This window comes from Chionomys nivalis, chromosome 4 (genome assembly GCF_950005125.1).
Source record: "Chionomys nivalis chromosome 4, mChiNiv1.1, whole genome shotgun sequence".
Classification (NCBI taxonomy): Eukaryota; Metazoa; Chordata; class Mammalia; order Rodentia; family Cricetidae; genus Chionomys; species Chionomys nivalis.
Window position 1 is genome coordinate 87,382,699 of NC_080089.1, and position 127,333 is coordinate 87,510,031.

The 127,333-nt window shown below is 47.8% G+C and overlaps 1 protein-coding gene across 2 annotated transcripts; it reads left to right on the forward strand.

Annotated features, from left to right (window-relative positions):
- The first annotated feature begins 12,515 nt into the window (after positions 1–12,515).
- Positions 12,516–119,484, forward strand: Rasgrf1 (Ras protein specific guanine nucleotide releasing factor 1). 2 transcript variants are annotated; one of them, XM_057767009.1, is made up of 28 exons: positions 12,522–13,205; positions 31,551–31,657; positions 41,521–41,668; positions 47,593–47,685; positions 50,560–50,813; positions 60,924–61,003; positions 63,410–63,603; positions 64,033–64,142; positions 67,245–67,363; positions 69,141–69,301; positions 72,764–72,827; positions 73,687–73,823; positions 76,086–76,168; positions 83,481–83,729; positions 85,418–86,403; positions 89,456–89,581; positions 91,467–91,643; positions 92,163–92,309; positions 92,544–92,659; positions 93,093–93,205; positions 95,287–95,347; positions 98,214–98,317; positions 99,722–99,806; positions 104,678–104,875; positions 108,819–108,898; positions 111,941–112,058; positions 113,020–113,088; positions 118,182–119,484. In XM_057767009.1, the coding sequence occupies exons 1-28, from the start codon at positions 12,930–12,932 to the stop codon at positions 118,272–118,274; spliced, it is 4,548 nt and encodes a 1,515-aa protein (XP_057622992.1). In that variant the 5' UTR covers positions 12,522–12,929; the 3' UTR covers positions 118,275–119,484. The 2 variants fall into 2 exon arrangements, with proteins under 2 accessions (XP_057622993.1, XP_057622992.1); XM_057767010.1 differs by lacking the exons at positions 111,941–112,058; positions 113,020–113,088; positions 118,182–119,484 and adding an exon at positions 109,984–111,890 and having other exon boundaries at positions 12,516–13,205.
- The last annotated feature ends 7,849 nt before the right edge of the window (positions 119,485–127,333 follow it).

Here is a 127,333-nt window from a genome sequence, read left to right on the forward strand (position 1 = left end):
CTAATAAAAATAAAACATTGAGATACTGCAAATAAAAAGGACAGTATAAAATAGAGAAGATGACCACATGAAAACAAAAGTATCCAGGATGGAGAAAATGCTACATCTAATTATCAATAAAACAAATGAAACTTTAGAGAAAGAAAGAGAACAAGAATCCAAAGGGTAGAAGCCACTGAGATTAAAAGGGGAGCATAGAAAAATCTACTCAATACGATAATAACAAAATCTTCCAAATCTTGGGAAACAAATCGGCTTCCCAATACAGGAGGTTCTGACAGCCTCAATAGCCACACCATTTTTCCATGCTACACTGTCAAGATGTACAATCCTCCGAAACCACCGAGACATCATTGTCAGAAAGCAGGGTAGCAAGGCGCAGATGGGAAAGGTGATTCGAAGAAAGTTGGGATGAGCTGCAGGTAACGCCTGGTGTGAGGGCCCCTTGCTTTGGACAGAGGGAACAGCACCAAATACTAGATTCCTGATGGGCCCGGGCCTGAAAGAGCTCATGAACCCAACAGATGGCGCAGAGCAGAAGATGCCTGAGCCTTGAATAGTGTTCAGGTGACTTCAAATTTCATCCTAAGAGTAGTTCAGGGGCTATTATCAGAAGCTATTGTTCTTACCTCTGGAGTGAAGCCAGACCAACAGCAGGGAGGGACACCAGTGAGTAGACTATTTAGACCTGAAAATATAGCACAAAAGGGGAGGGGGATATAAGCGTGAAAGCCAGAGGACGGCTGGTGGGAGTTGGTTCGCTCCTTCCACCAAGCAAGCTCCGGGATCAAATTCGGGTTGTCTAGCTCAGCAGGAAGCACCTTCACCAGCTGAGCCGTCACACCAGCCCTCCGAAAGTTTTTGACTGAAATATTTTCTCAAAGGTCTTTGCACGTCCCTCCCTGTCTTATTATTTCTTTTCTAACTCGCTGCTTTTTAATTTTAAAAAGTAGAAAATACAGATAAGAAAGAAGAGAGACTGTTGAATCTAAATGAGAAACAGTGCACATATGCCTCCCTCCCTCCTACTCTCCGAAAATGATTCAAAAGATCAGATTAGCTGGGCCTGACTCCAATGAAGGGGGTGGCAAATCTTGGAATTATTTTTTATATTATTCTGTGCTTATAAGTCAACTCTGTATATGTAACTGAATTTGATCCAAAAGTGTGAACAATGGAAAGACAAGAATGGCAGCCTGAAGCGCTAGGGTCCTGGATGAAGGTCTAGCCAGCCATGACTTCTATGACCTTGAGTGTGTCATGGTTGCACCCAAATGGTAAGAAGTTAGGGATGAATTATCTGAATTTCTTAGTAGCTTGGTACGAGTTAAGTTCCAACATGAAATAGAGCATTGGAACTGGTAATCAAGACAGTTTATGAGCCAGGTAGTGGTCGTCATGCCTTTAATCCCAGCACTCAGAAGACAGAGGGAGGTGGATCTCTGAGTTCAAGGCCACCCAGGCCTACAGAGCAAGTTTGAGGCTAGCCAGGCCTACACAGAGAAACTCCATTTCAACAAACACACAAGCAAACAAGGGTTTATGGAAAGCAATTTTGAAAGGTTTGAACAAGAAGTAGGGACACACAGACACCATCACAGTGCCCTGGGATAAGTTTCTCCCCTCCTCACAGGGCTTGGAGCATAGAGACAGTACAGGGAGAGAGCACTAAGCAATAAGGTTGCAACACCAACCTCTCTCTCCCCCACTTAGTCCAGGAAAATGCTCCTCTTTAGCTAAACCCAACAGGAAGCCTTTTGTCTAAAGGAGACCAGAGACTAAAACCGGATACCAGGGCCACAGGGCTGGGTGGAGAGGAGCTCAGGCTAAGCCGCGGTGGCAGGCGGGGGCACCAGCACAAGCTCACCACATTTGATGAATGCACTACCCTCTCCCCGTATCAGCTGTGATCAATGGGGACGTGTTTACTTTTTCTTCATTTAGTGTGAGCTACAGTTGGCTCAGTCATCTATGAATTCTTTGCTCTGGCTTTTGGAAGGACTGGGTAGTCTCATCAGCAGGTCACTAGAAGGCACTGTGCCATGAGGATGTAAAGGGAATGAATTAGTCCACTCTTGGCTGCTGTGACAAAAAGCCAGAGTGGGTAACTTAGAAACAGCAGAATTTTGACTCACAGTTCTAGAGACTAAGAAGGGCAAACCATGGACCAGCATCTGGCAAAGGCTTTTTGTTATGACCAAAGGTCATAACAGGGTATGAAGGCAAGAAAGCATATATAAGACAGAGAAACATTTGTCAAGCCCATTTGTTTTCCCTGGAGCCCATCCCTGGGATGATTCACCCACTCCCATTGATAACAGCCTTAATCTGCTTATAAGAGCGGAGTTCCCATGGCACAACACTTCTTAAAGGACCCACACCTTAATACCACAACAATGGTGATTAAATTGAGAGAAGACATGCAAACTGCAGCAGGTAATGTGCTAAATACAGCACCAGAGGTTTGAGTCTGATGGGATCAGAGCTTGGGAGCACATAAGCAAGGTGATGCTCTTTTGTCTGCCCCATGTTTGCTTCTTAGTCTGCAACTGAGTTCAGGACCCTAGCAAGTTTCTGCACCACCCGGGACACTGGTGGCATTAACAGAGAACACCAGTTTCCCTCAGAGCCCCCATGCGCTTCTGCTGCTTCTGCTCACAGCTGCTAGGTAGCGATGCTGACCATGGGTCACAATTAGAGCTGCATCAAGTGTCTTGTAATTTACTGAACTGAGCTTCTAGATTTAGGTCAATCTCCAAACCCTATGAACCTGATGTGTATCTTTCCCAGAATCCCTTGAGCAATCACAAATGGACCAGCTGCAAAACACAACAAAAACAACCATCGATTTCAATATATGTAAAATAACGCAGAGTACATTCTCTGAGTGCAATGTAACAGAGCCAGAGATAAGCAAAGCATGCAAAAACTTGGCGTGGGTTGTCAACAGGCATTTGATCACAACGATGGCCAGGCATGGTAGTGCATGTCTTCCTTTAATCCCAGCACTAGGAAGGCGGAAGCAGGTAGGTCCTGGTGAATGCAAGGCCAGCTGTAAATGGAGACTGCTCATTCATTTCCCGGCTGCCCAGACCCAAATAATCACACAGAAACTATATAAATTACAACACTGCTTGGTCTATTAGCTCAGGCTTCTTATTAACTAACTCTTATATCTTAAATTAACCCATTTCTATTAATCTGTGTATCAACACGAGGCTATGGCTTACTGGTAAGGGTCCAGCATCTGTCTCCTTCAGCAGCTACATGGCATCTCTTTGATTCTGCCTAGTCTCTCTCTCTATCTCTTTGTATATATCTTTTGCTTTGTAGACCAGCCAGGTCTAGTCAGGTCCATGTGGTGAGACCCTGCCCCCCACAAAATAGTAAAACAGTCATATGGTAACTATCCACCTAAAGGAGAAATTCATTTCTGACTCTTTCACTATAGTGATAACCAGAGATTTAAATAGCCATCCCTTTGCATTTGTTTTATGCAATAATCTTATAGGATCTGGGGGAAGAGGCAGAATCAGTCCACACAAGAAAATATTCAGCCTTAAACACTATTGTTACTTAAACAAGAAATCATGGAAAAAAATAAACTGTGCATTCAAGAGGTAGAAGGAAAAATAATAAAGATAAAGGCTATATTGATGAGTTAAGAAAGAGTAGAATCAATAAGTGGTTGAACATCTTAATAATATAAGTCAAACGTTTATAAGAAAAGACTGACTCCATGAAGACAAAATCAGCATATTAAATGAAGTGACCCAAATGGAGAAAATTAGAATAAAAAGACAGTATTTGGTAGTGAACATAATAACTTGAAAAGTGGGAACAAACGATTATGGAGATTATGTCACCAAGATTGACTCAAGAAAAGATAAGCTAAATAAATTAATATAAAAATCTTTGATGTTTAAGTGGGGCTTGTCTAAAAGATATTATATCATTTCTGTGTTAAAAATACATTGATATATTCCACTCATTTAACTAGCAAATTTAAACAGATGAGCTAAAATTTTTAAAAATCAGAAAAATTCAATTTAAATTAGTAACTTAAAATTAATACATAAATAGCAATAACTTCCTTTTCATGCCAAAATGTTTACTTTTAAGAAACAAGGTATAAGGGGATGTGTCTGTAATCTCAGCTACTTTGAGAGTGAAGAGGGAGAATCTCCAGGTTTGAGCCCAGCCTACACAGCCCAGCAAACACCCATCTCACAAAAATTAATTAAGTTGAAAACACATGTTCCCAATAGCAGCCAGTAAATAAAAAATTTCTAGAAAAAAAATGCAAGGCATGTATAAAAGAAAAGAATAACATTCTATAGCCAAGATCAAAAACACTGATGACAACTTATGCTGGGGAGGATGTGAGGTAAAGGGAACACTCCTGCATTGCTGGTGGGAGTGTAAGATGGTACGGCCCCTTTGGATGTCAGTGTGGTGATTCCTTAGAAAATTAGGAAGCAATCTTCCTCAAGACCCAGCAATACCACTTTTGGGTATATACACAAAGGATGCTCAACCATGCCACAGGAACATATGCTCAACTATGTTCATAGAAACATTGTGTGGCATAGCCAGAACCTGGAAACAACCTAAATGCCGCTCGACCAAAGAATGGATAAGGAAAATGTGGTACATTTACACAATGGAGTACTACACAGCAGAAAAAACAACGACATCTTGAAATTTGTAGGCAAATGGATGGAAATAGAAAGCATCATTTTGAGTGAGGTAACCCAGATCCAGAAAGACAATTATCATATGTACTCACTCATAAGTGGTTTTTAAACATAAAGGAAAGAAAAGCAGCCCACAAATCACAATCCCAGGGAACCTAGACAACAATGAGGACCCTAAGAGAAACATATGTGGATATAATCTACACGGGAAGTAGAAAAAGATAAAATCTCCTGAGTAAATTGGGAGCATGGGGACCTTGGGAAAGGGTTGAAGGGAGGAGGAGAGAGGCAAGGAGGGGAGCAGAGAAAAATGTAGAGCACAATAAAAATCAATAACAACAAAAAAAGAATAACATTCTAACAAAACATTAAGGACAAAGAATTTAAGAGATGGAACTTTTTGGATAGGAAGACAAAATGCTATAAAAGAAATAATCTTACAATATTTTTCTATAATCCCAGTCAAAATTTTTCTGGAGCTGATAAAATGAAAATACTTAAGAACACTGTAAAGCCCAGGTGCGGTTACACTCACCTTTAATCCCAGCACTCAGGAGGCAGAGGCAATGGATCTCTGTGAAGTTAGGCCATGCCTATTTTACTGTAATGATGAATAAGACAAGCAAGACACTATGCAAGTTATATGCATTATGCATGGAGTCACTGGTTATACATTTATGAAATATGGATAAATCTACAAGAAAATAGAAGTTCATCTTCCAACTTAAAATTTTTAATGTAAGCAAAAAAATTAAAAGAAGGAATGTCATGATTTTATGCAATTAAAATTCAATAAATTAATAAAATAAATGAAAATTAATACACCATGAGATGTTATTTGGGGGGCTTTCTACTGAGCGGATATTTAAGAAACTGGACAACATCAATATCTTGACAATAAGATAAAGAAACTGGCTTTCTCCTCCTCTGTTGGTGACTCACAGCAAAGATGAAGAGCTAATGTACTAGAAATGAAGCAATACACACAACCATTCAAGTGTATATCCTCTCACCCAGAAGACCTCTTAAGAAACTCAGACTTAGACTGGAGATGCACATACAACCATAACCTTTGTGCTTCACTGCCAAAGGCAATGAACTGGATCCAACTCAAGTGTCCATAAGAAGAAGATAATTAAATTTGTAGTAGTTGAAGCCAATATTTCTACATAGTATGAAGGAGCCAAGGAAAGAGATTGAGTCTATAAAATATCAGATACTATAGAAAGCCATTTTGGTGAATGTGCCTAAAAAAAAGCAAAAGAATTTTATAGAAAATTTAATAGTTTTTAAGAAGAATCTTTGGTGGTTTTATCTCTTTATTCCTTGTGTGATCTTAATCATTATTTATTTTACAAAGAAATTACTCTTAGAAGCAGACAGAATAACATGGCTAATACAAACTTAAAGTGTAAGTCCCTTGCTCCACACTAGGTGTCTGGCCAAGGTGATCAATGGAGCCAGAAAAAAAGAATCAAAACTCCCACAGACAAGGGACACATGTCCAAAAGTTCAATAAAATGAATGTCTCTTTACCAAAGCTTTATGGGTTACCTTTTTCATTTTAAACATGTTACCGAAAAAGAAAAAATTCTCTAAGTGTATCTGTGCACAAGTGCGCACACACAAATGCACTGTGGTTAGTCAGCCCCTGTCCTTCCCTGAAGGAGAGGCTAAGTTCTTGCCCTGTAAAGAGTGTGTTCATTTCTACCAATTATGCCAAGGTATTGTGTTGTGTGGTTTTGTCAGTGGTAGCGGCAGTGGGGAGGGATATAAATTATCACTTATTTACTACAGATAGGGCAGCTATAATTGACCAAAGAATTTTATCCAAATGTAGCTTGGTGAACCAATGAGATTATTGGGGTTACTTACAGGGCATGGGTAACTCAAAGCAGCTGTATTCCTAACCCATACTGCCTTCCAAATATGGGTGCACCCTTGGAGTTCCCTGCCCGACTTGTAGGCAGCTCTCCTAAAGATTTCCTCCTCCTGTACCACCACGAATCCCAGCAATTGCAACTGCTCATCTCTCCCTGGGGTGGTTTGAGTGAGGATGGCCCCCATGGGCTCAATACTTAGTTATCAGTTGGTAAACTGGGAAAGATTGGAGCTATGGCCCTGTTGGAATAGGTGTGACCTTGTTGGATGAGGTGTGTCACTGGGGGTAGGCTCTGAGGTTTTAAAAGTCCACACTAGCTAGGCCCAGTTTGTCTCTCCTCTCTCTCTCTCTCTCTCTCTCTCTCTCTCTCTCTCTCTCTCTCTCTCTATCTATCTATCTCTATCTCTCTCTCTGCCTGTGGATCAGAATGTAAAGCTCTGTTACTGCTCCAGCTCCAGCATCATGCCTGTCTTCATACTGCTACACTCCTCACCACGATGCTAATGAACTAACCCTCTGAAACTCTAAGGCATTCCCCAATTGAATCCTTTTTTTTTTTCATAAGCGTTGCCTTGGTCATGGTGTGTCTTCAGCAACAAAACATTGACTGAGAGAAGAGCCTTGTAAGTTTCTTGGACTTCTTGGGTCTTAGGAGCCTTCCTCCTCCTTCTAAGAGAGAATATTTCAATTCAAAAGAATTAACTACACAACACATGCCCACCTTCTTTCTGGCACCTCTTATACTAGGCAAGGAGTGATCAGTTTCATTAATAATATTGCCTTAAAACCCACTGACTGGGAGAAGATCTTCACCAACCCCGCAACTGACAAAGGTCTGATCTCCAAAATATATAAAGAACTCAAGAAACTAGACAGTAAAAGGCTAATCAACCCAATTATAAAATGGGGCACTGAGCTAAACAGAGAATTCTCAACAGAAGAAGTTCAAATGGCCAAAAGACACTTAAGGTCATGCTCAACTTCCTTAGCTATCAGGGAAATGCAAATCAAGACAACTTTAAGATACCATCTTACACCTGTCAGAAGGGCTAAAATCAAAAACACCAATGATAGTCTTTGCTGGAGAGGTTGTGGAGAAAGGGGTACACTCATCCATTGCTGGTAGGAATGCAAATTTGTGCAACCACTTTGGAAAGCAGTATGGCGGTTTCTCAGGAAATTCAGGATCAACCTACCCCTGAACCCAGCAATACCACTCTTGGGAATATACCCAAGAGATGCCCTATCATACAACAAAAGTATATGCTCAACTATGTTCATAGCAGCATTGTTTGTAATAGCCAGAACCTGGAAACAACCTAGATGCCCTTCAATGGAAGAATGGATGAAGAAAGTATGGAATATATACATATTAGAGTACTACTCAGCAGTAAAAAACAATGACTTCTTGAATTTTGCAGGCAAATGGACGGAAATAGAAAATACTATCCTTAGTGAGGTGAGCCAGACCCAAAAAGAGGAACATGGGATGTACTCACTCATATTTGGTTTCTAGCCATGAATAGGGGACGTTGAGCCTATTATGCGTGGTCCTAGAGAAGCTAAATAAGAAGGTGAACCCAAAGAAAAACATTTAGGCGATGAAAGGAGACAGAGACAAAGACCCACATTGGAGTACCGGACTGAAATCTCAAGGTCCAAATCATGAGCAGGAGACAGAGCACGAGCAAGAAACTCAGAACCATGAGGGGTGCACCCACACACTGAGACAATGGGGATGTTCTATCAGGAAATCACCAAGGCCAGCTGGCCTGGGTCTGAAAAAACAGGGGATAAAACCGGACTTGCTGAACATAATGGACAATGAGGGCTACTGAGAACTCAAGAACAATGGCAATGGGTTTTTGATCCTACTGCACGTACTGGCTTTGTGGGAGCCTAGGCAGTTTGGATGCTCACCTTACTAGACCTGGATGGAGGTGGGTGGTCCTTGGACTTCCCACAGGGCAGGGAACCCGGATTACTCTTAGGGATGATGAGGGAGGGGGACTTGATGAGGGAGGGGGAGGGAAATGGGAGGTGGTGGTGGGGAGAAGGCAGAAATCTTTAATAAATAAATAAACAAAAAATAAAATAAAAAAAGATACCATCTTACACCTGTCAGAATGGCTAAAATCAAAAACACCAATGATAGTCTTTGCTGGAGAGGTTGTGGAGAAAGGGGTACACTCATCCATTGCTGGTGGGAATGCAAACTTGTGCAACCACTTTGGAAAGCAGTATGGCGGTTTCTCAGGAAATTCGGGATCAACCTACCCCTGAACCCAGCAATACCACTCTTGGGAATATACCCAAGAGATGCCCTATCATACAACAAAAGTATATGCTCAACTATGTTCATAGCAGCATTGTTTGTAATAGCCAGAACCTGGAAACAACCTAGATGCCCTTCAATGGAAGAATGGATGAAGAAAATATGGAATATATACATATTAGAGTACTACTCAGCATTAAAAAACAATGACTTCTTGAATTTTGCATGCAAATGAACGGAAATAGAAAACACTATCCTGAGTGAGGTAAGCCAGACCCAAAAAGAGGAACATGGGATGTACTCATAATTGGTTTCTAGCCATAAATAAAGGACATTGAGCCTATAATTCGTGATCCTAGAGAAGCTAAATAAGAAGGTGAACCCAAAGAAAAACATATAGGCATCCTCCTGAATATTAACCTTCATCAGGCGATGAAAGGAGACAGAGACAGAGACCCACATTGGAGCACCGAACTGAAATCTCAAGGTCCAAATCAGGAGCAGAAGGAGAGAGAGCACGAGCAAGGAACTCAGGACCGCAAGGGGTGCACCCACACTGAGGCAATGGGGATGTTCTATTGGAACTCACCGAGGCCAGCTGGCCTAGGTCTGAAACAGCATGGGATAAAACCGGACTCGCTGAACATAGCAGACAATAAGGACTACTGAGAACTCAAGAACAATGGCAATGGGTTTTTGATCCTACTGCACATACTGGCTTTGTGGGAGCCTAGGCAGTTTGGATGCTCACCTTACTAGACCTGGATGGAGGTGGGTGGTCCTTGGACTTCCCACAGGGCAGGGAACCCTGATTGCTCTTAGGGCTGACGAGGGAGGGGGACTTGATTGGGGGAGAGGGAGGGAAATGGGAGGCGGTGGCGGGGAGGAGGCAGAAATCTTTAATAAATAAATAAATTACTTTAAAAAAATAATAATAATATTGCCTTAACCAACGTCACTAAGTGGCTTCCAAGAGCCTTGAACTTGATTCCAGGCCAATGACTGCCAAGAGGCCAAAGGTAAGACTCGGGTTTCTGCCTGTGGTGAAACACACACACATACACACACACACATACAATATTCACACTACTTAGATAAGAGTAATCAAACTGCCAGGTGGGATGCTGACTGTTTCTCTCAAACACAACAGGAGCCAGGGCCACCCTTCCAGCATGGTCTAGCTCACCAAGAAATTCCAGAATCCCAGGATTAGCAAGAGCGTGTGACTCCTCCACCGCTCCAATGCTGGAGGAGGCAGGGGGATCTTACTGGCCCAAGATTCAGTGGCTCTTGGCTCTAGCTTCGTATGGGCATCTCGCAGAAGCTCCTAAGTAGGATATGTCCAGCCTCGGTGATTCTGACTTCACTGGCCCAGAGGAAGGCCTGAATACAGACTTTAAATCTCTAAAGTACACCGGAGTTCAGAGCCTCTGAAGTGGGCTCAATTCTGATCCTGACAGGCACTTTTGGTTAGCGTGTCTTCCCGTGCCCCATGAGAAAGTGAGTTTTCCTCTGGCTCTCCTAGAGCCACACTGCAAAGGAGTTCCTAAGCTCCTGCAAGCTCCAGAAGCCAGGGACTATGTTTTTCTTATCATCGTGTCTCCAGGGCCCAGGCGATAGAATAAAACGTGTGAATGAGCGAACAAATGCGTGAGCCCCATCCTCTCCTACCTCCTGAGTGCCCAACATCTAATAAATGAGCTGCAAAGCAGTGAGGCTGCATGGCTGGCAGACTTGTCAGAAATGTCCTCAGACCCTACCCACCTCCACCGAATGAGAATGTGCGCTCTGACAGCAATCCCGGGTGATGGGTGTGCCCCACGCAGCATCACCGGTTCTGCCGTATATTAGGGAGTCTCCCAAGCTGCTGAGATAAAAATGTGCGTGAAAGTGCATAACCTGCCCATAAACCTGCAGCCCAGGTTTAGAAGAAGCGTGTCCTGTGGGTCTGCCTGCCACACACGCTAAACCTTGGCTCCAGCTCACCTAGAGATACCCTCTTTCCCTATCGTGTTCCTTGGTGGGATGAACGCCAACCTTGATGCAACCCTAAACCCTATACTACATAAACCCCATCCTAGTTCAAATCCCACCTCTGCCGCGTCCCATGAAAGTGGTAATAGGCGATTGAACCAAAGCCCAACCTATTCAGAAGGCTTTGGGGAAGGTGTAATGTCTTAACTGAGGCAAAGCGCTTGTAACAGTGCCCTTTACCATGGTTTTTCCTCGGCCTCCTCTGTAAGAGGCTTCTTAATAAGAAGTCACATAAAAACCCCAATCCTGGACATTCTGCTTCCATCGGGAAAGCAGGGGAAACTGGGCATGTGCCTACACTCAGGACGCTGAGGCGGGGAGGATCGGGAATTCAAGCCAGCATGGGCGATATAATAACGTCGTGTCTGAAAAGAAGAGAGGGTCTTGGTGGGAAGGAGGAGAAGAGCAAGTGAAGAGAAAGAAGAAAGTTAGATACCATGTAAAAAGGATCACAATTTCCCACAAGATCTCTCTTGAGCAAGTCAAGGATGCCTAAAGGGGCATTAGCTCTCTGCCTTTTTTTTTTCTTTTGATTACCTGTGAAGGGGAAAAAAGCGCTACAGAGGAACACGGGCCTGGACCACTATGTCCTGAATAGGGATAGCTCTCCATTCCAGACCATGGTGCATGTGGTGTGTGTGTGTGTGTGTGTGTGTGTGTGTGTGTGTGTGTGTGCTCTAAAAGAGAAAGGAGGAAGGGCTTCTGTGAGGAAAGAAGGTGTTCTTCCTCCAGAGGGCTGCACGGACACCTGTCCCGGCTGCAAACTGTCAGCGCCTAGCGCTGCTCCCAATCTCAGGTCTCAGCGAGGCCGCTGCCCTCTGCGGCAGACGGTGGTGCGCGCTCCCCACTCCAGCACCAGGCTGGCCCGGCAGCCCGCGCGCTCTGCCGGTGCAGCATGCGGGCGCTGTGACGTTCTCGGATAAATGCCGTGTAACTGTGTAGGCGAATGGGAGCTAAAAATAAGAACGGAAAATCTATCATTAAGGTATCATTGCGCCAGCGCAGCTATTTGAAGGCTCCCATGGTCCCCGGCGCCTGCGTTTGAAGCCCGCCTTCAGGCTTCAGGGGTATTTGCTGAAAACTCCCAGCAGCGGCTTGCCAGGCAGACCTTAGGGTTCACCGGGTGACGCTGGCATTTATGGCAACATTCAAAATGAAATAAAATAAACGGTCACCTCTAGCCTCCCAACCTCACCCCCTATATTCTCAGATCGCTGGCGAAGCCGTGGGGGGATAGAGCTAGAAACTGAAAGGAGTGAAATCCGAACGGTTATGCAAAAACTAGAACATATTCCATTCCTTCGCTATTCACCTTTCTCTTATTCGTCCACCTTGGATTAGAAAAATAAAGTAGGGAAGGGAAGTAAGGGGCGGCTTTAGCAGACAAAATGACAAATAGGGCTTACCCTAGGTCTAGAGTGCGCCGCGGCTGGGCGCAAAGAACGCAAACTCCGGGGATGGTGAGTCTCCGGGGTTCCATTGGATTAAACGAAAATTGATCTGATTTGGTTTAGAACACCCGAAGTGCAGAAGAAGAGGATAGGGAGGGAGGACGAGGAGTGTGTGAGGACGTGGAGTGTGTGTGTGTGTGTGTGTGTCCAGGGAGGGGGAGGAGGCGCCAAGGTGCAGCCTGCGTGCGGCTCTGCGCCTCGGCGGGGCTGCGTGCGTGTGTCCCTGTCCGCGCTGCTGAAACGGGCTCTTCGAGGGATCGGCGTCACATGACTCCGCCTGCCCCTAGCCAGCGCGCAGACCGCCCGTCCCTCAGTTTGCTGGGGGAGGGTCGGTCGACATCTCCCGGGGCTCTGGGGCTCTGCGGAGAGGAGAATAGGTTCCAGCAAGGAATGGTCCTTCTAGGTTCAAGAAATCCTAGCTCGGCGCCAGGTCCTGGAGTGTAAATCTTGAGGGGGTTGGGGTGGGGGAAAGAGAGGGAGCGATCCAGCGAGTGCCAGAGAGAGGCAGCGCTGCGCGCACCGACGAGGGGCTGCCGGGTGCCGCGCGAAGAAGATGTAAGCGCGTGGGGTTTCGCTGGCCTCCGAGCACCATGCAGAAAGGGATCCGGCTGAACGATGGCCACGTCGCGTCCCTGGGACTGCTGGCGCGCAAGGACGGCACACGCAAAGGCTACCTGAGCAAGCGGAGTTCGGACAACACAAAATGGCAAACCAAGTGGTTCGCGCTGCTGCAGAATCTGCTCTTCTACTTCGAAAGCGACTCAAGCTCTCGGCCCTCGGGGCTCTACCTGCTGGAGGGCTGCGTCTGCGACCGCGCGCCCTCCCCCAAGCCCGCGGTCTCTGCTAAGGAGCCGGCGGAGAAACAGGTGAGGGAGCTCCACGTCCTGACCTCCCGCGCCCCTGCTGAGGCCCTGCGGGTTCAGGGCCTTCCACCCTGCTTCGGTGACCGAACTTTGACCCTTCTACTCTAAGCATCTAGGGCGCGCTCAGCATCTTCCACTGGCAGGACCGACTGGACCGAACTGGGAGGGTGACCCTAGGGCGGGCAGGGACTGCGGGTTGGGCGCTGCTAAGAGCTGCAGCCGCCCTTGGCGGGGTGAGCCCCGTAGTGGGCGGGGACAGGGAGGCTGAAACTTGAAGATACCGATGGAGATGGGGTCCGAAGGGCCGACATGGGTGAGGAATCTGATTAATGTCCGACCCAAAATGGTGCTCCTAACCCCATCCCCGCCCCCACCCCAGCCTTGATAGCCGTAATCTTCTGCCTGAGACGTGGAATTCCTTGTATTTAGGCTTGGGAAGGGTAAGGCAGACGTCGGAGCGTCGCCGTACCTTGCCTTCCGCAGCTAGGGATGGAGAATAACCTGTGCTAGCCTGGCCGAGTTGGGGATTGCGGGGCCTGGGGGGAGGGGGGTCGTTTGTGCGATCGAGTGATGGTGTGCTGCTCCCAGCTGGTTCTGGCACCGCTAACGATCCCCAGGGTTCCAAAGACCGCTATGATGCGCCGGGACCAGGGCCAGGGTTGCTGCGGAGCCGTGGGACAAGTGGGCTCTGCTTTCCTCCCCCGCCCCCTGCTCCGCCGCGTCCGCCGCAGTCGCCGCTGTAGCGCGGCGCTCCTTCACTCTCTCGCTGGCGCTGGCGTTGCCCAAACAACAGGGCTAAAGAGCCAGGCCGCGACCTGCTGTGGGCCTGGACCTGATGGATAGAAGAGCACTGAGGGAGGAGGGTCACCTGCAGCCGCCCAGTGGGAACACTCAGACCGAGAGAGCTATCTTTAAGCTTGATGTCTCTCCCAAGGCATCTGGTCCCTGGCCTCTTGGAAGAAAAGAAAAAGTACATGACAGTGTATCCAAAAATGTCATCACTGGGAGAGGCCTGGCACCCATGGGGCTCAGCCACCTGGCTATTGCCTAGATGGGAACACTGAGGCCCAGGGATAGAGCTATTTTCTCTTGCCCGGTTTCATAGCAGGAGTCAAAGCCACCCAAGGTTCTAGGAAGACAACAACGGAGATCTCAAAAGCATACAGCCGGGTGGCGATTGAGTTGACTGGGACGAAAACCTCCCTTGAAGTCTCCTCCATAATTAGAACAGAGATCTGCACTCTGTCCCTCCAGCAGTCTCTTTCTACCTTGTGCTCAGCCCCCAGTGTTAGGTGACAGTTTCTGAGGGAAAAGGGAAGACTCTGAGAGTGACCAATGAGAAGGCCAGACAGGGGCTCCCAGATGGCAAAGAACAGCAGTTCCTTTAGCTAATAGCCAAATGGAGCCTCCTGGGTTCAGCTACAACAGTCAGACCCAGGCTGCCAGCCCCTCTTATCCACTTGCTGTCTACAGCCACAGCACACCTGTATCTACCAGGTGACTGCACCCTCAGTCAAGGCTCCCTCCATGCCCCAGCTCCCTACAGCACAGTAGGAGCTGAGTTCCTGAGTGGGAAGGAAGGCAGGAGGAGCAGGGAAGCTAAATTGGTTGAGGTCCAAAGCATCTGCTCTCAGGTTCCCTGAACTAGAAAACTGACAAGCTGGAGGCTGAATCTCAGCTGAATGGTTTCTGGGCTGTGTGGCTTCGCTTAACATGCAGACGTCCTCTGAACCTGTTTTGAATAAAAAAGGTAGTGGCAGGGACCTTCCCTAGGGCTTTGGGAACACACAGCCAAATTATGTGTATGAAAAGATTCTCACAATACAATTAAGTGGGATCCTAGCTGGATTGGAATTATATTATGTCAATCCACCTTTCCCATTTCTTTCAGGATGAGAAACTGAGGACCATAGACAGACAGGGAGTTGTCCAACATCAAGGAGCCTGGCAGAATAAGACCTAGAATTGACCCAGTATCTAAAACTACTGAAAATAGGGTCCCACATTGAGTCCACGTCAGCCAGCTCTCATCTTAGACACTGACCATGGGACAGATGGGACTGCAGGCCAGTTAGTGTCCTGCACACTTGTCCCAGAACGCTCAGTCACTGGGGCTTATTAAGGGAAGAGGGCAAATGGGGAGCAGTGGGTGATGATCTGCTGTGGCCCAGTTTGGGGGGTTCTTGTTAAAGACTCCTGCTTTATTTCACACACTCATATCCAAGAGTGAGTTCAGCAGCTATGGAGTCATAGTTCCCACTGCTCTGACCCATTCTTGTGTACAAAATTTATGCTCACCCCCAGCTCTTTAGTAAAATCTGTGGCCCTCAGAGCTGCTTCCCTGTTTCTCTTGGGCGAGGACACCCCATAGAATAAACTAGAGAGTAAGGTGATAGAAGCCTCAGGCCTCTCTGTGACCAAGTTTAGACCTAAACCAAACCTTGACTTCATACTCACTGGGCATGTGGCCAGAGCACCCAAATTAACAAGCCTAGAAATTGCAATCATTTTGGCAAGACTAGCTGGTGGTATCTGGTGGAAGTCAGTTTTAAGGCGACTTCATTTTTGCCTAAGTCTAAACTCATAGGAATAGAGACTGAGTCTGAGCTGGGAACCGGGCAGATGCACAGAAAATACTTCTTGAGCTGCACGTGTCTGAGGTGTCATATGCTGCTTCCATACGTCGAGTCCCGAGGACTGACTGACTGCTGGGTACTAGGTCTCAGAAGCTGATGATGGGATGTTGGGATCCCAGGGCAGATAAATACAAATCAGGAGGTATACCACACCATGTGAAGACCTTGGCCTGCTGGATGGCAAGGTGTTATAAGAGCCAAGGCTGATCTGGCGCCCTCTCGCCTGCTGTACCTAGACTGGTCGGACTATGTTTAAAGCAAGAGGATTTTTGTCCTACACTGGCTCTGGCCTGGGTCCCCAGGGTCTCCTGAAATGACATCGACACACCTTGTCCCCCACCCTCCTTGGCTGCTGCAGGATACCCCTTCCCAGGTTGCTTACACAACCCTGACTTCCTCTCCTCCTGTCCCTGAAACTATACCCCAAAGCCTGGGTGATATGAACTCAGAGCCTGGGTTCAACATGCCTAGAGATTGGCCCTGGGGGTTTCAACTCCTGCTTCTGAATAGATTCATCCACAGTAGCTTTCCCAAACCACCTGACTGCACTCCCTCCAACCAGGAGGGCCCAAATGTGGACAGAAGGTGTCTTCTGATTCCCTAGAGAGATAAAGGATCCATACAGATGCCAAAGCCTCTGAACCTGATACGGGCTTAGGCTCAATGAGCTGGGAACCTCCCAGAACAGCTCTCCTCCACCAGGCCAGTGTTATTTCCTAAATGAAGTGCTACTCAAGGTCCTAATCTATAGGGAACATTCCTGGTTGCCCTGGTAGATTGAATGCACCGGGTTTACAGGTGAGGAGACAGACTCTGCAGTGACCACTCCCCATAGCAATGAACATGAAACTCACCGCTCTGGCTTTCCCTCTCTGCAGCTATGCCAGCCTCCCCACCCTCCAGAACTGGAACCTATTAAACTCCTGCACCAGCCAGAAAAAAAATGGTAGCCAGGGTGTGAGAGATTGAAGCTCCTCTAAAGGCAACACCCTTCACACCCAGCTTCCTGTGGTCTGAGCAAACCATGGCTGAGGGCAGCTCCAACTCGAGGGCTCCTGCCTGCAGTGAGCTGGCAAGGCTGACCTGGGGTGCCAGCACGTGGGGTCACTGGCCCTGGAGTCACCGTGTGGGGCACTCCTTTACCCACCCTATCTCTCAGCAAAAATAAGACCGAAGTGGCTCCCGGAGGATGCTGCTCATAAGAATGGGACAAAAAAGGCTCCACTCCCTGCCACACTCTTGCTGGCAGTAGGGCAAGGGTCAGGGACAGATGATATGGAAACCTAAGCTCAAAATCTTACTGTCATTGATCTGCTCAGACTGGCGCTCCACACTGAGCCAGGTCCCGATCCCACAGGTGCCGAGGAGAGAACATTACCCTCTAAGCACTCAAAGAGCTGTGTCACACACAGTACCCACCAAGGACAAGAAATCCTGGGTCCCTCCCAAAGAGCCCCTAGAGGACTCTCTCACCAGCCCCCTCTGTGGTTAGGAACTCGGCCTCGTCTCCATCCACCGCATCCTATTCCAGGTCCCCCTCTAGGGAACAAACAGTCCCAGTGTTCTTTTCTTTTTGTATTTATGTCACTTTTAACCTTTGTGATTGACACGTAACAGTATTTGCACATATTCATAAGCTATGATATTCTGTTCTGATTTGCTTCTACATTAAGTGTTGATCAGCATAGGGTAACTGCTACATCCATTACCTGGACTTTCAAATTTCTTACCCAGAGGACATTCAAATTCCTCCTCCTGCCAGTCATTGACTAGATGATCCCTGGAGCACAAGTCTGCTGGCTCCTCTAATCCAACCCACCACCCCTTCTCCCTCTCTTTCTTGCTCAGGTCACAACTCCTCATCCTCTACAGCCTTTTTTCCTGCTCTCAAGGTACAGCTTTTCCCTCTGTCATACCGACTTTCACTGCAGCCCACACCTGTGGGATGTGGCCTCTAGTCCCCTCGCAGGCCTTAGCCTAAAAGTGACCTCTCAGAAGAGAAGACCCCTTTCCCCTATCCAGGAGCCAGCACAGCCCCAGCTCCAGCCATGGTCGTGTGTCTAGCTTCTTCATTTATATCTGCAACTACAGTCCATGATTACTTCCTGTACTCGTCTGGTAGCTTGGAGATGGGCGTTTTCCCCACTAACTCCAGATGCCAGGGCAGTGCCAGACAACTGAGACAGGAATTACACAACTAAGTACCCAGGTCACAGATGTGGAGCCCTGAAGAAAGGGAAGGAAAGAAGGAAAGAAGGAAAGAAGGAAGGAAGGAAGGAAGGAAGGAAGGAAGGAAGGAAGGAAGGAAGGAGAGAAAGAAGGAGAGGGAAGGAGGGAAGGAAGATAGAGAGCAACAGAGAGAGAAAGTCTGTGATAGACTTTATCAAGAGATCCTAGTTGAGGACTGGCATGAACTGGATGGAATGGAGAGGTGGGATTAAATTTGATGTCCACATTATGCCCGAGGTCATTGATTATGAGAGAACAGCCAACTAAGGGGGGAATCAGACTCATGACTGTGAGAAATGGTGCTGTCTCAGGAGGTCAAGTAGGAGATGCTGGGGGACAGGAAAGGGTTTTGGTCAGTTGTGAAGAGGATGCTTATAGAGACCGTGACCCTTGCGCCTAATGGACAAAAGCAGGAATCTGTGCAGAAATGGATGGACACAATGAAAAGCCATGGTCAGATGCTTGGCAGGTGGCCTCCCTGTTACCTAGAGCCCAGGCAATGAGGTGATGTCCTGGGCAGATACACAGTAGGGGAGGGCAGAAGACTGTGCCAGCTGGGTAGACCCTGTGTGGTCCCTTAGGGTCAGTTGATGACTTGTTAGCCTCTTCCTTGTGTGCTCTGAGAACAGCCAGCAGCAGGGTGTGAGCCGAGACTGCCAGCCAGGCACTGTTGTTTCAGCTTCAGACAAGGATGGGAAGCCCAGAGAAGTTGCCAAAGCCGCGTGACAGGGCAGACTTGAAGCTTCCTGCCCACCATCCTTACAGACTGATCATTTGGCTCCTCGTTTGTTGTTCTTCTCCCTCATTCTGAGGAGCTCTGGGGGGTCATACCCCAACATCAGTCAAAGCGGTCTACTTTTAACTGTTTTATATATTAATTGGGCTTCGGCATTAAAAATATCATCTATATTAATGCTTTAAAACGTTTGACCTTCACTACAAGTTATTATCAAATGCCCTTCAGCTCAGCTCTGGCATGTTCTAAATGCAGATGAAAATGTCTACACTTTTACTTTCTCTTTATTTTCAGTAGCAGGAATTGAACCAAGTCCCTTGTGCATGCCCCACAAGTGCTCTACCACTGAGCTACATATCTACCCCGCTCTGTTATTGTTGCTGTTGCTGGCTGGTTTCAAACTTTGAATGTTTCTGCCTCAGGTACCAAGTAGCTGGGATTACAGGCATGAGCCACCATACTCAGTTTTAAATGTATATAATTTTGTGGCATGGTGCTTTTAAACAATTTACCAGAAGCGCTGAATAAGAACAATGAGTACTAGCCACTGAGCCCCAGAGTGTGACTATACACTTCCCTAATGGTCTCAGCAGCTTTGTAAGGTTGCACTGTTAACCCTTTTGTGGGAGGAGTTGGTTTTTGATTTGTTTGTTCATTTGGTTTTGTTTATCAAGATAGGGTTTCAGTATGTAGCCCTGGCTGGTCTAGAACTCACTTTGTAGAGCAGACTGGCCTCAAACTAACATAGAAACACCTACCTCTGCTGGGATTAAAGGAATGCACCACCACTGCTCATGTTAAACCATTTTCAAAATGGAAAACCTGGGACCCATGACATCTACTTCTCTTGTTCAAAGTTGCAGAGTACAGAAGGTGGCACCCAGATCCAACTCTCAAAGCTGAGCTCTCGAGCCACAAACAGAGCAGAGACTCTGACTGTGTACCCGCCTAGCACCCTCTGCCTGTCAGAATAGGAGAGGAAAAAAGAATTAACAGCAGTGCTGGGGTGTGGTTTGGTTAATCTACCCTGGGCTGATCCTCAGCATCGTATATGCTACAGGATAGTACATAACTGTCTTCCCAGTATTCCAGATGCAGAGACAGGAGGCTAGCTGCAGGTTTGAGGCCAGCCAAAACTTTTGGAGAGAGAGACAGAAACAGAGAGAGAGAGAGAGAGAGAGAGAGAGAGAGAGAGAGAGAGAGAGAGAGAGAGAGAGAGAGAGACTTATTCTCAAGGTGAAAAAAAATGTAACAAGTAAAAGTATTATCATGGCCACTCCAGTGACTTTTGTGAAGAAGGCTTTGCTTTCCGCTTGGGTGGGAACCTTGCAGCTGTGCCATGATCAAGGGAAAACACGAGGCAGGCATCCACGCCCCACAGTCCTTTCTCACTGGAATTGTAAGAGCCTGGAGCTGGTGTGGTGTACACACAGCCAAGAACACAACGCAGTCCCCGATGTATATGCAGGAGCCCCAGTGACTTGTGAACGTGACGGAGGCCCAGAACACTGCCAATGCTCAAATGCTCCCATGAGGGCCCTTAGCATGCAGGGAACATCAGGGAGGCCCAGACACCCCCACATCTTTTCCCCAGAGGGGAATTCATAGTCCCTCAAACACGAAGCCTTAATTTCCTGATCCAGCCTTTAACATGGAGGAGTTCCCAGCATCTCAGGAGAGATAGCATTAGGGACTCTCAGCCTAGCTATAGGCTCTGTTTCTGTCACTCCCTAACTTAGGATGAGTTTTAAGCTCTCTGGGCCTCAGTGTCCCCATCACTGTGTTAAGCTAGCTACAGTATAGAAAGTTATGGAACAAGCTGGAAGGTATAGCCAGTGCATTGTAGCAGCTACCCCTTCCACTCTTGCTTTTCTTTTCTTTCTTTCTTTTCTTAAGTTTTTACAACCAAACTTTTCCTCAGTGAAGCAGTAACCCAGGACACCTGAGGCTGGGTCAGGTAAAGTAAGTCAACACAGACCTGTGACTCTGGGAGCTCCTGAAATTCTTAATAAGCTGTCCCTGAAAGGGGAAGGCAGTTGCTAAAGGTTCACTGTTTGGTCCCTAACTCTACACCACCAGAAGTGAGTATTGGTAAAAGGCTAGAATCCGGGGAACACTGAGTCTCCCCTTTATTCTCACCCTACCCTGTGACACACTGCCTAAAGTCGTGGTTCAGTGCTGTGCCGAAAGACCACCTGTGGAGTCCATGCTGTGGTGGCCAGCTCTTAGTTCTCGAGGCCACATGCCGAGCTCAGAACTTGAACCAGACCTCCTAGACTGATCGGATCAATGGACATCCAGACCGGTTGTTAAGTTCAGCGATGTCTGCCTTTGAGAACAGGTTTTACTAACCTCTCAGGCTAAGCAATGTCTTCTCTCCACAAAATGAGATAATCATTTTCTAGAAGACGTCTCCCAGTTGACCTTTGTCTTCCTTCACATTGGAAAATCCAATGCATGTCTTAAAATAAAACCTTTTCAACACTACTTTTAGAAAAGTGAGTGGATGGATTTGTATCAGCCTTCACTGGGATTCCCAAAGACCTTGGAGAAATGCAGAGAAACCTCTCAATGTTTCCAACTACAAGCATAAAATGTAGTCAGCTTGTCTACATGCTTCCTGGGCTGCTACGTAAACTCCAGACATTGACTAAATCATTTGGAAGAACCTGACCACTGGCCGTGTTTGCAGACTTACCAGTATTCCCCTGTTCCAAGTCTGCTCTCCCAACATCTTCTTTGCCCTCTGGCTATACTGGTTGCCACCTAGAATCTCTTTTCCTCTGGTCAGAGAAAAAGTTTCTGTGGGAAACTGGGAGGGGGAAAGAGGATGAGTTCCTGATGAGCCACACCGTTTGTATCAAAGGGCTTCCCTGGCAGCCTGGGCAAAGAAGGAAACAGATTGCTTGTGAGACACTCGATGGCCTCATAAGTTGAAATGAGCAGAAGTGTGAATGGCTTGCCTAACATCAGCAGGATGCAAAGATGATCTTAAGAGCTAAGCCACTGTCCCAGTCAGCAATTCTTGCTGGCCCTTGGTGAAGACCACACTCAGGAGACAGTTTGATGGAGTCTGAGTGTCAAGGATCCTGACTGTGCACAGTGGCACTGAAGTCTGGAGACCGAGCAGACAGGCAGAGAAGCTCACAAACAGCCACTACTTGGTTTGTTTATAAATTAGTCAGTTAGTATAATCCCACAGCTGAACATTCATGGGACAAAAAGCAGAGAGTGAAGTTGGTCCTCCCCACCTGATTCTAGCTTCCTAGAGTTGCCCATTGTCACTAGTGCCCTATGCATTCTCTCAGAGAGCATACAGATCAGACATGTACATGTATGTGTGCAGACTTCCTGACCAGTTGTGAAAGGTTGTAACTGCTGTTCGGCACCTTGTTTTTCTCACTACATAGTGGTGGTTCTTTATGGAACTCCCTTTTTTTTAACAGCTGCAGAGTACACCATATGGGTGTGCTAAGGACTTTTAAGACAGCCTTTCTTTGAGGAATATTTGAGTCATTTAAAGCCCTTGATATCATTATAATCATAGCTGCAACTAATAAATACCGATGGTGAGGGTCATTCTCTTCTCTTTGACAGAAAGTGAAGAGCAGACACTTCAGGCAGAAGCTTGGCCCTGATTCAGTGAACACCTAGAGAAGCAGTAGATGGGAAGGTGATGGTCGGGCTGGGTAAGGCGCAGTGATAGACTGAACGATGTTGGTGGCCCTGGATCCCAGAGCCTGGAATATATGGTCATTCCGCAGGCGGAAGCTTGGCTGATCGGATGCTGAGCGGGGCAGGCTGCCACAGCGCTCTGGAGATCTGGTACACCCCACAGACAGGACAGGGAGGGTCAGTGAGCAAGGGAGAAGGTATATAGAAAGTCAGTATTGGCAGCCAGTGTGTGGCCAGATGGATATCTGCCTTAGACCCTGTAGAAGACTGGCAATCTAGATAGAGGCTTGGGACAGGTACTGTGGTGTTTTGAAAGAAAATGGTCCCCAAAGAGAATGGCACTATTAAGAAGTGTGACCTTGTTGGAGTAGGTGTGGCCTTGTGAGAGGAAGTGCGTCACTGCTGGGGGTGGGCTTTGAGGTCTCCTATTTGTAAACTACTCCCGGTGTCACAGTTTATGTCCTGCTGCCTACAAGATGTAGAACTCTCAGCACCTCCTCCAGCATCATGTCTGCCTGCACACTACCACGTGACACCATGATGATAGTGGACTGAACCTCGGAACTGTAAGCCACCGCAATTAAATATTTTCCTTTATAAGAGTTGCCATGGTCATGGTGTCTCTTCACAGCAATAGAAACAGGCACTTAGCTTGGAAGCTGTATCGGTCACTTGCTTCATTGCTGTGACAAAATGTCCAACAAAAGCAACTTCAGGAGGGAAAGACTGGTTTCTGCTCACAGGTAGAGAGTGGCCAATCCTGTGGAAAGGCATGGCGGCAGGGGCAGGAGGCAGCTGGTCGCAGGGTGACAGCAGCCAGGAAGTAGAGAGAGAAGAAGAATGTTGATGCCCAGCTGACTTTCTCCTTTTTATTCAGTACAGGGACCCAGCTTAAGAAATGGTGTTGCCCTCATTTAGGATGAATCTTCCCCCCTGAATTAACACCGTCTAGATCCTGATGTGCCTGGAGATTTGTATCCTAGATGATTCTAGATCCCAACAAGTTAACAATACATTAACCACCACAGGGCAAAGCGAGGTCCTGGTCAAGTAAGCAAGATCCTGAAGACTCAGATTTGAGAATTCAGGGAGAAAGAAGTCACTAGACTCTGGTAAGCGTGTCTATATGAAGTCATACCAGGTTAGATGGGGAGGAAGTGGGCAGGACAGGCAGTCTGTCCAGACTGGTGTGAAATCATCAGTAAACCCGTGAGGCCTGTGCCTAGACTCAGTAGTCCTTGATGAAAATCCAGGCACTGGTGAGATTCCCCCTGTGCTCACAGATGAAGCTGGGGCAGCGATGGCTTAGGAGGAAGTGTGTCAGTGAGCGGTCGCTGTTGTAGAAACTGGGGGAAAGGTCAGGAGACACTCCTGAAGTGGCCTGCTATAGCCAGAAGGAGCTTAGTTTTAGGGGCTGTGGTTGAGACACAGAGAGAAGATACGAATAAAAGGTGCCGGAGTGAATGTCCTCAAACTGGGGAAGGAAGATGTGCTTTCTGAGGACTTACTGCTTGTGAACAATTCCAGTGTTTTAAAGAACATCACTGAGCCCAGGATGAGCTGGTGCTACCACAGCATCAACAAGGTCATGGGGGGAGGCACTGTGGAAGAGAAAACAGCCCACAGAAGTGACAGACCCCATGAGAAAATAATACATTTGAAGCCTGGCACCTGCCACAGCCCCAAGGTGACTTCCCAGAATTCTGGATTTCCAGCACATTAGCAGATCTTTCCTCCAGAATAAATCAAAGATAAGTCTGGTGTTCCACAAATCCAGCACTCTGGGGGCTGTGGCAAGAGGATCTCATGTGTGAGGGTAGCCTGGGCTACAAAGCGAGATACTGGTTCAAAAACTAAATGAAAAATAAGTAAATCAATAAATGGAGAAGGTCCTATATTGAATATGTTCTAGAAATGATTCTTTGGCCGTAGGACTGCCCAGTACCTTCCTGCTGTCCCTGTGATGTTAGTCTCTTTCAGGAAACTTCTATCCCCTCGTGAATCTTGCCAGCTTCACTGCCTACTCCTGAGGGGCAAATTCAGCAGCACTTGCTTTGAGGCTTTTGCTATTAACCAATTAACTAATGAACTGGTCTAATGAGTTTGGTCACCCACTCAGCAAACAGGGACAGCTTCATGCCCAACACAAGGCACAGCGCCAGGCTGCAGGGCTGTGCCTTAGTCAGAAATGACTTCTCTAAAAGAACAGGAGCCCACTCAATACAGCGTAGGCAAAAGAGAAGACACGGACAGTCATGACAGTGGTAATTAGTAGAACTCCACAGAAAATCAATGTCTCCAAGGCCTGGTTGAGGAACCAGTTCTTCTTGCCTTGCCTCTACCCTACCCCTCCAAATGGCATCATCTCCTTCCTGCATACTCTGAGACCCTCTGCCTCTGTAGAATCCAACATGCCTGCCTAGGCCATTGTTTCCAGCTTCCCATTGCCCTGTTCCAAACTCTAAGAGCCCCCAGTATCTGTTCCCACTGCCGCTGGCTCCCAGGACCTGTTCCTACTGCCGCTGCTATGTTCTCTGAGAGGACAGAATGGCAGGAAGAGGAGCCCTTGCTACCAGCACAGCACTCCTCTCGCGGGAGTTTTAATGAGTGACAGACACAAGAACCAACTGAGGAACCCTTCAACAATGCTGTGCTCGGCTGTGGTTGGTCCTCGACTGTCATTTAGAAAAGCATAGTGAGAGAGGCTCATAATCCCAGTGCTGGAGAGACAGCGACAGGGAATTCCTGCCCACAGACCAGCCACCCTAGCATACTTGGTGAATTCCAGGCAAGTGAGAGTATTCTATCCCCACAGTCATGTGTGCAATCGTGTGCCTGGAGCGCTCTCTCTCTCTCTCTCTCTCTCTCTCTCTCTCTCTCTCTCTCTCTCTTTCTCTCTCTCTTTCTCTCTCTCTCTCTCTCCTTCTCTAAAGAACACAACCCCCTCTCTATTGTCATGGATCCTTTATGGGGTGCCACTGTTATTAAGTTCCCAGATGACACTGATGTACAGCATGAGTTGAGACTGTCTCAGACAGTAACAGAAACAATTAGAAAGCCATAAACATACAGGTTAAGGAGAATTGATGAGAGACGGAGTCATAGGAGCCACCTTATCCATCATGAGGGGTATAAACTGAGCAGGCAGGGGCTCCAAACACCTCCCCAAATTCAGAGGCTCAATTCCTCCTTCCTGATCTCAGCAATGCAAGGTTGTTTTGTTTTTAGTACGGACACTAGGGACTTTGGAAAGCGCTGATCTGGAGAAATGCCTTACCTCTCTGGGAGCACTCATGGCCTGCCTGTTGTCACTGGTGGCCATGGGGTGCTCTGACTTCTGCTGGGGGTATTTGTGAATATACTGATACATGGGGAATCGCCCCGGCAGAGAGGAAAGGGTGTGAGCATTGCTTGCACTTCTGACACCACTGTGGGTAGTAGACCAGAACAAGTGCCCCTGCTACCAACCAGCAAGGAGCCCAGGGTTCCGAGGGTCAACAAAGGCTACATAACCCTTCTGAGCAGCTCAGCCAGACTGAGTCCCAGCTTCAGGGATTGCCACCCGTACCTGTCTGTTAGGAGACGAGTTGTTCCACTTTCCTCAGAACTCAATAGGTTGGCACATGCCATGTCCCCCAGAAAATGCATCTGACCTGTGTACCCCTTTTCCTGTCATCTGGGCAGGACAGGAAGCCAGGGAGAGGCTGAGCAGGTGGAACTCCAAGTCCCAACCCATCCCCAGCTGCCAAGGATGCAAGTCCTTCTCACCTGACTTCAGCAGTGGACAATTGACATCTGTACCAGGAATTGTGGGAAAAGAGGATTATGCTAGGATGGGGGCGGGGAACAGATCTGGACTTTGACCTCAGGAACCACCTGCCAGGGGAAGAGGGGTGAGAAGAGGAGTAGGTGGTGAAGAGAGGCGCAGGGACCAAGACACACAATGGATGAAAAGACCTAGACAGAGAGGCAAAGAAAGAACAGAAAGAAGATGTGATATCTTTCCCAGCTCAAAGAATCAAGACGGGTATCTTTGCAGAACTTTGACTCATCCAAGCCAGAAGCTTTGCTCACTGTCCAGGACACAGAGACAGGAGACAGACTTACCTGAGTCCTGAGAGCCACTGTTGAAGGCAGAGCTGCTGTGGCAAGCATCCCCCAATACCTTTATCTTGTCTCCTTTGAGTGCCATGTGAGCCCGCCTGAGGATAAGGCTGCCCTCCAGTGGGTGGGGACCAGCAGAAGATATGAGGGTTTCTTCCCCATGGGGAAGGCATGGGATGGTTTTCAATGTGTTCCTGTACTTTTGCTAGTCACCCATGTGATGGTCACTTCAGAACCTCAGTATTTCTGAACATTCAATGCTGTCCCAAACTTTACCCGCAAATTCTAGACTGAATCAGGGCCTGAAGGATAACCATATTTTTATCCCACAACTGCAGCAAAACATACCATCCAAGAAGCTGTGCTGTCCAACAAGATTACAGGGTGGGGTGATATTATGAAGATAGTGAGAAAATCAAAAGAACAGCAAGCACGCACTGGGGACTTGTTTGTGTGATGGCACCAGTGTTCTCTCTGTTGGACCTTACAAGAACTATAAAAGAAAAAGAGTCTCTTTATGCCCATTGCATAGATGAAGAAACAGGGATAAAACCCACTGAACAAGGCTCAAGGTGATCTACCTCGTAAGACTTGCCAGCAAAGCATTTCTCAAAAAACACAAGGCCCCTGGGCTCTTCATCACTGTCATTCAAATACATAAGACTATGAACCTCTCCTTCGCTTCTCCTCCCTAAGTGAGTGCAGCCATTTCTTCAAAAGAAAATAAAGAGGCTGGTAAGGTGGATCAGTGAGTAAATTGTTTGCCATGCGAGCATGAGAACCTGAATTTGGATCCCCAGGACACATGAAAAAGCTAAGCATGGGGGCCTATGACTAATCCCCCGCACTAGGGAGGTAGAAGGTAGGAAGATCCCTTGGGCTTGCTGGCCACCCAACACAGCCAATCCCTATAGAGGTATGTTATTTGTATTTTAATTAAATCTTGACTGAAGACCAGAAGCAAAGCTAAAGCCATTATAAGTCAGGTAATGGTGGTACACACCTTTAATCCCAGGGATTTGGGAGACAGAGACAGATGGATCTCTGTGAGTTCAGGGCCACCCCAGGCTACACAAGACCCATGCAGAAACAAATTCAGGTGGTGGTGGCCTACACCTTTAATCCAGTCCGAGGGAGGCACATAGTTTTAATCCTAGCACTGGAGGAAATATAAAATGAGATGAGAGAAAGAGACTTAGTCTGTTTAGTTTTGTGGTCGCCCAGTTTTGGTAGAGGTAAGACTTCTCTAGTGGCTTGGCTGTTTTGTTTCTTTCTGGTTTGGGGGGTTGGTTTAATTATTAAAATACAAATAATATACCACTATCAATCCCTGAGCTTCAGGTTCAGTAAACCTGTCTCAAAACTTAAGATGGAGAACAACTGATGAAGATGTAAACATTTGGCCTACACACGAAATACGAACATATAGGAAAATTCACACACATGAACATGTGCACATATGCACACAAAAAATAAATCATAAAAAGTTCTTCCAAATGTAGTCTCCCTCTTCCTTCAAGCCCACACAGAGGAGACTGGACTAAACGTGCCTGCCCCCTTTCCTTTGTCATGCTCTGTCCCAGGTAGGACTGCCCCTTGTGCCGAGGTAGATGAGGCATGCGTTACTTGACCCAGTCTGGCTGTGAGGTCACATTATTCCAACCCTGACTCTTCCATGTTCTCATTCTCCGAAGTCCCAGAATAACAGGACACCTAAACCTGTCACAGACTCAGGCTCACATCCGTGGGAGGTGGGAAACAGTTAAACCAGAACCACTCGTGACCTCTGCAGTGAGCACCAGGTATTTTCCAAACTCAAGCAAGGTGCTCACACAAGAGTCATTCTGTGGTGTGGGAAGATGTTTCCACCGTCCTTGGATGTCTGTGGCAGACTCTCGATAGGAATCTTCCATCTGGAGTAACTACTCACCAGGAACCTCTCCTGAAGGCCGAGGCTGTCCCCGGGGCTGCAGAGTGCAACAGGAGCCCAGATGGCAGCTTATGTGGGCTTTACAATATACAGCTCTTCCAGTGTTTGCAAACACCTCAACTGCACAAGACATTGGTAGGGGGAAAGAGACAGCAACAGCCAAGGCTTTCTCAGCTCAAGCACCTCAGGGTCCCAATAAGCTGCAAAAGGGAATCCCATCTCTGTCCCCTTTCCTCGAAACCCTGTCTTCCGTCATTCTCAGACCCAGGAGCAGTCATCATTGTGGCCTATCTCACACCCCCACAAAACCTCCCCTTCCTCTTGCTTTAGCAGCAGGACCCACTTCCCAGGAGGTTCTCTAATCACCATCCTGGATAGGGAGTAGGTGAGAAATAGCTGGCACAGAGAAAGTCCAGTCACCTTCAGGGTCCATCCCAGGCTCTGCGTGTTTGGGGGAGCCCTGTCTTGGGGATAATAAAACTAAAACATCAGGTCCAGACTCCAGCTAAGCAAAAGCAGCGAGCTTATGGTCTTGCCCTCTCTATTGGCTGGGGGACTTTGCTATACTCAGCATTGGGACAGGCATGGGGCACGTGCTCAGGAGAGTTGTGTCGGGTCACTGTCAATGTGAGCCAAAAGAAAACAAAAATAGGCACAGCATTCCTGGTGCCTTACAGAGACCCCAGAGGCTAGGGTAGAGCCCTCATCACCCCATTCATCCTCTCCTTCAGCCATTTACTGCTCATTCAGAACCAGCACAGGATAGGGCTGAGAACACTCCAGATCATTCAGGCCCAACCCTGACCTTGAGCAGTCTAAGGCCCAGGGGTCAGTGTTTCTCTGAAGCTCCAATATTGGAAAGGAAAAAGGAAACTTGCACCTAGCAATCTATATCCAAGTGACAAAGACCAGGTCCCAAGTAAGAGGTATGCCAATTGGCTGTTGAAATAAGAGCAGCGGGCTAAGTTCCTAGCACCCGGCCGCCCGCATGGCTTTACCAGAAATAATTACACGGAAACTGTATTCTTTTGAACACTGCCTGGCCCATTAGTTCCAGCCTCTTATTGGCTAGCTCTTACATATTGATCTAACCCATTTTTCATATTCTGTGTAGCACCACGAGCTGGCTTACCAGGAAAGATCTTAACCTGCGTCTGTCCGGAGTGGGAGAATCATGGTGACTCATTGACTCGGCTTCTTTCTTCCAACATTCTGTTCTGTTTACTCCACCCACCTAAGGGTTGGCCTATCAAATGGGCCTAGACAGTTTCTTTATTAATTAACCAATAAAAACAACAGATTAATACAAGACCCACCTTTATCAATTGGCTCCTTTGCTCTCCACTTGCTTGGCTTCTCCAAGGGTCAGGGTCACTATCTAGAAAGCAGATCGTGCCTGCAGCGCTTGGTGAATATGGGACAAAATGAGATCATTTAAGATGAACACATACAGGCTCCTTTACTTCCCCCAGACAGGGAGGGAGCTAAGTGGCCACCTGCAGCTCCTCTTTTAACCTGCTTCCTTCCCACAGGGCCAGTGCCCATTGGAGCTTTCCTTCAGTTGTTCGAAGCTAAAGCTGACATTTCATGTTACAGGCCCAGTTATCTGTTTCCTAGGAAACAAGGGATAACGCTAACTCTGCAAGTCTTCCCACCACCCCCTAACACACACACATGCACACACATACACACAGAGAGAGACATACATACACACACACGCACACATGAACACACACTAGTCTATCAGCCAGAATGGCAATTAAAAATAAAGTACAAGTCAGTTACTAAAATTAGTTTCCATATCTTCCATATCTTCCTGCCACCTGGACACCTAGGCACAGAAGCACAGACACCTGTATGGCACACTTTTCAAAGGGCAGGCTGAAGGCCCCTCTTTGCAGCCTACCCTGCTTCTCTCCAAGAGACAAAAGAGGTGGTCCCCCTCTTGGGGTTCTCCCTCCCTCCGAATGACTTCTCTTCGGCTTCTTTCTCGACCCCCAAGGCTGTCCCGGGAGCCCCACATTCTGCATGTCCATCTCCTCCTCATCTTGCCCCCCCCCCCCGCCACTTGTAGACTCCTGTCTATGGCACCTCAGTTATTCAAATCAGAAACCAGGACATCACCCTCACTCCTTTCCTCCTACCTGTGCTGTGTGCCCCTGAGCTCCTGCCCATGAGAACCCCTCCACCTTTTGTCCATCTACATGGTGTATCTCTTCTACTTCCCACAGGCCATGGGCTCCAGGTACCTGCATTGCTGCCCACAGTCTTCCAGTTGACTTGAAAGAGAACCAAGACTCAGGGCGCATCCTCTGAGAAGCTCCTCTTTGTCTCCCTGGGTGGAATCCGTGGCTTCCTCCGTGTTCCACAGACCCTCTCACCTCTGGCACTGCGACAATCATAGGGCATTAATTACTGTGCATGCTCATGTCATCCTTACTCGGTGCCAGATGTGGCTCAGAGAGCTTTGCCGGGTATCTAGATGTGTGTCTCTTACCTGGCTCCTCAGCTTCCCGGAGACCTCAGGGAGGCAGTCCCACTATGGACTCAGCATAGAAGAGACTTACAGTGAGACTTCCTGGTGACTGTACCACTGTTTTGCTTTGTCACCCCAGCATCTAGATGAGGGCTTAGTGAGTTTTTGTGGAGTAGTTAAAGGCCTTCTGCATTGAACTGGCACCTAGTCCCCCACAGAGATGTTCTCTTGGTGTATTTTCCTGCCTGCTGTCCTTCCAGAGTGCCTGGTGGTTTCAAACTGGCTTTTTATTTTTTATTTTTATTTTTTGTAATTGGTTGGCAAATAAAGCTGTGTGGGGTTTGCCTCCTCATCACTCATCACATCCTAAGAATCGGTTTTGTTACATCACACAAAAGCCTTTCTGATTGAGCACTCGAAACTACTCAACAGAATGGTGTTCCAGCGACCACAAAGAATGCATCTGGGCCCCGCTCTAGAAGCGGCAGCACTATGACAGGGAGGGTGTGGGGTTTGTGGCCATCCTGATGACTGCTGTGTCTGTGTCTTCTTCTTGGCGCAGCATTACTTCACAGTGAACTTCACCCATGAAAACCAGAAGGCACTGGAGCTGAGGACTGAGGATGCAAAGGACTGTGACGAGTGGGTGGCAGCAATCGCTCACGCCAGGTATGCCTCACCCTGTTAAAGGATCGCAGCAGAGGAGAGCAGACCAAGCAAACTTCTGCCAGCCCAAGTCTTAGGACAAGGAGGTGGGAAAGAAGGAGAGGAGGGTGTAGATGCTGTAAAAGTCTTAGCTGCCCCAGAGAATGAGAATACTGCAAACTCCCACTCTGTTCTAACCACATAGTCCATCTCTTATATGTGCAGCCACCAGTTTGACGTGTGACCATGAATTAGTACCCAATTAACCATGCCCTGGCAGAGATAAGCACTTGTAGCACCACGTGCAGCACCAGCCAGCTGACCCTCTAGACAGCTGATCTCGCTGACCTAGGAAATAATGCAGTGCTAGTGTGTCTACCTTCCTATAAATGTGAACTCTGAGGTCAGGAGCAATGTGTGACTCTGTGTTCTCAATGATCGGTAAAAACACAGAAAATGTGTCCAGCAGATGGGAGACGGGAGAATGCAAAGACAAATGGAAGGAGGGAGGGTGGATACAGGGCTGAAGTTTGAAAATTAGTGGCGAATGGAAAATTAGTGATAGATGAATGAAAGATAAAATGATATGGATGAGTGTTTGAAGTATATGTGGAGGGTAAAAGGACAGATGAATAGATGGATCCTGTGGTCCTTGAAACTCCCTGGCCCAGAAACCTATCTAGTGACCCTAGCAATGGCCTTAGCCCAAAGATCATGCCGTCTCTATTTCTGCCCACAAAAAGCATCCAGTCTTAGCTACAGAGATCAAGTTCTATTAGAAAAGGCAATGGACACAGATCTAGTATAAAGTCCTAGGGAGTTGGAGCTGGCCACCACACAAGTATTCCCCTGAGAGATAACAGAGTTTGGAGAGTGACGTCATTTCCATCTTCAGGGAAATGGGGGTAGGAAGATTTAATGGGTTTAAATGTGAGCATCTCAACAACAATACTTACCTCCCTCCCTTCCTCCCTTTCTCCCTCAAGAAAAATACATACAAACACACACACACAATCCTCTTATTTAAAGCACCGATACATGGAAGACAATTTAAAGAATAATGAGGAGATAAAGTTTAGATGTTAAAAAGCAGTTGAGGGCCAGTGAGATAGCTCAAAAGATAAAGGCACAATCCCACCAAGCCTGAGGGCTTGGGTTTGAACACTGGGACCCACTTGGTGGAAGGAGAGAAAGGGAATGTTATCCTCTGGCTTCCACAGGTAAACATACACACACACACACACACACACACACACACATGCACGCACACATGCACGCATGCACAATATAAAAAAATTTAAAGCATATGAAGTGGACAATTGGCTGTCATGAGACCACAAATGTCCACAAATTTCTTGTTGAAATGTTTGGCCTTTTCTTTATGAACCACAGGAGCCACTGAAAGTCTTACACCAGAAGAGTAACATTACCAGAGGTGATTTAGACTAAGAATTTCTGGGTTGTTCCAGATGAAGTTGAGTAAAGAAACCTAGGTTCAAGGAGAGCAATTGCACCTCAGCCTCCCAGCTTCAAAGGAGAACCAATAACAAACAGGGCTTGATTTTGAGATCAAAACATTTCATTTGAAGATCAAATGAAATCATTTACATAAAGGAACCTCATAAATATTTAAGCCCTAGAGGGGCTTTAGTTTGCATTTATTTATTTACTTTGTGGGAGTCACACATGCCACACCGTATATGTGGAGGTCAGAGAACAATTTGCAGGAGTTGGGTCTGTCTTTCCACTACGTGGAAGCCAGGGTTCAAATGCAGGTCGCAGGTCACCAGGCATATGGCAAGTACCTTTTACCTGCTGAGCTGGCTTATGGGCACTGCATTAGAATTTTAATTCATTGTTCATCAATACAGAATCAATACAATTTCTAGAGACAATGCAATCGCAGTTGACGATGACGACAATGGACAACACCAAATGCTTGTGGAAGGCTGAAAGGACACAGGCAGCACCACAGGGGTGAGAAACGGCATAACCAGACTGGGACATGACCCAGAAGCTGCTTACCATATGCTCTGTCAACTATTAGTTCCATTCCTTGGTACCTATCCAAAAGAGATGAGAAATGACCACAAAAAGTCTCCTCTGTAAATGTCCTCAACAGCCTTATGCAAACCATCAGCCATGATGTCCATAAACAAGCTAATATATAAACAAATCTCTCGTGCATCCGAGCAATGGAACATTGCTGAGAAATAAACATGAATCAACTACACTTATGTACTACAAGATGGATGAATTTCAAAATCAATATGCTGAGTAGAGATAGTGAAAAATATGTGCTGTATGATTTCAGTTATATGAAATTCTAGATGAGACAAAACTAAACAGGATGAGGGAAAGCGGAACAGCAGCGGCTTCTGGGGTGGGGATAGAGTGGGAAGTGCTTCCTCGGTGCCAGAAGTTAGCTTTGCCTTGATGAAGGGTTTATGCTTTTCTCTCATAATCGTTCACTCTGTTACTAGTGTTTGGGACCTGGACCGGGTATATTCAGGTTCTTAGTATCTTCTTCAAAGAACTGAAAGGTACACACAAAACTGTAAAAGTAGCAAAGCGGTAGAAGACGTTAGATACTCTGTCAAGAGAGACAGCGGGTTCCAAGAGTGACAAGACTCATGGCCCAATCATTGTTTAGCACCTTGTATGGGCTTCAAATAAAGGACAAGATTTTGTTGCTTAAGGGCGTGGGAGGATTTTTGTCTTGATCAATATATTAAGTTATAGACATCTTTTCTGATGCACATGTCCTTTCCATAATTCATCTGATTTTGATCACATGATGGTAAATGCGGGGTTCTCCCTAAAAATTCACTTTAATGATGCAGTTGGCCTTATTGCAAATGCACCCAAAGCTAGTTCAGGCTAGATTGACCTCCCTACTCTACACCAGAGCATAACTAGAGTATGACTGAATAGAATGTGTCTAAGTCCGATGGTTGTTAAGGAAAAGAGAAGCAACACTGAATTCTTCAGAGGGGGATGAGCGAGTGAACCAGTACAGATAGGGGTCCTGGGCTGCTAACAGGTTGGCAAGTGAGTTCCCTAAAGGAGTGTGTATGTGTCTGTGTGTGCCTGTGTGTATGCGTGTGTGTGTGTCTGTGTGTGTCTGTGTGTGTTATACGCAAATAAGAACTTCAGGCTATCATTGATTGCACTGTTAAAAGAGAGGTGTAGGTATATCCTAAGCCAAGTGAGGTCTCAAGTTGCTAAACTACTTCCTAGGCTTGCCTTCCTCAGCACTGTGATCTTAGGATCTGTGCTTTCCCCACTATGTGTATTGAACCTCATATTTTTTAAATGAATGATGAATATTAAAATGTTTCAATTTTCTGTTACTGGATAACAAATCACCACAGATTTGTCAGCTCAATATATCCTTTCATTATTTTGTGGTTCTGTGGATAAGAAGTCCTAGCTCAACTGAGATTTCTGTCCAGTGCCTTGGCTAAAATCAAGGTCAGGTCCTTGAACTATGAGCTTTATTCAACCTCCACCTGAGAACGAGAGAGAGGGGTGGGGGGGGTAGGGAGAGAGAGAGAAAGAAAGAAAGAAAGAATATTGTACATGTGTGGATATGCATGTATTGCAAGAATTCCTTCTCTGGGGAGAAGTAAAAAAAAAGTCCACCTTGTTTTTGTAAAGTCCCGACCAGAAAACCAAAGGTTCTACAGGGTTCACCCTGGGCAATGAACAAGTTTATTGGGCTCAGTTACAGAGAAGTGAGGGATTACTGGCAGGGCTGCACAGCGCCCACACTGGAAAGTCTTCATTCAGTGTAGATTATGACTTTCTTATAGCCACAGAGATGAAGCCATCTTCTGTCAACTTTCCCCAGGCAATATATGTTAACTCCTTCCTGCACCTCAAGGCCACGTGTAAAAATGACCACGAGGAAGCGACTGGAGTTTCTGGTGAAGATCCAATGACTCTCCCCACCCCTTCCTTCTATGATAGAATGTCAACTTGGAAGATGACATTCTACAACAGTGTGTGTGTGTGTATGTGTGTGTGTGCGTGTGTGCATGCGTGCAAGAGTGTGCGTGTGTGTGTGTGTGTGCAGCAGTGGCAACAACAACTGGCTGTCTGCCACAGCCATATTGAGTATGAAGCATTTTTACATATTTGCAATTTAGTTTTATTTACATATACTTAATAGAAACACTCCGTGTATAAAAATAAACACTGTAGTGTATTAATAGCCATGCAGAGACACAATGTTCTCTCACACTGTATGTATCACAGTCTAGTATTATGGGATGCCTCTGTAGTGTATGTGTATAGTAATTTATAAGATAAAGCAGCCAATATGCTTTATACCCAGCTTGTTAGTGAGAACTAGATGCCAGGCCAGGGGGCAGAAAGACTGAAATGCCCTCTCAGGTCCTAGGGCAGATTCCACCTCCAGCTTTGACACTGACCAACTGTTGTTCTAAGCAAATTGCTTCTCCTTCCTGGACCTTAGTGTCTTCCTTGAGTAAATCATACGGTCAACTTTTCATGACCCCTGACTTTCCTTCTAGTTCTGAAAGTCCATGAATTCAAAAAGACTACACATACCAGGAGTGGCTCAGTCTCCACTGGAAGGAGGAAGGAGTAGGGGAGGAGAATGTGAAGAACAGGGTGCTGAGTGGGTGGAAAGGGAACGAAGGGAGGGAAAGTGATGTTTTTCTCGTTGTTGCTACTGTTATTACCAAATACTTGAGATAATCAGCTTAAAGGAAGAAAGACCTAGTTTGTTTCATGGTTTCAGCCCATAGTTGGCTAGCTCCATGAAATTTAGACCAGTATTAGGACATAAACAGCTTATCAGAAGGGTGTGGCCAAGGGAAAACTGTTCCCCTCATAGCAGCAAGACACAAGACCTGCGGGACAAGTACACCCTTCAGAGAGACTCCCCAGCAACCCTCTTCCTCCAGTTAGACCTCAGCCTTTCAGCTTCTACTACCTCCAAGCAGTCCATTCAATGACGAATTCATCAAAGGCCAGACCACTGATTAGGTCAGAGCCCTCACAATTGCTCCCCAAAGCCCATCTACTGGCCACCAAGCCTTTAAACATCAGCCCATGAGGAACATTCCAGACTAAAGTATAATATTCTTCCCTTGGCCCCCAAAGGCCCATGACCATCTCACAGTGTAAAGTGTATTTACCATGTCCCCAAAGGTTCCCAGTCTTAATAGCCCCAGGATTTCTCAGAAGGCTAAGTCTAAACTCTTCAATGACTCAAGGCAGCAGTGGCTGTTAACACCTATAAAATAAAAAAGGAAGTCATGGACCTCTAACGTACAGTGATAAGGCCCTCCCCCTTCCCAAAGAGAGGAATAGGAACATAGAAAGAGGAATGAGGCCAGCACCCAGTCAGACAAACATTATACCATGTAGCTCCATATCTGGGTATCAAGGTCATATCTTGAGCATACCCAGGATCTGGGGCATGGTATAAGCTCCCATAAGCTTGGAAAATCCCATCCCTGTCGTATTTCTGGCTGTGGTTTACATTGTTACCATCTACGGATCTTGACCAGGTCCATTTCTTTTGTCGGTTAAAGAATTAAAAGGCAGGAAAGAAATTCTCCATCACAACAGGTAGCCACAGGGAAATTCTCAAGCCAGCTCTAACCTAATCAGTGGACTGACCCAGGATAAATTCATCACTGAAGGGACTGTTGGGAGGTAGGAAAAACTGGAAGGTTAAGGCCGATTAAAGGAAGCGGGTAGCTGGCAGTGAAGGGTGTTAGCATACAGGCCGTCAAGAAAGGGTGAGGATTTGTACACACACAGCAAGCACACAGAAAAAAGACCCTCTGCAAAGCAGAGGAGGACTGGGGAAGCTGAAGCGTGGCTTCTCCTTGAGGACTGGGATAGTTTAAAGTCCCTTACCTAACATAGGGTTGTTCAGTTGGAAGAAAGAAGGAATGGCTGATTGGCCTGCAGGTGTTGTGTAAACATGTCCTGATGCAGTCTGTTCGAGCCAGGAGTCAGCCCTACTGACAGGAGAAAATGTCCATAAGGCATTAAAAAAAAAAACTGTCAGGTGTATGTCTCAAGCCATGAGAGTGAGAGAGAAGCCAGCCATGTTGGAAGTTCGCCATCTTTATGACCTAGCCATGGCCTCTCTCCCTCTCTGTATGCCCCAGGTAGTGAGTCAACTCCTGGCTCCTCAGTGTGACCTCTCAGAAGCCCTATTGACTTCCTAAAACTCTCCTGGTCAGATGTCCCCCAGTCTTGGTATCTCCAACCTCCTGAGGGCTCCAAGACCTCCATATCCTATTCTCTCAACTCCGTCCTCTCAGGGACTACCCACAGGGTCTCTGACCCTCCCATACTGTCTAGCTTCCCAAGCCTTCTTTTGAAATCTGGGTGGAAACCTCTGGGACCCACAACTCACATCCTGCATGCCTCTAAAACCAGTGTCCTATAGCTAACACCAGATTCTGCCGCTGGCTCCAGCAGCAGCCACAATGGATTGTCGTACACCTGCAGCTGCCTCTGGGTGCTTAATGATTGGATGTAGGGAAGGACTTTCATAGGTTCCCTGTGGCTTCTCAAAGCAAGGACTTTCAAATATCCTTGAGCTTGTAGTGGGTGAAGTCTGGCGTGTGTGTGTGTGTGTGTGTGTGTGTGTGTGTGTGTGTGTGTGTATCCAGGTCTCTCACTGGGCAGAAACTCTCAAAGTAGGCTAGGCTAGATCTGTCTATCTCTACCTTGCCAGTGCTGGGATTACAAGCACACACCATCATGGCCTTTTTTAATTTATTTATATTTTTAATTTGGGTTCTGTAGATTGAACTGAATTTCTCACTCTTGAGTGGCAGGTGCTCCCCTGACTGAGCCATCTCCCCTGTCCAGTGGCCTCTTTAATAGTGCTAATCTCTGCAGCAACCCTGCTGTTCTTGGCCCCAGCTTTCCCTGCACTTATTTCCTGACACATGAGACTTCACATTCAAAGCATAATAGGAGAGGGGGGTGAAGGAAAGGAGGAGAGAGATGGGAAGGAGAAAGGGAGGTAGAAGAGAGGGAAAAGGATAGGGAAGAGGAAAAAAAGTGGGAACAAAGAGGAAGGAGTGGGACGATGGGAGAAGAAAGGAGGAAAGAAAGAGGAGGATGAGGAGGAGGGCAGGGAATGGGGGAGGGAACGCAGGCAGATAACCTGCAGAGGAGACTCCTTCCGGAAGCACCGGAGTGTCTTCCATTAGTAAGTCTAGACTGATGAAGAAGCTGTGCTTCGTACCCCTGTGCAGACTCCTTGCTCTCAACTGAATTTTGCTTGCAAGTGAAGACAACTAAGTATCTGTGGAAGCTGGAAAGTCCTTCAAGTCTGTGTCCATTTTCACAAAAGAAGTGCCCAGATCTCTGTTTTAATCTCTCTTGGAGTGCTATGTTGGGATGGCATCTCTCACAGTCTGTTACATAAGAGATCAGTTCTCTGGACCAAAGTTTCTTCCCCAGGTCCCTTCCTTGCCACAGCTGTCCTGAGCCTGATGGAGCAAGCCTTTCCTGCTATGCCCTCCCACCCTCAAGCTATGGCTACAGTTAGCCTCCTCCCAAGAAGGCATCTCAGGCATCATCAGAGGATAGGACTCTCTGTAGCTAACCTGCCTACTTCAGCACCTCGGCATGGCCCTTCTTTATTGTAAGGTTACTTCTACCATGGCCTCCTGAGAGTCTCACGTCAAAAGCTGAGGGCCACAGAGACTTTGTGAGCTCATACAAGATCCTGAGGCCGAGTCAAAGACCTTCCTCCCTGGCTTGACCCCACCAGCCAAATGTGCACAGGGCTATTTGGTAATAATGCCAGGCTAAAATAAATCTCACATTCTATCAATCTCACCAGTAGGAGAGAGTGGGTGACCCCAGAGGAGGAGCCAGTTGCTATGGGTGATAAGAACCAATGCTATGCTGACAGGATGCAGAAAGTGCTGGGAGATGCTGGTGAGATACCCTTTCAATAAGGCATGCTGAGCAAGTGGAAAAGAAGGGGACAGATACCTGGAAGGACAACCTTAAGGAAGAAAAGTTTATTTTGGTCATGTTTCAGCAGCTTCAGTCCTCCGTTGGCTCTGTTGTTGACTGGTAGGGAAGACCATCATGATATGAGCTGTAGCAGAATGAAGCTGTTCACTTCATGGCCACCAGAGGCAGACAGAAAGAGTGTCCTTGAAGTCAGGAAGAGGCTTCCTTCCTCTTCCCCTTTGGTTCCTTCTGAACCTCCAGCAATGGGATGGTGCCACTCACAGTTAAAGCAAATCCTCCCAGCCCTTCCTTGGTTAGTCATCACTAGACACCCTCTCATCAATACATTGAGATGTGTGTTTTCCTAGCATCCCAGCCATCTCAAGTTAGTCACTTTGACAGTCGAGATTATCCATCACAGAGCAAGTAGAGTTAGGGAGGTGGAGGGACAGCTTGGTTTGTTCTAAAGGGTGCGGACTTGAACCTTTTCTGGATCCTAGGATGGAATATGATGGAACGGAGGCAGTTTGCTCTGACAGAGACCATGCAGAGGGTTTTAATGGGCATATGGACTATCCTGGGCTCTGCCAGTCAGAGGAAGGAAAGGAGAGCCCTTCACTGCCACTAAGAAAGGAGACACAGACCTTGCTTAGTGAGGAGAGGGCAGGAGGACAGAGCAATGGGTAGAGGTGACAGAGGAAAGGCAAAGAGATGGCTCTGGGGTGATGGTGGGATGAAGCAAGAGGAAGAATCTGAGGAATGTGAGGGATATAGACCTAGACCTCATTTATCCCTGAGAACTCGAACCTTTCCCTTCCAAGGCCCTTCCCTTCCCTTCCTCTGACCTTGGCTGTATCCGGATAAGCGCCTTCCTCTGACATGCTGGAGTTTTGTTCACCAAGCCTCTCTGCACACTGTGTCTCTTCCACAGCTGTGATGCACTCTAATGGCCTTGTTATATCAGGGAGAGGTCCAGACCCAGAACACAGGGGACCGAGGTCTCTCTTCGGGGGGGTGACTTCTAACCTCCATTCCTGCTCTGCCACCCTGTTCATCTGTGCGTCACGTGTTAATTTAGGAATCTGATGAGATACCTCCTCTCCTCCTTTGAGACTCTCTTTGCTCTGGTGCCACTTCCCCTCATTATCGATTACTGCCAACATAAGTGTCCAGCCAGGGCTGCCCTAAAGTGGTACCCAAGGAACTAGGTTTGAAGTCAAAAGCCTCAGCTCCAACTTGGTGGTGTGTCACCTAGGAAGTCTTCCCTGATCATGCCCTCATTGCTGGTCCCCTCCTTCTTAGCATACACTAAGGTCCCGTGACTCACCACCTGACACCTCTGTGTCCTGTGCAGTGTCTTCAGGTATCACCCAAATAAACAATGAGATGTATGTGCCTACTTGTCCTCTGTATATCCCACAAGCCCTGAGGCATGCATCTGTAGTGACCCTTGCATGCAGCAAGTGTCCACTGAGCACTCTTTAGGCATACAGTGTATCCATCTCCATCACCACACTACTAGAAGCTCAGGTGCTGAAAGAAGACCCCTGGAGCCCACCAAGGCAACTCAGCTGAATCCCAGAAGTAGCCTAAGAAGAAGCGTGAAGTTAAGGAAAGGGGTGAGGGTATGTTTCAAAATGCTTATCTACCTAGAAAACGTCCCAGGAGGAGAGTGTGTGTGTATGTGTGTGTCTGTCTTTCTGTCTGTGTATGTATGTGTGTATATATAATATATAGGGAGAAACAGAGATAGGCAGAGAGAGACAGAGAAAGAGAGAGAGAGAAAGAGAGAGACAGAAAGATAACATAACCAAGAGAGCCAGGCTAATAAAGAAGTCAGAAACTTATAGGCAATGGGGTGTGTAGGCCCTAGAGACAGGGGCAGCTTCTTACCTGCCATGCACCTCTGTCCACAGCTACAGGACACTGGCCACGGAACATGAGGCGCTCATGCAGAAGTACCTGCACCTGCTGCAGATAGTAGAGACAGAGAAGACGGTGGCCAAGCAGCTGCGACAGCAGATCGAGGACGGCCAGATCGAAATCGAGCGACTGAAGGCAGAGGTGACTGCAAGCCAGGGGTCCCCAGGCCAGGTCAAAACCCAGACTCCTCCCACCTCTGTGTTTACTGAGTACCACCTGAAGTGTGTCCCCTACTTCTCTGCTCCTGAGTTGCTTTATATAATGCAGGGTCTTTTCTATGACCAAACCAGGTGATAAGAATGAGTGAAATATTTAATAGATAAGTTATTAAGGACACATTAAATGTCGCCATTGTCAGGCCCAGACTCTGGAGTACAATATCACCTGTAGTCATTACTGCAAACTCTTTCTGTGTACCTTCACCAGATACACAAGTAACAAATGATAAATCACAGGCTTTTTGGTGTGTGCCCCTGATGACGAGACCAAGGTTTTCTTGTGTGTGGCCTCATTGGGCAGAAGTCCTGCAAACACCTCCTGGAGCCTAGCCACTCACTGGTTACCAAGGCCCTGAGTGACCCCACAACTCCCCAAAGGGAGCCTGCCTTTAGGTACCATGCCAGGAGATGCTGTTGACTCCTGGAACCACAAGTTCTCAGGCATCCTCCCGTAGCCCATGCGGCACTCTAGATGCCAGGATGTGGAGAAGAGACATGCAAGAACCCACCTAAGGAGGCAGGGCGCAATGAGAGGTGGGGATTCATGTGGTCCAGACCTGTCATCCCCAGGCTGTGCTCCCTGATCCCATCAGGCGCCACTCAAAAATCTGTGATCCCAACAGGAAAGAATGAAAAACATGGAGATGTCAACCTCAGAGCTAGAAGCTCCGGGTGCAGGGTTATCTGTGTACAGAACTCCTTTCCACACCTATAGCTGTAGCCTGGAACCTCCCCACCCTGTCTAGAAAGTCCAGAGACTCGGAGTCACCAACCCTATCTCATCCAGCGACAGCAAAGCTCTAAACCAGCAGTAATATCAACTTACAACTTTATGTTTAACTGGAGTTCCACATTTGACCCATCTTTAGTCTTGCAAGCTTCAGACCCATTTCCTTCATCGGCCCCCATTGCCATCCCAGTAGAATAAGCCGCGAGGAACCAGGCTAAGAGAGCTCAGGCCAGTTGTCCAAATCCACATAGATGCGAAATGACAGACCTAGAACTGGAACGTGGGCTCCCATCCACCTGCTAGTCTTTCTACTCTATACAATCCCTCAGACAGTCTTCCAGAGGCTAGCCCAAAACTGTCCTCTTCCTAGCACTAGTGGCTGATTCTGGGCTCCATCCTACTCTGGAAAGAATTCCTGAGGTGTATGATAGCACAACACAGCTTCCTGAATCCAAATAGAACTCCCCCTTCCCAACACAAACACACAATGAGACCAGGGAAGGACTGTGGCCCCACCCAGCATCCCAGAGCACTGAACTGTCCCAGCCCCTAGCCTTTGCACATGCGATTGCTCCTTTGTGGCATGCCTTTCTCATGCCCATGCTCCCCACCTAGCCAAATCCTGCCAAGGACTGCCACCTCCTGATGGAGCTCCTGCTCCCCTTACGCTGTAGACCCTAGCTCACAAGCCTTTCTGAAGCTCGGCACAAAGTTCCCTGCATGTCCTTGATTTCAGCAGCCTGGTGGGAACTCCGTAAGGGCTGGGCAGCCTCTGCTGCTACTCAGTCCCTCTTGCTTGGCATGATAGCATGTGCAGGCTAGGTGAGTGAGTGAGTGCTGGCTCTGGAAGACTCTGGGAGTGTGGAGATGTCTGCCTTTCTAGTCTGCTGTGTAAAGAGTGTGAACAGGGCCACAGCGATGCTGTGTGAGCCCTGGTCCTGACAAGGTATTTAAAAGCCAGAGAATATTAAGCTCAGTTTGTTGTTGGCCTTGAATATGTTTATTAGTTTGTAAGCCCAAGAAGGCACAGGTGCAGAGGGCAGAGCCCCCTGGGGGGCCAGGAGCAGGCCAGTCAGAAGCCTGGGTTGGGGTGTGGAGGTATGTGTGGGTGAGGGTGTGTGGGTGTGTGTAATAGCAGGAAAGGCTTATTTGACAGGAATTCGGAGCAATGTTTCCCCTCAAATGCCTGCCCTTCATAGTGGATAGAAATCACTGTACTGGCCATGCCTTATTGGACATTCGTTTTACACAACTCTTCACTGTGTAGCCTCGGCTGGTGTCTTAGGGTTTCTATGACTGTGAAGAGACACTATGACCACGGCAACTCTTATAAAGGAAGAATTGAACTGGGGCTGACTTACAGTTTCAGAGCTTTCGTCCACTGTCATCATGGCAAGAAGTATGGTACTTGCAGGCAGACATGGTGCAAGAGAAGGAGCTGGGAGTTCTACATCTTGATCTGCAGGCAGCAGAAGGAGACTGTGTCCTACTTTGGACGTAGTTTGAACTAGGAGACCTCAAAGTCCACCCCTACAGTGACATCCTTCCTCCAACAAGGCCACACCTACTCCAACAAGGCCACACCTCCTAATAGTGCTGCTCCCTATGGGTTAAGCATTCAAACACATGAGTCTGGGGGGGACAGACCCATTCAAACCTCCACAGCTGGCCTCAGGAACCTCTTGATTCAGCTCCCCAGGTGATAGTACACACCTGTAATCCTAGATGCACCCTGCCCGCCACAGAGCCCAACACCGAGACACCGTTGAGATTTTCAGATGGGGTGGGCATAAAGAAGATATACAGGCTTGGAAGGGACCAGAGGAAAGCAAGAGGGAGAAAACTGAGTTTCCACAGGCCATAGCCTAAGAATGCTACAACAATCCAAGTTCCCAACGTTCCTGAGCTGTGCGCCCAGCCTGATCCTTAATAAAGACTCTAGGCTCAGGGGATAAAACCTTAGCTTATGAGTTCAATCCCCAGGTCACATGGTGGAGGAAAGAATGACTGGTGGAAGCTTTCAGAGGCATGCGTGCCTGCATGCACACAAACACCACATACACAGATAACTAAAATGAACAGACAAAAGAGTTTTAAAGACTCTAAGACTGTTAGAGCTATCTGAGCACGAGGCAGTACAGCACAGTGTGAGGCCTGGTTGTACCTATTTTCTGTCCTGGTCCCCACTGGTTGAATTGAATGTCCTATAGAAGACCTATCAGAAGCGCACTGCAAGTTCTAATTGCTTTTTAATTTTTTGTTTATATTTATTTTATTGTATGTGCATTAGTGTTGCCTGCATGTTTGTCTGTAAACTATGTGTGTTCCTGGTATCCAAGGAGGTCAAAGGAGGGCATCAGACTCCTGACTCTGAAGGTTCAGAGAGTAATAAGTCACCCTGTGGATGCTGGAAACTGAATCCAGATCCCCTGAAAGAGTAGCTAGCCCTCTTGACCACTAAGCCAACTCTCCATCCCCCATCATCAGTTTTAAATGCAGACTAGCCCCCCAACAAACACCATCACCACCATCCTCCATGCAAATATAAAAAGCTGGTGAAGAAAGCCAGATAACATGAAGATAAAGACCTGCAGGCCAAGAGGGGTGTGTTGACCCAGCAGCAGAAGCCTGTGAGCTCCAAGAGCTCTATGCTTGTGTTATGTTTGTGTGCCTCGTGTATGTGTGTGCGTGTGTATGTCTGTGTGTGTGTGTGCGTGTGTGTGAAAATGTACCATAAACCTTTGAGACTAGAGGACAAAATATTGACCTTTTATTTCAACATGTAAATGTTCTAAACTTAAGGATTAAGGAGAAAATATAAGAAAGTATTTCAGAGGATGAAAAAAAAAAGAGTGAACAGGCAAACAGGTTTCTCCACTGAACATTCCAGTTAGATGTTTTCAGACACTCTTCAAGTGAAGGCCAGCCAGAGTAATTTTAGCAGCCTAGGAGTCAAGAGCTTGCAACTGCTCACTCCATTTTCAAAGGCTTCAATGGTTCATTTTTGAGAGCCATTCATCCTGAGGTTCAGCAAGTGGCCTTGAGGGCACACGGCCTCACGTTCTGAGGTGGGTGCAGCCTGCCGGCAGCTGTGTTTAGAAAATTCCCTGAGCTTCTGCCTTTAGATGTGCTGGGCTCGGTGATTGCTGCAGCTTCCTGTGGTTGGGGGTTTGGAGGTCACTGTTGCTCTGATCAGTTTTTAATACACTTATTTTTCCAGCTAACAAGGGCCCGTTGCATGCTGGGTCCTGTGCTAGGTACCAGGAGCTGTAATGAATGAGACCACTCTAGCTATTCCACAGAACTCTCAGCAAAGCAGGGAGCGAAAACGGTTGGCTTTTCTTCAATTGAAAGTTCTTTCTTTTTAATATGTGAACGCCAGTACAAAATGATAGCTGGCCTGTCCTCTGGGACGGTTTCAGACACATTTATGACATGCAGCTCCTGGGCACCAGGATCCTCTATGATCCTCTATGATCCCCAAATAAGACAAATGGAGGTTATTTTAGATATTCTAGAGGCTACCTTAGCTCTCAGGGCAAGTAGTTAAGCTCCAAAGAGGACTTTGATACCAAGAAGTACTTCAGAGTAACCCAGAGAGGAGAGCAACCAACAGAGCCGAACTCTGAACCACCAGCTCTGATCTGATTTATCGCCCCACCTGTTTTTGCTGAACAGACAAAGGACAGCCCATTGTCTGTAAGTGGATGAGTGTTGCCTACCACAGAGATCTGTGTACATACATGTTCATTGCTGCTCTATTCACAAGAGCTAGGACCTGAAAGCAGGTGGGTGTGTAAGGAAAAGGTGCATAGCACACATGGAAATTTAATCAGCCATAAAGAGGGGAAGATGAGATTTTAAGGAATTGGAAGGAATATGGGTGATGGATACAAAAAGCAGAGAGGGGACTGTCTGGGAGAAGGAAGAGAAACAGCCTGAAGGGGTGGAGAATCATGGAAGGACAGGAGGAAGGGGATATATGAAAAGTATGGATGATAATATGTGTGAAAAAAAATTCTGACACAGGCTACAAAATAAATGAACCCTGAGGGAGCAATGTTAAACAAAATACCACGTAACTCCACATGAGCTGCCTGGTGTCAAAGTCACAGCCGTGGAAAGCAGCACAGTGGCTGCCAGCAGCTGGAGCAGGAGGGACTTACTGTGCAATGGGCACGGGGTTTCCACCTGAAGACCCCAGGGGGGTGGTTGCATGCTACAAACAGACTGGGTGCCTCCCAACAATGATTCACTGGGGAGGGCAGTGAGATGGCGTAGCAGGTAAAGGCACTTGCCTCCAAGTCTGGCGATGTGAGTTCCATCCTGGAACCCACGTGGTGGGAGGAGAGACTGGACCCTGAAAGTTGTCCTCTGATCTACACATTTGTGTGTGTGTGTGTATACATAAACAAACTCTTGTTTAAAAACAATTAATGGCTCAGTCAGTAAAGTTCTTGCCATTCAAGCACAGGGACCTGAGTTCAGATCTGTAGAACCCAAGTAAAAAGTTAAGCATGGTGAGACATACCTGTAATCCCAGCCTTAGGTGAAGATGGATGAAATTCATGGGCAACCCATCCTAACTAAATTTATGAGCTTCACTTTCAATGAGAGACCCTGTTTCAAAAATTAAAGGTGGAGAGCAACCAAGGAAAGACCTCAGGCCTCCATTTTTAGGAACATACAAGTGCACATCCTCCTGCACACACATGCACATACCACACACATATTCTATGTCATACATGGAAACCAAAGATTCACATGGTAATGTTTATCTTCCTATATATCTTACCACAGTAAAAATAAAAGGAACCTGTGGTTTACAAAACACAGAAGAGAAACACAGATCCAGCTATAGCCAACACTTCACCCCTAGAAGAAGCTTGTCCACATTCCGATGGCCCCCACGGTATCCCAGGTAAACTTGTTCCAGTGTGGCATTCACTGCTGTCTAGGCATCTGGCACCTGTGTGGTTCACTGACGAAACACTAGGGACGGGAGTCTCAGCACACAACACCGTCGTCTCTTGTGGCAGAGGAAGCAGGCTTCAGGTGCTGCCGCTGCCTGCTGGTCAGTGTCCCCTGCCCACTACTGACCTGTGATTCTGTTGCAGATTGCATCCCTGCTCAAGAACAAAGAACGCATCCAGTCCACCCAGATTGTCACCCCCAATGACGAGGACAGTGACATCAAGAAAATTAAGAAGGTCTGTACCGTCCCTGGCTGACAGTGCCCACTTGCCATCCCACGTGTCCTTATGGCATGCCACTCACCCTGTCACCTCAGTTCCAGAGATGGACCCAGAAGCCACTTGCCTCTTTTGACACCTGCCATACTTTCTGAGTGTCCCTGTGAGTGAAGGTGATCTAGCCCCATTTTATAGAGACAAGAAAAAGGAAGGAGATGGGGCCAGGACCAACGTCTAGGAGGTTCCCTCTAAGAGTTTTCCTCCAAGTACTGTGCAGCCTCACCAAGACACCTGGGGCATCTTTCCCTCATCACTTTTCTGCTTGTCCCTTCTTCAGTCCTTCACACACACACACACACACACACACACACCTCACAACTACACACTCCCCAGCAGGGCTCAGAAGCGAGCTGGCCTTCATAAGACCCCACATCTAGCCTCTATTTCAGCTCTAACAGAGTTCCCAAGGGAAGAGATAATTTACAACATGCCAGGGAACTGCCCAGTAGCCCGGATAGTAATAATACCATAGACCACCCTATCGTGCCACAACACAGGGAAGAGGGCTGGCTATGTTTTCATCGTACCAGACTCAAGACAAGAAAAATGGTTCACCCTAAGAACAGCAAATGAAAAAAGAGGATCTTCTTTGTAAGGTTTTCAGGAAGGACACCATGACACGCAGACCAGAAACTGAAAATATATCCCACAGGCCAAGTCCAGCCCTCCCCAATGCATATGGCTTTCAGCCATGTATATTTTCCCGTTTATATTTGTTGCTAATACTTTAAGAGCTAAACACTTCATGTGGAAATCTGGATATCTAGTTTCTCAAAATTAGAAATTGCAGCATTCATTAGCCACTTTCTGCGTGCCAGATGCTATTCTGGGAACCTGAGGCAGGTTAAGTGGATCTTCAGGAAAAGCCTCTGAGATTTGATCATCATCCCCGTCTCATATCTGGGGAAGCTGAGACACAGAGAGGCCAGGTAACCTGTCAAAGCTGACACCGCTAAATATTTGCAGGGAGACATTTAAGCCCTGACACCAGTTCTCAAGCCCATGCACTCAGCTGCATGACCATGTGGCCTCCTGGAGAAGCAAGAGGTCTAACAGCCTGAACGACATCCTGGACCAAGGCAGGGACAGCTGGCTCTGCTATGGTCCCTGAACGTGTCAATGCACCCCTCAACTCAGGGCAGCCCTTTCTGCTTGCAGCATTTGATAGGGGCTGGCTCAAATCCACCCCCATATCTGTTTCTTGGTGATTTAAAGCCCTCCCTTTTCTACAAAGACCCCCTTGTCCTTAGAGGTGAATCTGCACTGCAGGCTTGTTTGCTGTCCATGGCCAGAGTCCTTCAGTAAAGTAAAGTATGCTGGCCCAGTCTCTGTGTCCCTCCCTGAGCCGATTGTGAGCTTGTGCACAACCCAGAAGCCCCAAGAGTGCAAGAAGTAGATGACCCTGGATTAGAAACCTGTGCAGTTGAGGAAACTCTGTGTGTGTGTGTGTGTGTGTGTGTGTACCTGTGCATCTATGTGTGTATTTGTGTATTAGGGTTTCTGCTGCTATGTTGAATCACCATGACCAAAGCATCTGCAGGGGAAACGGCATATTTTGCTTCCATATCATAATCCACTGAGGGAAGGAAGCAAAGGAAGGAACAGAAACAGGGAAGCAAACTGGAGGCAGAAGCTGATTCAGAGGCCATAAAGGGGTACTGCTTACTGGCTTGCTCCCCATGGTTGCTCAGACTGCTTCCCTATAGCACCTAGAACCACTAGCCCAGAGGTGGTACCACCCACAGTGGGCTGGGCCCTCCCACATCAATCACTAATTAAGAAAATGTCTTACAGTCTAATCTTATGGAGTCACTTTCTCATTTGAGGCCCTCCTCTCTGATGACTCTAGCTGCATTCAGATGACATAAAACTAGACAGCACCTGTGTGTATGTCTATTTGTATCTGGGTCTTCACATGCGTATGCTTGTATGAGTATGCCGGTGTACATCTGTGTGTCTTTATGTGTCTATGTGTATCTGTCATGTAAATGTATACATGTCTGTGTGTATATGTCTGTGTATGCATGTGGCTATGTGTATATGTCTGTGTGTATGTGTGTGTATATATCTGCATGTATCTGTGTGTGTTTCTCTGTTTCTGTGTGTATGTGTGTTGTATGTATAGTATGTATGTTTATGTGTGTCTGTGTTCTCTGTATGTATTTCTGTGTGTGTGTCCAGGCACATGCGTGAGTGAAGACCCTTTCCCAAGCTCCTGTCACTTGTCAGAGGCCACTTCTCTCAGTCAACTTCAAGGCCACTGAGCAAGTGCCCAACTCATTTCCCTGCTGATTCGGGAGAGGCTCCAGGCTGGCACTTGGGCTCCGAAGCCACGGAAGAGCTGGAGATGAGCAGATTTGCCATGTTCTGTTCAATTTGATAATTGCCCTCTCCAGACAAACTTTAATTGAAACCTCTGAGCTCTCAGAAGAGTCATTAGACGAGACGCAGCCATGCCAAGCACAGCCTAGCAGCCCTTCTCCCCTCGCTAGTCCGCTTTCCTCCGTTCTGCTCTTCTAAAGCAATCAGGGAACTTGTTCAAATGCAGAAGCCTGGAGCAGGCCCTAGAATCCACACTTCTAAGCCATCTAATCCATACTGTGGTGATGCTCCCTGACCCTATTTCACAGGTAGAAAAGCTGTCTCAGAGGGCCCAAAGAGCGCGTTCAGCATCTCACAGGCAGCAGAGCCTGCTCTGCATCTCAGCTGCGCTTCCCTATGCTCCCAGCAGCAGGGATGACTAACCGGTACTCCCTGCCCTTGAGGTACACACAGCTCACAAAACCAAGAGTAACTGATACTAACATAAACCTCCCCCACTGGTCTTACCAGGTACAGAGCTTCCTTCGGGGCTGGCTGTGCCGGCGGAAGTGGAAGACCGTTATCCAGGACTACATCCGGTCTCCCCACGCCGACAGCATGCGCAAGAGGAACCAGGTGGTGTTCAGTATGCTGGAAGCCGAGGCCGAGTACGTGCAGCAACTGCACATCCTTGTCAATAATTTCCTGCGCCCACTACGCATGGCGGCCAGCTCCAAGAAGCCTCCCATCACACACGATGATGTCAGCAGCATCTTCCTGAACAGGTAAGCAGGACGGACAGCAAAGGTGGAGAGGAGGCCCGGAAGAATTGGTCAACAGATACTGAGCTGACTCCTGACACAAACACACATCTGTTTCCCCCCAAGGACAGCTGAGGAAACTGAGGCCCAGAGCGGAAGGAAATAATTTGAGGTCATATGGTCAGCCAGTTTCAGGATGTGAGATGGGTATACAAACTGAGGCCCACATAGTCTAGAACTGAAGCATTTTGACACTGGTAAGACAGCTACTAATGACGGTTTTGAGGAGGTTATTACTGATATCTGATGGACAAAGGGCATGGATACTTCCTAACATGCTCAGAAACTATTCCACCCAAAGCACCAATCCCACCACTGTTGAGAAACTCCGTTTTCAATACTTAAGAGTTATAAAATTGCTATAATGAAATACCTGAAGCTGAATACTCTATTAAAAATGGCTAGAAATACAGCTCAGATGGAGCGCATTTGCCTAGCATGTGGGAGATCTTCAGTTAAGGCCCCAACACTGAAGAAAAGAAAGGAATGAAGGAATGAAGGCAGGAAAAGAAAAGATAGCTTATTTGCACTTATGTTTTGGAAGTTTAGGAACTTAGCAGCAACTTTGACTTCTGGGAGCTCTTGTATCAGAGCCTTGCTGGACAGAAGCCCCTAAAAGAGAGGAAGCAAGAGAGGAAGGAGGGGTCCCCCCCCCCACTCGTACAGCAAGCCCACTCTTCCCAGAACCAACCCACTCCTATGCTGTGAAACAACGATTTTGTATTTTGTAAAGATTTGTCACTTATACTTTAATAAAATGCTGTTGGCCAGTAGCCAGGCAGGAATTATAGGTGGGGCAACAAGGCAGGAAGTAGGGGCAGGGTGATGAGAACAGGAGAATTCTGGGAAGAGGGAAAGCTCAGTCTGCAGTTGTCACCCAGACCAAGAGGAAGCAAAATGAGAATGCCTCGCTGATAGAAGGTACAAACCACGTGGCTAACACAGACAAGAATTATGGGTTAAGATGTAAGATATAAGAGTTAACAAGAAGACTGAGCTAGTAGGCCAACCAGTTTATACTTAATGTAGACCTCTGTGTGCTTCTTTGGGACTGAACGGCTGCAGGACCAGGCGTGACAGAAACCTCTATCAACACTCCTGCCTGTAAAATCCAGTCCAAAACCATTTCTAACCCCTTCCTAAGAGTGTCCCTGATCCAGTCAGTCCCACTAGGCCAACCCCTCAGAAATCCCACTTTCCTGTACCGTCAGAGAGTTTTGTCAGGAACAAACCATAGCTCAGATAAGGGTACCAAAGGTTCGATGAAGCATACTCTTTACCTTGGTGCCACCCCAGTGACCTGAAGACCAGGTTCAGACTTCAGTTCTCAACTGCCAGAGCTCTGCTGTGGACCCTGCACCCCTCACTTAATGGAAATAGTTTCTTTCCCACATGCAGGCTCTCGGCCCTTATGCAGGGTCTGCAGCCTTTCAGAAGACTAGCCACTTTTCATCAGCCTCGTCCCAGAACCAGTTTTTTTAGAAGACAATTTGAGTATACTTTCCTGTGGTGGGCAAGATTGTGTAAACTAGATAAAAGCAACAGAAAAGAAGACCCAGAACTAGACTGTTGCTCTGGGATGGTTGTCACTAGGAGTAAGGCCATTCGCTTGTGATGCTGTGGGTTCATGTAACTGTGTTTTCTTTCCAAATCTTTGTTCTGTCATGTTACTAACAGATCAACCCCTCATCTGGGTTCTCTGCATGGATTCTTGGGACACAGGTCAATTTCTCTATACCTGCCACTTCTGCCAAAGGAGTGTGGCAAGTTCTAAAGGCCTATGGGATACTATGAGGTGATGAGAGAGGCAGCAAGATGTGGGTCTGGTGCCCAGGCAGGAGAGTGGACTGAAGCGGCCAAGAGGCAGTGGGTGGAGAAGGACTGGTGCAATGGATGTCGATGGGACATTTGAGCTCCCGAGGGTGAGACAGAGAAACAGAGATGCGGGCAGAGGAAGGAAATGGCCTCTGGCCTCATGATACCTGTGAGGAGCTGAATCACTGAGCCCTTGTTGGGGACAAGGCAACAGTCGTAATTCTGCGATATTTGTATTTCGCTAACAGGTTAGGCCATGATTGCAATCTTTGGGTAACTGTTTAACTTTATCACTAAGAGAGAATTCTGCCTTTTTGCTTTTATTTATCTTTCCATGGTTTTATTGACAACTTCACTATGTAGCTCTGGGTGGCCTCAAACTTGAACTCCTTGAACTGACAGAAATCAGGCTGCCTCTGCCTGAAGTGCTTGGATTAAAGATATGGGTCACTTCTTAAACTTCAATAGAATTCTTTTAACCTGAAATTTTTGGCTGAATGCTCATACTATAGAGATGGTGGCCCACACCAGTAACCCAAGCATTCAAAACTGGTTGAGATACATCATCATGAGACCACAGCCAAGAGAGATAGAGATGGACATGACTTGTATAAAGCATTTAGCCAAGGATATCCCAAGTGCTCATCATAATAATATGCCCTGAAAGAAAGCAGCTTCATGTCTGTGTTAGGAACATTCCCATTGTAAAACCAGCTTTTCTTTTATATGAAAACCAAGGAAAGATATAACTAGAAAAGAAAACCACAGACCAGTGTCTCTCATGAATGTGGATGCAAAATATCAAATTGAACCCAGTAGTGTAGAAAAGGAATAATAGAACCTAAGTAAGATTCATTTGAGGATGGTAAAGTTCAATTGATGTTGAAAATTAATCAATATAACTTACAGTATTAGTTCACTATAACTGTCCCTCAGAAATCAAGAGGGACTGGTTCCAGGACTCCTGCAGACAGCAAAAACTGCAGATACCCAGCCCCTTATGTAAAATAATCTAGAATTTGCATATAACCCTCATATCCTCCTGTATATATTTTGTTTGGTTGTTTCATTTTGTTTTTCAAGACAGGGTTTCTCTGTAGCTTTGAAGCCTGTCCTGGAACTAGCTCTTGTAGACCAGGCTGACCTCGAACTCAGAGACCCACTTGCCTCCTGAGTGCTGGGATTAAAGACCTGCACCACCACCTCCAGCCCTCCTGTATATTTTTAATCATCACTAGATGACATATAATAACCGGGACCATGAGAAAGTTATGCAAATAGTTATTATGATATAATGTTTAGGAACAATGGCAAGAAAACCTTACATATTCACTACAGACACAATTTTTAAGCATGTATTTACTTTATGTGTCTGGGTGCTTTTTCTGCGTGTGTGTATGTGTGTCATGTATGTACAGTGGCAGAGAAGGTCAGAAGAGGTTATCAGATCCCCTAGAACTGGAATTACAAATGGTTGTACCACCATGTAGGTGCTCAAAACTGAGTCCGGATCCTCTGCAAGAGCAGCAGGCGCTCTTAACCACTAAGCCATCTTTCCAGCCCCTACAGACACAGTTTTATTTAAAGCATTTTTGATGTGTATGTGGGTGAATCTGTGGGTGTGGAGCCAAGAGGTATAGAGAGCCATGTGTGTATTAAGGGAAAAGACCCATGGTCCTACTGGTGTGCACAAATCTGCATCACTTGGTTTCTCTCTTCTCCTTACTTCTCCTTTCTCCATCAAGAGTTGGTGCCTGCCTCCTGCTCGCCCTCCTAGACGCATGGCCAGATACATACAGTACTGTCTTCTCTGTCGTAAGCTTGATGCTCCCTGTTCCCTGTGAGCCTATGAACAGCTGGATTGAAGACCAAACAAAACAAGCCGGGTGTAACAGTGCACACCTTTAGCACTCAAGAGGCAAAGGCAGGTTAATCTCTCTTAGTTGGGGTCCAAGACAGCCTGAGCTACCTAGTGAGATCCTATCTCAACAAAACAAAAAACAGTTGGAATTCTTTGCTAGTCCCCTAGCCTAACCCAACCCAGAGCGCTGCACAGTTGAGTGTTGTGGACAGGTCTGATGCTAAAGCACTGCTCTGTGGAATCTGCCTGACTCAGGCTCCTTGTGCCAGCCCTTTTGCTTTCTGACCCTCAGGGATTTCCCAGAAGGCTGGGTTAGGACTCAGGGCAGTTCTAGAAAGTGTTCAAAGGCACACAGCCAGGGACATGGGCTGGAATTTTAACCTAGGTCTGTCTGATGTTAAGGCTTGTGCTTTCCCTGGGCATCTTGTTAAATCACAGAGGAGCCTAAAACTAGGCTCCTCTCCTTAACTCCGCTCTCCTGATGAGTATAGATCACAGCACAGGGCTCCAAATATCCCCTCCATCTGAAGTCTCTCCCTCTAAGCGAGTCCCATCTCCCTCCTACTTTAAGTGTCTTGGGGACAGGCTCCAGAACCTTCCACCTCACCCATGGGGCAGAGGTCTGGGAACCACGTGTGAAGAGTGAGGCTACCTGCTTGTTTCCTGGATGGCATTTCTGCAAACAGTGATGCCCAGCAACCTTGCCTGTGAGAGGAAATGGACATCCCCATTAGAAACCTGATGTCACTTTGGTGATTTAATTTACTGGTGCTCATTTAAAGGGTCCTGGAGAAGAAAGAGACCACTCTCCAGGTTGGCAGCGTCGTGGAGGATGTTAATTGCATGCCATACCTCAGAAAGAGCCTCTCTTAAGCAGCTGCAGCAGGCTCTGAGTGGCCAGGATGGTCTGCCTACAGAGCTGAGCAGTTCTCTTCTAGTAAAATCCATGCCCGGCACTGAGTTCTGAAAGCCCCGGTAGTACTAAGAGCCCCCTCTGCTGGGGTGACAGAGGTGCGTATGTCCTGATGTGCACTCTGATGACTGACAGTGACTGCCTGAATTCCTGATTTGTGCCAATGAGGAAATCCATGGAAGAAATTGCCACAGCCCATCTGTCGTGTCTGAGCGATCTGGAGAGTGGACAGGAGTGGGCACCAAAGCTGCCATAAAATGCAGAGTGTACAGGCCTGCTTCTGGCCCCACTCTGTCCACTTTGGGCTGACCTTGGTCAAGCCTCCTTCCTGGTGGCTGAAGGAGGAGAAAGGCAAGCAGGTTTCAGATGAATTGTGATGGTATGGCCCTCAGCGTCCCCCAGACTCCCTTGCTACCCTATTGGCAGATATCCCTGCTGCAGACGCCTAAAGGGTCTCTGCTGCCACAGCCTTCACTACATTTAAACAGCCAGTTCTTTTCCGTATGTGTGAGTGTGCACATGTGGGTGCATTTAGAGGCCAAAGGTCCGCACTGGCCCTCTCCTTCAATTTCTCTCCATTTTATTTTTTTTCCTTTATATTTTGAAACAAGGTCTCTCACTACACTGGACCTGACCAGTTTGGCTGCTCGCTGGCAAGCACCAAGAGTCTTCTTGTCTGCTTCCCCAGAGCTGGAATTGCAGTCTTGTATCACCATGCTCCGTTTTCCCCATGGGTGCTGGAGATCAAACCAGATCCTCATATTTGTGAAAGAGGTGCTTGGCCCCCTCTGCAAAGGGCCAGATATGAGCTCCTCTATTTTATAGTGGGACATGGCAGAAGGCAAGGGAAGGTAGTAAAGGGACAAATCTGGGCCAAGTACAATGACACATAAAATGTTATTGCTTTAGTCACTAAAAAATTAATTAATAAAAAATAAATATTTTATAGTCTGTGGGCTCAATGTTCCCCATAGAAACTAAAAAATAGTAGAGACATAAACCCATTGGGCAGCACTGTTTCTACTTTTATTTATACACACTAAAATATAAAATTCATATAATTTTCACATATCACAAAGTATCCTTTTGAGGGTTTCCCCAGTCATTTAAGATGTAAAAACAAACAAACGAACAAACAAAACCCAGATGTGGTTGCACCTATACCTAAAGCACCAGCACAGAGGAGGCAAAGGCAGGAGGATTCAGAGTTTGAGGCCAGTCTGGGGTGCATAGTGGGCTCCAGGTCATTCTTGAGTGAATCATCCAAGATGGGGTGCATCATGTTTGGCCCCCAGGCCACAGTTGCTGACCTCTGACAAACCCACTGGAATTGGGGGGCCAGGAGCTCCATCCCTGTCTTCATTACTGCTGGGACTGGATGTGATGTGACCAGCGTCTGGTCTGGCACCTGCCCGTGTGGTGGCTGAGCTCTGCCCACAGCTCACAGCTTTCCACCATCAAAGGAGCTTTAGGAGAGCGGGGTTGTGTGTGCTCCTTGGAGAGTCACGATAAGCTTAGCAGTTTAAAAGAATCAATCATTTTTACTTAAACTGACAGAACTGACTAAAATCAATCATTTTTTACCTAAACTGAAGGAGCTGAATAAAGTGGAAAGATTTCCAATTATTCGTATAAAAATTTGATTTAAAAAAAAAAAAGCATACTTGGGTCTAGAGAGATGGTGATTAGTGATTAGGAGTGCTTCCTGCTCTTGCAGAAGACCCACTTTGAATTCCCAACACCCGCATGTTGGCTCACAACCACCCATAACTCCAGTCTCAGAGATCCAAGGCATGAATGTGGTATACAGACATATATGCAAGCAACATACTCATACACATAAAATAAAATAAAATCAAAAGGAATTTTAAAGTATACTTGCATGTATATAGTACTCCACTCTCTCCCCGCCACATTCCCTCCCCTCTCCCACTCTCCTTCTCCCAACCGAAAAATATCAGTGCATACCAAGAGAGCAACCTATTGAAAAACTGATGCAAGAAAACCTTGAGTACAGTGGACAGAGATAAAGACAGAGCGGCAGAAGCAAAATGAGAAAGAGGGAAGTATCCGTAAAACAGACGGGGGATGGGAGTGGGGCAGGCCAAGCTAAGGCCACTCCAGATAATCAGTGTAGATGTTCAAGATTGCTGTGTTCAGAGAGAGGGAGAGCTGGGTGCAAGAGGGGAAGAAGAGGACCAGTGAGAAATTCGTTAGCAATCAGCTTGGCAGAGATGATACAGAGGCAGGTACTATTGAGAGCGGAGCATGGGTTCTACAACATGATGGGTTAGGTGGAAGGCCTCAGAGGCTGACCAGCTGGAGCTGCTGTTCAGTGAAAAGAGAAGCCAATCATGGGGGAGTAGCTGTGTTGGCTAAGTCAGAGGTCACAATGGATAGGAACATGGTAGTGAGTCTAGAGTCCAGGTAGTTTTTAGTCAGATGGGTAGTTTTCCCGTTGTCTACAGAACAACTTAAAAATGTAAGAGAACGATCCTGCTTCTAATAGAACCAATGGCATGACTATGTAAAAATAGGCAGAGGACCTAAATGGTGAGGACACAAAGAAGGACTCAGAAAACACATGAATGGGGTTTGGGGAGATGGCTGTGCTGCTTGCTGGTCAGGTCTGAGTTCCATCCCCAGAGCCATGTGGAAACACCGAAGGTGGTAATGTGTGCCTGTAATCTCAGCCTTGTGAGAACTCTGAAGGTGGTATTGTGAGCCTGTAATCTCAGCCTTGAGGGGGCAGAGACGGTATATCCCTGGGGCTCGATGTACAGCCAGTCTAGCTTACTTGGTGAACTTCAGGCCAGTGAGAGACCCTGTCTTAACTTAAAGTTGACAGTGTTCATGAGGAATGCATCGAAGGTTGTCCTCTGGTCTCCAGATGCATACACACCTGCAAACACATGTGCATACACAGAGAGGGAGGGAAGGAGGGAGGGAGGGAGGGAGGGAGGGAGGGAGGGAGGGAGGGAGGGAGGGAGGGAGGGAGGGAGGGAGGAATGGGCACCAGTGTCCAAATTAGAAAGATTCCATAATAGAGAGATTCCATGTCACAAATGTCCTTTCACCAAAAATATTCTCCAAATTTAAAATAATTCTACTCAAAGTATAACCTAACAAAATGATTTTAAAGTTTCCATGAACAATGAAAGACACGCCCTTCCTGCAATTGAAATACGTCATAAAGAGGATGGGAAGATGGCTGGGTGGGTAAATCAGTTGCTATACAAGCATGAGAACTGAAATTCAGATACCCAGCATCCACACAAATGCTGGGCGGGTGCAGTGGTCCACCTGTAGTCACTGGCTAGCTAGACAAACTGAACAAACAAGTTTCAGGTTCAGTGAGAGACCCTGCCACAATAAATACAGTGGCGAGCAACTAAGGAGGACATCTGACATCAGCTTGTCTTTACACCCATGCAAGCATGCATACACACATACACAGAAAGGTGGGTGGGGTGGGGTGGATAGATATGGATAAGGCCTGGTGTCCAAGGTTGAGGCAGAAAGAAAATACAGAGCCTACTGTAGTCAAATGGAAAGCCACGTCACCACCCGGGATAAGTCTGAAGTGAATGATGGGGGCTCACACGTGTCAGAGCTGTGTTTGAGAGAATTGTTTCAACTTCCTGAGAGAAAACAGTGAATGAGCATCACCAGACAGTTCCCAGAAGAGAGACATGTGACCAATGGGAAATGTTCAACCAATGTGCTAATCACGTGTGTGCCTAGGTGTGACTGTGGGTCCATGCATGTGCAGTCAGAAGAAAACACTGGTGTCTTCCTGTCCTCCCCTTCCACCTTGTTCAAGTCAGGGTCTCAGTTGTTTACTGCCATGGATACCTGTCTCTACCTCCCATCTACCCACAAGCGTACTGGGTACAGGTGTATGCTCCCCACAGGGGTGCTGGGTTAAAGCGTAAGCTACCATAGCCTGCTTATTTAGGTTCAAAGAATCCAAACTCTCGTCACCATGATAATTCAGAAAACACCTTATCCTCTGAACTATCTCCGCAGGCCAGCAGTGAATTTTTTTTTTTTTTTTTTTTTGGTTTTTCGAGACAGGGTTTCTCTGTGGTTTTGGAGCCTGTCCTGGAACTAGCTCTTGTAGACCAGGCTGGTCTCGAACTCACAGAGATCCGCCTGCCTCTGCCTCCCAAGTGCTGGGATTAAAGGCGTGCGCCACCACTGCCCGGCTGAATTTTTTTTTTTTTAAAGCACATCAAGTCAAGATGAAACCATTCATATTTTTTTTCCTTACAGGGTGGAAAACAATGGTGATTTCTGGCTTGTAAGGTTATCATGAAGTTTTCAGAGTCCCTACTTGTAGTGGGGAGGCTTCATTTTCTGCAGCAGGTTCCTTCCGCTGTGCCGAGCAGAAGTGTCTTTTCACAACGCAAGGCTTGTGACCACTTCACAGAGCATATCCACCAAACACAGGCTCAGTTTGTGTCTCTCACATTTTGGTAATTCCTAGTGAATTTCAAACCTTATTATGTTATGATGGCCCACCATCAGTGACCTTTGATGTTATGGCTTAACTGTTTGGGGTGCCACAAACCTTAAGGTGATGCTTTTGATATAATGAATGCCACGTATGTTCTGGCTACTCCACCATCGGGCCATTGCTCTCTCTCTTTCTCTGGCCTCCCTGTCCCTGGAGATAAAACACTGAAATTGGAACAATAACTCTACAGTGGCCCCTTAGTGTGAGAGCAAAGCACAGTATAAGGATCCTATTTTGAATCAAAAGCAAAAACATCACTCAGCGAGAAAAGCATGCTGAGAGCTGAATGGCCTGAGAGCCAAGCTTCTTGCAACAGATAAGCAGGTTGTGAAGGCAAAGGAGAGGCCTGGAGGGGAATTAAAAGATCTACTCCAGGCCTGGAAAGATGGCTCAGTGCTTAAGTACTCCTCCAGTTCTTTCAAAAAACCCAAGTTTAATCCCCAGCACCCACCTAAGGTGGCTCACAACTACCTGTAACTTTTACAGCTTCAGGGAATCCTATGCCTTTGGCCTCTTCAGGTGCCTGCTCCCTCCACCTCTTCCCCTGCTCAGGTAGTGTGGATACAACAAGACCCCCTGAGATCAAAAATTGATGGGGGAGGGGGGACCACATCTGAGTAGAAAGCAGAGCCTGGGAAATGGTCCAAAGAAAGATAAGGACATTCCAGAAAGGAGGAAAGACAGACCCCGTGCTTTCTTTGACTCAAGTGAAGTAGTGAGGTAGTCTCCTTCTGCCTCTGGAACCCTAAATGTAGTGCGTCCCACCCCCAAGGTCTCCTCTGCCATCTCCGTGAGCTGGCATCCCCTGTGCAGAGGGGATTGTGTGGGGGTTGATGCCCCATCACTAGGTGACTAGAAGTTTCTACTGAGGGCCCCACGTTTGGTGTGGCACTAATGTGATCAGCAGGGTCTTCGCCAGAGAGGTGGGAAACCCAGGCAGGAGCTCATTGGTTCTTTTTCTTTCAGTGAGACCATCATGTTCCTACATCAGATCTTCTACCAAGGCCTGAAGGCCCGCATCTCCAGCTGGCCCACCCTGGTGCTGGGTGAGTAACCAGCCCCCTGGGACCCCATCCTCAGCGCAGGAGACAACTCTGTCTCTCTAGATTATCACGGCGGTGCACCCTGTAGACCCCAGAGTCCCTGAGAGGAGAAAGACAATCGCCACGTGCTCTTAGGAGAAAACGAGGTTTTTCTCTTTGCCTATCTACTTTCCCTTTCAAAAGACCGCGTGCCCACCCATGAACATGCACACTCAGAAACATATCAAACTCCAGAAAAGTGGGAAACATTTAAAATGTCACTGTCACTCTGGACCTCAAAGACAACCACCCCAAATACTACTGTCTGCGTTCCCTTCCACATTTCCCTACACAGAGGTCCTGGGCATCTGAGAGTTTTATTTTCCTGTCTTTACACAGCCAAAAAATTTAGTGAGCTAAACTGTTTGAAACCTGTCTATAGCAGACATGTCATTTGTTTGCTTACACTAGATTATTACATTATACTGGGGACTTTTGTTTGGATGGTTTTTGTTTTTTTTTTCTTTATTGTTTTGAGACAGGGTCTCTATTGTATCCCTAGTTTCCCTAACAATGCTGTTATGTTTTAAATTAACTTCGTAGGTGGAACTTTTTTTCATGCCCAGTTTTCTCATTCTGCGTTTTTTGGTGGCCGTATAATGTTCCAGTGTCCCCAGCTATACGTGCCATGATCACATGATCGGCTAGCTCTTCTATTGGTTCTAAATTGTTACAAAACTTTAGGGGCATTTCCATGGGATAGGTGTCTAGAAGTTCAATTACTAGAACAAAGGCCCTGGCTTCGTTTCCATTGGCTAGAAAGCTGTGATGTTGGGTCTCAGGAACGAGACACAGCTGTTCCCTTACATTGTACCACCCCTGGGTCAGGCTGGCCTTCTTTGTCCCTTTCTCACATTCTCACTTTAGTAAGGAAAGGTGGCCACCAGTGTTCGCTTCGCTACAGGGGGAGACCCACTGTCGGATCAGACTTAGCTCTCCAAGTCCCCTCCACCCTTCAGATGTTTCTCGTGTCAAAGAGCCTGCTCTGTCACACTGAGGAAATAGCTCAGTCAGTAAAGTGCTTGCGTCCGAGCAATGATGGCCTGAGCAGTCCCCAGAAGCTACATAAAAAGCTGGATCCAGGGGCTGGAGGATGGCACTTACTGCTCATGCAGAGGACTCAGGTCTGGTTCTCAGCCATCCATAAGGAGGCTAACAACTGTCTGTAACTCCAGTTCCAGAGGAAAGCTGATGTCCCCTTCTGGCCACCACGGGTACTGCATGCACTTGGTATATTTACATATAGGCAAAATATAAATGAAAAATGAGGACATGGCTGTTCCTAGATATTTTTTTTTATCATGGATGAAAGGAGAAAACAGACAAAGGCATATGGAAGGGCCCAGACTGAACCAGCCAGCAGACTGAACCGAGCCATAAGAGGAGAGAGAGGTGGGGAGCATGAGGAAGGAAGAGAAGAGAGGAGAGAGGAGGAGGCCAAGAGAGGAACCAGGAGCCAAGAGACCCAAGAAAGCACGTAGCCAAAATGGCTAAGTTCCATAGGGAAGAGAAACTGAGGGAAGGGCAGCTCGGACGCTGGAGACTTTAGGCTGGGCCTGGGAGTGAGCAGTGCTGAGAAGCGCAAGGACCCTACAGCAGGTAACTGCCTTGCTGGGAGAATCTGGCAGCTGGCGTCTGTCATGGTTGTTAATAGGCACCTCAGTTAGCCACCTAACAAAACACATATATAAAATAAAAAATAATAAACTTTTAAAAAGCTGGACTGATGGCATGCTCATATATCCCCACTCAGTGCTGGTGGGCAGAGACCGGTGGATCCCTGGAGCTTTCTGGCCAGCCTAGCCTAATGAACCAGCCCCAGGTAACAGTAAGAGACCTTGTCTCAGGAAACAAAGCCAATGAGTCCTAAGGAGTAACACCAAAGGTTGAGCTCTGGCTTCCACATACAAACACACAGAGGTGCACCACATGTGTTCACACACATGTGTATACACACACACACACACGAACGCACACACACGAATGCACACACACCCTGCCTCTTACAGAGACACTTGGGTTGAAGCAGGGGCTGGGCACACTCCACATGGACGCATCATGAGATAAGGTGTAATCTACACCAGACTGTTTTCTTCAATTGGAGCAGGCCTCCTGGGAGCCACAACCCCTAGGGTATGGGACTCTATACTGACTCTCTAAGCCCCTTCAGTCACAAGACAGGTCACATCTCTGAACCCACTTCTGCTCATGGATAAGGTTGGTCTATCAGTGTAATCCCCAAAGAGGGGTCTCTCTGGAGTGGGGATTTGAACCCAGATCACAGCCTCTCTGGGTAGGCCAATAGGCCAAAGGCCTGGGGACATCTGGCCCCAGGGTCCCTCTGGCCTGCTGACCCTACCTGCCCTGCAGCCGACCTGTTCGACATCCTGCTGCCCATGCTCAACATCTACCAGGAGTTCGTCCGCAACCACCAGTACAGCCTCCAGATTCTAGCGCACTGCAAGCAGAACCGGGACTTTGACAAGCTTCTCAAGCAATACGAGGCCAAGCCGGACTGCGAAGAGCGCACGCTGGAGACCTTCCTCACCTACCCTATGTTCCAGGTGGCTGCCATGATCTTCAAGGGAGCAGGCTAGGGCGGGGGCACTGAGGGCTCAGCTGGCAGGACACAGTCCCCAACAACCCTGGCATGTGGAGAACAAGCTGACCACCTATGTACTTGTCCACTCCAGCAGTGGGGAAGGTGAGGGGGTCGTCCCTGGAGACAGAACTGTGGGGGTCCCTATCTTCCTGGCTATCCAGGCAGATCAGAAATGCAGCCGGCTTTCCTCCTTGGCCCACTGGGTTCAAAGGACCATTCTTGCCTCTCTGTCATGCCTCTGTCCCTCTCCCTCATTACCCCACCTTTCTTGTCTGCCATGGCTCTCTCTCCTTCTTTGCCCTGGCCTTCCTCGGCTCTTTGTTCCTTTCTGTCTTTCCACCCATTCTTCGTCTCTCTGGCTCTGTCCCTCCATGTCCCCTGCCACTCACAGATCCCTAGGTACATCTTGACACTCCACGAGCTGCTGGCCCACACACCTCATGAGCACGTGGAGCGCAACAGCCTGGACTATGCCAAATCCAAACTAGAGGAACTTTCCAGGTGAGTGCCTAGTCACAGGGCAGAGGGTGGGCAGGGCAGGGCTGTGAATTTCCTCAGGAGGGGATCTGAAGGAAGGCATAACCTGCCTCTCTTCAAAGAAAGGCTGGGGGCTGCAGAGATGGCTCCGAAGTTAAGAGCACTAACTGCTCTTACAGAGGTCCTGAGTTCAATTCCCAGCAACCATATGGTGGCATGCAGTCAAAACACCGTACATAATAAATAAATAAAATTTTAAAAAGAAAACAAGGTTGGAGATATAGCTTAGTGGACAGAATGCTTGCCCAGCATGCATGAAGCTTTGTGATTAGTGTCCAGTACTACATAAAACCAGGCATGCTGTTAACTCCAGTACTTTCAATATGGAGGCAGGAAGACCAGAAGTCCAAATTTCAAGGCTACCCTGGAATCCATGATCCCCTGTCTCAAAACATCAAGCAAAACCTGTGATGATAAGAGCTCCCCAAGGGTGGGCTTCCAGACGGCTAGCCTTCATGAGCCCAGGACACTTTAGTCCTCTAGTCCAGACTCCTCACCTGGCCCTCTTTCTGTCCTATAGTCCGGGGGCGGGGGTCTACCTCTGCAAGAGCAACCAGAGGAGGGGGAGCCCTTTCATACCCTGCAAGGTTCTGAGGAGGTAGGAAGTGATCTAAATCAGAACTGGAGCCCAAAGGCAGAGCTAGTAGGACTTCTCGATGGACTGGGTGGGAGAATGGGAAAAACTAGTAATTCCAGATCTGTGGGGTCTTAACCAAGATGGGGTATGTTAGATGGTCCAGAGCTTCCCTGGGGATCATGTGACCATTAAATACCCAAGTGGAAGAGGCCAGAAAGAAGGGCTCTAAAATCTAGAATTGAGAGCCATCATCAGTTCAGTGACATCCCCAGTGCTATGAGATTGCCACAGGAGTGACTTCAAACAAGAAGACACCAAAGCCTAGGATTGAGCCTGGGTGGAGGTCACAACATGAGATGGGCCCTATGGTCAAACATAGGGGACTAAGGATGAGGGGCGGGGAGGCTCAGCTTCCTGAAGCCAGCAAAAGCTAGCCAGGCAGGTCTTAGCTCCAAGCTAGGCAGTGGGACAGGCTGGGGATAGGCAGGGGACATGCTGCCTAGCCTGATCTTCTGAGCCCCAGCTGAATTACTGAGGCATGAGGGAGGACCAGAGTAGACACTGTATCCAGGTGTGACTGCAGAGGTGCAGAGCCAGAGGCAGAGAAAGTTCTCTCTGTATCTTTCATGTTCAAGAACCAAATCCTACATGCTCCTCCCTCCCCAGGAGAAAAAAAAAAAAAGCCTAGAATGCACCCCGAGGTTCTGCATCATTGAGAGATGCAGGTCCTGGAGCAAATAGGGCTGTAGATGGCCTGAGAGGCCAAGGTCATTGGCCTAAGACCTAGGTATGCTTCCTACCCTTCTTCGTTCTACCTACCTCCTGAACCTTCACCTGAGCCCAGCCCTAACGGCACATTGGAGGGTTCTCTCACCCTCCCCTCCACAGAATGCCGATGGCAGTGTCCTGGCAGGACAGAAACCGTCAGATAGCCAAGCTCTGCCCAGCGTGGGCTAGGAAACACACCCCCTTCCGCTGCCGACACCAACGATTCACCGCAACCCCCAGCCACACTCTCTCTAAGGACCAGGCCTCCGTTTTGCTGTTTTATCCTCAACCACTGTAACACCACTGATAACACAGGCCATCAGTTCCAGTCCCTCGAGGCTTCTCAGAGAGCCTTCTAGCTACGTGTGCACATGGAACCTCAACTCCATCTGAAGCAGAACTTGTCCTGACAGGTTATAGGCTACTCTTGTCAAATCTGCCTGCCACTGTGGTGTTGCCCCTTGGGGCCCTTCAGAGTCGAGCATTCTCCAGCAAAGCTTCACCCTCGCCGTGAGAAACCTTCTCTCTGCTGCTGGCCTCTTCTCAAACAGGACCTGGGCATCGAAGACATGCGTTTCTGAGAAGAAAAGGGGGAAACCTGAGACTATTCAAGACTAGAGGCTGTCTGGATGTCCCAGAGAGTTTGAGCTAAAATGGTAGTCCTCCACCAGAAAGAAAATAAACTGGAATGCTGACGGCCACCTCTTCCCCAGCATTCTGCATACGGGGAACTGAGTATCAGCGGGCGTGAGGCATGGGTGGTTTGCTCATCTTGTGGCCCACCCAAGCAGAATCCGCTTCCCTGAGGATAAACCATACATGGTCACCAGTCCTCTTGGTGAAACTAACCGTAGAATTTTAGAAATCAGCAGAAAGGCATAAGATGTGATCTTTTTGAAGTGGGTGGGGTATTTTCCAGAGCTTCCCCTTTTCCAAAAGTATTCATTAAAAGCCTGGAAACCCACCAGGGCAAAATTGCCAAAGAACACTCTCCCCTTTCTCACACCCCCCCCCCCGCAATATTTTTTCATAGTAATTAAATGGCGCCATCTCCTGGAGACTATGGAAGTTGCAGAAGACAGGAAGAAATAAATTATTTTCCTACAAGAAGGCAGAGAGTTAGAAGGTGGAGACCAGCCTTTCCCTCAGCCAACAGAATTGGCAGGAGCTCCCAAATCTCAGGTCATTCTAAGCCCCATGCAAGATTAAAAGAGTATCCATACAAAGATATGGGAGAAAGATCTAGGGTGTAGCTTAGTGGTAGAACACTTGACTAGCATCCTCAAGACCCTGAGTTCCAATTCCAGCGAGGGGGAGAACGGCAGCCTGAGGAAAAGAATACAGGGGCAATGGACTTTGCCTGCTCTATGGATGAGAATCATGTGAAATGAGACCTGAATAACAAACAAGGGTGTCCTGGGCTCACACCTCGTCCTGGGCTGGACCTGCTATCTATCCTACAGTGTTCAACACTGAGATATGACTGGCCTGCTTCCTAGCTGCCAATTTCCATGTCAGTTCTTCTCAAATAAGCACCTGGCTCCTTGGGCTGCCAGGGTCTTAAACCAGATGGAGCCTGGGAAGTGTCCTGCATACAACTGGCACTCAATGGATACTCATCGCCTTCACCTTCCGAACTAAGGGTCCCACCTCCAAGCGAGAGCACAGCCTTCCCCTCCCTGGTAGCAGGACAGCATGACTCTTATGTTCTGTCTCCCCAGGATCATGCACGATGAAGTCAGCGAGACAGAGAACATCCGGAAGAACCTGGCCATCGAGCGCATGATCATCGAGGGCTGTGAGATCCTCCTTGATACCAGCCAGACCTTCGTGCGGCAAGGTAGGGCACCTGCTCTGCACGCCCACCGCAGGGTCCCTGGAAGAAGGGCAGCACTTGGGAGCATCCGCAGCGGGCTGGCTTGCATCTGCTGAGAGTGAAGTAGCTCTACATGGAGGCAGACTCTATCTGTACACACACACACGTAGACATGATTGCTTTCCACAGTTTCCCTCATGCCGAATATGAGTCTCCTGCCTAGATTAGCCTCTGGCTTTTGGTTGTAAGCACTGACCTGTTCTTTGGGGGAGAAAGTGGGAGACAGGATGAGGATAGATAGTGACTGGCCCTGGGAACAGCAAAGGTTGGGACGCAATGGGAGGGAGGCTGCGCTCAGCGGTTCTCGCTGAAGTGAGTCTCCTCACCTCTGGCTCCTGCTTCCCTTGAGAGTGGGTCTGGAAGGTGTGGCCCTGTTGAGCTTCTGGTGGCTCAGAGATGTCAAAGCTTTGATGCATTTGAAGGTCACCTGCTGCAGCTCTCGTGTTCTGTGGGAAGCTCAGCACTGTTTGTGTGCCTCAGATGGGTGTCTGCCCCAGGATAGACATCCAGCGTCCCCTCCACCCAGCTCTGGAGTCTCTAACTAGTAAATAACCTCAAATAACCTCGTGAGAGGTTTACACTGGCCTGTACCTCAGAATTTGGCCTCAGAATCAGGGGATGGTCTGATATTCATTGCGTTTCAAGGACAGTGCCTGCATGTGGTCCCCAAGGAACCCACCTGTGACACTTGAAGCCCAGAGTCAGCTTTGTCTCTGTCTCCCTGAGCTGCACTAGACATGTTCTTTGCCAGAAGCATTCTCATGTAGCTTCTTCCTGCCTTTTTGAAGAAAACTCTGGAAGGAAGCCCCTCCTGGAGTGGGCAGCCCCCCACAGACCCGGAAGCGGCTCCATCACCCAAGAGAAGCTCTTCCTCCTCCATCCTGGAGCCCCTCCCAGCCCTTCCCACTTTAGCCACATAGCCATTTCTGACAGCTTCCCTATGCACACCAGGTCTCCATAAAGCTCTAAGGTCCCCCAGGATGAAGCCAGCCTCACCCTGCAGGAGAAGACCTGTCACTACTGGGCAGCCAAGATGCAGTAGACACAGAACCGGATAAGGGAGTCAAAGAAGGAGGCTTTCCCAAAGAAGCTAGGCAGCATGGTCTAGGATGACATTTGCTATGGGGGAGAGAGATAGTGACAGAGAGGAGCTAGGAGCTGAGCCCAATCCAAGCTGATGAGCCCTGAGTACCCAATCCCTGAGAACACAACGAAGACAACGGGGAAGGAACCTGTAGAGCACATGATGCATGGGACCACCAGAGTAGAGACAGCCGCCTACTCAATCCAGCAATGGCTTTCTACTGCAACACACTGAGGATCACATGCTCAGTCTGGGCTCAGAAGCTAAGTGCCGTGATTAATTGGCGCTATCTGCTGCGGCCAGCGCTTTGCAATGTATCATGTTAATACACGAGAACCCACCTCCAGCTCCCCATTTGTTCAGCTTAGCTGTTCAGTGCCATCTCCAGACTTCAGCTCGGCTCTCCCTTTCTTTTAGAGCTCCTCTACTTGCCAAGACCCTGTTCCCTGCTTGGGAGGTTGTAGGGTCCTCTATAGGGATCTCCTTATCCCCACCCACTGGCTCTGAGGCTGGGCTGGGAGGAGTGACCAGGGTATTTCAACTACTTTGTCCCATGGCTGCACCTCAACCTCCGAGGCTGGGCCAGGGGGTTGGCGTCATCGGTGTCATCTGAGGGTAGGCTCAGAGCGTCCTCACCGCCACCCCTGCTCCCCACAGGTTCCCTCATCCAGGTGCCCATGTCAGAAAAGGGCAAGATCACCAGGGGGCGTCTGGGATCTCTGTCCCTGAAGAAAGAGGGTGAGCGGCAGTGCTTCCTGTTCTCCAAGCACCTCATCATCTGCACCAGAGGCTCTGGAGGGAAACTGCACCTGACCAAGGTAAGGCCATGGAGAGGAGCTCCAGGCCTGGGGCTCCGGCACACTGGCCGCACCCTCACTGCAGAACTGGGGGTACCCTCACTGCAGTACAAGAGGCCGCTGAAGCACTTAGGTGGGATTTTGTGAGTATGTGAGCACACGCACACACACACTCACTCTCACACACACGCACGCATGCATGCCATGGTTAAGCCGAGGGTGGGAATGAGCAGAACATCCCCTGATATCTTCTACTGGAGAAATCGTGGGAACTGGGAAGGTGGCATCAGACCCCAGAGACTCCCGCTACTGGTCAAGAGTTCCAATGAGCCCTTCAAGACACAAGTGTGAGCATATGATTGTGCAAGTGTGTGTGAGTGTGTCGGGAGGGCTCTGTGTGAGGTATATGGATAGGGGTGTGGGGGAGAGTGGAGGTTCTTCTGCAACCTAGAATTAGAGCAACACGTAACATCCTTCTCTGTCGTCTCCAGGCAAAGATTCTCAGACACCCACTCCTCTATCCCAGGAAGCCTTCCTCGGGTCAGGTGACCCTGGGAGGCTGCTGAACTGTTGTCCCCTAATGTGCCCTCTTGTAGGACAAGCTCAATGGCCTGATCATCCCAGTAGGTAGAGGGGAAGAAGCATCTCTGACCCCAGGGCTTTGCTCCTGCTGTGTACTCAGCTGCACAGCCAGCTCCCCTCTTCTGTGGTGAGCCTCCTTCATGTCTTTGAGACCGGCTCAAGTACAGCTCGGCTGTGATGACTGGGGCTCAAACCAAAACTTCTGCTCCCCAACACTGCTGGTCCCATTGCTCTGAACCCCAACAGGCCCCAACTCTGTCACACATGTGACCCTGCAAATGTCCTCGTCCTGTGTACACTTCATCAGTCAAACAAAGATAACTGTCCCCACAGAAACACTGCATGCAGGGTCTGGCAGAGAGCTGACAGTGCCTGTGAATCTGCTACGCTGATTACAAGGACCTTGTCTCTCTATGCTGCCGTCTCTCCCCGTACTCTGTCCATCCTGTGCGAGCAGATGGGATTTCAAATGTGAGCAGGCAGCAGCTTTGAAAGGAAGGGCCAGAAGGTGCCCTTAATTAAGTGAGAGCATCAGGGAAACCTTCCTTTGGGGACCTGGAGGCCTGGTCCGTAGCCTCCCGTTGAGCTATTAGATCAAGCGCTGGCTTCAGGGGAATACCCAGCTCATGTTAACATGTCAACAAATTAGCGAGTTGGCTGCACATGGAGAAATTAATATACAAATATTAAACACTCCAGTTCCAACCAAACCGGGTGTCAAGGGAAACTTTTGGTAATTGTTAGTGCCAAGTTCCACTCCAGATGTCTCTGTCCAGGTCGGGAGGGTCAGGTCTCCTGTCCCTCAGTTGTGGGGTGAGCACAGGCAGGTTGCACTGGAGACGCTACAGCGGTTTCTTGATCTGAGGCTGGAAGTTCATGATTTTAGGTTGGTTCTTTTTCTTTTATTTATTTTTGAGTTTTAAAGGGTTAACCTGGGAGCTGGAGAGAGGACTCAGCAGTGAAGAGCCCCCGCTGCTCTTCCAGATAACTCAAGTTTGGTTCTCAGTGCTCACGTCAGCTAGCTCGGAACTGCTTATAACCCCAGCTCCAAAAGATCTGTCTTCCTCCTCTGGCCTTCTTGGGCACCTGCACACATGTTACACAAACACACATACATGCACACACACATACACACAAACTAAAATATTTTTTTTTTAGGAATAGCTGCTCGGAAAGGACCCAGGATCCGAGCACTGCTGTGTGGATACCAGGCAGACCTCAGACAAGTCATGTGAACTCACTGAGCCTCAGTTTTCTTATCTGTATAACGGATATAAAAACACCTCCCAGAAATGCTGAGGGAGTCCCAGTGCCTGGTACAATGCATTCTCAGTAACTTAAACAGTCATTGTAAATCCTATGGTAATGAGCTTGTCATATTACTGACAACAAGGCCTCGAATAATGATTCCCGTGGCCTGTCCCTGCCCCAAGTGTTCTACACATATTCAGTTCCTAGAATACCTCTGAGGCAGACACTATCACTTTCCCAGCTCACAGATCAGATAAAGGAAGTAAAACAAGCCAGTAAGGGAGTGCCAGCTGGGGTGTTGCTTGGTGGTAGAGCTCCGACCTAGCGTGCAGAAGGCCTTGGGTTCCAACCTCAGCACTGCAAATAAGTAAGGGAATGTCAGAGCTGGGCTGGGGTGGGGAGGCTTCTAGGATTGCTAAGCCCCGTGAAATCACAGAGCAAGGCTACTGTTCAAAAGTCCTGGGAACTTCTCAAAGCCACTAAAGAAGGAAGCAAGAAGCAGACCCCAGGGCCTGGGAATCCCCTCCGATGCTCTCCTCACAAGTGGCAGCCAATATAACACGAGACCATAATCCAGGCAGGTAGTTAAAAATAAATTCTGAGTTTCATAACAAAAAAGTGGGCAGCCTGCCCAGTATTTTTATATACAGATCTGTCACGTCGTGGCTGGGTCTATATTAGCATCAGTTATTGCAGGACAAACACTTAGTGCCTGCCCGTTGCTGTGGGTCAGGAGGTCAGGAGCGACTTCAAAGTGGTCTCGGCTCAGGGCTCGAGTTTGCAATAGCAATGTTTGCCAGGCCACAGTGCTCTAGGAACTCACCCAACCGAGGTGGTCCATTCACGGGACTGTGGGCTAGAGGCCTCGGCTCTTCTCTCCCCACAACATGGCATCTACTTCCCTTGAGACAGGTGGTCCAGGAGAGAGCCAGAGAGCAAGCCGGAGGCTGCAGTCCCCAGTGCTGCATGCTCTCACTGCCATCTGATCCTTTTCCTTCTGCTCTGATCACAGCCCAGCCACGCCTAAGAGGAAGGGGATTGTGCTTCCACTGAGCCACAGGTTCCTTTCTCACCGGTGTCCAAGGGAGAGGTGCCCTGTCTTTATTTCTGATAATGGGAAGTGAGTTGTTGACCTGGGCCTGGGACAAGGGCCCTGAGGCTTTCTCGGGACCCCACCAAGAGCTGACCATGTGACTTGAGCAACCACTTAACTTCTCTGACTTCATTTTCAAATCCATAAAATGGGGTTAGCAATCCATATAATGAATCCATAAAGTTGGCCTGTTTCACCATTGCTAACAGGAGGGGTTGCCCAAAAACAGAGGACTTGAAGGTTTTATAGCTTTAGGGGTATGGCGTAACTCAGAGATGCTGATGATGAGAGGAAGCCAGACTGGACAGATTCTGGCCCGTCTGCCCACAGTTTGACCCCAGCCTTTACCAGGGGTGGTCTCCCTGAGAAAATCTCATGTCAGCCACTTCTGTGGATCTGTAAAGGAAGCCAGCATCCTTTACTTACAAAGCAAAATGCCCCGTCGGCATATGCTACATACACACACATATGTGGATGTGTGGCTGCTTGATGCCCTTCCAACCCTGATGTTCTGGGACCCCTACTCTAGCACACGGACTCCTGCTGCTCTGTTTCAGAATGGAGTCATATCGCTCATCGATTGCACCTTAATGGAGGAACCAGAAAACGCAGAGGAGGAAGGTCAGTGTACAAGCTGCTTATTTCTGTGCACGCACACGCACATACATGCACATGCACACATAGACACATACACATGCACACACATACACACATGCACACGGACATACACATGCACACACGCACACACACACATTCATCAAGGTTGGCAGGAAGAGCAGATGATAGACCCTGACTCAGACGCAAAAAGAGACAAGAGAACAACTCAGACCAGGGCAGACAGCTCACAACTGTGTGTCCCCAGAGAGGAGATCTTGACCATGTGAACTTATTCCTTCCAGTAAACTCTGCAGCGTTCCAGGGCCTAGTGTGTGTGGTGCCCTGTATTTGATCCCCAGCATCAAAAAGAGAAAAGAAAAGAGAGTTAAATATTAGAAATAAAATACCTAGGACTTACTTTCCCAGTGGGGAACTGTAAACCAAACTGAATGTTCAGCCCAGTCTATAAAAGTTTAGATGTCAATGTTGCTTGTCCCAGGTGTTAGCCGAAGGGCTGGGTTGTGCAGCCCCATCTAACCCCGGCATAGCTGCCTCCCTGCTAGGAGTCTTAACTGAGTCCTGGCTCAGAACCCATTGGTACAGTGAGGGAAGAGGATATACTACTTCGTAACTTGGGCTCTGAATCAAGAATCTGTGTGCCTGTAAATGACTTGGGTATGCCAGATTCTCTGTTCTCCCCTGTTCGAAATGGTGACTCTCACCTACCCAAAAATCATAAAACACTATGACTCTAAAAGAAGCAGCCAGTGGCTTGGCATCCTCCTGGAACTCTACTGTGTCTAAGTCAGGGACCAGAGAACCCTACCCAGCTCACAAGCCCCCACACTCACTCTGCTAACTTCATATTTTGTCGCTGGAAAAGCCAAAGGAACTGCCCCGGACATAGACCACTTGGATTTTAAGATCGGGGTGGAGCCAAAGGATTCCCCACCCTTCACAGTCATCCTGGTGGCCTCATCCAGGCAGGAGAAGGCAGCGTGGACCAGTGACATCAGCCAGGTAAGCAGCACTGCCTGTTCCTCAGAGCACATTGTTGCTTCATGCTTGGCTTTGTGGGGGACCTAGATGGATGGGGCATAGCAGGATTGTTCTATTAGAGAAGACCAGGTCCATGGCCCCGGCCCAGATTGAGTCAGCCAATATATACCATTTGCAATGTGGTTTTAAACCCTTAAGCATGCCGGACTCTACTTCCTGCTCCCCAGACCTGTGAATGGCAAAGGTGTCTGCACATCAGTCTGATCTCCAGGTGCATCGCCAGTGCACACACACAAAATGTCTTGGTGGTACCATCCAAGAATGTTAGATACAGAAGAGCTTGAGGAGAGAGCTTCACAGCCCAGAGACACTTGGGCACCTATTCCAGAGAACCAGGGCAGGCTCCTGAAGTCCAAGCCAGCATCATGTGCCAGAAAAAGATGGAGTTTTGTCCTTTGCCTGTTGCAAGCAGTAGCTGTTCCCCTTGTCCCACCCCCATTTCACCATTAAGCAGGAAACCTTGGCTTCTCCTGGAAAGTCAGCAGCCCGTGACTTTGGTCACTGGAAGTACAGGAGGTGGGAACTTGAGTAACAGGGCTGTCAGCTGCTCCTGGCTTGTGCTCCAGAAGGCAAAGGGCAGTCCCATAAAGACGGGAGTCAGGTCCCAGGGTGTCTGCCTGTGGCCATCCTCTCTACAGGGCTGTGAGGGTATATTAGGAGAGCCGCTGGCAGCAGAAAGGGACAACTATGGCTGACTTTCCTCCCTGTGCCTCGGGAGGAGAGGGCAGGGTACCCAGTGTGCCTAGAGGGCCCCCCTCACCAGTTCCCTGCCTTCTTACCTCTGTGCCCTGCTTCAAAGCACGCTTTGACCTCCAGCACTGAAGAAAAAAATAAAAAAGAGCTAAAAGAACATTTCAGATAAAGATCGATAGTAAAATACTAAGGATTTACTTTCATATTGCGGAACTCTGAATTGAACTGAATGCCCAGGCAGTCCATAAAGGTGAAGGTATCAACATTGCTTGGTCGAGGGGCCGTCGGGTGGCTAGGCAATCTGCCCCTCTTGGATCCACTGAGAACCAAGGCAGTATGGGATTGCACATAGTGTATAAATCTACTCTTTAGAGTTTCACCCTCCTCCAAAAAAAAAAAAAAAAAAAAAAAAAAAAAAAGCCAGCATGCTCTGGAGAAAATGGAGAGTTCAAACCCAGCCCTTTCCTGTCCCCAGGGAGCGGTAGCCATCAAAGGTGCTGGCTGTTCTCCTAAAGGATCCACAGAGATCTTTGCCCTTAGCAACATTGCTGATGTCCCTGAGTAGGGGTCACCCAGCCCCTTCCCTTCAAAATCCATCCTGACAGTTTCCTGAGGTCCTCGGCTGGAGTTGCCAGCAGGATGAGAGTCTCTGCATGGTGGAGAAATCAGGCTAAAAACGCAAATGGCAGAAACCTCCCCCTGTGTGCGTCCTCCTGGGAGCCTGGCTTTGACATAGGGACTGAGCCTGGGAGTCCTGTCACCCACTGTCCCAGCCTTCTGGCTTCCACTTCTCAGTGGCCTTAGCACTGGCCTCCACTACCACACAACCTCAGAGCCATCGACTCTATGATATGCTTGGAGCTCCCCAAAACCTTGGTCCAGGAGGGACTCTCCACAGCAGAAATGTTAAGCCCAGGATAGAAAGCCGGAAGGTGAAAAGAGGCAGCCCCTCCTCTGAGATTAATTTTCTATATTTAGTTGGTTTTTGTTTTTATTTGAGTCTCACTATGTAGCCCAGGCTGGTCTCAAACGTGTGATCCTCCTGCCTCCTAAGTGCATTCCCCATGTGTAGACTGGAAATGTAGGAACCACCTCCAGCATCACAGCACTGGTACAGGTGGGGGGGGGGCAGGGGACTATTTACACAGAGGACACATGTATACACTCTGCTGCAGAGGCTTGCTAGGCAGCCTCCCAGAGAGCCTAGAGCATGGTGGGGCAACCTCATCCTTGACACTGGCCTCAAAGGACACAGCCGAGTGGCCAGAGCTGATGCATCTTCCTGGTAAACACCCGAGTAAACCAGGGGTCATTAAACCCATCTAGGAAGATAGGAAAACAGACTCAAGAAGGTCAAGTCAGCCCCCCAAGGTCACTTGACTTCCAGAATTCGAATGATGCTGTGTTAGTCTTGCCCTTGCCTGGACAGTGTCCTTGAAGCCTGAGGACTCTGTGTGCAGGCTGAGAGAGTTCCAGGTGTGTCCAGGATCCAGTACAGAGTACTGAGCCCCGGGTCCCCTCTGTTTCCAGTGTGTGGATAATATCCGGTGCAATGGACTCATGATGAATGCATTTGAAGAAAACTCCAAGGTCACCGTGCCGCAGATGATCAAGTAAGTGCCCTTAACCTGCCTGCACTCCAGAAGCTAAGCACCAGTCAGAGACAGCTAGCTAGGGCTGGAGCAGGGCAGCCCTGGGGCTCAATGGAGGGTTTCGTGATGGACGGTTGAAATGTCTGTTTCATGTTTTGAGTGACTGTTTAGATGGCTGCTTTGGTGTAGCTTTTATCCTGGTTGGTTGACTTTGCACACATTGCCTTTTTTTTATTTAAATTTTTATTTACATATTAGTTATTTTTTTTACATTGAGCTATTTAAAATACAATAATAGGAATGAAATTTTTACTTATTGATTCTTAAGAATTTTTCTTCTAATTATATAATAAATACATAGACATTTCAAAACTACATAAAAACCTAATGGCAGGGTGCAGCTGCCGGGCCAGTGCAGCTATTTGAATAGTCGCTCGGGACAAGGGGCAAGTGTCCTACTGGACACAGTTTTCCGTCACTGCCCCCGTGTAACCCAGCTTCCATAATCTGACTAAAACATCTTTCCTCCAGTGACTCCAACCTGACAGGACGCCTCCCTCTTCCTCCTCCCCCAATCCTGCAGCACCTTGGCTGTCTGGCTGCCACCCCAACCTGTGAATCCCAAACCTGATAACATCACTGGATACCTCCCAGGACCCCACTGCCCACTGGCCTGTGTCTAGATGACTATGGCTGCTATACGATATGAATCTCTGCTATTCCCAGTGAGCGCCTTGGAACAGTGCATACCACAGGACTTAGTATCTGAAAGATGCCAGACCCCGCCCCCATTGTTCACACTTGGCACCAAGATAAAGGCAAGCACATGATGAGCCTACTGTGTGCTGATGTTACATGTCTTCACAGTGAGAATCACTCTGCACATTGAGAGATTAATGAAGGAAAACCCTTTAATCGTAGCATGTGATTGGTTCTGGCTAATGCCCAAAAGGGAACAAGCCTCCAACAGATTTTTACTAGCCTAGGTATACCTTTTTAGTTTATTCATTCCAAATGCACTGTCATCCTCAAGTCTCTTTCAGGTCCCATTTGGAGGTTACACTTTGACAATTTAAACAGAGACAGGAGACTACAAGTCTGGCCTCTTGGGCAGGTGGGAGATCTACACAGCAAAGATATTGCCATGATTATTTCTCAAGTGCTACAGTATTGTTCTTTTTGGGTACTTGCTAACTAGGGAGGGTCATCTTGCTCACCAGGCAGGATTATGTTTTATGGTGTACCGGGTCATAATGACAGTTGTCACCTGTGTTACCCACCTGAGTTGCCCCTTAGAGGTATGGTCTTTGATGGGAGAATGAGCCTAATGCCTGTAAGTTGGGGGGTATATCTTCTTTGAGATGGGAATAAAGTCTAATTGCAGATCAATCCTGGTGAACATACATTGACCAAAGGGTTTTCCCAACAATGCTAAACTCGAATTATCTCTAGCAACTCTGGTTAGTGTTACACTTATCTTTGAGGTATTGGGGAGGCACTGCGCCTTAGTTAGCTTAATTCTACTTTGTGTGACTTAATGTCTCCCAAGCAAGCTTATTAGTAAATCCTTTATACCATCAATTTTATTACTGCAAGTTCTCCTACACCATGAGGGTAAGCAGAGACAGCTTCTGGTGCATCAGGTCCCTTAAACTTCTTTAAAACTGGTCAGCAATCATTCCCCTCACCACTGCACTACTGAATGACCAGAGATGAGAGCAGTGGGCCCAGTAGGAAGAGCTGTCCAGTGAACCAAGGAGACCCAGTGAAATGTCACTATGGGGAGTCAGGAGAGTGCCAGCCGACAGTTTGTGTGGTACCGGAAGAGTGCAGGGGATGGATATGGGCCTGATTCACTTGTCACAGTTGAACAAGGAACCCAGAGCTGACACTGAAGGCCAGTCATGGTTTGTTCAATCGAAAGGCTTTCTGGGAAGAACAATGTGAGTGTTTGCACAAAGGCAGGCCATTGCAATGTACTTGCGAAATGATGACTAATCCCGTTGGGGTTATGGGACTTAGACTGGCACGCAGGCAATAACCTGAGTGAGCTCTGTTCTCCAGGCACCTGATTCGACCATTTATCCCATAGGCTTTGGAGCAGACAGGCCAGGGATCAGATTAAGATGTTTCACCCTAGGGTTTGGGGAATCCATTTGAAACACATATTAAGAAGCATGAATGGGAGTGGAGAAAAGGAGCAGGAGGTTAGGGCTTATGGTCACGTGCCAGCCCCACATTAGCTGAGCTACAGAGTGCTCTCCTGCCCTGCCCCTACCCCGTGTCCTGTCAACCTTCCCTGCTACATAGACCAGAGTGAAAGTTAGATGAGGAACCTCCAGAAGGTGCTTGGGTTAGTGGTACACACTTGCCCTCTCCGAGATGTAAAACAGCACACATGACTGACTACAGCCGAGCATGTCAGTTAACCTAACCAACAGCTGTGATGTTGTCTGCATGTAGGGTGTCATCAGTGGCTGGCCACCTTAAGACTCCTTGAATGTTGAATATAGCTCGTGCCTCATGTATCTTAAGCGTACCATGAATTTGGCGCCCTTGTGGTCTGTTGATCCTTTTCCTGCTTTCATTCTACAGATGCTGTAGTTTATATGCGTATCTGCTACGTCCAGGAGATATTCCTATACTTAATTTCACTTCTCATTTCTCTGAGCTTTATATAGCACAGTCAGACTTTATTAACTAACATGGCAGTCTACACCATGTGGTGAAAGATGGGGCTGGTGAGGGATGCGGGACTCAGCAACGTTGCATCTGGTAAGCTATTGGGTTTTGTTCTATAGGTGGTACAGTTGTACCCCAAGGGTATCAGCCCCACCCCCTTGGTGGCACTCTGATAGAGCACTTGGGTACAATGGTATCTGCTAAAAAAAGGCAATGGGCTGAGCTGGGGACTTGGTGTCAGTGGGTTTCTAAAATGATCCATGTCCTACAGCAAAGCTGAGTTAAGCCTTCCCTCTGTTTCTCTGGGATGATCTCTTTTGTGTTGTTGTCTCTGGAAGCCTTGTGGTTTAGTCTACATACTAAGGGTTGAACCCATTTATCCAGCTTCCCCTCTGGTCCATGCAGCAGGCAGGGAAGGCTGATGCAGCCAGGGAGAAGTGAGACAGAAGGGCAATGGATAGCCAGTATTGAGGACTGCCATTTGTCTACACACTACACATCTCTCCACCTTCTAGATTCACCCCTGCTCATTGGGGACTCTTGGGGAAAGGCTCTTTATTGATATTTAAAATCTCCCATACTTTCAGGGAAAGTATTTGGGAGTTGAATCTGAAGCCTCACACACGTTTGGCAAGTACTCTACTGCCCAGCAAATCACCAGCTCTCCTCCCAAAAAATTGCCTTAGAAATGGTACACACAAGAAAATGAGTCCATTTGCTCAGTTCCTCGGAGCTCGCTCTGTATCCTGGAGTGGGAAACACCCTCTGCGGAGCCAGTGAATTGAGAGCCAGGGCTCACTTACAGCTTCCTGTGTTCCATGTACCATGTTAGGCCTCTTAATTGGTTCATCAAGTCCACTCTTGAGAAAGCTTTGTGGAAGGCCCTTTTTCCAGTTCACAGATGAGGAGACTAAGAAGTGAAGAATGGGTGTTGTCTAGGAAATAAGAGCCGAGCTGGCATCAAGCTGTGTCCTTCACACTGGCCCCAAGAATACCATTATGATTTGAATGTGGTGTCCCTCATTATTTCATGTGTTTCAATACTTAGTACCCCACTGGTAACACTATTCTGAGAAACTGTAGAGCCTTTAAAGGGCTGAACCCAGTTGGAGGAAGTGAATCCCTAGAGGGCAAAAGAGCTTGAGAGTTATAACCAGGCCCCACTTCTGGATTCATCCAGATGTAAGCCAGCAGTGCCATGACTCATGCCACCACCCAGTCCCTACCCTGAGGTGGCCTGAATATTTCTCTCCCCTTAAGTCACTGCTGTCACAGTAAGTAACCATTGCTGGTATAAGCCTGTTCTCCCCTCAGCGGTCAGGAATGGCTGAACTCCTCTTTCTGTAGGTACTTTTTGCTCTGGGCCTTCATTATGATACGATTTTCAAGCGTACCCTTTCGATAGGGGCTTATATTTATTCGCTCATTTATACACTCCTCTAGTAACAGCCCACCAGAAAGAGGTTTAAGACAGCTACTGGCTGCAAGTGAAAACAACTACAAAGATACGGCCTCCAGTGTATAGGGAATGCAGGCATACGGCCTCCAGTGTATAGGGAACGCAGGCATACGGCCTCCAGTGTATAGGGAACGCAGGCATACGGCCTCCAGTGTATAGGGAACGCAGGCATACGGCCTCCAGTGTATAGGGAACGCAGGCATACGGCCTCCAGTGTATAGGGAACGCAGACATGCGGCCTCCAGTGTATAGGGAACGCAGGCATGCGGCCTCCAGTGTATAGGGAACGCAGGCATGCGGCCTCCAGTGTATAGGGAACGCAGGCATACGGCCTCCAGTGTATAGGGAACGCAGGCATACGGCCTCCAGTGTATAGGGAACGCAGGCATACGGCCTCCAGTGTATAGGAAACGCAGGCATACGGCCCCCAGTGTATAGGGAACGCAGGCATACGGCCCCCAGTGTATAGGGAACGCAGGCATACGGCCTCCATTGTATAGGAACGCAGGCATACGGCCCCCAGTGTATAGGGAACGCAGGCATACGGCCTCCAGTGTATAGGGAACGCAGGCATACGGCCTCCAGTGTATAGGGAACGCAGGCATACGGCCCCCAGTGTATAGGGAACACAGGCATACGGACCCTGTGTATAGGGAACGCAGGCATACGGCCTCTAGTGTATAGGGAACACAGGCATAGGGTCACCAGTGTAGAGGGAACGCAGGCCAATAAAAATAAGGAAGGAAGGAAAATCAAGTGAAGACTGCATCTCACTCTCAGATTTTTCAGCTGTCAAAGTTAGAAAAGAAACACGATTGTAAATAACAAAACACAGCTTCAGAGTCATTGCTTAAGCTTCAATATTCCCCCACATCGTTGCCCTTAAATTGAGTCTGATGTGGTTCAGCATCCAGCTAGCACCGCAACGGCCTTTGGGGTTGTTGATTCCCACCACTCCCAGAAGACAGCATTGATGCTGGGTTCATACAGTTTCGATGCACAGCTCCTTCCTCAGTTCTCTAGCCCCCTGTGGACTGGGCAACGATTCTTATCCTCACATCCTGGCAGCCCAGAGAGGAGTTTGGAATGTCCTAGAAAAGGCCGTGGGTAGGTCTTGCTTGGGACAGATTCCCATCACAGTGATCACCTTGGCCAGAGGCAAAGGCGTCAGTGAGTCCAACTCGGGCTACCGGACAGGCGCTGAAGGCTTCTTTTTCCATCAGCGGGTTGAAAGTCCGGCTGATACTAATGCTCAAGGAGTAACCAAGGTGAGGTCAAGGTGGAATGCCCTATGCTACAAAAGCTAGGGAGATGGAAGAAACACACACTCCTGAACTGCCTGCTCACACTGGCCTGTAAGTTGGAAGTTCATGATGAGAGGCTTCACAAAGCCAGCTTCGTCAGTAGTAGCTGTGGGAGCTAGGAGAAGAGAGGTCTCAATAGGCCAGCTGCACTGAAGACTTTCTAGGCCACGAAGTTTTAAAATGACTGCTGGTTAGTTTGTAGACAAAGGCAGAATTTTCACATTTAGTAAAAAAAAAAGGGGAAGCAGGGTTGGGGGAACCAAGCATGGCACCCAACATCACCCCAGCACTTGAGACAGAAGGATTTTAAACTCTACACAAGGAAACACTGTCCCAAACTAGAAAGGTAAGGGAAGAGATGGGGAAGGGAAGAGGAAAAACATATGGGGGACATCACATTCAGCTATCCGTTATCTCGAGGGGCTTAAGTCCTTGCTTGGTTCTCCATTTGGAACTGTCACTGAGGAGTTACCTATGACTACATAGAGCCTGGTGGAACGGGATTGTTCTAGAAAGGTTTCGTAGTTCTTCGATTGAGTGTCCCCGGGGTGTTACATCTGGGACACCACTTTGCCCTTAGTCTGAAGAGCAGAGATCACAACAGTAATATACTGGACTTCAAGACCAGGATAGAAAGACCAGCCATCCCCTTCTGCTGGAGGACAGGCTTGTCCCTCACAGTCCTTCTCTGAAATGCGTACCCTTCATGGGTCCTAAATTGACACAATGATGTCAACCAGCTTCTCATCCAGCAGATCAGGTTTCTGTGAAAAACCTAGAGAAAAACTAGTCTCCAAACTCCAGAGATACCTCCAGGAAGCCCAAACAACAGCTGATCTCCTAGTGTCTCTTCACTCAGAACACTGGAATTTCCCTTTTATCTTTTCTCCCACCCCGTATTTTTTCTTTCACTGTGTAGCCCTGACTGGTCTAAAACTTACTATGTAGACCACTGCCCTTGAATTCAGAGAGATCTGCCTCACTGCTTCCCAAGTGCTGATATTAAAGTGTGTACCACCTCACCTGGCCCGATTTATTTTTTTTAATTGAGATCATTCATACGGCATAAATTTATCAACTTTAAAATGTACAAGTCGGTAGATTTAAGAGTACTCACTATGTTGTAAAGCTGACTCCAGCTCCTACTTTTAAGACACTACCGTCACCACTCAGCAAGGAAAGAGATGGTAAACGTGTGGACAGTCGGTCCCAATGCACCCACCCAGCACCTGACATTCACCACACTGCTTCCTGTTACTGATTTGTCTGTACTGTGCCTTTCTATAAATGGAACAATAGCATGAATGGCCTGTTTTAGTTAACGTAATGTCTTTAGGGCTTATCCGTGTTGTAGTGTGTGTGTCGGTATTTCATTTCTTTTCATGGCTGAGTAACATCACACTGTGTTTTATTTGTCCATTCATCTGCTGGTAGCCATCCCGGGGTTGTCTCCAATCTGCTCTATTATGAACAACGCCACTGTAAACATAAATATGCATATTCTGTGTGAATAGAATTCTTGTGTGCTGGGAATTTGGAAACACATTTTTAAAAGCTTGTTATATTTTTCCAGTACTTTTGGGGGTTGGTGCTGTATGTATAGTGAAGGGTTTTAGAAACCTGGGTGAAAGCGTTTCAGCTATTTCTTAGTGTTATCCTTCTGAAGTCTCCCGTGACCATTTGGTACAACTGTTTCTTACTGGGAGGTGCGGGGTGCCCTGGGGGTAGCCCCAACCCTCGTCTGGTGAAGAGATGCCATGGGCCCAAACAACCTTAGACATACATCATTTTTTCCTGCTCCCCGGTCTTCAGGACCAGTGCTTCCTTATATCGTAGTGATGTTGACATCTGCACACATGTCACCTCTTCCTGCTCCCTCCCTCCACAGGTCCGATGCCTCCTTATATTGTGATGATGTTGACATCCGCTTCAGCAAAACCATGAATTCCTGCAAAGTGCTGCAGATCCGGTACGCCAGTGTGGAGCGGCTGCTGGAGCGGCTGACAGACCTGCGCTTCCTGAGTATCGACTTCCTCAACACCTTCCTGCATTCCTACCGCGTCTTCACCACTGCTGTGGTGGTCCTAGACAAGCTAATCACCATCTACAAGAAACCCATCAGTGCCATCCCTGCCAGGTGCATACATGCCCCGTGCCATCAGCATCTACAAAATCCCTTGGTTCTGGCAAGATGACTTAGTGGGTAAAGGTACCTGCTGCCAAGCCTGACAATCTAAGCTCAACTGGAACCAGAATGGTGGAAGGAGGGAACTCACTCCTGCAAGAAGATGTCCTCTGACTTCCACGTTCACTCTATGACCTGAACATCCCCAGACATACACACACACATAGGCACACGCTCTCTCTCTCTCTCTCTCTCTCTCTCTCTCTCTCTCTCTCACACACACACACACACACACACACACACGCACACACACACACACACACAAATACTTAATATTTTTAAAGAAATCCCATCAGCACCATTCCCTAGTAAGTGCACCCCCTCCCCAACCCACAGATCTTCCAGGCCAAAGATATCCCAGGAGAAGAGGCTGTCCCCAAAGCAAGGTGTGGTGGCACACCACATTCCCAGACCACAGAGGGAATACCTTCCAAGTTTGTTTTTTCCAAAGGAAACTGGACATGGTGTTACAAGCCTATAACCCCGAGGCTCTGAAGCTGTGAGTTAGAAAAACAGAAGCACCAGGTCATCCTCAGCCATACAACCTGTTAGAGGTCTGTTTGGGAGGACTCCATTCCCTAGGGAGGGATCACTCTGCTCTCTCTCCCTTCCCCAAAGTCCAGAAGCCCTAGAGGCCTGGCCTTTACAGAAAGATGGAAGGATGGAAAGAAGAGAGATAGGCAGGAAGGTACCCCTGCTCTGTGTGTACCCATCATGCTTTAAAGAGAAGGGGAGTCCTTTACAGTATTTCAAGGTACAAGCCTCAGTGGACAGGATCCTTTAGTCACTTTGACTTTGAGGCCATCTTTCTGTGCCTTCTTCACTGAAGCTCAGCTCTCCAGTGCATAAGGTAGGGCCCAGAAAGACCAAGAGACTTTCCACAAGTCTGGTTGAGATGGCCTTCAATTCAGGCCTGGCCTTGGGATTCCTAAGTGCACTTCCACCCCACTGAGACCCAGTGGATACACAAAACCTCTCAGGTGCCATGATGTAGACACTGGGTTTAGAGCCAGAGGTTTTAGATGAGTCATTTGTCTTTCCCTAAGCCTCTGCTTCCTCGGCCACAAAGCATCCCTTTGGACCACTGTGTGGACAAGGGCAGAACTTGCAGGTAAGAGCAACCTCGTGTGGATGGATAAAGGCTCTACAAAGGCCACCGTCAGGAGGCTTAGTACCTCAGGAAGGAGGCAGAGGTAGCAACATCAATCGTCCAGCCTATTCAAACCCTGTGGATATAGACATTTGTCCCCAAGCCCTTTAATCACAACCCTGTGCAGGGACCTGAAGATGAATGTTATAAAGTAATCCCACACTAGCTCAGACTTGAGTATAATAAAGGGTTCTTTATTCAGGGATAGACTCACAGATCACAGTCCTTTGCATGAATGGGGAGCAGGAACAAAATTGGGGGGGGAGCTTTATGGTTGCATTTATATTATAACAGATCACGCCCAAGGGGGCTGTAATCTTAAAGGCCATTGGATGAATGAGTTTCCACAGCAGGGACCTACCCCTAGTATCAGGGATCATGTACATAAGGGAGACACTGCTGTCAGTCCCCCTGAGCCCTGTAGGAAGCAGGCCAGGTGGGCAAGCCTACACCAACAGTTCTTTTTCCTTCTTGCCTTCCCTCCCCACAGGTCACTGGAGCTCCTGTTTGCCAGTGGCCAGAATAACAAGCTTCTGTACGGAGAGCCCCCCAAGTCACCTCGTGCCACACGCAAGTTCTCCTCACCACCACCCTTGTCTATCAATACATCATCCCCAAGCCGCCGACGGAAGCTGTCCCTCAACATTCCCATCATCACAGGCGGCAAGGCACTGGACCTGGCAGCACTCAGCTGCAGCTCCAATGGCTTCACCAGCATGCACTCACCCATGTCTCCCTTCAGCAAGTCCACACTGGACTTCAGCAAGTCCATGCTGGACACCAGCAAGTCCACGCTGGACACCAGCAAGTCCACAATGGACTTCAGCAAGTCCGCACTGGATATCAGCAAGTCCGCGCTGGACTTCAGCAAGTCCACGCTGGATATCAGCAAGTCCACGCTGGACACCAGTAAGTCCATGATGGACTTTAGCAAGTCCACATTGGATATCAGCAAGTCCACACTGGACTTCAGCAAGTCCACTCTGGACATCAGCAAATCCACACTGGACATCAGCAAGTCCACGTTGGACACCAGCAAGCTCTGTATGACCAGCAGTTTCACCAACAAGACCCCTGATGAAACTGATACAACCACTACCACGACTCCCACCCCAATCCCTACCCCAACCCAGACCCCTACCCTGACCTCAAACCCAACCGCAACCCCAACCCGTACCCCAACTCAGACCCCAGCCCAAACCCCAACCCAGACCCCAAATCTGACCTCAAACCCAGCCCCAACCCCAACCCGGACCCCAATCCAGACCCCTACCCCAGCCCAAACCCCAACCCGGACCCCAACCCAGACCCCAAACCGGACCCCAACCCAGACCACAACTCCAGCCTCAACCCCAACCCGTACCCCAACCCCAGCTTCAACCCCAACCCGGACCCCAACCCAGACCTCAACCCCAGTTCCAGCTCCAACTGCAACTCCAGAGAAACCTGGGGAGTCCTCAGCCCTAAACAAGCAGAGTGAGTAGATACGTGAGCAGATCCACCCACCCCATTAGCACTCATCACAGTAAGACTTGGCTGGGCTGGGCGGCCTCTGTTATACAGGATACAGGCAGTGCAGACCGGTAGCCATGGAGAGGAGATAGGTTGCCAAGATGAGGCCAGAAGAAGCTCCCATGATATCATCACACTTTATATGAGTCTTGGCCAAAGTTCTCAGATTTGTGCCTTCATTCTCCCTACCACAGTAGCATCCTGCATGGCTCTGTTCAAGTCATGCCATTGGAGACCAGACTGAACACTGAATAGTCACATTTGAACGGTGCTAGAAGAGGGCAAAGGATAGACTAGGGGCACCATCAGGAGAGCTGGAGAAGGCTTCCTAATGGAGCCATTGGCTTTGATGTTCACCAGCAGAAAGAGAGGACATTCTAGAAAAACAATGAAATGTAAAATGTTGAAGATTAAGAAGGCCATTGTGTGCTCTGGAAACAGCTCAGCACATCTGGAGCACAGAGGTGGTGGCAGTGGCCCACGATGCTGATGGAGCACCCAGCGCCTTCCTATCTACAGCCTCTCTGGGCCATTCTAGAAGGGTCCCATTGATTCTGTGTTATCTCAGATCAGACCATATGCTAGGAGCCACCAGCATAGTCTTGCTGTGTGTTCATGTGTGTGTCCGTGTGTCTATGTGTTTGTGCCTGTGTCTGTACGTGTGTCTCTGTGTGTGTGCATGTGTGTATATACACATACTTGATCACAAGCCTTTGAAAAGGAGGTGTAATTAGAAAGAAGAGAAGCCACACAAGGTTCCATCATTAAGGGATATCTCTGTAGTACATGCTACAAATAGGTAACATGTGGTGGCTCACACAGCTAAAAGTTGATAACCAAGATAACAGCTTGCCAGAGAACCTAAATATCATCCAGTGTGTGTAATGTATTGCATCTTAGACAGTGTGAGGCTCAGAATTCTGTCCATCACAGACCTGCAGGGAGACCCCATTGCTACTTCATGGAAGGAAGGTGGCCCCAGTCAGTCCTACAAAGCCACCTCATACCAGAGTTCTTGATGAGTGACCCAGGGATCCCTGGTCTGTCTAACCATGAGCTTCTGTGAGCTGGGTGGATGCATTTTCTAAAGAGACCTGTGGCTTCCAGTTGGTTTTATAAACAGGCTCAAGTGTGCTCACCTTCTAGTTGGGGAAACTGAGACCCAGAGCAGTTAAGTCCCCTCCGTCAAGGCTCTAGGAAGATGGCTCAGTTGGTAAGGTGCTTGCCACACAAGCATGAAGACTGTGCTCAATCTCTGTTACCTACATGAGAAAGTCAGGCTCAGAGGTACACCCTTATAATCCCAGTACTGAGCAGACAGAGCCAGGAAGCTAGCTCTGTAAGGCTCTTTTGACAGCTACTCTAACTGAATTAGTGAGCTACTAGTTCAGTGAGACACCCTGTCTCAAAAAGATTAAGTGGAGCATAATTAAGGAAGGCACAAGATGTCAACTTCTGACTTACACACACTGGTACACACGCACACACACCTGCCCATATGTGCACACACGCACATACCTCTTTTAGCAAAAACTCACACTGTCCAGAGAGAATGTAGGCCCTGACTCTCCCATGATTGGAGACTAATACTTATTTCAGACCAGAAGCAAGAGATAAGCTAGAAAACGGCCCTTGGCAAATCAGGCAGGTGGTTACCCAAGATATCTTACCAAAAGCAGGAACACCTTGCTACTCGGTGTGGTCCATTGCTCGGCCACATAAGCATCACCAAAAGCTTGTTAGAAATGCAGATAATCGGGGCTGGAGATATAGCTCAGTTGATAAGAGTGCTGCTGTCTCCAGTTGATAACAATGACTTGCAAAGGAAAAACCAGTTTTCGCCATCCAGTAGTAGATGGCCAACACAAAATGAACTCAGTGGCATTTTTAGAGTTTTCTTTTGTCTTCTAATGTCTATCCCATAATGTCTTGGTTTATATATTATGTTTTTCAGTTCTGTACTTTTATGGAATTTCTGTGTGTATGTGTCTCTGAATCTAGATGTTTATTTTCTTGTGGTTTTTCTTTGGCCCTTTTTTCTGTTGTTTTTTTTTTCCTGTTCTGATTATTGCTGCTGCTGCTGCTGCTGTTGTTGTTGTTGTTGTTAATATGTCTGTTTCCTAACGAGAGAGAGGAAGAAAGGGTGTGATTTGGGTGAGTAAGGAGGTAAGTAGGATATGAGAGGAGTTGGGGGAACCTAAGTCAGAACATATTGTATGAAAAATCTTTTTTCAATTAAACAAAAGGGGGGGTGCCTGCCTAGCACAGACTCACAGATTCAATACCCAGTACTATATACAATCTGCTATGGTTGTGCAAGCCTGTAGTCCCAGGACTCAGAGGGCATGTGCAAGAGAATTAGAAGTTCGCTGGGCAGTGGTGGCTCACGCCTTTAATCCCAGCACTCAGGAGGCAGAGGCAGGAGGGTCTCTGTGAATTCTAGGCCAGCCTGGTCTACAGAGCAAGTTCCAGGACAGGCTCCAAAGCTACAGAGAAACCCTGCCTCGAAAAACCAAAAATAAAAGGAGAGAGAGAAAATCAGAAATTCAAGGTCATCATTAGCTACATAGCAAGTTCAAAGCTAGCCTGCGCCACATGAGATCCTTTCTTAAAAAAAAAAAATGAAGGAAAGAAAGACTTCCTTGCTCCATGTAGAGAGGAGCTGTGTTACAGCCTGCCCCTTGTACCTACCACTGACAATTGAACCCAAGACCTTAAGCATGCTAGGCTAAGCAAGTGCTCTACCATTAGGCCGCACAGCCTGCGTCCTAACAGGAACCTAGGTGTGCCCATTACGTTTTTGGAAGTCCTTGTAAAGAAAAAGCCATCTTGGAGAGCCACACCGCGAATGAGCACGTGGAGGGTTATGATAAGCCTGCAACAACTAGACTGTTCAGCTGTCTTCATCCGGGCGCCAGGCCCTTGTAATTTACTCCGCTTTACTTTGATGAATTATAGATGTGAATTTTCCAATCGATGAATAATTGAGAAAGCGTGAGTCTTTCTGTTCCCCCAGGCTCAGAAGTCCCCGTGAAAGAAGAGTCTGATGTGGACCAGAACCAGAGTGACGAGGGCGACACTGAGGCATCACCTACAAAATCTCCATCAACACCAAAATCAGTCAAAAGCAAAAACTCTTCAGGTACCATTCCTCAGCATGGAACTGCAGGTGGATGTCCAGGGGAGGAGAGGGCTGCGGGTCAGGTCAAGGGGAGGCACGCTGGTATTGCCTTATGTTTTATGAGTGACTCCTGAGGGCAGTGACTATTCTATTTCATAACCCCCAGGGATAGGAGAGATGTGGTTGCTGAGACATTGGCTGAGCAGGCCCTGATCTTGACTTTGTGAAGTCACCCCAACTTAGGCAGGAATGCATTGCCTAACAGTGACCCAGCAGCGCTCTTATGTGGGAGAGCTCAAGTCAGACATGTTTCCTGGCATCCCATGTTTCAGGCTGTGTGGTGGGCTCTTTCATCCTTTCAATATACATGAAGAGAATTTAGATTGCTCTTATCTTTCAGAAAAGGAAAGCAAAGCTGGGGTGTGGCTCAGTGGTAGAGTGCTCCCTGACGTAGATATGGTTCTGTGTTCTATCCCCACCATCACAGGCAAGGGAAGGCTCCAGAAAATAGTGCCATTGCCCACTCATCTTTCAGACTCACAATTCTGCAGGATTCTTGAACAGCCTACCTACCTTTCTCATCCCCATAAAGACTACTGTACCCCCAGGAGGACTGTAGGACACCCAAGTGTAGAAAAGAACTCAGGGGCCTCCTCAACTATCAGGACAGTTTTTCTGTTTCCCAAGGAAGGAACCTTACTATTCCCAAGCTCACCAAACATGGGGCAGCTCAAATCTGGGAAGAAACAAGTAAGGCACAGGGCTGTCCGGCTTTAGAGGAAAGGTACTTGAGCACCCTGCAGCCCTGCCTGGCTTCTTACACAGCAGTAGATCCCTGGAGAGCCCATTTTTAGAAACAGGCATTAAGGCCCAGATGTGAGTGATGCCTGTAATCCCAGCTCCTGAAACAATTGAGAGGCTGAGGCAGGGAAATGGGGAGTGCCAAACCAGCCTGGCCTAGAGAAAGTTCAATACAGCCTGGGCAGCTTACTGAGAGCTGTCTTCGACATAGAAGCAGTCAGAGGGAGAAAGAGAGAGGGTGAAATACTATCTCAGAGAGCCAGACAGACAGACATAGGCAAAGAGATAGAGGCAAAAGAGAGTTGATCTCAGAAAGAAGGGAAGGAGACATCTCAAAGAAGGAAGGAATGTAAAGGGAGGAAAAGGGAAGGGAAGGGAAAGGAAGGGAAGGAAAGGGAAGAAGCTAGCTTAGAGTCTTTAAAGCAAGCCAGTTATTCCTCAGGCTCTAGAATCCTGTAAGATGAAGCCAAAGGGTTCTGGAGTTGACCGCACAGCTCCTTGTCATCATGACCGTCAGCAGGTCTCCATGTTTATACAGATTTTTGAACTTTCTTCTGCAATCTCCTTTTTTATGATCACCTTTGGACATGTCCATACTGTCCAGAGGAGATCCCTGAGGCTCCAGAGTTGAAGGAACTTTCCCATAGTTACACAGCCAGTGAGAGGTGGGAGAATTTCAACCCAGGTAGAAGATCAAGTGCAAGATCATCCCAGTCCCACCATGCCCATAACCCTGTCAATATAAATTGTGACCATTAGACTTTAAGTGAGCTGTGTGTCAGTTTCCAGTACCCTGAAAGCAGACAGCTCATGATGCTTTGGGCCCAGAAAAGCCAAGAATTGACAAGTCTTATAAATAAAAAGGTGGCTCCCAGTCTTCTAAGCAGCAAAAGAGTAGCTGAGCCTTCCTTCCCTGAGATAATATTCTCTAGGACTATTGTGGCATGACTCTCACAGGGAACAGAGCCTCCCACACATACACAGTACCCCCTGAACCCCTCTCTATCCCTGGGAATAAAGGAAGAGCTTCCACTCCTGAGGTTGGGCTGTCTGCCAACCTAAAGGACTGAGGAATGGCTGAGGATCAGCTCCTTCCTCTCCACAGAATTCCCACTCTTTAACTTCAACAATGGAGTCGTGATGACCTCATGTCGTGAGCTGGACAATAACCGCAGTGCTCTCTCAGCTTCCTCTGCCTTTGCCATAGCCACGGCGGGAGCCAACGAGGGCACCCCAACCAAGGAGAAGTATCAGTATCGCAGGATGTCCTTGGCCACCACAGGTGTGTGCATGTCTCTGCTTATGGGTACCCCCTTTCTCCATGGTTGTGTGGCAGGGGTGACAGCCACAGGCATGAGACCTTCCCTTCCTCAGGTGTTTGATGCACATTGCAGATGCCATGGTGGGTCCTTCTACAGTTCCTCTGGAGAGCTCCCTGCTCCAGGAAGCTATCCTGACTCACTGGACATGAAGCCTTGCTTTCTGTTATTTGCCCTGTTGATCCTTCCTCTCGTGGAGGCTGGAATGCAGCCCCTTTTTCGGCACCAGCTAGGCTCTGCACACCCAGGCCTGTAGCCAGGGCCACTGTGTGTTTAAGATGCAGTCTGTTCCCATGTCCTATCATCAATGGAGTAAAGTCTTAGCCGGGTTGCTTGTCAACCTCAACCCCTAGAAGGATGGCCTTAGCTTACACACACACACACACACACACACACACACACACACATCCCGCCCCTAGATTTACCCTCCCCTCTATCCACTTTGACCTGTTGTTACCCACTTCTTCCCACTCTTCCTGCAGGCCCTGCCAGTGCTGGCCTGCCATCCTGGAGTCCCATTCTCCCTCCCCAGTCCCCTTTGATCCTTGGCCAAATTCTACTCACAGCAAAGAACGCCAACCGAGAGAGCCCTCGGCACCCACTACCACAGCAACGGTTCCACACCAAAGGTTAGAAGGGGGGTTCCTGGAGAGCTCTGGTCTCGGGTGCCCTGTATACTCTCATTGGTGGGAGCTTCCTGAACCTTCTAAATGGAGCAGGTATGCTGAAGAACTGTATCCCCTGAGGCTTCATAGCATCTCATTTGGGTCTGAACCCAGTTAAGTGTCCCCTCCAAGGCCCTCTGACGAACCATGTCTGCTAAGCAAGCTCCCCCTCCTGTCCTTCTCTCCCCCTACCTCTAGCACTGCCAGGGTTTCCCCCTGACCAGAGAAATGGCGACAAGGAGTTTGTGATCCGCAGAGCTGCCACCAACCGTGTGCTGAATGTGCTCCGCCACTGGGTCTCCAAACACTCTCAGGTGGGTGGGACCGAGCTCCAGGAACAATTGCTTCCTAGTGGCTGGAAGTGATAGCAGACAATGTAGGTCAATGGCAGGAAGGGGATCCCATTTTGCCAGGAGGACCTACTCAGTTTCCCCGGGGAAGGGAAACAAGGACCGTCAAGAAGACAGGGGCCTGTTTGGCCACCTGTCTGCAGGGAGAGTACAAGTAGGCTTGGGCCTCCCTGACTTAGGGGTACAACAGCTAGGGGATGGTCTTGGTCTTGTCCCAGTGCCCTGTGCCTAGGAGGCTTGAAGCTCCACTTGTGGCCTTGCTGGAAGTAGTGACAAGACAAGAAAAGCAGACAACCACAGTGGGCGGAAATAGAAACTCCCTCCTTCAGCCTGGCCTCAGAGTACTGCAGGAAAGTTTGGTGACTATAGCCAGAGCTACCTGCCCATTTTCCTACAGGACTTTGAAAGCAACAGTAAGCTCAAAAGCAAGGTGATCAGCTTCCTGGAAGAGGTCATGCATGATCCAGAGCTGCTGACACAGGAGCGAAAGGCCGCAGCCAACATCATCAGGTAAGAGCAGCATGGTCCTGCTAGGATGACCTTCTAGGACAGGGTCCTGCCCTATTCCTCCACAGTAGCCAGACTGGCCAGGATTATATCAAGGTAGGTATAAGCCCCAGACGTCTGGGAGCCATGTCCCTTGCTCTAGAGTCAAACATGGGTGCTCTGTGTACTTACTTAAGAGGGGTAACTCTTCTCCCTACCCCTCACCAGACCTTGATGGAGCTATGCATGCAGTTCGGTTGGTAGAGTACTTGCATAGGCCTGGGTTCAATCTCTAGTGCCATATAAGCTGAGTTTGGTGGCACATGTTTGTGATTCCATCTCTCAGGCTGTAATCTCAACACTTGGAAGGCAGAAGTCTGAGAAGTTCAAAATCATCCTTGGCTACATAGTAAGCCAGCCTAGACTACATGAGATCCTGTTGGGGGTGGGGGCATGTACCCCTTCTCCATGTATGTCCATGGATACTAATACCTGTCCAACATGTGCTGTCCAATGTGATAGGTACTAGCTACATCCAACGTTTTAAATATCAGTGAACTAAAATTTTATGCAATAAAATAGTGTCCCTCAGTCCCCAGAGCTTCAGTTGGTCAGAGGCTCCTAGCTTAGACAACACAGGCCAGCCCATCTCCTCACTACAGAGAGTTCCACTGAACGATGCTCACAGGCATTCAAGGAATGTCTGTTGGCTGAAACTCAGTTAAATTGTCTGTCCTCAGACCTATGCTTAGTATGACCCACAACCTGCCTCTTCTACCAGAGGTCAGAGTTCAGATAGTCTAACATCTGAGCTACCTCAGGCAGTGACTCATTGTTGACCAGAAAACAGCCCTTAGCCAAATCTCATTTTCTCCTATTTAAAATGAATGAACAATGCTGGCTTCAAGGGTGTAGTAAGGCTCAGGCAAGGTGATGCATGTGGCTTCTGCAGGTTTCTCAGAAGGTAAATGGCATAGATTCACCGGCACCCTACCTCCTTCTCTCATCCTTCCACCTAGACTGGCTTCTCCAGAGGCTGGGGAGGTTTCTCCTCCTCATGTCCAGCAAGCCTCCTCTACACCCCAGGCATTGCATCTGCCTCAGACTTTCTCCCAAATCCAGCATAGGCATTTTCTACTTCTAACCTGAGTCTCCAGCCCCTCTCCTATCCCAAGGCCGTGTACAGACCTCATCACTCCACCATTGGCCCTCCCTCATCTACAACATATTCTGTGTGCATGCATGTGTACGTGTAGGAAGAGGAAAAGGGAAGACGAGAGAACAAGTGGAGTGCCTACAGGCATACTCATGCACACAAGAAGTCCCAGGCCCTTGGTGTCTCCCTCCAGGTTCTCCTAGGAGCTGGGAGGGCTGTGTCGAGCAGGACTTTTTCTGCTGTGGACCCTTAAGAGAGCCAGTTTTCGGAATGTCCAGTTCCTAGTCTGACATTGGCTCCCAGGGCTGATCTCCAAAGTTCCACTCCCTTCAGCCAATCCCTAAAGACTTCTCTCTGCTTCCCTATGCATACCCAGGTCTGGCCCTTGGTCTGTTGTCAAGAGCCTAGCTCCCTGCCCACCCGTATTCTCAAACATTCCCATATTCACTCTAGTTAGCTTGACCACACCCTTCTTCACTTCTCACTCAACACTATCCCGGAATTTTGGGTTCTTGGGCCTCCATTCTACTGTGTCACCTTATCTTTGGGTCCTCTGACGTAGCCAGGCTTGAGGGGCATCCCATCTAGGAACATCTCCTGTTCACTCTGATCCTCCAAGTCTGACACTACTTCACCGTGTGTGTCCCATCATTCCATGTGCACACAGCAGTGCCTGCCACAGGCCCAGCCTGACCTCAGAGGTCCCTGCCTGTGTCTCTCTGGGTCCTTACATATACATACATAACAGTATTAGGAAGCTCGGAGGCTGGGGAAGAGACTTTCCCCATACAGAAAGATCAAGAATAAGTCAGTAAAGCAGAGGAGGACAAGGGAAACAGAGAGAAGTAGTGTCTCGGGGTAAAGGCAGTAAGCAAGGGTCAGAGGTTGCAGAAGACAGCCAGGTGAGGGTCAGAGGTGTTCTGGGGCTCACATGCTTTCCTCTCCCTAGGACTCTGACCCAGGAAGACCCAGGCGACAACCAGATCACACTAGAAGAGATCACACAGATGGTGAGCAGGATGACCATTGCACCTGATCACCAAGGCAACGTCCTCCCCAGCCTCATTACTCCATGACTCCTTGACCAAGTCATCACCTGCATGCATTTCCTGAGGCTTTGCGGCTAAGTGTCACAAACCAGGCAGTGTGTTCCTCCCCCTGTCCTAGAGCCTGGAAGTCTTTAGAAAAGATGTGTGTGGGGCTGTGCTCCCCCAGGAGCTCTAGAGGAGGAAACATGCTTGCCTCTGCCAGCGGCTGGTAGCTTTGTGTTCCCTCAGTCTCTGACTGTACAACCCCCCCCCCCCCCCGTTCATGTCTCCATGGTCCTGGGATCATATCCTCTGGTATCCCTGGGTTGTCTTCCTTCTGTGTATGTGTCTGTGTCCACTGTGTCCATATGTCCCATCTTACAAGGACATCTGTCATGTTGGCCCACCCTCCTGGCCTCATTGTAAATTCATTACACTGACGAAGATTCTAGACAAGCCCAGGGCCTAGGAAATTCCTCCGTTATTGAGGAGCAAAATCCAACCAGTAACAATGCCACTTCCCTTTTCTTCATCTACTGAGCCTCCTCCTCTCCCTTACCCCTCCCCTCTCTCTGTCATACTTCTCAGGGAGGAGTCTTTGAGAGACACCTATGTGCTGGACCACATGAGATTCTGAAAGACTCCAGACCCTCTTGTCAGTAATGCTGCAAGTTTGCATCATTACCCCCATTTTACAAATGAGGCCACTGAGGCCCAGAGATCTCAATCATTCACTCAGCAGTGTGAACGAGAGGTAGTCATGCAAGCTATTCACACTCAGGTCCAACAGACCCCAGAGAAGAATTTAAACCCTATGCCACGCCACCCCATCCTGAGGAGTCACAGTGTGCTCAATGAACCTGCCCTGAAATGACAGGACCCCAGGGAGGAGTTGTGTTTACCATCAAAGAGCATGAGCTAGGGATGGCTCTCCTTACACCATAAGGGAATGGTGGCCTCATGCTTTCAGTGCTAAACTAGGATCCTCTAAGTACCTTTATGAACCCCACCAAAGCCGCTGGCCACTGAGTTAAGGATAGTTGGAATGCTCAAGATAGACTCTGACCTGCCTGGGGTGGATTCCATGTCATCAGCTCAGCTCCGGGCTGACTACTGTATTAGCAGTATCCCGTGTAAGAGCTTAGGACTCTGGGCCCTGGCTCCTCTCTGCTTTCATCCCTTATGGAGAACAGTAGCCTACCCACATTCTGGCCCAGGAATAGCTCTGCATGCCCACACAGCTCAATGACCCTCCAAGGCAGGCAAGGTGGTGGCACCTAGATATCACTTACTATGGAGTGATCCCCTGGGCCCAGGATGCTGGACTAGCCTCCCCCACCACTTCCGCGTTGTAAAGAACACCCTAGGCTCTTGTTTGCCGACAGAGGCCTGGCTGGAATGTCTACACTTCATGAGTACAAGGGCCCTTTTCCTTTGTAAATGCCTTGGGGCTCTTCTAGAACAAAAGGTTATTGAGCCCCTTCTCTGTACATTCCAATCCCTGACAGGTCCCTGGAGCCTTTGAGTGTTAGGTCCGGCTTAACCGAGGCCAGTGACATCAATGGGAAAGAGAAAGGTGGCTTGTCCCATTAGTTCTCATAAGCCTTCTGGAAGGTGAGATTTGTCTCTCAGACCTCAACTTCCAAAGACACTTCAAGTCCTGGACAACATCAAAAGTGAGGAAAAGGTCGCCTGTCCCTACACAGTGCCTATAGCCACTGGGATACTGAGTGACACCCCAGTGTGGCCTTCTGGACTCTTCTGTGACCCCCACAGCCCTGCCATCCTGAACCCAGCCCTGAGACACCTTCATAGGACCCTCAGGAGTGACTGTAACTGAGCTGCCCACCTTCAGAGGGCCCATCCCCAAGAGCATACAGGAGAAATGCCCCCACAAGGCTCTTGTCCTGCAACCCAGCCCCTGCTGCCCTCATGCCCACATCCTAAGAACTCATCCTCCCCAAAGACATCGTGCTCCCTACATCCACACTCTGGCACCTGGGCTTCTGTTCTCTGCGCTGGTGACTCTGCCAGGAAACACCCATGACTGAGCAGCTACCACACAGAATCTATTGTCCCCTGAGTCCTCATTCTGTGAACCCCCTGAGTCTGAATCACATTTGCAGGTCTGCATATCTCCAGTGTCTGCTACCAGCCTAGCAACACAGGCCTCACCGATTGCAAAAGAAATGGGGGGAGGCGAATAACAGAGCACTCGGCCTCAAGGAATGGCATGTTTTCTGGGTGTGGGTGGACCCCACTTCCCTTTCCAACCATGCAAACAGACCACTTGGGCACTCAGCCAGCTGCTAGAACTTCTGGGACCTCCAGGTGGAAGCCCAGGTGACAGATCCTGTCATATCCATGAGGGAACCTCATAGGTCAGGGACATGGTAGCTGACAGCTGTCTTCTACTCACAAGACAGGAACACTGCCCCAGGGGCAAATCATACCCCCAGAACCCCCAACCCACACCTACTGATGAGGTTTAAAGAAAAATTGTGTTGAGCCCACCCAGGACCAGGAAGAACCCAGAGGAAGTGGCCCATCACAGCTGGGATCAGATACCCAAGTTTGCAACCCAGGCAGCCTATTTACACCTGAGTGACTTGGGCAGGCTTTGGACTCCTTCCTACGTGTGTAGTGGTGGCTCCCTACAGGGTAGGCGACCAACTCCTCTGGGGAGAGTCCTCTGGCAGCACAGAACACACATCCGAACAGGGAGCATCAGGCAGTGGGGCCCAGCTTCCTTGCCCCATCCACGCACCAGAACTGAGAGGAGATCCTCAGAAAAGTGTCAGAAGCCCAGAGCATCACCAGTGGCCTGACTCTGACCTTGCTTCCCCAGGCAGAGGGCGTGAAAGCTGAGCCCTTCGAAAACCACTCAGCCCTGGAGATAGCAGAGCAGCTGACCCTGCTGGATCACCTCGTCTTCAAGAAAATTCCTTATGAGTAAGTGGGTGTGGTTGCCTGCCTCTTCTCCCTCCTCCTCCCTCCTCAGCACATCCCTGTCTTTGAACTCTCCAAAACTTGGAAAGAATGTTCCTCCCCTGTCTCTCTCTTTACCTGTCTTCTGTAAATGCAGCCCCCCTCCCATATACACACTTTTCCAGGAGATTCCTCTTTCTGGAAAGAATACATGTTTATTTGCACACAGGCATGAATGTGTATGCATATGTGTGTTCATGTGTGTGTGTGTGCGCGCACGCACGCGTGTGTGAGTGTGTGTGTGTGTGTGTGTGTGTGTGTGTGTGTACAAGCCCTAGGAACAAATTTCAGAATGACTCTTGATTTAAATGAAGCCTCGGGCCTGCTGCTGTCTGCCCTTCCCTGCCCTGTCTTTAGTCTCCCTGGTAATCCCTGCTTTATGTCTCTCTTCATCTAATGACCAGCATTTATTTGCGAACACTGTTCATGTTTGTGGCGTTCCTTAGCATTGTAAGTTAAGGTGGTTTTCTTTTTTATGTTTACAGCTGAAACTAAGCATCCTCCCAACTAAAGCATTTCTCTGAATTTCCAATAATTATTACATAATTATTTTCCAACACTGCCATCACCATGTCTAAGACCACACAGCACTGGAACATTCTGTGCATTTATTTTGCTTTCCAGGGTCATATTCACAGCCCCACGGGCATGAGTACAACCTGACCTAATGACAGGGTTGGCCCAGATACTTAGGAACCCCCAGGACGTGGAAGCAGTGTTACTCCTACCTCCCGCCGGAAGCAAGTCCAGGACAGATGTTCACTGGTGTCACTTCCCCGTGGCTGCACCAGCCTATGGGACTTCACCTAAGCACCTCTACTAATCACTTAGAAGCATGGGCAGTCCGTGGCTTCCCCATTAGGTTCCCTGTGCCAGAAGACACTGCTTGAAACTGGTTTTTGGTTCATTTATCCTCTTATGACCCACTGCTTTTGTATAGTGTTGAGAATTGAACCTGGAACCTTGTATATGCTAGACACACACTCTATCTATCTATCACCTCTGTTCTGAAGACCAGCCACTACCAAGTGACTAAAATGTAGAAACAAGAACCATAGCAAAACCTGGTGTGCCTATCTGCTTCACAGCAATGCTCAGCCATCTCATACCTCATCCCCTTCCAGTCTCATGATGGTCCCATGAGGAAAGTGTTACTCTTACACTCCCATCTCACAGATGAGCAAAGCATCCAAGACCCAGGGTACAGCACAGAGCTGGGCTCGAGCTCAAGGTTCCTTCCTCTCTGGGCCTCTGCCGAGGGCTGCTCACCTATAAATGATCACCTTGAAAAGCAAAGAAGTAACCCAACACTGAATGAGCAAGGCAGCGCTGATTTCATCTGCTCTGGTTTCCCTTTCCTCCCTGCAGGGAGTTCTTCGGACAGGGCTGGATGAAGGTAGAGAAAAACGAAAGAACGCCTTATATCATAAAAACCACCAAGCATTTCAATGACGTAAGTATGCATGCGCGGACAGTGGCTTTCTGCCAGGCTTTCCATTGGCAGGACCGCCAAGGGGCTGAGTAGAGGGCAGGCTAGCACCACACCCTCTGCTGCACCCCACCTTCAGCTGTGTAACCAGAGCCAGCCCGCTTCACCTCATTCTTGGTCCCTTCATCTGTTAATGGGTGAACATAAAAGGGCTATGAGAAGAGTAGCTGGGAATCATCCAGAGCCATCAGCCAGCAATGGCTCCTGAGGAGCTTCCTCAGGCCTATGATCACCACAAGGAGCTCCTCCTAAGAGTAGGGTCATGGCAGACCAGCAGCAGAAAGGATGGAAAGAAGGAAGGGTTGGACAGAAAAGACCAAACGGGTTCTTGCTGTGTTTCTTATTTTCTTACCTCATCTCAGCCTTAGAAACAAGCAAACTGAGTCTGGAAATGGCAGACAACTTCCCTCGGATATGAACATTACTCAAAGTGTTCAAACTCTCTGACTTTCCAAAGTGTTTGTTAGGAGTTTCATCTTCATGATGATGTAATGTCCTAGGCACCACAGTTGTTGAGCCAAGGGCTTGAGACTGCCCCTAGGCAGGCTTGGACATGGCCCTGCATCTGGCCTGTCCAGTCCCCATCTCCCAGAACTCCCGCTACCATTGACTTTCCTGATGGACAGTGGTTAAGAGGGGACCAAACACAAAAGCAGAAAAGTGCTCCGAATGTTCAACAAAAAGGGCTTGAACTGACTCTGATCAGGACACTAAGATCACACGCACACACTTTCACATGCATACATATATAAGCGCACTCACACGGGGACATACACACAAGCATACAATGTTCCCAGGATCTCTTCTGGGAGCCAAACATGCTTCCGAGTCTTCCTGGGAAGGGTCATGGCTGCAAGGGGCCTTTGCAAAGTTCTTGAATAAACGTAGCCTCTAATATTTCCCATAACTGCCTAGGACCATGCTCTCTATGCATAGCAATCTCATTTAAAGCTTACACCACTGCTAGGAGATGAGGGCTTCTCTGACATTCAAGATCCGGGGATGCCAAGGTTCTGGAAGGATCTGCTGATTGGCATGAGGTAGCACATGTGTTTTTCATTGCTGCATGATGGAGGATGACTATGTAAGAGAAAAAAATACTCATATGTAGACACCTATAATCCCAACATTCAGCAAAAGGGTTACAAGTTCAAGGCCAACCAAGTCTACATAGCAATGTCTTATCTCAGAAAGAAAAAAAAAATCAAAAGGGAGGGATGTGGCTTATTGCTCAGGTGCATACCCAGCACATACAGGGTCCTGCGCTGAGTCTCCAGCACTGAAGGAAAAAAAAAAAAAAACCTCTCCCAACAATTTTCCCATATGGTGCTCCAATCTATGCGCCCAGGGGACTCATCTTCTCCTAGCCTGTGCCAGCCCCAACAGCTTTTGCACACAGCATCATCATTCTCTGAGTTTAATCAACACAAATAAAGAGCCTTTTTATGGTCAAAAGTGGCAGCACATGATGTCACTTGTCCTGACTGCCTGGCCACAGACAGCATCACATATCAACTCCAGGAAAAAAAAAAAAAAAAAAATGGGCCCCTGACAAACATCATCCAGAAGTGCCCTTGTCAGCCAGGAAGAAATGAGGAAGTTGCAGTGTTTCGGTGCCAGGGAGGGAGGGGCTTCTGACCCTGGCACTCTGTGCACCCAGAATGGCGTAAGAACAAGACAGAAACAGGGTGTGTATTCATTGATACTGCGTACCACTGTGGGAGTGACTTTCCACCTCATTTAACCCATGACAAGGACTCCATAGAGCAAGAACCTGAAGCTGAAAGAGGTCACATGGCACTGCCCATGTGACACGGCAGAAAAGTCCCCCTTTGAGCCCACACGGAGGCTACCCTGTGACTGTTTGGCAGTTGGCATCTCTTGGTTCACATCCATCACCCTGTTCAGATTCAGAGTGTGTGCCTCCGCGACAGGGGGTATCTTAATCTCTGGCACAGCTCAATTTTCTGCTATCTAGCCCTTTGCCTCTAATGTCTTTAACTTGTTGACTGGCACTGACTAGGGTCTCCAGCGCCAGGACCAGACTTGGGTGAGACAGGCATACAGCTGAAGGAGCTGCCCACCCCACTGCATATGCACCCTGTGCCTCCGTCACCCCAGCTCTCCCCAGGACAATGTGTAACGGAGATGGAGACAGTGTGCCTTGTTCTTGCTTTTGCAGGGGAAGCTTTTAATCTTCCCCTATGTAAGAGGAGACAAAGTTAGAAAAATTCCTTTCTATTCCTTGAATACCAATCACTTTTACCATGAATGTTGACTTTTTTCTTTTTAATCTTCTCTTATTTCAATGTATATGTGTGAATGCCAATAATTTTTGCCACAAGTTCATATTTTTCTTTTTTTTATTTCTTTTTAATGCCTTCGTGTATATCCCTGAGTATATTTATGTGTGTCATGTGCATGAAGGTGTCCACAGAGGCCACAGAGGGCATCAGATCCCCTAGAATTAATATAGAATTATAGTTACAGGTGGTTGGGAGCAACATGACATGGGTGTGGAGAACTGAATCCAGGTCCTTTGAGCCAGCGGCAAGTGCTTTTCACCACTGACTCTTCTCTCCAACCACACACTGACTTTTCTCCACTGTAGTTCTGCAGCTACTGAGACGGTCATGTGATTCCTCCCTCGTTTAATCTGTTGCTATGGTAAATGAGAATTACATAGTTTCTTGTGTACCTCCGGTACAAAGCCGAGGCAGCCGTGGCATGTAAACAGCTAGGTGCCCAATTTTTTCCTTCTTGTGTTGCCCATCTGTGGAACATAGCACAGCAGTGCTTTTTGTAGAATAAATTAGCAAGTATTTGTTCTGTTTCTCCATCCTGTAGAGGATCTCACTGACCTGTTTTTTTTTTTTTTTGTCAAAGTTCTTTTCTTTTTTTACATTCTTTTTTTAAAGTTTCTTATTCCAGTATTGTCTCTATGGAGAGGTGTAACTGTTTCAGCTTAATCAGTGATAGATCACACGCACACGCTGTTTTATGTGTTATCATTCCCCTAACTTCAGTAGTTAGTTCTCCGGATGTACATACTAAAGTTCAACATCCCAGGCAACAAGATGCTATCAGTGAGAAAACCTGTCGCCAAAGGCCGATAACCCAAGTTTCATGCCTGGAACCCACATAGGGGAAGGAGAGAACCCTTCCCTCAAGTTGTTCTCACATGCAATGTGGAGTGTCACCCACCCTCCGGCAAGCACACATACACCCAAAATAAACAGGTGTAGAAAGTTCACATTCAACATCCCTCCTTGGCATCCATGCCACAGCAAGTACTTTAGAGAAGGTTTCTTGGTGGTGCAGCTCTCCTTGTTTATATGTAATAGCGTCTTCACACCTTTATTCTTTCAATAACTAAAAGCACAATCAATAAAAACTCAGAGACAGACATTGGGGTTCAACTTGAAGACCAGAAAAGCAAAGCCGACAGCCACTGGCTCTTACTTTGACCTCAGTCTGAAAATGGCGATCCTGCCTCCAGGAAACCTAAGAATGAGATTGAGACTGAGAGCTGTCTCCTCCCGTTTAATAATCCTCTCTAGTTCTGGGATTAAGGGCGTGCAATATTACTGCCTGGTTTCTATGGCAACCTAGTGTGGTTACTGGGATTAAAGATCTGTGTCATTGTGACTACTGGGATTAAAGATGTCTGTCATTGCAGCTACTGGGATTAAAGACATGTGTCATTGCTGCCTGGTCTGTAAGGCTGGCCAGTGTGGCTGTTTTACTTTTTCTGATCTTCAGACAAGCTTTATTTATGAAAATACAAATGAAATGCCACTATAAATAACAAGTCATCATGTCTTTTATTCTTTAAAAGATTTTTTAGAATTCATTTTTGACTTGCATACAAAGAAATGAGTTTCGTTGTGATGCTTTCATACATGTGTATTTAGGTATTATTATACTTCATTACTTTTTATTTTAAAACATTATAGATTCAAGGCAATGTGCAAGGAAGTGGATGTTTCCTGCCTTCCCAGCTCCTTGCAGTTCGAGTTCCCCAATGTCTGGGCCCCAGCTTCCTCCCTGTTAGCCACGCCAGTTCTAACTCCATGTGATTTGTTTGTGTGATGGTGATTGTGATTGTTGGCAGGGTGCAGGATTCCAGGGAGGTCTGGCCGACTGTATGTGAGACCAGGTGTGTGTCCTCTTCCAGAAGGGGACACCATGGGAAGTTCCCTCAGAGCTGGGCTTGTAATACAGTTTATTCTTCCAGGTGAACTTTTGAATCACTCCATTAGGTTCCAAAGCAATTTCCACTGGGTGTTTAATTGGTTTACATTGAACTCAGGGTTATGAACATATGATACTTATGCTACCATTTGGCAGTATGATCTCTTTCTCTGTTATTCGGGCCATTTACATCCTTTGGTAACCTTTTTCTCCCATACAACAACCTATGTTGTTTTCATTAACTTAAATTCCAAGGAATTCACGGATTTCTTGTTATTTTGGTCATGAAATCTTTGTCATTATATTTTTTCTTGTTTGTTTTTATTTTATTTTATTGGGATAAAGTTTTACATGTAGCTCAGGCTGGCCTCAGTCTTGGGCATCCTCCTGCCTCTCCCTCCCACGTGCTGGGATTACAGGTACATGCCACCATACTCAGCTTCATTGTGTTTTTAAATTGACAATTGCTAATTTATAGGAAAATGTCTCCTTTTTGTATTAAGCATTTGTTTTGATAGTTTTCCAGTTTATTGTTTTGGGGATTTTTAACAAGAAATTGTGTCTGTAAATAACGATGACATATTATCTTTACAACATTTATTCCTCTTACTTTTTTCCTGTCTTATTGCATTGGCTTAAAGATCAGTAACTTGATTGCTTCAGAAATTATCCGAAATGAGGATATCAATGCAAGAGTGAGCACCATTGAGAAGTGGGTAGCTGTGGCTGACATATGCCGCTGCCTGCACAACTACAATGCCGTGCTGGAGATCACCTCCTCCATGAACCGCAGTGCAATCTTCCGACTCAAAAAGACGTGGCTCAAAGTTTCTAAGCAGGTGCGGGTGGGAAGCTGGCACTGCTGCCAGATGGGCCTGGGCTGGGGTTGGGGGCGGGGAGACCAGAATCTACAGGCATGAGCAAAGGACTGAGCTGAGGATCCAGATTTCCAGGAAAATTGTGTCAGCGAGGACCAGATATCAGGCCCCCAGATGTGGCTGTGGACCTGGGGGACTTCAGTTCCTACTTGGGCAGCTAAGACTCCCCAGCGGGAGCTGTAAGGCAGCGACTATTGGTAGCGGCACAATTCTTGGTTTGGGACAAGAGTAGTGACTTCGTAAAGCTCTGAAAAGGCATAAACTGAAACTTCTTCGGGATGAAGTTCTGCACGCTAGAGCCTTGGGGGACAGCTCAAAAGGAGAGCTCTCCTTAGCAGAACACACTCTGAGACACTTCAGCACTTCCTTGGTGAACTTGGTGGGTGCCCCAACCCTGGTTTTAGTGCCTGCACGAGGATAGACAAACCCCACCAGAGACAGGGAAGCCTCTAAAGGCACCTATGATGGTCTTTCAGTGAGAGGTCTTGCAAGACCCAGCACCGCTAAGACACCTGTCTGCAGAACCCTAGATTTGCGCTCTGTATTCCCCCTTCATTTTTCTCTTCCTCGCCTGTCTCTCGTTATCTTTCCTGATCCAGGAGCAGGTAGTAATCTTACCCACTAACAGGCATCAGCTCCGCAAATCTTCCTACATAGATAAGCAGCCAGTCCAGGAAAGTTCTGGGATGTTCATTCCTCTGTCCTTCTCTGCTCTCCAGACTCTCAAGCCCCTGTGGACAGCTGAATGGTTGAGTCTCTAGGACAACCCCCTTACACCTCAGGGAGGCTGAGCCTCTTCCTTATTGGCACATTGGATGCCCAGGATTAGGGCCCTGGGAGATGTCTTTAATATTAGCAACTCCGGGAAAAAACAGAAGCTGAGAGTTTAGGGACTACCAGCCACATAGGCACATACTGTCATAAACTGAAGTCAGAGGTTGAGAAAAAAAGAAGCCTGCAAAAGCCCCTTGTCTTCTGAGTCCATACGGCTTGCCAGGATTTAGATAGGGTTATAGGGAGTCCGTTCCAGTTTACTGTCTTCCTCCTCCCTCCTTGCACTGTTGGCTGATGGCAGCCTTCCCAGAATCCTCCAGACTAGATCCCTCCCCTACTAGACTCTTCCTAGAATGCACGGGCTCTATTTCTTGGCCACATTCTTCAGTGTCATTCTCCTCATGGAGTTGAGGGGGATGGGGACACACCATGGCTATTCTGAAATCTTCCATTCTCTTCCAAGAACAGTCTAAAACAAGAGCAGTCCATGTATGTAGCCTGGCCTGCAATCTAGAACACCATTCAGATCCAGGAGTCAGCAGGCCTGGTCTAATAAAAGTCAAAGATACCTCTGGCAACAACTTTAGATGTTAGACTGAACCGGCTGACTCCACCAGCCCTCCAGACGTTTTCAGCCTGTGAAGTAGTTATTCATCTGCCCTGTGCTTGGCTCTGATGGATTCTGGAACGACAAAGCCAACTTCATTATCTCTTCTCTGCAGGCAGCCCGTGGACTCTTGTGACGCACCAAGATGGCCACATTCCCTGAAACACAGTCTTGTTTTCATTGCTTTCTTCGGTGTGTCAGCCCAGTTCAGTAAAACATGACATCAGATCCAGTCCGGCCCTACAGGAAGGTCAAGTGTACCTTGAAATTTTTTGTTCCTCTTTTCTAATTTCAGCTCCTTTCCCCGTCATCTTTCAAACCATCTCTGTCCATTGGGGAAGTGTCTAGTGTGACAGCAGCTAGGAGCGATGTGCCCGTGGTTCTTCACCCCAGGAAGTTGTATCTGTAGGGACAAAAACCTGCTCTCAACACACAACTTGTCTTTGTCTCTTTGGGAGGAAACATTCTTCATCACCCGGTGGTTTCTGTCAGATAAGCAGGAAGGGGAGGTATTTTGGAGGCCACAGAAACATCTTTCTTCTTGACAGTGTTCCTGATACAGGTTCTTTGCTTGATCCTGGATCCCAATGGCATATCTAAAGCTTCCGCCACTGAACCAGAGTGCCTCAAGATCCAGGGGGCTAGCACCCTAGGGAGCATTTGAAGGCAGAAGCTCATGGACCAGCCTAGGCATGTGACTTGATTTTCAAAGAGGAACACCATGGGAAAACTCCTTGATCTCACTCTATCCTGGATAGACTGCGGCAGCCCAAAGAGGGTCTGTGTATACAGTAGGCACGGCGCTGTGGAAAGAATCAAATTGTGCCCTTCTCGGAGCTAGAGAGCTTTTCCCCCACATCAGAAATAGCCTACATAGGGCCAGTGAGCTGGTTTGGTAGGTAAAGTGGTGACGTTCAACCTGAGTTCAATCCCCAGAGCCCATGGTAGAAGGGCTCCTGAGGCATGTCATCTGACCTCCACATACACCTACAAATCACACACACAAATAATCTGTATACATGTCCATGACCTCAAAGTATGGGTATCTCTGAAGCCATAACTGTATGACTAGACCTCATGATCTAGCTTCTGTCTCCTAAAATCCACCATATCTGAACTAGTGCTTCCCTCAGGGAATATCTGAGGAACACGCCATTGCTCTTGTGCATGCTGAGAATGGGTGACAGAGGCTGAGGAGAACCCACATCTGGTACTAAATCCCCACATCTGACCTGAATCCATCTTGGGTCACTCCCCTGCAGATGAGTGGGCATGGAGAGGAGGAGGGTACCATCCTCATCCTCAGAAGGGCTGGTACAGGTAGTCACCAAGATCCTGGTAGAGACTGGCCTGGTAGTGTGGGCTTTGCCAGGGTGCTGAAAGCCAGTTCTAAAGGATGCTTGGAGTCAGATGCCTTAGCTCGGTGAGGATTCTGTCCTGCTGCCGCACAGCTCTGACATCAGGTCAGAGTGTACTTGTGCTTTGAGCAGGGTCGATTTAACACCAATGTTCTCTCTCCTTATAGCTAAGGAGTCTCTGTCCTCTTCCCCCTCAGAGGGTACACAGGGAACATCCATCAGCATAAACACTGTCATCTTCTACGACTGCACACACCATGGCCTGTGACTGTGTCCCTCTAGGGACGATGAGTACTCCAAGTCTTGTGATGCCTGGCTGTCCTCAGCATGGTTTCTCACCTGCATTCTGGATTATGAAGGCCATCTCTGGGAAGGAAAAACTTTCCTCATGTCCTTCTATAAATGAGGGCATTGAGGGCCTCAAAGAGACATCCTATAGATCAGACAGGGAAAGGATCACAGAGACAGACCCAGGGCAGTGCACTCCCCTGGGAATGTAGCAGTCCTTGCCAGGCAAACCCAGCTGCCCATACTCTGCCCTGCTTTCATGCAGCCCAGGTCTGGCTGATCACTTCATATACCCTTGGCCAAGGGTTTCATCCTTTCCATCCTTTCTTGGATGATCAGCTCTTCTGCCATCATTTTCCTCAATTCTTGACCATTGATGGTGCTCCTGGTCCATCAAAGCGAAGATGTGAAAAAAGTGATCAGATCGGTCCAGCTCGTGGGAAAATCCTAAAGGCTGACATATAGCTCGGTGGAGGACACTTGCTTCATATGTCAGAATCCCCGGGTTCAGTTCCCAGGACTGAAAAATGCAATCATGAATATAAAAACTCTAACTTAGATATTCCCTGCTCTAAGTGCAGGCTCCCTCAAGTCATCCACTGAGTCCTCGTAAACCATCATTCTCAGGATGGTACCAGTCTTCAGGGTCATTACTCTCTTCGGTGCTCTAGGAGATGTGTGTGAAGAGGGGAACATAGGGCAGGGATTAAGCCTGAGTCCTAAGGAGATCACGGGTGAGACTACCAGGCACAGAAAGTCCCCAGATCCAAATGTGGCCTGGAACCCTCGGGTCAGCATGTTGGATCATGGGCCAGAGCCTGGGGCTTGGGGCCTGGATGTGTGTTGAATGTTAGTAAATGCTTCTGGTTCCTTCTAGACGAAAGCTTTGATTGACAAACTCCAAAAGCTTGTGTCATCAGAGGGCAGATTTAAGAACCTCAGAGAAGCCCTGAAAAAGTAAGTGCTGCCTCTTTGTTGTGTGTTTAAAATTGTAAAGCGTGTTACAAAGGCGTCTTCTCTCCACATTCAGTCAGAGCAGGGGGTCTGCCTGCCCCTCTGCCTGCTTGTGAGACCCATAGACTCGCCAGATCCCGGCACCGGGTCAGCCTTGCCCTCCATTCTTTACCAGGAAAATGCCAGAGCACCAATCTGTGCTTGATCAGAGTTGGTGCCATATTTCTCGTTTCTTAAATACAATTTCCCATTTTAATAATCCCAATAACTGGCATGTCAAGTCGGTTTATTTAATGTGATTGTGTTTCTTGTTCACGAGGAGAAATAGTTATCAAAATGAGTGTGTGTGTGATTAACAGCTGCATCTTCGAATCAAAGAAATACATTTTACCGATAGTTGGTAACACAATTGCCAATGCATTGTGGGATTTCTAGGTACACCCTGGCCTCAACCCATGGGATGCTGATGACATCTCGAAGGCAGCTCTTTCCATCCTGTCCTCCTAGACAAAAGACGGAGACCTAGGGGCCATGCCAAGGTCATGTGACCATGGCATTAGAACCTGGGACTTGGCCTGAGCTGGCTTCCAAGACCAATACTTTGCTGTGTGCCTTGGGCACTGTCTTATGAGGTTCAGGTACCTCTGACAAGAAAGCCATGACTCAGATCACTTTGGCCACACATTCATGAGATACGGGCTCTGAAAAGACAAAATTGCTTTTATTGCTTTCTTCAGGCTTCCATACTAGGCCCCACCCCCATTTGTCCCTGTCTCTCTGCTGGCTGGCTTCTCAATGGACTTTGGAGATGCTGGGTCCCTGTAGCTTCTAGGAATACTCTCCTCCCTTCCAAAAGGGGCCTCTTGACCACAGCCAATAAGAACCGCAATGAAGGTCACCGCTCATAGTCACGGGACAGCCAACACCTCCAGCCCTTGACATTGGCTGGGATGCCCTGCTCACCTCGTCTTCCCAGACAGCCTCTCCTGCCTCCTCTTCTTGTTTTCTTCCTGCCCTACTTCTTGTCCATCCTTCACTAGCTCAGTGTGCCATCGCCTTGACCATCTCCACTTTGTTTATGTCCTCAGACAGATGTTGAACCCATCTGTGCTGTCCGGCCGTCTCTCCTCCGCCCGGGCTCCCAGGAGCCCCTGTGGACTGTGCTTGTCCGGAGCTGCCCCACTGTGCATTCACCAACTGTCCGTCTGCCTCTGGGCGTTGCTCCATCTGCCTCCTTCACACGGCTTCCTCATCCACCGCAGCCACTACTGCTACCTAACTGTCTTCGTGGCTCCCATTCTGTCTGAGTCCCTCTCCTGACTGTCTTCCCTTTCAGGTCATCTGTATGCCTGTGTAAGTGCCTCCCCTAGAACCCTCTGCTGCCTGTGGCACAGGGCAGAAGGCTTAGGGGCTTTCTGGGTACCAAGATCTTTATGTAAGGCAGATCTGCCCTGTGAAGATGGAGAACAAACCATGTCCAATGATGCTGGGGAGTCTATTTCAGCAGAAAAGGGCCAGAAAGCAGAAGATAATTGACAACAGTCTCTAGGCAGACTGAAAAAGTAAGACCCAGTCAGAGCCTTGCAGTGGCTCTCCTGTGAGGGTCTTCAGCCCGTTTCAGTTGTCCCTGGAATCTTTTTCAGCCTGTTGTCACTGGGCTCTTAGTCTGAACTCTCCTCAGCTTTCGGATCCTAGTGGTCTTCATCAAAAGGACACAGGCAGGGTTCACAGGGCAGCGAAGAAGATAGAGTTCATCATAGGGCTTAAGATACATGTTCAAGAGATGAGAGTGAGCAGTAGCCAAAGGGATCAGTGCAATGACCTGCATGGTTAGGTTGGCTTCGCACTTTCTAAAAGGTCTCTGGAACAGTTTCCTGAAAAGCATTTTCCTGTCCAAGTGACTGACAAGTCCATTTGGATTAACTCTTAAGAATGGAACAAAGCTGTACCATTGTTTGAGAGCAATCTTACTAGATAGTTATCTGTTGATGAGCACTTATTGATGGCAGCTTAGAATGTCATATCTTGGGCTGGGAACATAACTCAGTTGGTAGAGTGCTTACTTTAACTTTCAAGAAGCACCGGGTTCGATGCCCAACCCCACATAAAGTCAGGTGTGATGGTCAGAACAGCCAGGGCTAGGTAGAGAGACCCACTTTCAAAAAAGCAAAAACAACAATAAAAATCAGATGTGACAGTACACACCTTTAACCCCAGCACCGGTGGGGGGAGCCAAAGGGGATGGAGACAGGAGGCCTAGTTCAAGGTCTATACTGAGTTTTCCTCCAGCATGGCAGGAGTGTCAAGTAGCCTGAGTAACAGTTCCTCTAGCATCTCTGTGCTGAGAGGAAGTTACAGATCACTATCTCAAGCGTCCCCTAAAGATGCAGAAGGGAGGATAATGGTGGCTCACTCCATCACCAACCCCTGCACCCTCCCAAGGCACCAGAAAAGCTGCTGTGGGACAGGCTACAAATCCCTGCTCAGAGCCACACATCGGAGGTCTGGTCCATCACACCAGGGTCTCATCTCTTGTAACCATAGACCCTGAGAATCACCCACCCTTCCCCAGAGGCACTTCCAGAAAGGTGGCCCCTAAACCTAGGTGGTAAGAGGACAGGTGTTAGAGAGGCTACACTGTGTGGCTGCTGGAACCTGGGTGGGGGTGGCCCAGCCTTCCCAGAAGTTCCTGAGCACGGAGAAACCGTGGGGAGGGGGAACTAGTGATCTGGGATGAGGCTGGGAACAGCTGGGGAGCTCCATTGCGCAGACATCAGAGAAGCAAAGAAAGGCATTCTGGGTCACAGAAGGAGGAGACACAAGTAAGATTCCCTTCCCCCAGCCCGTGTGAGGGTCCAGGCAGCTCCACACTCTCCCACCCTCCAGCCTGGCTAGCAGTCTAAGTCTGGATGTGCCCTATGAGTCTCCGTAACTAGAAATCCCGTTGCCTCTAGACAGGCAGAATTTGCATGCAGGGTGTTCTGTTCTTAGCAGAAGTTCCTTTCCTTAAGTGAAAAGTTTTTGTGGATGCCATTTGTTTCCAAGTTGTGACCCACCCTGTGTCCCTTACCTGGGGATGTACCTCACTGACTTGGCCTTCATCGAGGAGGGGACACCCAATTACACAGAGGACGGCCTGGTCAACTTCTCCAAGATGAGGATGGTATGTTTCCCTGGGTAGACTGAACCACCCAGACCCCGCCCCAGCACAGCCTGTTCTGCCCGCCCCTGTTCCAGGTTCATCCCGTGGAAGGTCTCCGGTAACAACCATGACTGACACGAACGGCATTAGCCCCGTGTCCCCTGCCTTTCCCACCTCAGCCCAGCACCCCTCCCTACAGGAGAGGATGGGCAAGATCAAGAGACCAGCTCAAGGCTCCCACGCGGGTTAAAAGAAGAGCCGGTTCTGAATGTTGGTTCTGACCCCCAGAGCCCACAGCTTTCCTCGCAGCCTACCCTTTAATGTTCATTTTCAGAAAAGCTTGTTTAACATAACTAAAGAAAAATCATTCTGTAACAACACCTAAGAGAGCAAGTTTCAAATCTGCTCCTAAAGATTCAGAACATGGGGATAGGAAGACTCAAGGAGACCACTCTGAGCAGGCACAAGACTTCCAGTTATCCGTGTCTCTTATTCACCCCCCAGAGAGACTCTGTTTGCACCCACTCTGTAAAATGGGCTTGCACATTAATAAAAAGCAAGTTTTTCAAACATAAACGAGAAGCTCCATCTTGGTGGTAGAGAAAAGTCCTTATGTTTCGCATCCAGGCATGCACACATTAGACACCCACAAGCCTTTCACTTTGACTGGCAGCTAGGGTTTGGTTGTAGTGGTGTTGGAAAGCCTGTGACCCTGACTGAGGGAGTTCTCTTTATCAAGCATAGGCACGTGCTCAGTGTGCGTGTATGCGCACACGCACATACACACACCATGCACACATACATATTATCACGGATATCCCAACGGACAGGTTTCACCTCAGAAACGGGGGCTGGTGTAAAGAAAGCCAGTGGAATTTTTCAGGAGGGAGTGTGACTTCAGACATATCTACCAATGACCCTTTTCATCTACAAGGCAGCACGAGAGAACAGACTATTCTAAAACACCCCTGCCTTCCCGCAGATCTCCCATATTATCCGAGAAATTCGCCAGTTTCAACAGACTGCCTACAAAATCGAACACCAGGCAAAGGTAAGAGGGCAACACTTGGGGTCTCTCCTCTCCATCACAGTGCCGCTGTCTGCACAGGCTTCTGCCCTTTCCTGGAACACCTCTCCTCGTGCCTTCCAGGATCCTAATGGTCCAGCATAAAATGTCATATTCTTAAAGAAACCACCTTGTTCCTCTTCCCTGGCCAGAGGCAAGCTGGTTTTTGCTTGTGATATTGCCTGATTTGGCATCCCACAGGGTGTCTTAAAACAATGTCTACTCTCCCACAGGGCTAGAGACGGGACTCCAAACATCCCCAATGCTTGGTTGGTTAGCTGTGGTTTTGCTTTGTTTGTGTTTTATAGGATGTGTGTGTGTGTGTGTGTGTGTGTTCAGATACACATGTACCATAGAGCCTGAGGAAATAAGAGGACAACTTATAGAAGTCAGTTTTCTCCTGCCAGGGATTGAATTTAGATCCCCAGGCTTGGCCGCAAGTGCCTTTATCAGCTGAGCCATCTTGCTGGTTCATGATTGTTTTCCAAAATCTCATGTAGCCCAGGCTAGTCTCGGACTCACTATGTAGCCAAAAACGACCTTGAACTTGTCATCTTTCAACCTCCAATCCAGGGGCTGGGAACACAAGCTTGCACAACCAGCACTTTGCAGATGGTAGGCAGGAAACCGAGCCATAGCCCAGCCCCAAACACTGCTAGTTTTGAAAAGCACTGTGCCTCAAAGACCCAGAAGTCACAGGTTTTCCCACAAAGACGAGGGTATCCTGCTTCTCAAGTCTGTATCTGGCCAGTTCATAAACACCACACATTTTTCTCTACCACAGCATCACCTGCTATCCCCTGCTCAGCATCGTCCTGCTTTCCTTGGTATCTGCAGTCACTCCTTTCTGAGACAGACTGACCTTATTCTCGCTTAAAGCTGCAGGAAACCCATTCCTCTCACTAATCCTTTATGTGGATGGACATCTACCTCACTCTAGTCTTTCTCTGCTACAAATCAAGCCCAAAGAAATAGCTTGTGTTGGAGCTGGGGATGTGACTCAGATGTTGAAGTACTCGCCTAGCATTTGTGGTGCCCTGGGTTCAATTCTCACCATAAAACCAGGCATGGTGGTCTGGGCCTGAAACCCCAGCACTGGAGAGGTGAAAGCAGAAAGCTGTAGGTCATTTTCGGTTACATAGCAAATTTGGGACCAGCCTAGACTACCTGAAACCTTGTCTCAAAAAAAAAAATAGTTGCTGGGTATGGTGATGGATACCTTTAATCCCAGCACTTGGGAGGCAGAGGCAGGTGAATCTCTGTGAGTTCAAGGCCAACCTGGTCTACATAGTGAGTTCCAGGACAACCAGAGCTACATAAAAGAGAGACCCTGTCTCAAAAAACAACAAAAGTTAATTCTGTGCCATGTTCTGTTCTGCCACGTTGAGAAGATCTGTGAATAATTACCTGGGCCACTTGTATGTTGCTCTTTGTTCACCCAATAGACACACATTCACTGAATGAGTTCTGTGCTCCCAGCTATCTCAAACCACAAGGCACAGTGTACAAAACAGATAGGCCCTTGGTCCTCATGAGCATGTACTCTGGAGGGAAACAGACAAAGAAGTAAAAAGCACAGTACAACAGCACCCTCAGTGGTGGAAAGCTTGCTTAGTATGATTGAGGCCGTGAGGTTCAAACCCCACATAGTGCAACAAAAAGAAAAACTAAATGAAACACACGTGCACACACAATATTACTCTAGGTTAAAGGAGACTAAAACACATGACATCTAAATTCAGTGTATGAATGTTGATTAGATCCCAGGTTTAAAAATACCATGGGGGCTAGCAAGGTGGCTAAGCATGCCTAAGAACCCAGTTTGATCCCCAGAACCCACAAAGAGAGAACTGACTCTCAAAATTGTCCTCTGATTTCTACATGCACACCACAGCACATGAATGCCCTCCCACAACACATATGCACCCATAATAATAATAATATAAAAATATTTGAAAAGCACACGAAATTTAAATATGACTTGTATATTGGCTAACACTAGTCTCCAGCACATGGGCGCGGGCACACACACACACACACACACCAGCCCAAAAATGTCTGTGTAGTCTGTCAATTACTTTTAATTTTAATTTTAATTTTTATTGAAGACAAGATCTCCTATGAAGCCCTGGCTGGCCAGGAGCTCAATATGTAGACTCAATATGTAGACTCAATATATACACTAGCCTGGCCTTGAACTCAAAGAGCTTGACCTTCCTCTGACTTCCACCATATTTAGCACTTTTTAAAAAGTGTCTCCTGGCCGGGTGGTGGTGGCGCACGCCTTTAATCCCAGCACTCGGGAGGCAGAGGCAGGTGGATCTCTGGGAGTTCGAGGCCAGCCTGGTCTACAAGAGCTAGTTCCAGGACAGGAACCAAAAAGCTACAGAGAAACCCTGTCTCGAAAAAAAAAAAAGTGTCTCCTTAGAGCCAAGATTGCCTTCATGCATGCTAGGCAAGAACTCTATCAACTGAGCTATATCCCCAGTCACACATCATTTAGCCCATAAAAAAAATAATCTTAAGGACTGAGAAGATGGTCTAGTGCGGTGGTTCTCAGCCTGTGTAGGTCATGACCCCTTTGTGAGTCGAACAACTCTTTCACTGGGGTCACATATAGCCCTCAGAAAACACAGATATTTTCATTATGATTCATAACTGTAGAAAAATTACAATTATGAAGTATTAAAAATAATGTTATAGTTGGGGGTTACCACAATATGAGTGACTGTATTAAAGGGTTCAGTGAGGAAGGTTGAGAACCACTGGCCTAGTGGGTAAAGCATTTGCTGTGTAAACATGATTACCTGAATTCAAATCCCCAAAGCCCATAAAATCTAAGCATAGTGCTCCTATGGCAGGATGGGAATCTCTGACTCTTATAACTGAGAACCAGAGACCAGATAATCTCCAGAACCTCAGGCCAACTAACCTGACTACACAGCGGTGCACAGCAAAGAAAAGATGGCAAAGATGGACACCAAAGGCTGTCCTCTAACAACTACATGCACCCACCTACATTCAGAGAGAGGGGGGAGAAGAGGAAGAGGAAGAGGAAGGAGAAGGAGAAGAAGGAGGAGAAGGAGAAGGAGGAGGAGAGGAGGAAGAGGAGGAGGGAAGGAGGAGGAAAGGAGGAAGAGGAGGAGGGAAGGAGGAGGAGGGGGAGGAGGAGGAGAAAGAGGGGAGGAGGAGGAGAAGGAGGGGAGGAGGAGGAGAAGGAGGGGAGGAGGAGGAGGGGGGAGGAGGAGAAGGGGAAGAGGAAGAGGAGGAGGAGGAGGAGGAGGAGGAGGAGGAGGAGAAGAAGAAGAAGAAGAAGAAGAAGAAGAAGAAGAAGAAGAAGAAGAAGAAGAAGAAGAAGAAGAAGAAGAAGAAGAAGAAGAAGAAGAAGGAAGAAGAAGACATAACTATCCACTTAAATTTAACAGTGTTGGAGGAGCTTTGTTAGTGTGTAACACACTATATCTAGAAAGCACCATAGTGCTAACATGGCACCTGGAAAGTCCCAGAAGTTCCCAATAAAATTTCAGGGTTCTTTTCTGTCTTCTGCCACTACTCTAACCTTCTTTCAAGCTCTGATGTCTAAGATGTATGAACATCACTGCTCCTCCAACTCCCTTAGTGGCTCGGCCTGATGGATTTGTCAGCAGTCTCCAGCTCAAGGAAAACAGGGAAATGAACTTTGTGCTCCCCTGGAAAGTCCTGGTCGGTCTGCTTTGGGAACTGAGTGCATTGATAATAGTCCAGAGAGAACCCTTTCTATGGAGCTGCCCGCTAGGGCTAAAAGTCTAGTTCATTTCATACAGTCATAGGTCACCATGCCTTTACCTGCAGGGCTGGGTGAAGCTAGACTCTGACATCTGAGGTCATCTTCCTAGAGGTACAGGGTATGAGCTGTTAATCAGACATAGCAATAATTTCATCTGTTCCTGTCAATCAGCATCCAGCTGCTTCTGACCTTCCTGGAGACAGAGTCAGTTCCCCAAGGCAAAAGCCTCAGGCTTCATCTCCCCTCATCAGCTACCACTGGACTGTCAAGCACAGAACAAAGGTGTCGTTCCTTTCCCTTCTTGCTCTTGGTTTCTGTGGAGAAAGGCACATTTGGCTCCAGATTGACAAACACATGAACCTTGGGTCCAGAGAATACTTGTAAGGTCAGAGCTCTGGCCTCTCATTGAGTGTGCAGGAACTCCGCAAAGGACTGAGACTCAAGAGGAGAGCGGACAGTCAGGAGGAAAGACAATGACATTTCTCAGTTTTTCATACTAACATTTATGTCAGACTCGGCCATGCGGAGCCTACGCGGACCCTTCCCCCTGACAGCCCTGCTGGGTGTAAACATGTACAGCTGATGATTCTGGAGAACTCTTCAACCTGAAACACTGAAGGAAGTGTTAACACCCACGCACCTACCGCCTAGATTAAACAATGGGCCTTTTCAGGGAGTTGTTTGCTTTGTTCAAGTCCAAAACATTTCCTCAAGATATCAGATAAAGAAAAAAAAGGAAAGAAAAATGGAAGAAAAGCAGTCAAGAGCAATGTTTCCCACATGTGATTTACTACTATTAAGATGTTTATTAAGAGACTACAGGAACTGTGGCTATAACTCCATAGTTCTTACCCCAGAACACACAAAGTAAATCTTCAAACAAAATTTAAGTAGAAAAGTTATATTAAGACAAAGCACAGCCAAATATGATGGAGCCAGCACTTGAGAAGCTGAGTCAAGGGTTCCTGAGTTGGAGGCTAGAGTTAGCCTTGTCACATAGCAAGACCCTTGCAGGTGGGAGACCAAAACACTATTTCTCATAGGTGTATGTCCTGAACCTACAAAAGCATTTGGCTCCCCCAGGCGTGGTGCTATACGTTTGCAGTCCCCATATTTCACAAACTAAAACAGAAGGATGGTTTCAAGCTCAAGGCTAACCTGGTCTACATAGTGAGTTCTAGACAAGTCTTAGGCTATAGATCAAGACCCTATTCCAAAAAAAAAGCAAAAGAGAAGAAAAATTCTTGCAAGAAACCCAGTGTCCCCAGCCTGGGACGTCCCGTAATTCTATTGCTCCTTTCTCTCATTTCAGGTAACTCAGTACTTACTGGATCAATCTTTTGTAATGGACGAAGAAAGTCTCTACGAGTCTTCTCTCCGAATAGAACCAAAACTCCCCACCTGAAGCTGCCCCCAACCTGCCCCAGCTGCCCCGTGGACATCTGCTATATGATATTGTACATAATCGTTTGGTTCCTCTGGATTTCTTCTTCACTATATGCTTCTCCGAGAATACAAATCTGTTCTTGTTCTTAGATTCCTGTAGAACCGGAATATGAATTTCTGCCCTGTCTCAGACTTTGCCCCGCCCCCTGCGGAGCCTGTTCCTTCAAACAGCTGTACACCCTGTCAGCTCTCCCAGGTCCTCACTCCAATCAGAAGGAGAGACAGAATCCACATGACACAAGTCTCAAACTCCAGCCCTGCTTTGTCCCTCCCAGCGCAGGCCCCTGGGTTAGCTCAGGCCACCCAGGCATCCTCTCCAGCATGTTCCATGTAGTTGTTATAACTGGGTGGGGGGAGGGGGAGGAGGGTGGGGGAAGCCATACCTGCAAGTCCAGTCCTTGACACCCCTTCCTGCTGATGGTGATGCCCCTTTCCAAAGCAGCTTCTTCAGCCAAAACCGCAGGTCTCAACAGTCCCCATCTGTCAAATCCCAGTAAAGCTGGCTGGAAGGGAGTCCTCTCAACTGAGAACCACGCCCCTTGCACCAAATGCCACCACTTCTGGCACCATGCTGCCCTCTGCTCTAGGATTAACACCAGATAGCATGAAAAGCAGGCTCAGCAGAAGTGGACACGACCCTGGAACTTCTCTAGGAAAATGGAATCACTCCACCAAGTCATGGTGACTCTGGCCGACCTCTGCCCAGCCTCTGCTGGAAGTCAGGAACACAAAAAACGTCACTTCTCCTCTTTCAGCTGCCTGACAGTCACTACAAGCTTATGTTGAGATGCCCTGAGTCTGTATACTTTGTGGTAATTAGTCCCATGACGTAGAATTAGGAAATCAATAACCAAGTGTTTTTATTGCATATACTGTAGTCCTGTCTAAATGCCTTCTAGCAGGAATATAGTGAGGTAGTGCTTATTCTGTGAATATTACCATGATTTTTTTACATTGTACAGTAGAGAGAACACTCAGAATTGGCAGGCATGCTCCATTACAGCAGACAGACAACTTTTGCTGTAAGCAATACCTAGTGGTATGAGAATTCTATTTCAAGCCCTAAAATATTTCAACTTACAGCTTGTTTGGGAAAAATTTCCATTTTTGTAAAAATATATGTTTCCTGATTACCTCTTGCTAATAAATCTATTCTATCTCAGGGTGAACAGTGCATTTTGATGGGTTTCATTTGTTCCCACAAGAACTGGATACTGGATGAGAGTTGCTCCTTACCAATCCCTGGGCTGGCAGAGGACTCTCATATGGCAGTAACGTCATCCTTGCTTTGGCCTGATGAGGTTGACTGCTTCCATCCCCCATTGTACCCCAAACCAATCACTCAGAAAAGGAATGGTCTAAAACTGTTTTCATTACTTCCCTCAGTTCTGTGGGTTTAGTGGGTCCCACCAGCATCCCTTGCTTGGGGACTCTCGTGAGACTGCAATCAACTGTACAGGAGCAAGGGCTGGAGTCCTGTGAAGGTGCCACTTGCCGATACCCAAGATGGTGGTCTTACACAGCTGGAAGCTGATGTTTTCCAGATGCTCTAGGACTGTCAACAGCATCGTTCACAGTAGCATCTTTATGTGACTAGAGTGTCTTGCTGTGTCCAGGAGTGACCACTCCAAGTCTCGGGAAGGGCTTCTTTCAAACTAGCCTCAGAATGACATACAACATTCTACATGTCAAGCACGAGGAGAGAGGGTTCCTGTTCTTCTCAGTGGGAAAGGGAAGGGAAGAAATATGGAGCCATTTTCTGATGACTAGAGAAACAGACTGTAAGAGCCACACTGCCAGGCACAGGTGCAGAAAGTACCTTGGGGATGCCAAGGAAAGGTGACCAGTGAGCTGGGATGAAAGTGAGGAGAGGAAGAAACCTCCACAAGAGTGGACACCAAGGGGGCTGGAGAGATGGCTCAGTGGTTAAGAGCATTGCTTGTTCTTCCAAAGGTCCTGAGTTCAATTCCCAGCAACCACATGGTGGCTCACAACCATCTGTAATGAGGTCTGGTGCCCCCTTCTGGCTTGCAGGCATATACACAGACAGAATATTGTATACATAATAAATAAAAAAAGAGTGGACACAAAGACTGAGAGAAGACTGGCAGATAGAGTAGGGAGGAGTGTGCCATGCGGAGGGAGGGGCATGCAAAAAGGCCCAGATGAGGGAAAGAGTTAGAATGTCTGCGAGACGCTAGCAAGAATGAGCAGGGTGTTCAAGAAATGGAGATACGGTGGAGGAAATCAAACCATGGGAGACCTGGAAGAGGCCAGGCAAAATGGCTCAGTCGGTAAAGGCTGCTCTTGCTGCCCAGCCTGACAACCGGAGTTCAATCCCTGAGACTCTCGTGATGGAAGGAGAGGATTGAATTGTGCAAGCTGTCCTTGGACCTCCACGTGAACACTGTGTCACATGCGCACACGCATGCGCGTGTGCTCACGCACACCCACGCAAATGGAAATCCAGAGCAAAAGATTCCAAAGGGCAGAGCACTCAAGGCTTGGGAGATACCTGCACACACAGCACTGTCCAGGGATAGCAGAGGAAGATGAGCAGAACAGCAAATGGGAACGGCCTGAGCGCTGCCCGCAAGAGAAGGTAGCTGCTCACCACTTAGGTCTTTCGCTGCGAGTCGTGGGCTCAAGCCCCACCTCAGATGTCTCCTCACTGTCACCCATAACCACCACCACCAGTCACAGGTGGGGGCCTCCTGTGAGGTGTGGCCTACTTCTGGTCCTTCCTGGGACCACCTTCCCCGGGACATGAAGTCATCTGGCTCTCTGATATGCTCTTCAGTTCCTGCCATTCGTGGTGAGGCTAAAGGAAGGGCAAAGCGGAGATACAGTGCTCTCTGGAGGACGAAGTCTAGATTTAACTCTCAGCTTCACCCCCGTAATTGTCAACCTTCATTGTCAACTTCCCTAGACTTAGGATCACCTAGGAGATTCACTTCCAACCATGTCCGGAAATGTATTTCCAGAAAGGTTTGAGTGAGGCGGGAAGACCCTCCCTAAACACAGTTGGGTTGCCACGGCCTGAGCTCCATGACTGAACACAAAGGGTAACAGAGGATGCCAGCGTACAACTAATATCTCTCCCTTCTTCCTGACGGTGGATGCAACGTAACCGGCTGCCGTATGTTCCTGCGCATGCTCCTGTGCGTGCTCTGCAGCATGCTCCTGCTGCGTGCTCCTGCCGCGTGCTCCTGCCACCATGTCTTCCCCACCATGATGGGAACCAGGACCCAAATAAATTCCTCCCTTAAACTGCTTTCTGTCAGGGATGTAGTCACTGTTATTCTTTCGGTCCCTGCCCTAGCCACGCCCACTCCTATTTTACCTCTGACCTCCGCCCGCCATCTCTCTCTCTTTTGCTCTCTCCCGGTGTGGGCTTGGCCTCTCTTTTTTTTTTTTTTTAAATATGAAAATGAAACCTATAGCCCTGGCCATCATCTATGAACTCTAATTACATTGATTCGTACCATTTGAAACTTCCTCAGGGAATAAAAAATGACATCGGCAGTGGTTGACAGTGGAGGTTCTGTTCTGGAGCTTCCCAGCAATGGAGTAGAAAATCAAGAGGGAGGTGACAAGGTCCCTGAATTTCCAGCAGTAATTGTGGAGCCAGTGCCCAGTGCAAGATTAGAGCAGGGCTACGCTGCCCAGGTTCTGGTGTATGACGATGAGACTTTCATGATGCAGGATGTGGCGGAAGAACAAGAAGTTGAGACCGAGAATTCGGAAACAGTAGTTCCAGAGAACCGCTGGTTTAGATTTTAGCTCTTGACGAGTTGGGAAAGCAGTGAAGGATGCTTAGACAACTTAACATTCAAATTACTCTCCGGTTTATCATCTTTAGAAGACTAGACTTCTGGATGTCTAATCTACTGCATCTCTATTGAATTAAACCATGAAAATGAAACCTATAGCGCCCTGTCCTTCCAGGAGGAGCTGCTGTACTGGGGCATCGCTGAGGACTACCTGGATGGCTGCTGCAAGCACCGATACCTGCAGAAAATAGAGGAGTTTGTGGAGATGATGGAGAGGGAGGAGAGAGGCTAAGCCCACACCGGGAGAGAGCAAAAGAGAGAGAGAGATGGCGGGCGGAGGTCAGAGGTAAAATAGGAGTGGGCGTGGCTAGGGCAGGGACCGAAAGAATAACAGTCACGGTACCAAGAAAAGTCACAATATTTGCTGGCTAGATGAGACCAGCAAAGTCACTCAAGTGCTCAGAGACTCGGTTTGCTTACAGGGGAAAAAGTATAAAAATAGTACCTCCAGCTAGAGAGATGGCTCTGTAGTTAAGAAAACTGAGCCAGGTGGTAGTGGCACACGCCTTTAATCCCAGCACTCGGGAGGCAGAGATAGGTGGATCTCTGTGAGTTCGAGGCTAGCCAGGGCAGGTTCCAAAACGGAAGGAGCGAGGGAGGGAGGGAGCAAGGGAGGGAGGGAGGGAAGAAAGGAGAAAAAAGAAAACTGGCTGCTCTTTCACAAGAACCAGGCTCTAATCCTAGTACCCACATGGTGGCTCACAATGATCTGCAACTCCAGTTCCAGGGATGCAACACTCTCTTCTGGTCTTCACAAGGCACTAGGTGTACATGGTACACAGACATCCACACAGTACACAGACACATACTAATCAAAACATCCATACACATGGGTTTTTTTTTAGAAGGAGAATTATAGTTCTTCTTCACAAAGTAGAATTAATTGAGCCAACACAAGCCACGCATTGCTAATTGAAAACCCGAAATCCAAAATGCTCCTAAACCTAAAACTCCTTGATTTTCAACATGGTACCACAAGTAGAAAATTTCATAGTTGAGTTCATGAGATGGATCACAACAAAATAGTGCACGAGGGGCTGGAGCGGCAGATCAGCCATCAAGATCACCTGCTCCTCTTCTAGAGGACCTGGGTTCAGTTCCCAGCACCCACACTGCAGCTCACTGTCATCTAAAACCCCAGTTTCAGGGGCCCTGACAATTGATGCACAGACAAAACACTCATACACTTAAAATAATTTTTCAAATAGTGTATCAGATTACCATCAGGCTGTGTGTGTAAGTGCAGAGAAAATAGTGCGCACATTTCACTTTTAGACTTAGGCTACATGTCCCCAGATAGCTCATTTTATATAAATGCAACATTTTTAAATAAAAAAAAATTTAACCATAAAGCACTTCTAGTCACTGTTTGGGTAGAAGTTCCATCCCGAGCCCCTACCCTGGGAATTGCCTCAGTCCAGACTCCACCCCAGCCCACCAAATGATGACCCTTCCCCAGAGATGCTCAAGACCACTCCCACAGGGTATCTAAACAGCAACCCAGAGAACAAACTTGTGGTTTTCCAGTCTTCCTTCCCGTTTCCTCTCTGGGGGCTGGAACGCCACTCGGAAGTGCTGGTATCCATTAAACCTGGGCTTTTCTAATTCAGTTTGATTGGGTCTGATTTGGATTATTGTGTCAGTGGAGAGGTTTATCAGACCGCAAAAAGTTTCCAGTCACAAGTACTTCAGATAAATACTCAACCTTAAAATACTTAGCATAGAATAAATAGGTGTGGTGGCTCTCACTTTTAATCCCAACAGGAAGCTGACGCAGAAAGGTTGAGTACTCAAGTTTGGTGTACATAAGACAGTATCTTAAAAAATAAAAATAAAAATAAAAATAAACCAGGCTAAGGAGATGGCTCAGTCAGCAAACTGCTTGCCATGAAGGCATGCAAACCTAGCTTAATCTTCTAGACCCTATGTGAAAATGCTAAGCATGGCAACAGGTGTCTACAATGACAGTCTGAAGAACTAGAGACAGGAGGATCCCTGGGGCTTACTGACCGGATAGTCTAACCAAGTCAGGAAACCCCAGGCAAGTGAAAAAATCCACCTCAAAAAAAAAAAAAAAAAAAACCGACCTGTGACTTCCACATGCCTGCATTCACCAGCTCACCACACTCAAGCTGGCTGGTCATCTCAAGGCTGCTTTTCTTATAAAGGAGGGAGAGTAAGATAACAGAAAAAAAACTGCTTGCTTAGCATAAGGTAACTTCAGGTATGCAGATTAAGACAGAAATAGAGATGAGAATGATCTGACTGTGAAAACTGTCACCCTGTTGATCACCAGGCTTGGTGCAGCTGATCTGGCTGACGAGGCAGGGGTCCCCTTCCTCCCTCATCGATCCATGTGTCTTCCCTCATCGATCCATGTGTCTTCCCTCATCGATCCATGTGTGTGTCACCAGAAACTGCATTCTTCCCAAATAGAAAAGGACTCAGATAATGAGCAGCGGCTCTCCCTGCCCAGAACCTCCAAGCAAACTCTCAGAACTGAAGGTACTTCATTCTGCTGTGACCAACCTGTTTGAAAATTTGGCCGTTATCTCTCCTTTATCTGGCTATGCTTTCTTTTTCGCTTTTTGTTTTTGTGGGTGTTTTTTGTGTGCTTATTTTGGTTTTGGTTGGATCTTGTTTGATTTGTTTTTGAGACAGGGTCTCATTGTGTAGCTCTGGCTGGCCTGGAACTCATTCATAGAGATCTGCCTGCCCAGTGTTGAAATTAAAGACATATGCCACCACATCCCTCCTTTGGTTTTAAAGGTCAGATAAAGAACTTAGTTTGGAGGGGCTGAAGAGATGGCTCAGAGATTAAGAACACTGCCTGCTCTTCCAAAGGTCCTGAGTTCAATTCCCAGTAACCACATGATGGCTCACAACCATCTGTAATGGGGTCTGGTGCCCTCTTCTGGCCTTCGGGCATACACACAGACAGAATATTGTATACACAATAAATAAATAAATAATTAATTAAATAAATAAATAAATATTTTTTTTAAAAAAGAACTTAGTTTGGAGTTGGTGATGTGAAGCTTGAATGTGAGTGACTCTGATTTGTTTTTCAAATCTGTTTTTCAAATCAGAGTGGGCTTCTTGTTGAAGCATGGACCAAAACTACAGCCTCCTGTAATGATATGTAATACTCTTCTATAGGAAGGAAGGCAGGGTTTCCCCATCAAATTCAGAAACTATCAAGATCACCTATCTAGCCATCTTGCTCCAGAAATCTCCCAGCTCTACTTTACAAATGCTGGCGTTACAAGATGTTTTCTCAATCACCCAGCATTTACGTGGTACTAGGGATCCAAAACTCCAGTGGTCAGCTTGGACAGCAAGAGCTTTTAACCACCAAGTCCTTCCCTGGCCCACAAATAGCCTTTAATGTAATGTTTTTAAAAAGCCAAACTTCACACAGAAATCAGCAATGCCCAAGATGCCAAACTTGTATATAAGGCAAGATCAGGGACACTAGTATTTTCTATTGTGATGGTTTGAATCAAATGGCCCTCATGGGTTCCAAAAGAGTAGCACTAATAGGAGGTGTAGCCTTATAGGAATAGCTACGGCCTCGTTAAAGGAAGTGTGTCACTGGTGGTGAGCTTTGAGGTTTCAAACGCTCAAGCCAGTCCCATGCCTTTCTCTCTTCCTGCTGCCTGCAGATCTGAGTGTAGATCTCTCAGTTTCTTCTCCAGCATCATGTCTGCCTGAGTGCCACCATGTTTCCCCCCATGATAATAATGCAATAAACCTCTAAACTGTAAGCCAGCAGACCCAATGTTTTCCTTTATAAGAGTTGCTGTGATCGTGGTGTCTCTTTATACAAATAAAAACCCCAACTAAGACATCCCCTGACCTCAGGATCCTATACAGATGACTGGCATTGGGCTTAATAGATCTTTGGTAGATAATGTACAAAACGCCTCTCAAAAATGAAACAGACTGAGGCAATGGGGATGTTCTATCGGGAACTCACCAAGGCCAGCTGGCCGGGGTCTGAAAAAGCATGGGACAAAACCGGTCTCGCTGAACATAATGGACAATGAGGACTACTGAGAACTGCAGAACAATGGCAATGGGTTCTTGATCCTATTGCACATAATGGCTTTGTGGGAGCCCGGGTAGTTTGGATGCTCACCTTAATAGACCTGGATGGAGGTGGGTGGTCCTTGGACCTCCCACAGGGCAGAGAAACCTGCTTGCTCTTTGGGCTGAGGAGGAAGGAAGACTTGATTGGGGGAGGGGGAGGGATTGGGAGGTGGTAGCGGGGAAGAGGCAGAAATCTTTAATAATTAAATAAATTAATTAATAAAAAAATAAATAAATAAATAAATAAAATAAATACTTAATGGCAAAAAAAAATGAAACAGCTGAGGAATTAGCTCAGTGATAGAACACTTGCTTAGCAAACTCAAGGTCCCTGGATCAGTTCTCAGCTCTGGAAGGAAAGAAGGAGGGAGGAAGGGAAGGAAGGAGGGAGGGAGGGAGGGAGAGAGGGAGGGAGGGAGGAAGGAAGGAGTCAAAGAAAGTCAACGTCAATTAATACTACTCTCTCTACATTAAAGATTAGCTCCTGGGGAGACAGATTTGTTTTCCATGTATTTAACTGGCTTTTTAGGGCCCCACCCAACTCTGTGACACACACCATAAAAGTTGGTGCCTTGCCCTTCATGTCTTTCTTAGTTACTTGTCTCATTACTGAAACAAAATATCTGGCAAAGACAGCTTAAAGATTATTCTGGTGCCCAGGGATCAAGTGTACATGGCAGGGGAAGCCATGGTGGCAGGAGTGGGAGGTAGCTGCCCACATTACGAGCATATCCAGGAACAAGAGAAGGATGAACATGTTCAGCTCAATTTCTTCTTTTTATTTCGTCCAGGAGCCCAGCCACAGAATGGTGCTGCCACCTTCATTCAGGAGGTATTTTCCCACTTAGATTAATTTAGCCTAAATATTCCCTCACAGACATGCTCAGAGTTTTGCTTCCATGGGGATTCTAAATCCTATCAAGTTGACAGTCAAGATTAACCACCAGGGACCTAAGAGTCCCTAGAGCTACTTTCAATTTAAAGCAGCTATAAATGAGCTATTATACCAACCTACCCACCACATTGCCTGGCTCCCCCAAAAAGATCGTGGGAGCTGATCCAGGTGAATGCTGGACCCACCGTCTCAGAAAAA

Excerpts from the sequence above, each read along its gene's own strand:
- Rasgrf1 (XM_057767009.1), top strand. The coding sequence starts at position 12,930 with ATGCAGAAAGGGATCCGGCTGAACGATGGCCACGTCGCGTCCCTGGGA. Across the intron at positions 47,686-50,559 it reads ACATCAAGAAAATTAAGAAG|GTACAGAGCTTCCTTCGGGG; the intron begins GTCTGTACCGTC and ends TGGTCTTACCAG. Across the intron at positions 64,143-67,244 it reads AAACTAGAGGAACTTTCCAG|GATCATGCACGATGAAGTCA; the intron begins GTGAGTGCCTAG and ends CTGTCTCCCCAG.